A 119,104-nucleotide genomic window follows, 5' to 3' on the forward strand; every position below is an offset into this window, starting at 1 on the left:
TGACTTATACTGTGTTTTTACGCATTGTGTTGCGTATTGCGCTGCGTAAACATAAAAAAATGTCTGCATTTGTGATCTGAAAGGACAAACAAAAAGCGCTACTCTACACTGCTCAAAACTCGCTTTTGAATAGTCAGTAGCAAATTCTTTGAATATGAAAACATACTTACAGGCTATGAGTCAGAAGCACCAGACTGTCCTTGCAAAGTTGGAACTACCCCACTTTATAGAAACAGCCGTTGTGCACAGACGGCATTGTAGGCTACTCTCCCAGTAAACAGTTTCCATAAAATGTGCTGCACACTTGAATATTTGGGTTGAACTGTTCTGGAACAGTGTTGTAAATACAACTTAACCACTGATTTCTAGTTGTGTCCTCATTAGGAAGGCCAAACAAAGTAGTTTCACTTTCATGACGAAACACACAGCATCTCCACAACATGGCGGCGATGGCAGCAACAATACTACAGAGAGAATAAAAGTTATGCCTTCTTTCTTTGCGTAAACATTTGAGCGGTGTTATGCAAATCATCCCACATTGTGATGTAGACATGTGGGGGTGTGTTTAAACAAGGCATTTTAGGAGGGCCTGGACGAGACTTAATCTTTATAAAGAATATCTCTTTGGGTTTGAGACTTTAGTCTTTGCAACTTTAGGTAGCTTATCTATTCACAAACCTCTTGTAACACTACAAAGAGGAAGGAAAACTTGAAATCGCATCATATGACCCCTTTAATAGATCTCACAAAATCTATATTCTTCAAAAGAAGAACTGCCCACTACTATAAGTAGTATGCCTACTACTTACCTTTCAAATTATTAAAACTGTTAATGTGCTCTTGTACTTAATTAAAACACTTGAAATTACTACACTACAAAACAGTAGCAAAAAGTGTATATTTAGTGGTACAAAGGGACACATTTGCACATTCTTTACCCCTAAAGGGTTCATAATAGTATCATAAAATTACATATTACTACAAGTTTTGTAAAATTATTGCATAAAATAAATGGCTAAAATAAAGTATTTGTAAAGGTTTTTATTTATTTATTTATTTATTTTTAGCATTTTGCATTTTGCATATGCAACGTATAACACATTGCTTCAAAGTGTTTTTACAGAAAATCATATCCTAGTGACCTGAATGTCATAAATTCTTATTGTTACAAGAAGAAAACATGACCTTTGTGAAGTATTTATTTTAATACTTAATAGACTTTATAATGCCAAAAAAAAAAAAAAAAAATAATAATAATCTGTTTTAAATTTCCAACAAAAATTAGTCATTATGAAATTAACCATGATGCTAGGATGTTGTGTGTGGTTGCTATGCGGTTGCTAAGGTAATATGAGGCTGTTTCTTCACAGTGTTGTGGTTTCTTATTAGCCCATGACAACAGATCCAAACTCAAGTATGAGATTCCATTCAGTTTAAGTCTGGAGGTTTTTTCACCCATCTTATCTTCTGTCAACGCTTAGAAAAATAATGGCATTCCTCTCCTCAACAAGCCACATGGTTTGAGGTGTCATCCAAGTCTGTATTACAAACAGTGCAGGAAAGATTACACATTTAATATTCAGTATTATATGTTGGTTGAAATCCTTGATTGTTAATAATAGCAGTAGTACGGCTTGCCTTGGTGAGCAATAGGAATTCTTTAGTTTATTGTTTTACAGTCCCTTTTGTTGCTTGCTTTAGTCAGTTTAGTGGATCTCTAAGGGTTCAATTGAATTTAGTCGCATGTTTTTGAAGGAAACCATTGGGTCTGTTTGCATCACATTTGAAATCCATTCCATAAAACTCCACTCCAGATTTTATACTGTAATCCTGCATTGGCTCTACTTTCTGAAACAGTTTTCCCCCCTCTGTCTCTCTCTCTGTATGGTGGGATCATGGGGATAAGTTATAGGTCTCTGGGCTTGGGGGTTGGGTGCCGGGCATGCCTAAATGGGCCGTGCATTACTGTGTTCTTCTCTTTTCGTTTTGCAAACACACAGACCAGTACCTATGTGTATATATGCACAAATATACCAAACTTCAAATATGTGTACTGCATGACGATTTTTATTATTAAACCTGTGACATTTTATGCTGTGCAGAGCCAACACAGGGATTTAAAACAAACGACATCAGCATTACGTAGTGACACCTGACTGGCAGTTGCAGGTGGAGGCTAGATGACATCATAACTGTCAGGCTATGATGTTATTCTTGAATGAGACCAAGGTTTAGTACTTAAAGTCATTTAAATCAGTTATTAGAATTGTCATGATGTCTAATTCTTCAGTTTTTCTCATTGAATACTGTTTAACTCAATCCCATTATGGAAGTAAATTGGTTTGCGAATGGCATTTTTAATGTTGGCTTTAAATGAATATCATTTTAAAATAAATGCATTTAGCAGATGCTTTTATCCGAAGTGACTTACATTGCATTAGTGCGTTCAAAGCAGATTTGATCAGTTCATGCATTCCTTGGGAATCGAACCCATGGCTGTGGTGCTTTGCTGTTTGACCCATGGGAAAGCTTTTCAAATATTGTTCTGTTTGTTTGTTGACATCAATAAAGACCATTCATATGTAGGACGTTTTCATGTTTCCTCATCCAGACAGAGTTGATGTTTGGCTGTCTGGGAATCGTGATGCATATTTAATCTTCTGTCTGCTACAGAGTCATCTTGGGTTTGGGCGTTAACACAATTCATTCTGTGGTTTCTGCATCTGGTGCCTTTGTATAGCTGGGTATTTACTCTAAAGGTACATGGACCAAACAAATCGATCCTAAAGTGCATTATGAATGATTGATTGATGACATCAGTGTTTCAATGTGTGGCATAGGGGTGTGCTAAATTAGCATGTTTGTGTTATATGTGTACTAAATTATTTCCTCTGGAAATCACAAAGGAATATGTTATTGGCTACCTTGGTGCTCAGCTTACAACTGCCTTTGTCCCCTGACAAGTGTCATTTGAACCAGACACATTGAGCTCAGGCTCCAGTGGCGATAAGCTTTGTTTACTTACTCATATAGGCTCATGCAAATAGCTGGCCTTATTACAGCCAATAAATGTTTCAGCAGTGAAGCTATATGTAGCATTTTTTTAAAATATACATGTCTGTCCTCATGATAATGGGATTATTTTGATTGAATATTATATAGAAAGCATATTAAATGCAAGTCACATGTCTACTTCGATGCTTCATATAACTTTTGTGGGGAAAAAAATGTCAAAATATGAGTGAAATAATTTTCTATTGTCATTCAGTGTTTATATATTTATGTAAAAATGAAACAACATACCTGTGACCTGTACTTATTAAAATACATAGTAAACAAATGGATCATACTAAATTGTATTATATTTTAAATGATTTAAATCGTCTTGCCAACAAATAGGTAAAACCCAGTGGATTGAAGGATTGTGGCAAAGATAGATAAATATTTAAAATGACAATTAATCAGTTTTTTAGGGCTGCACTGTCATCCTATATATTATCTATTTTGGGGTGTGTGTGTGTGTGTATATATATATATATATATATATATATATATATATTCATCACTGGATATATGAAAAAAAAAAAAAGACCTTGATCAACTAACTTTAGCTGCTAATTTCAACTAGCTCCTTAAATCCAGACATGTGGTCTGTGGTTCTGAAGATTTTGCTCCATGTGTGTCTTTAACCTCTAGGGTGAAATCCCTCCGCCCCTTTGTCAGCGTTCAGCCTTGTTAACTGTCTGGTATAGGAAGTCATTTGCAGGGAGGAGTCATTTTTGGCATGGGACAGACTGCGATTTCTCTCTCCAGTGGCACTGGTAATTACCCATCCATCCCTCACACTCCCTCCTCACTCCAGCCCCAGAGAGGGGCAGGCTTCCCTTACAACTCTGCTTGCCGTACCTCCTCTGTCTTCAAACTGTGAGACTTTAATTTGAATGCCTGACAATTATCACCCTGATGAAGTGATACATAGATCAGACAAGAAGAGCCCCCCGTGGGATTCTGACAGCCATGGATCTTTACTGCGCATTTGTGGGCCGGATGTGTAGAAACGTGTTTAGAAATGGATGTCTGGCTGTATTGGATGTGTGTGTTTGTTCTCAGTTGGGGGGTCGTGACCAAGAATAGGTCGCAGGACTGTTTTATTAGTGTTGCAGACAACATGACTGTGCAATATGTGTATGTTATAGGATTGGGAATACGTTTGGATTGAGAATAAGATTTGGATTTTTTTATGGAGTGGATTTTCATCCCACTGCGAAGAAAACTGGGCAGCCAGTAGGATTTGTGCTTTTGGTCACATGCCCAGTGCATTCGTGTTGTTGTGAACAGGCCTTTAGAAGCCATGATTTACAGCCTCATGTCATTTGGTTAAGAAAAACATCCATAAGAATCAAATTTTACATCATAAAACCTTTTGATGGGGCTATAGGAAAAAGAAGAAGTATTCTGAGGTCAGATAACAGCATCATACAAAATGTGAAAAACTCCAGAGCTCTGTTAGTTCATGACCACAACGAATTAAGCAACATAACCAAAAGGAAGTGTCAAACTAATTTCACACGTATGTGTTTGAACTAGAGGTTTTTTTTGGTCAGTATAAAGTCTTTAACTTGTAACAGTTATACCTAGTTTATGGTGGACTGGAAAAGCCTAATTTCTGTAATGAAGTATCTTCAATTATCTAAATTGACTATGTATCTGTCGAACATTTATCGCAAAACTTCTAGTTAGGCTTGGGTATTGTTTGAATTTTATCGATACCAAGTCTGATTCCGATTCTTATAGATTTCGATGTGGTTAAAAGAAAGTCAAACATTCAGAATTCAAACATATTTATTTTGTGTCTCTTTTTGCAAAACATTTAATTGCTGCATAATTCCATGAACAGAAATCAGCAGGCTACATAAAAACTGGACTCAGTTAAAAGCTGTTTGTGTGCAAAAGGTTTTAGTTCTCACAATTCTGAAGAAAATATATTAAGCAAACAAAATCTCATGGAATTTATGAATAGAATGATTCAATGATTCATTTAACATGTTTCTTTACTGGATGAATCAGTGTTTTTTGAATGAATCTCTTGAATGAATGATTCAAAGACAAATACATTTTTAACAGCACATTTTCGCCACCTAAAAAAAAAGATGTGCACACAGGAATTGATAGGTGGAATCGAAATTTTAATTTTACAACACATATCCGATTCCTGTCCTTAAGTATCCAATTCTGGTATTGGATTCCCATCCCTACTCCTAGTGATAGCGATAAGAATTCCTTTCTGATCTTTTGGTGTTGTAGGTCTTTTTTCATACAGCGATCACGTTGTTCTGCACACATTGCATGTGTGTTTTAATGATCAGAATAAATAAAATCATCATAATAGGATTTAAATGATTAACCTTATTTATTTGAGTAACTAGATTATAGATGACTTTTCTTCCCTATTAGTCTGCAGTAAATTTTGTGGTAGCATACTTAAAGGGTTAGTTCACCCAAAAATGAAAATTAGACTGTATATGACTTTCTTCTTTCAGACAAATCCAGTTGGAGTTATATTAAAGGCTTACTTCACTGCAAAATGAAAATTTTGTCATTAATCACTTACCCCCATGTCGTTCCAAACACGTAAAAGCTTCATTCGTCTTCGGAACACAATTTAAGATATTTTGGATGAAAACAGGGAGGCTTGAGACTGTCCCATAGACTGCCAAATAAATAACAGTATCAAGGTCCAGGAAAGTATGAAAAGCATCGTCAGAATAGTCCATCTGTTGTGCACAGAATCAGTTCTGTATTAAGTCGAGTCTGTTTCTGTTTATTTGTAGTCACAGTAGACTATATACATCACATTTAGAAAGAATGATAATTTCTATATTTTTATAAAAGCTCCCGAAGAAAAAACATTATAATATTTTAATGACACAGGCTACGTGGAGCTAAACTCTCGAGACGAGACTTATGACAGATAAAATATGTTAATAAATAAATACACGATTGTGATAGAGAATAAGAAGATGATGTCTGATTTCTTCAAGCGGTCGTATTTACCATGTTTACTATGGTGACGTTAATGCCTAGCGTAAAATCTTTTGCATCGCTTATAAATATTTCTGCATTGTATGGTGATTATAATCCACATCGGATCAAGTTATTTCAAACACTCACTGCTGACTGAAAGTGAGTTTTGAGCTCAACATGGTGGTGTTATGCTGGTGTTATGTTAGCTTTCTGAAATGATCCATGGTGCCGACACTCTCCAGACGCGGAGAAACTCCACCTTTGTTCATAACCACTCCTCTAGCCCCAGCTGGCCCGCTTTGGCCCAAGGTTTTAGTCGGGCCAAAAAAACGGGCCATTGGCCCCGAGGAAGCACCGATGAGGCACGATCAAGCCCCGGATGTGACAGTGGAAACGCGACTGGCCCTGGCATGCACTAGTATTTTTGCAGGCATTTTTGATTTAGTCTTAGTCTTTATCTTGAGACGAAAATGCTTAATAGTCTTAGTCACATTTTAGTCATTTGAGTCTTTCATAGTTTTAGTTGATGAAAAGTCATTACGTTTTTGTCAACTTTTTGTCATTACTTTTAGTCATTAGTTTAAGCCAAACTGCAGTTACCAAAATTTATCTTGGTAGCTATTTTATATGTAGTCTTCAAGCTAAAATAATCATTAATTCTTCTCTCTATAGACCAAATCAATTAAGCTAATGAGAAATTTAAATCAAGGATTGAATTTGGAAAAACTTCAATAAATTATGATAAATCATTTTTGGGTGAACTATCCCTTTAACTGCAGTGAAAAAGGAGCAAGTTATAAAAAATATTATTGTTATATATAATTTTTTTAAAAGAAGCACAATAAGACATACGATGGAGATACGAATTAAACTCATTTTTCAGATACAGTAGGTTTACTTAACATGTATACATTTAACATCTTTTGCTGGTTGCATTAATGACAGATAGGTATTTAAGTAGGAATGCTGTCCCTTTAAGAAAGAAGGCATGCATGTAATACTGACAAACTGACAAAATACTGACAAAGTTTTCACCCACCTGTTTATGTTCACTTAATCCATAACTGACTGTATTTACGTGAGATACTCTACACGATAAACATTTGGACTGCTGTGTGTGTATTTGGGCACTGAGAACTGATTGCGTGCTGTATATGAGAACTGAAGAAGTGGAGCATGTGCAAGGCCATTGTTTCAGATCGCTAGTTCACATTTCGGTTTCCTATCCATCCACTGTGGCTGCTATACTGAGACTAGATATGCAAACGGCCCTTATCCGATTGCAGTCCAATGACAGGGACGCACATTTTGAAGGACAATAGCCTATAGGATGTATTTTGAATCTCCGGTAGTCCTCAAATAACATTATAGTCTCGTCTCATCTAGTTAACGAAGATCTGGCATAAATTTCGTTTTAGCTCGTCAACGTCTTGTCTTAGTCACAGAAAAAATGTTCGTTAATGACTATTTTTCGTCGTCGTCTTCGTTAACGAAATTAACACTGCTCATGAGAAAACCTCTTTTACAAAGTGGCCATTTAGTATGAATTAGTATGATGTGATTTGTATGGAAACATTTTTCCACCCCTAAACCTAACCGTTAAGTAGATTGTACGAATGAAATCATGCAAAATCACCCAAAAAAGTTCTGAAACCATTATGCATTGCCATGAGAGTGTGTTGGACCACCCAGATATCTTAGTCACTGTTAATGATGTGGAACCGCTATTTACAGAGGCATGAGATGTTAGTATGTTGTAGTATGTTCATACTGTCCACCAGATACTGTGCTCTGAGTACTGCTTGTTCTGAAAGACTGGAGCGTCACGAGGCACCATGACAACAGCTTCAGAATGCACTCTTTCTGAGGGCAAACTCCTGTGTCTTGCAGCCTATCGTGACAATATTTTATTGGCATCAGTAAAGTTAATGAGATTTGCATTTCTATCTGTTCTTTCTGAAAACAAAGGTGGATATTTCTTGCACGAGTCAGTGACATCATAAAATAGGGAACAATGAGCTCTTCAAATGACACGGAAAACAGTAAAAATAGTGGTAGGACTGGTTGTGCTCAAGTTCTCTTAACATCAACTCTTCCGAAAAGATTCACTGTCAATCAGACATTGAGAAATAATAATAACCTTTGTGTAGGGCTGCACGTGATTCGTGATTCGACAGAAGCTGCAATTGTCGTGCATATCTTTCAGTGAATCACGGTACTGTGATCAGCAGTAAATCTCTATCCAAAGGCTACGCAAACAGCTGTCATTATCGCGAACGATTTCTTCGATTTTATAATTGCGCAATCGCGTTTTTTTTTTTGCGTAACTTGTCAGTGAACTACGGCTCTGTGTAGTAAATGCTGCTCCATCTGAAAGCACATGATGATGATTTACTGCTGATTACAGAATCGGCTTTACTAACAAAATTTGCATGACAATCGCATTTGATTAATCGTGTAGCTTTACCTTTGTGTGTATAAACATGAGTGCTGGTCCTGCATTGGATGTCATTTTCAAAATTTTACTGCAAAGAAAACACCAGCAGGAGTCTTTGAATTGGTCCAGGCTGATTTCTGTAGCTGGTGAAGCAGATTGGCTGAGCAAGTCTTGATGCTGGTTAAAGTCAAGATAAAATGACATTTGTTCCTATTTACTTAATATATGTTCCAGGTCTTACTGTGCATAGTAGTATGGTAGCCTGTTTTCACCTTTTGAGTAAAAAAAAAAAAATAATAATAATAATAATTAAATAAATAAAAGGTACATTACTGTTCAAAAGTTTGGGGTCAATAAGATTTTTTTAAATATTTTTTTTCAGCAAAGATACATTAGAATGATCGAAAGAGACTGTGAAGACTTTGGAAACCTGTTGCCGCCAAGTAATAATAATTGAAAATTATTTAAATTAAAATTTAAAAAAGGTAATTGTGACTTTATATTTCAAAATTCAGATTTTTTCTTGCAATTGTGAGACAAAAGTCAGAATTGTGAGATGTCGCAAATACTACTTTATTTAAAAAAAAAAAAAAACAATTGCAAGAAACTAAGTAAAAAGTTACAACTGTGAGATTTAAACTCAGAATTCAAAAGTGCATGAAACAAAGTTTGAATTATGAGATAATTATGAGAAAATTCACAATTACATTTTTTTATTATGAGGTGATAATGAGCTTCAATAGAAAACATAGTTACAAATAATTATATTTCAGATAAATAAACATTTTCTTTTTAACTTTCTATTCATCAAAGAGCCCTATAAAAATTCCACAATAATATGAAGATATGAAGCAGCACAATAATTTTCAATGTTGGTAATAATGATACATGTTACTCAAGCTGCAAATTAGCATATTAAATGCTAGAAGTTTTTTTTTTTTTTTTTTTTTTTTTTTTTAACTGACGTCAAACCTTTGAACAGTACCGTACTGAGGATTTTATGGATTTTTTAAATGACATATTGTTTATTCTGAGGTGGAAATGGAAATGCTCGCTCAACGTCTCCAATCCCTCTTATTTTTCATTCCCTCCAATCACCTGTCATATATAGACAATTTTCTGCTTTTCTGGTTGGACTGTTATTTTTCTTTCAAGATGCATGTATGCAGCAAAGTTTTAAACCCATAAAAGTTAATTTCATTGTATTTAAATGTTCAGGGTTTTTAATTATTCCAAAAAGGCTAATTATTGTGTGATTACAGCTCACACAAACCACACGATGAAGCACACCATTTAAATGCTCACATATGCCGTGCACGGACCAAACCTGATCCGACTGGACGCTGCTCGTAAGAATGAGTCACCAAGAAAGTGAAACCCAGTTGAGTGTGTAATCTAGGTATGAGAGCAGGGTTGTGTATCTGCCCTCAGGTGTTCTTAGTAATTCAGGGCTTCTGAGTAAATGAGGAAATGACATCTTCATGATGCAGCAGCTTTAATGAGAGGTCTCGCACCGGTTACTTCCCCTTCAGCGCACGTATACAAATGTGCCCACACACAAACACACGGTTTTCAAAGGGCCGCCCCACCCTTGCCCCAGGGCAGCGGAAACTCGGCGACAGCTGGGACTGTATTTAACTAATTCACAATCAACCAGTCTTCCCTGAAGCGAGCGTGCTAATGAATGTCTCTTTCTCAGGAATCGGGGGCGAGGAAAAGCTCTGGTGGAGGATGAAGACAGCACAGATGGAATGGAGACCGCAGAAACAGGAAGCACACAGGAGACAGGTAACTGCAGTCCTCTTTTCCTTGCTTGCCTTCCCTCTCTTTTCTTCTCTCCTCCCCCACATATACCATGTTTAAACGTCTTTTCCCAGCGCTCTGGGTTTCCTGTGTCAGTCTTTTCTTTTCACCCGTCACATCCCCCTTCCTCAAGAGTCAGAGAGCAAGGCTGCCTCTCCTCTGAGGCAGTTCCAATGATAAACAAAATCACAATGTGGAGCCCAGAATTGATTTTCTTTCCCAGCTGCGCAGTCAATCTAACTCAAACCTCAGCCGGCCGGTGAGGAGCTTTCGAGAGGCTCGGCCGTCCACACTCCTTGAGCAGGATTGATGAGATTTTAGCCCGTCTCCACATGGCTCCGCTCTCTAGCTCTAATTGAAAGGATTTGACTCCATCCACAGCCTTTCTGTTCTGGAGTCGGCCCAGTACCTCTCAAAGCATGTGATTGAGTTTCGCGGCAGCCGCTGGAAGCTAAAGGCCGCTGAAAGCCTTTTAAAATCTCATCTTGTGCATTTTCCCCTTATTTTCTCTGTCCTTTTGCCTGCCCGCGGGTTGGGCTGTTTCTGTTGACGGTATGATGTACGTTCAGGTTCACAAGCAGATTAATTACTTGTTTTGGCTGCAGTTGTTTACACCATTTAGCTTTAGATGGGTTTGTAAATTAGTGTTATTTTGTGAAGGCATTAATATGATTGTTTTTCATTCTTACTCCTAACTCTTGTATTGGTCATCATGAACTGCCTTTGTTATTAATTTAAAAAAAAAAGTTTTTTAAAATAAACAGGCAGTGCTGTAGAAGCAGGTGTTGATCATCTTCTGCGGAGGCGGTGTTTCTCCACACTATTACATCATAAAGTGGCACATTTTTTGGCAGACAGGCTTCAATATACATTGTTTTAGATTAAAAATTCTGAAACATACAGAATGTTTTTATAGTACAAAGACCTCTTATGTGTCAAAAGATCAAGGGAATATTGGTTTCTCAGTTCATGACCCCTTTAAATGTTGTCACCTAATTTGAAAGCATTCAAATTAAACAGACATTATTAACTGCAAACATTCAAAAGTTTGGGGTTGGTAAGATTCTCAAGTGTTTTCTTCTCACTAAGGCCCCGATCACACCAAACGCGTTTTTTTAGGTCTGAAAACATGAGGCGGACCGCACTGCCTTTTTTTTTTTTGTTTATTTTGGTGACGGTGAAGGCCCGCCTCTTCATTCATTCGATTGGACAGTGGAAAAAAACGTGAATGACGTCGGGTGCTTTTACGCTCAGAGTTGCTTTTTTTTTCAACTTTTTTTCGCTCAGAGCGCTCCTCCAAAAACACAAGGCGCAGCAGGCGACTAAAACGCGAGGCGCACGGGGCACAAATAATCACTGCCAAAAGAAATCAATTTAAAAATTATTATAAAATAAGTATTAAGTATAAGTAAAGTTTAATCCTTTTTTGGGGAATTATAATTATTATGAACAATTATATCAAGAGAAAAACAACAACCTGTGAATCCTTTTTCCCCCCTGCATTTTTCTATTACTAACTTAGGCATTATGTGTTGATGTTTCCCTAGCTTTTACCAAAACGGAATACCATAGTCAGCCAAGTTTTATTGAAAGCCCATCTTGCCAGTGCTGAATTACACCTGCAAGTATCACTACTTATAGTTACTCCCCAATGCTGCAGGAACCCACAACATTTAGCATCACGAAAGCGAATTTATCATGCTTGTCTAAAACCTGAAGTAGTAATACTGTATGAATACAGTCTGTTTTTCTATTTATTTACAATATAGGCCATTTTTATAGTTGGATTAGTTGAAATAGTCAATGTAGTTTCTTCATTCGTTCTGTGGAGGTTACTCATTGTTGAATTAGTTGAAACTGTCGTATTGGTTCTTGAGTTGAGTTGTGTGTGGCTTTGATTGTGATGTAATTTTCAGTTTGGTGTCTTGAAAATGCACTGCAGTCAATAATACAAGCTGGCATCATTAAAGGTGCTGTCAGTAACCGTTGGCCTCCTGAACCCCTGAAATAACCTCTGTGTCAAGGTCACCACTGAAGTAAATGGCACCATAATTATGAAAGACCCTTCAGTACCAAGAACTACTCAAGATTTTATTTTTTAAAAAAAAAAGAAGTGCTGCTTCTTGGAGGAAGCTGTCAGCCTTTTCATTCTTTTTCTCAAGTGCTGTTCTATCTAGATTTTTACTTTTTCTAAAGAAAATGTGAGTGGTGTTTGCCTGTGCGAAATCCATTGCCTCAATGCTAGAGTGTTGCAAATGGTTGCCAGGGCATTGCTTTTCAGTTGCTAAGGTGTTCTGAGTGTTTTAGCGTGCTTCTGTTCAGTTTCTAGGGTGTCACAGTCTTTATTGTCATTACACAAAAAGTACACTGAAATCATGTGCAATTATATTCAGTGCAAAATCAATCTAACACTCTACAAACAGCTTCCTTAGGGTGTTTGCAGTGTGTTTTATAAATTTCTTGTTTAGATGCTAACAGTGTATTTAGCACATTGCTGTTTAGTTCCTAAGGTGTTCTGAGTGTTTTAGCATGTTGTTATTCAGTTTAAAGGCTTTTCTGAGTTTGTTTAGCATGTTTTTTTTCCATTTCTAGGCTGTTCTGGGTATTTGTAGTGTTGTTATTTAGACATTATAGTGTTCTTAGTGTTTTTAGCACAGTGGTTTTTAGTTGCTAAGGTGTTTTTAGCATGTTGCTGTTCATTTGCTGAACATTTCTAGGGTGTTCTGAGTGTATTCAGATGCTAACAGTGTTTTTAGCACAATGCTATTTAAGGTATTCCGAGGTCTAAGTGTGTTTAGCATATCGCTGTTCAGTTAAGGTCTTCTTCGTAGTATGTTTTTTAGTAGAGCTTCATGATAATGATTAACCTGACAATCACAATTAGTTTGATAAAAATTATATTCAAGATTATAAATAACAATTATTCTATCAAAAGGGTAAATGCAATCACATTTCATGTGTCCTTTAACCAGTCTCCACTGACTACATATACACTGACTTCATTTAAACAACTATGATAATATAAAACTCCTGGTTTTGGTTAGTGTTTTGTAATCTGTGTTCACATTAGATTTTCTAAGTGACAGTTTGTTCGCAAATAAGACAAGCCACTCAGATCGCGCAGTAAATTTGCTCAAAGATCATTAATACACACTGATAATAACATTGCCATGCCGTTTTCAACTGATTAACATTATGAAAACTTGTAAAAACTCCTAATATAACTTTAATCTTCAAACACAAAAGATCCATTATTGAAACTTGGTGAAAGTTTGATCATGGCAGATTTGGTTACACAAGCAGCACAAATGGCTTGTGAAAAGAACACACATTGACTTTAGGACACTTTCATGTAAGCAGAAGTCGCTGTGGAGAAATCGCTAAACTGCAGCACATGTATGTTTTCTTATCCTCAGCGCTCATTCGGCCAAAAGTCAGCATGCGGACAGGGTTGCCAGATTGCACAGATTAAGTAAAACACCAGACAGGAAGTGTATCCTTAAAGAAGAAAAGTATGGGAAGCCAAACTCACCAAAAGTGGGGTGAAACAGTGCGGTATTAAAAAGTTTGTGACTCGAGTCGACAGCGCAGGGAGGATGTTTGCTAGCACCACCGAACTGACAGCGTGGCATGAACTAATCTCACCGGCGCCGCTGATCAGTTACAGCAGCACAGCGCAAACCTTAAAGAAGTTCATGTTTTTCCCTGCACATACATAATGAAGATCAATATTAAGTTATTAGCTACCTGTTTTTTTGCTTATCTTTCTACTACATGTAAACAGTAGTTTTGTACTTTAAATGAATTCACATATATTATTAGGGTTGGGAATCGTTAGAAATTTTCCGGTTCAGGTTCTGCCTAACAGTTCCGGTTCCGATTCCAGTTCCATTAAAATCATTAAACAACTATTAAACTATTAAACAACTAAGGAAAAATGCACAATACTCAACTACTCAATGCTCAATACTGTTTATTACTTACTGTCAACTTAATTTAAAGGTTGGCAATGTCAAAATTCAACATATATATTACAGTATACACATTTTCCGGTTCCGATTCCATTTAAATGAACTATTGTTATGTTTTTTTACTATTTTACCTTAATTGAATGTAGTGTTGCTGGAAGGTAGTAAGTGATGTTGAGTAATGCTAGTCCATCAATCAACATGTGCTTCCAAGTTGATGTTTTTTACACTTTCAATAACATTTAGCTTTTCAAGCAGGAATAAGCTGGTTGGTCAAATAGTCCCTTGAGGGCTAAGACACTAGGGCTGTGCGATTAATTGAAATCGTCATAAAATCACAATTTGATTTCTAAATCACTGTATAGCACGATTTTCCGTGGCCCCGACCTCCTGCAGTATGCTATCCAATCCAATCAGAATGCAGCGTGCCTAAATGGAGCGCGAGAACAGAACAGACTGGGCATATGCCTAACTCCAGGTTCACACACTGTCTGTGATGCGTATTTTTTCAGAACCCATGTTAACGGATCAGAGCGTTCACACTGCACACGGAAAAAGATGCGAAAGATGTGAACAGAAAAAGTTAGAAATAGAAAGGTGCAAAAATAATTAATATCTAGCACATGAGCATAGAGAGAGTTGTGAGTGCACAGGACACAGTTTGAGCGAGAGGAGATACGTTTTAAGTGCGCGCACTCTCTCCGGGCGAGAGCAGCGTGTATCTGAGCATGCGCATCTGGTTTTGTGACAGAGCAAAGGAAATCTGCGTGTGAGCAGAGAGATTCGCGCTTGCGCATTATTTTTATGTGCTTTTGCGTTACAATAATGCGCTCTCGCTGCTGCTTCTGCACTGCATACACATACTGTATACACACTGCAGACGGAGTACGTGTGAACCTGTATATTGTATAACAAATATATTTCAACACCTGAGGTACCGCTACAATGAGCTCTATGACCATTGCATGGCAAAAAAGAAAAAAAAATCCCTGGACATTTTTGTTTGTTTGTTTGTTTTTTTGCCATATTTCTAGACATTTTGTAACACCTTTACTTAGTGAATATTTTGGCTTATGTCTGTTCTAGAGACATGTTACAACTTTCTGATAAAGCTCTACATGGTTTTCTTTTGGAAATAAGTTTCAAATTCATACTGAATGCATTTATGACTGTAAAGCATGTCTGTGTGTGTCAAAATCATGATTAAAATCGAAATCGCAAAATTGATCAAAGAAATCACGATAGGTTTTTTTGTCCATATCGCAAGAAGTTTTCAAGAAGTTGAAGTTATGCGGGGTTGGTTGTTTCAGCAGGACAATGACCTAAAGCATTGCTCCAAATCTACCAAGGAATTCATGCACAGGCACCGATGTTCTAGAATAGCCATCGCAGTCCCCAGCCTTGAATATCATCAAACATATATGTATTGACTTGAAGCAGGCTGTCCACACTTGGCAGCCATCAAACCGGCAGACATTTTGCAAGGAAGAATAGTCAGAATAACTGCAGTCAGAATTCAGGGACTTATCAGTTGCTATAAGAAGCGTCCACAGTCTGTTATTTCAGCAAAAGGTGGCTCTATTAAATACTGATTTGATTATTCCATTGCGGTGACCAAATTTTTGCACCGGTCTGTTTTTGTTGATTCAATAAATGTTATTTCAGAATTTAAATTTTAATGTATCCAAAAGGTATAAATTATATCCAAATGAAGTTGCAGCTTCGAAAGCCTAGCAGGTTATAAATTGAAATTATGATAATTATCAGGGGTGCCCAAACTTTTGCATAAAACTGTAATTCATCTAAGAACCGCTCTGTATGAAAGTTATACAGAATGCACGGACAGGTCAGTTGTTTAAACCAGTCATTAAATTGAATCGGTTCAAAGGAATCATTAGTTCGCGAATCAGACGTGTACGGCACACATTGTGTAATTATCTCGGCAGTTTAGGATATCGCACAAGATTTGACAACACAGAAAACATTTCATCACTGGATAGTTTTTTTTTTGTTTTTATTGACACCATGGTGTCAATTGATTTTGATTCATATGCGCGAGGGAGAGAGAGCAAGACAGCTCTCGTGTTGTTTGAAGACGGTGAAGGTGAGCGCGCGCCGGGGCTCTCTCTCTCTCGCTCTCTCTCTCTCTGCCCGTTTTTATATGCGCCCTGTTAAACTGACAGGACTTAAAAACACATGCAAATGATAAACTTTCACTCTATGATGGTTAAGCTGTGCAATTAATCCGCGAATCACATTCGTCAAGGGCCGGGGAGCAGCTGGCCTGTACGTTTAATGAATAACGGATCAACTACGACAGCCTACATCGCACATCCTGCGATGTGACTATCGTGGATTCGTACATCACGATATCGATGCTTAAACGACACATCATGCAGCCCTAACATATAGTAAGAAACACAATAAGAAAGCTGGATGAACACATTTAGTTTGTAGATACTGCACTTTGGTTTTGCAATAGTGTTTTAGTTGTGTAAGGTCATCCAAAGGCAGATTGCAGTATCTGCATTTTGGTGGTCAAAGGTCACATCAGTGGTCATGATTTTTATCTATAAACAATTTCATCCTAAAAAGGCTTCAAATTAATGCATTCCACTAATCTACACAACAACATGTTTGAATGGCTGATGTAAAAACGTTAAAGGCATTTTTCTCAGTTTCAGTGTTTGCATAGTTACTGCACTTTGCCTTTGTAGGACAGTTTAGTCCTCATGAGGAGCACAGCCAGGTTCTAGTATATTTATTTTTATTTTGTACTGGATTATTATTGTTGTTGTCGTCAAGTTCTACATTCAGCACAATATTGCCTATTTTAAATTTGAACTATTATTAAATAGTGTGTATATATATATATATATATATATATATATATATATATATATATATATATATATATATATATATATATATATACACACATACACATATATGGGATTTGTTTAGTCTCTAGTAAAGACCAGGGAATGTCCAAGGTAATGTTTTTTTAACTTTAACATTGCAATTTTAAATAATGGCTACGTAAGGTTTGTAAGTCTTTTTTCTACACTCCAAATTAAATAAATCAAATTTAATTAATTTAAAAACTCTTTAAAAATGGGGGTCAGTGTATGTAAATTCAGTATAATGTATTTTGAATTTTGCACTGCATTGTGTTTTAGGGTTATCGGAAAACACATGAAAATTAACCATTATTTTATTACACAAACCATTTAACCATAGTAGTTAAACTATGGGTTAAACAAATGACAATCAATCCGTCAAAATCAATCCATGGTTACTGCACTTTTACTAGAGTAAAACCATTGTTAAATTCTGTATTTCCATAAGGGAAAATTAATGGATAGCTTAATGTTTTGGCAGAAAAGTATCAGTACATTTTACCCCTTTTTTTTCTTTTTTTTTTTCCCTCATTATTATCATATGCTGCAGTTACACAAATATCCTTAAATGTAAAATTTACTTAAAATATGCCTTGATGAATGAAACCATAAAATATTTTAATTCTAAGATGACAATGTAAGTTTCTGCTTTGAACATATGTCTACTAAATATATACGTGCTTCAAAGTAGCAAACCCTATTGTTTATATGTAGTAATATGAAAGGATAATAAGCAAAAACATGTAGCTAATAACTTAATACTGATCTTCAGTACGTTACGTTCAGGGAAAAACATGAATTTCTTTAATGTTCGTGCTGCGCACGCTGGTGAAATTAGTTCGTCACTCGGTCTATTGTGCCGCGCCAATGACAGATCAGCTCTTAAATACCACACTGTTTGTCCCACTTTTAGTGTTTTTGGCTTACCATAGAAAAGCTCTGTTTTGGGGACTTAATCTCTTCACATCTGGCAAACACAAGCATGAACGCTGGTGAACACTTGTTAGCAATGCAAGATAATAATGTTATAATCAGCAATAATGAATTAAATAAGGTTGGAGACCCCTGGTTTAAGGTATTCTGAGCTCTAAGTATATTTAGCATAACATATAGCTATTCAGATGCTAAGGTATTTGTGGTTGTATGTTTTTTTTTTTTTTCGTTGCTAAGGTATTTCGATTGTTTTACCATGTAGATTTTCTGAGTGTTTTTCTGCATTTCTTACCACCTCTAAGTTGCTCTGAGTGTTTGTAGAAAATTGCTACTTTTTTAACATATTGCTGTTTAGTTTCTATGGCGCTGTTATTCAGTTTATAGGCTATACTGAGTGTGTTTACCTCATTCTGGGCTGTGCGATATTGAAGAAAATGTGATATGCGATACCTTGTTGCTTTAAGTGTGTGAAATCAGTTTCAATAATATTTAAAACTGTTTAAAAATTTAAAAATTATATAACCAATGTATTTGTTTCATATTCTTTCTTGGAAAAGAAAGCATCACTACAACTTTTGTGACCAGCAGTGTTTTAGCATTACATAAAAATGTCACAAATCTAAAAAACAAACAAAACAAAGACAGATAAAAATAATAAACAGTGCTTTAACTTTCAGACAGGCTTACATTACATATATTTAACAGTAGCTTTCAAGTAAGAAACAATACAGAAACTGAATAATCAAATGTAAAACTAAAACACTGCATAGTCTTCACATGAATTAATATACATTGATTCATAATAAAGCTACAAGGAGCTGTTTTCTGCAACTTATTGCACTTAACTATTTTTAACGTCAAGCTATTCACGCAAGTAACAGTTGCGTGCCAAGTCTATTTTCTGCTGTATGCATCGACCTAAAACATAACTTTTTGCAGCATTTAGAAGTAGCCTATTATTAAAATAATAATTCAGATATCACATACTATTGTGATGTGCATATTTTACAGTCTCTTTCATCTATGGGATTTTTCTCCCGTTTTATCATCCAGCTAGTGGAAATAATTGATTGCTTAGAAAAATAGTGGCACATCTCTCCAACAACCTGCACAATTTGAGAAATCGTCAACTGTCTTTGGTGCAAATGTTATTGGATGACTTGTTGAAAGTGCATACAGTACGTTTTGCTCAAATCTCTAACCATAAGTATAAGCATTGCTAATAATGATGCTTTCCTTACAGTAACTAGTTTTCTTTGATGAGGTGAATACAGGAGGTGGTTGACTGCAGCTGTGGTTTCGATGCGGCCTATTTTAGACCACAACTAGATCTCGCCTCACTAGGAGCTCTTAGTCACAGGTGACTCACACCTCTAATTGTCCACATTGTGTACGTTCCGAGGTGACAGTTTTCCCAATTTCTCTCTTATTAGCACACAGCACATGTGCTCTGCATATTTCCCCATAAATCATAAAGGTCACTTGTTTGCGTTCGAAACAGCGAAATCAACGATCCTGGGTCTTTCTACACTTTTGTTTTGCAGGCTGCTCTTGACATTGTATTTATATTAAACCCACTTTATATTAAATGTACAAACGTTTCAATTATTCTTTTGATACAGTGCACTTATTGTGTACATACATGTTTTTACACTGTACTAATTTTAAAAATACCTGCATATGTAATTAATTTATGTAGTTACAAATTTCACCCTGACCATTAATCAACCCTGAAAGGGATAGTTCACTCAAAAATGAAAATTAAATCATCATTTACTCACCCTTGTGTTCTTCTAATGCCTGTTGCCTTTCTTTCTTTTTCGGACCACCAAACCTGACCCTAACTTTAACCATGTCGGACCTTAATAGCAGCAAAAGTGCTTTGCAATTCAACGTGAACACAATAAGTACACTATACCTATTTCTTTTATTTTCCTTAATGTAGATATAATAGACCACATGTGTTTAAATGACACTAATCACTAATCATCTTTAAATAGGTGAATACAGCAGGTCAAACATTCATGGATTTAAGGTTTAATCTTATCAGTTTTGTTGAAAATGTCTGTATCGGTGCAGCTGTAATGAACATGGATGTATCTCTCCTTCTGTGTCTCTCGTCAGTCACTAAAGGGGAGCAGGAGGAGACGGCGGGCGCCTCTGCCGTGGCAGTTTCTGCAGAGGGGGAGGAAGAGGAGCAGTTGTCATCCCCTCTTCCTGCGAGCCCTGAGACGGGGGCGGCACAAACATCATCAGCCTCTGGAGAAGCTAAAAGCAGGTCAGAGCAGCATCCTCTCGCCAGGCTGAGTCACCGCCGGCGTGGGAAGCATGCGCATGCGGACGTGTGTGTGTGTGTGTGTCAGTGTGAACACTTCGTGTTTTAAGCCTTTTTGGCTGTATTGCGCCTTCCTACCAAAATCTCAAAATGGAAGGTCAAACGATCAATGCCTGTTGGCACAAATATGTGCCGAAGTATGTGCGCATGTATTGCTGTTGGCTGCCGTTCTGTCTTAACATGGGGGATGGGCACTTGTTCAGTTTACTAAAAGAGCATTCTGGGTAAAGATGACTGCAGTGCAGGAACCCACTAAGAAGTGCTAATGTGGCGCAGCCCTCCGGCTCAGAGAGTTCACGGTGTTTCTCAGAGATCAGTAAGGTGCTACGTGAGGCCAGGTGCCGTATGCATCCTGTATGCAGATTCCCCAAATGTGCTGTATAGGTACAGTATTGTATCCCACAATGCAATATGTTTAATTTGACCTTACATTTAAAGTGTGACGCATGCTATAAGTAGTATACACTGCATTCAGTAAGTATACAAACAGTGGTATGTTGACCACAATTTTTTGCATAATAAATGAAACCGAAAGCATTGTGTACAATAAATATTTCAAACAGAAGTATGCTACGTTGTGTTTGCATCAGGGTTATTATAGTTAACTAAAAAAAAAATACCATTTACGCTGCGTGAAATAAAATAAACTTTCTAAGTGAAATAAATTAAAATAAAAAAACTTAAATGTACGTATTTTATTAATTTAAACTTTTTTAAAACTGAAATAAAAATTAGACACATTAAAAAACTAATACAAATATCAAAAACACCTAAAAAAAAACTAAAATAAAATCAAAATTAAATGAAAAAAAAGCATTCAAAATATTAATTAAATCTATAATTGTATCTCAATGATAGATAAAATAACGGTTCACATGACCTCACAATGCATGTGTCAAGCTTTTTATGGTCATAGCACAGGTGCAATTACAAATTTGTAAAATGTAACTACAGTTTGAAACATTTGTAGTGCGCAATTGCACGCCACAAAATGGCATTATGCAGTATGGAGTATATACTGCACTGTATATAGCAGTACATAGCCTTTATTGCTAGTTTGAAATCTTTTTCTTGGGTTTGTCTCTGGGATTGTAGGCATGTTCATGCACCGTGTCTGTTTGTTTATGCTCTCAGCTGAATGGACCTCAATGTTGACGTTACACTACAAATTTAAGGTTCTCCAGCCACACATGCACAAACACACATAAACACACAAACCCCTGTCCAAACAGTCAGCTCACCACGGCCGCGGCTCTCCAAGACTCCAGTCCATGAAAGGCTGTTAACAGACTGAACGTTTACAGGCTCTTTGGGATGGACTGCACTGCCCAATGATGTGGAGACCCGTTTTATATCTGATCAAGATTTACTGTTTTCCTCCTTAAGCTTAACAGCCTCACTGATAACTATTGGAGGATTCGCTGCAGTGGTCAAATCTTATTTTTTGCAACTGCATTAAATGATAGAAGATTTGACGTAGCATCATTTCAACACAAATTAATGTTTGTCTAGTCTGTAGTGAATGATAACTAAAATTGTTTTCAAATTAAGGGAGTTTTCTGTCTCTCATGAAGATCTGACGGTTGCATTAGAGAATTTTTTGTCTCTCATGATGATCTTATTGTTTTATTTAAAGTTTTGATCTGTTGTGTCTAAATGTTTGTAGCTATATTTAAACAAGTTAGCGTGAAGCCGTCTCCTCACTCTTGTTCCAGTGAGGAGTTCTAGTTTAATTGTTGAAAATTTTCCCATTTTCAGGGGGTGTGAAAATAAAAGACACAGCATGTGTGAATTCTAACACTCCCACATATTTATTAGTAGAATAAACTTTCTTGCTTTCATCTCCTTTGAGTGTAGCGTTTGGAGATTTACACTCAGGTAGTTTTTTGTTTTGCTCTCTTGCAGTGGATTTCGTTCAATTCAAATATATGGTACAAATGTAAAGATTCCAGTTAATTGATATCATCAATATCCTTCCTTAAATGTGCTTTTAGAAAGCCGCAGGTTATAAAATGTTTGTGTTTATGCATGTCTTAAAGAAGTAATCGTTATAAAATTGGCTTGCATAGTTTCAAATGATTTAAAGGAACATTTACACACCCTCATGTCATTCCAAGACTTTCATTCTTTGTTGAAATACAGTAAAACCCAAAAATTATTGCATGAATTCCAAATAGCCTTTTTTGCGCCTTGAAGGGCACTTAGGGAAGGAGATGTCATTTGAGGAGCGTTCCAAATTAAAAGAGAACAAGTGAATCCCTTCAGGAAGGCCCTTCCAGAAGTCCATGTACAGAATGTAATTACAAAATGCATATTTATTTGCAACAACTATAATAACAGTAATAGGAGATTTATGTTGTAAGAACAGCTAATGGGGTGATGGATGCTGCGATGCTTTGTCCTGGTAACTTTCCAAGAGAAGGTAATGAGTAAATTATGTTTCACTGCTCTCTTTGCTAAGTGTGTTCTTATGGGTTTGGAATGACATGAAGGTGAGTAATTAATGACAGAATTTGTGTTCCGTATAAATTTGTTTTACCTGAATGGGCTTTGTTTGTGTGAATAACATTAAAAATGGTTGTCTGTGGGAAAAAAACAAGACCCCTAATATATTATTTTATTAATTAAATTAAATAATTAAATGAAATCAAATTTTCATTTTATCCTTGGAGGAAAAAAACTAGATTTTCAAAATTTGGTCTGTAACCGTCAGCAGTAGAGCATTGATCATATTGTGTGAATTTGGCATGCTGGGAGATTCAGATTGGTCAGAAGCCCCACCCTGACCACTCCTACCTTAGTTATAGTTCCCACCCCCATTTTCCATAACAAGCTTGTGGTCTTTTCTAATGAAAGTCTGTGGAGCATCTGTGCATTTGGATATTTTTTTAATCTGAATTTTATGGAAATCAACCATAATGTGGTCGGATATGATCCATAATATGATTTTTTTGTGGTTTTTTTTTATTGTTGTTATATTTTATCTTTAAATGTTTAGAAATGCTTAGTGTGATTAAACAATGTGTCAGGCCTCATTCCAAAATGAACATGCAAAAGAGTAAAAATAGGTATTATTTTATTGCAATTGTTGCAGTTTTGCATCAGTAGATCTCTGAGGGTTAAAGGAACGTTCAGCATTCAACCAAAACATTCCTTTAAACTCGTTAGAGAACTGTAATATATGCCATCTTGTTTCATTGGCTAACTGCGTTCCTCTGGTCTCCTCGCAGCGAACAGCTCTGTGCCTTCTGTTACTGTGCTGGTCGAAGCCTGTTGGGTCAGGGGGATCTGAAGCCATTTAGGGTCACGCCCGGATATGACCCTCCACTCCCACAATCTTCCGCAGAGGAGGGCCACGACCGTGACGACAAGAGTGGGGCTGCCAGCCAATCAGGGAGGCACAGGGGCCCAGAGAGGTAAGCTGATTGGCTGAGGCGAGCGGGACTGTTGTATGATATCAGCTGTGATGTAGCGTAATGTTTAAATGAGCTCAGCTAAAAACTGTTTTTTCTTCTCCGCTGGCCCCTGTGAAATAGATCGGATGCTATTGGCCGTTGTTGGACAGAGGAAAGTGTTACGCGAGTGTCTATGTGCGTTTGCGCTCTCTGTGACGGTGTTTGTAAGGGCTCTTCTGAACGGTAGGCCTGTTCCAGGCAGCGGGGCGCTGATATCTGACGTCACTGGTTGAATCATCCTCATCTGGATGAAATTTCAGGCAGAGACTGTTTGAATACGGATCATTCCAGTTAAAAATTGCACTCAGTGCTCTAGTATTTGTGTGTTTTTGCTTAATGTCCTGGAGACAGGCTCGTGTGAAGCAAACACAGGATTTGTCCCAAAGTGACCCTCTGCGTCGTCTCAGCAAATGGCAAAGCTTATTTGTCCCACATACTTGAATTTAAAGCAGCGGTTCACTGTCTCCTAAAGCTATGATATGGTTATAGTACGCCTCTGTTAGTATTAGTAGTATACAGTTGGTAGGATTTTAAAATGTTTTTAAAGAAGTCTCATGTTAGCTGTGGCTGCATTTATTTGAGCAAAAATACAGTAAAACATTTTTTTTTTACCCTGTTTTTTTTTTTTTTTATAAATAAAAAGGTCAAAATAGCAACATTTATTTTAAATAGAAATTATTTAATTAATTAAATTATTTTAAATAGTTATAATCATTTAAAATAAATCTTTATTGTCACGTTAATTTAATGCATGAAATAATCTAGCCTGTATTTTGTATGTTTGTTTAATCAGTAAACCAATGCCATGTTTGAGCTGCATTTAATGGCGTAGTGCTACAGCGATATCGCTTACGCGTTAAATAATGTGGCATTATGGGGATCCTGAGGCCTGCTCTTCATTCACAAAGGTGTGAACACACACATGGCTGTTGACTGTTTGCTTTTCATATGTGGCTCTCTGCGAGCGTTCTCCCCGAGCTGATCATTACCCTGCAGCTATTGAGAGTCACAGAGCGAGATGTGAGACGCCAGCCTCAGCGTGTGCTCAGCCCAACAAAGGGCCCTCTCCCTGCTCTCTCGCACAGCTGCCTAATTTGTCTTGGCTCTTTGGAGCCAATCAGCCATCTCCCAGGGGCCCGTGTGACGTAATGTGCTGCCAGTCTGATGTTGGCAGTTGGCCAGCCCTGCTGAGCTTTGTCATCTGTGGGCCGCACCATCGAGCAGCAGGTCTGAATGTGGAGTAGTGAGACACGACGGTGGAAAAAGGCAGTTTTAAGGGAATTTCTGGATTGGTCCATTTGCAGCAGCATGATAGAAAATGAACATAGATTTATGATATTGGTTGGAAAATATTGCATTTTATGTAATTGTCAAGAACCAAAATTGAGCCTATTTTTTAAAGGGCTTTTTTTAAAGACATTCCTTTTGACAATTAACTGCATTTTTGTCCCCAGTTGTCCCTGTACTTTCTTTTGGGAAGTAGTCATTATAATTATTAACCTTATGATAAATAGTTTGTCCCAAAATCGAAAAAAATTCCTTAAAAAAAAAAAAATTAAACCTAAATTAAATCTTTTTTATTATTTACATTTTTTATTATTTTTATGACAATTAGCTTTTCCTTTGTCTCCTACTCTTTCTTATGGGAAATAATCAATACAGTCATTAACCTTGTGTTAAATTATATAAATACATATATAATTGTAAGATTTTTTTTTTCATTATGTGTAGTTTACCACCTTTTTTCCCTTAGATGTTTGTATGTTTCTTAATTATTTTGGGGAAATATTTATTATTAACTTTATTAACTAGTATTTTAAGACTTTCACACACAATTGATACCATATCAATGATTGGTCACTGTTTTTTTCTTTATCAGTATCAGCCCATATTAAATATTGAATTGCTAACGCCTTATTTTTACGTAAAGATAGCTTTTTCTGTCATCTAACACTCACTTAAAGTTAATCTTTAAAACAATTTAAAAAGCAAATTGAATATCTCAAAATGAACATCCATTTTTCATACATTATAATAATGTAAAGGTTAAATTCATTTGTAGCTTTTACAAAGACGTGAATTTCAGCGTGCGATTGCGGGGATTGTGCATAATTCTACTGATTCCCGCAGTTTCCGTGCTTGTATCGCGGGAATTTCCCTCAAATATTTCAACATGAAAGACACTTGCAACAGATGACTGAATGTATCTTTTGCACGTGCTTTTGAATCTTACAATTTTAAACATTCAAGTGCTGAGTGAGCCGCCTCACACCCAAAGCATGCGCACATAGAGACGCAAATGACAGCACGCACCTTTGCGTATAAATGGCCAAATACATACAAAAATGTCAGTGCCTGTCTTGATGAGTAAACAGTCACTTTATGCTAAACATTGTCAGTATACAGGCTATTAAGTTAATGTAAACAGAAACAAAACTTATGTGTATCAGTTAGATCCGTGCATGAGGTCTTAAAGAGACAGCAACCTAAATAAACCTGCTGCTGTCTGTCATTAATGTTCATTTATACAGTTATAAAGTTAAATAGATGATTCTGTTTCTGTGGTATTTCTGTACCTGAATATTACTGTTAAACCTACCTGAAAAACTTTGAAAAGCAAAGTTAATTTTAGTTGTATCTTGTTATTGTATTTGTTTGTGCCATTGCTTGTCATTAATCTATTATTTTATTACTGACTCTTTACCTGTCTTTTTTAGTTAAAATAGTAAAGTAAAATAAAGTATCTTCCTCACAATATAAATATGAATCAATGACATTATAAATTGTAAAACACAAATACACTGGGTGATGAAACATTTAGTTTGATGATTGTAGTTTAAAAATATGTCTAAAAAAATACCCTAACTCCCCTCTCAAATTAAAAAATCCCCCAATAAGAGCCACCTAAAGGGGGAATCCCCCCCACCCCCATTTTAGAAAACGAAATTCAGGCCCTGAAGATATTAAAAAAGTTTTTAGCATGTAATTTTTTATTTATTTAGAGAAAATAGAATTGTCAAACAATTCATTTATTAACCATAACATAATTATTGACATATTGGTATTGTTAGTGCACCCTACATTCATTGTGGTACAAAGAAAAAGAAGCAGGCCGCATGAAGCACCTTTACACATTTCCAGTACTGCATGGTAGTTAAATACTGTCATCAGCTGAAACATGTTTGTTTGTGTTGGGTTCCGTGATTGAGTTGTTGGATAGTGTACATCATTTAATTGCTTTCTTAGGTTATGCAAAATAGCATGAAACCCCCTTTTTTTATCAGTATGAGTGCTACTTGGTAAAATAATCTGGCATGTTGTTCTCAGAAATTAAATTTATCATCATCTTCCATCTATTGTCGTGGGATTACTCAGAAGCAGTCAGTCAGAAGCACACGCTGCCTTTGAAATCACCGCTCACCCCTCTTATATGTCATCCGTCCCAGCAGGTGGATAGAGGAGGGGTGTAATGAGATGCGCTGCTGTGATGGATGCATTTTTGTCCCATGATGTATTTACGATGAGTCATTTCTGTGGAAGTGGTTAATCAATCAGCACCATCCCACACAACCCCCCCACCCCCACCTAAATTAAAACGGCTGTGAGTCAAACTCCTCCAGTGCCTGAATGTCAAAAATAAATGAACACTCTCCTGGTGCCGGTGGCTCATGATAGAGGGCCAGCAGTTAGACAGCATGTACACATTCATCTCACTCTTCTCAGTCTGTATGTGCTCTATAGAAATTAGGGCTGGGAAACCTTTTAATTGAATTAAGTACATTATATGAATTTATAAATTAAGATTTAATCAACTGCACTTTCGTATATCATTATAATTAGTGAAAAAGCCTAAATGTAAATGAATTTATAGACATGCACAATTTAAAGATAATTTACAGATGAATAATCATTTAATAGGCATTACAAAAAATAATAATTAACATTTATTTGCATGTTACATAAAATAAAAATGTATACACAGTGTTTTATTTAATTTTTTTTTTAATTTAATTGAATTGGTCAATTTTTAAAGTCACCTAAGAAACATGCCAAGAGGATATTAAGCTCTTGGAGAATTGAAAAGGATCAATTAGGAATACTAATATAATAAATTATTTTATATAAAGTAAATTTGGATCTGTTCTATTTTAGATACTATTATAGGTTATTTACATAGAATTTGTAATATTTGTATATGAATTAATTAAAGCTGATGCAGAGAGCAATGACCAATTTCAGTGTTTTCTGCTCCTTATTCCATTATTAGTGCCAGAAATTTAAAGGAAAAGCAGCCAGAGACCATTTGTTTAGGGATTAATTGGATTTGGATGCAGTTGGGTGATCTAATTTGATATTTGGCAGACTGACGTTGTGGCATATTTTGTGAATAATCTGGTGCCAGACCATTGAAAGGTTCTACATTCAAAGGAAACATATTTTGGAAAATCACATCTCTGATGTTGTGTTACTTGTTTTATGTGGCAGTGTGGTCGCACTATTATTATTATTACAGAAACAGTACATTATTGCTTTTGATATAATAGTTAATCTTTTCATTAAATTAAATATAAATAACATCTTTGGTTTGTTAATTTTGACATCCTCTCCTAATAACATGTCATAAACAGGCATTACATAAAGCACAAACCGAGTTTTTGTCCAAACTACTGTAGTTACGACCGTGAAAGGCACAGAGAAATAAAACACTGATGCCTTATTGGTTTCTATTTTAGACACATCATGCTGAGTAGCTCCGCCCACAGCAAAATTTAAATCGACGTACCTGTATATTAAAAGGGTCATTTGCACAAAAAATATATATATATACACACAATTACATGGGAAACAGTATTAACACCCCCTCATTATTGCATGTGAGCAAGTGTTTTGAAAACATTATTCATATAAAACCCATCATCTAAAGACAAATCATTATGAAATTGTTCTTTGTGATGTAGCTGCTCTCAGATACAGTACAGTTGGCTGCTATATCTTTCAACAAAAGTTTCTTCGCAAACTCTCCATTACACTTTGCCTCATTTACCAAACAATCTGTCATAAAAGACTGTCATAAAATGCAGTACAGATGCTAACATGCTGTTTAAAACGGATGTTGCTTCACTCTTCCATTTGTCCTGTTGTCGGGAGTAGCTCAAGTGCATGAAATACATCAGAAATTGTATATTGTGTCAGTGATAATAATGGTTTCGACGTGAAGCGACGCAGTGCTCGTGTCTGGTGTAAACGGGTTTCAACCTGTTAAAGGGAACATTAGATGATCATTTTCCACAAGTTGGTATGATTCTTTAGGCTCTCCATGAAATATCTGCAAAATACTTAGGTTAAAAAAAAACAGCACACAACTGGCTGAAGGTGGGAATATGTTAACACGGGACAATCCATCAGCGGTCGTGGGCGGGGACTGAGCAGTATGATGTCATACTGTTCAGAAATAAATGAGACTGTTTAGGTTTTTTGGGGATTAATGCAATGCAAGTGGGCGGAGCCTATGCTGTGATGATGTATAACTGTTTGTTGATATTTATGTCTTGCTCTGGAGGCAGTCATATGCAAATGTGTTTGCCGATATGACAGCACAGATCCCACAACATCCAAACAAGGATCATTTTGGGAGCTTATTTACATAAACGCTTTTTTTATACTGCCAAAAGATCAAAAAAATTGATTTCTTATGTTATGACCCCTTTAAAGGTCACTAAATGGTAATGCAAAAACAATGACTGTTTTAATAGGGAGCTGATTAGTCAACTAAATGGAACTGCAGCTGCTAGTTGACATTGGAAATAATAGTCAACTAGTCGAAATGTAGTAATTATAATTTTTTTTTAAAGATTTTTTATTTTTTTGCATTTTTGCCTTTATTATGATAGGACAGATCAGAGCAGACAGGAAGTGAAGTGGGAGAGAGATAGGGGTGGGATCAGGAAAGGTCCTCTAGTCGGGATTTGAACTCGGGACGACTGTAGCGCAGCGGCACTGTATGTCGGTGTGCTGCCCACAAGCCTATCAATGCTGACTGTCATTCTAATGTTTTTATGCGGTAAAACAAAATTATTTAAAGTTCAGACATTGCATTCAAGAGTTTTCTTAGTGTCACTTGCCGAGGGCACAGGGAAATATCCCTTTGTAAGATGAGCAAGGAGTGGGATTGTATTTACCGGTTTAGAGGGGGACCATTATGAATGAACGGGAACTGACTTACCTCAGAAAGGGTTCATTCACACTTTTTTCTCATGTTATCTTCATATAATGCCTAATAAAATAGTGCTGCTTTGTTTAATGGGGTTACCATGGTAACTGCTATATTTCTGCTTGTCCAAAAGCACCACCTACTGTCAGATAGTGTTTTTTCAATTTTCAATTTTTATTCATCCCGTCTGCTGTTTTTGTTACCACCAATGTTGTAATTTTTAACCGTTTGATGGGAAATAAAATCAATTTGGATTATAAACTATATCTAAGGATAATAATATATCTAGGTTTATTTGACCCCTTTCCACCACTGGTCAGTCAAACAGATAATCTTGGTTAGGATATGGTGTAAAACTAATCTGATGATCTCTAATCAGGCTGTCTCTGTCCTGCAGTGTCGGGGCCGAGGAAGGAGGAAGCAGATTCTTGGACGAGCTTCGCCGCGTCGGTCTGCCGGACGGCATTGATGTCCGAACACTCTTTGATGAGTCGGGTAAAAACTTGTTGCAAACTTTACTGAGGCACAGGCAGAGAAAAGCCAACTATAGAAAAGATGTTGCCTAGAATGTAATTTAGACTGTTTCTTGTAAGTAATAACAGAAAAACAGATATTATATAAGAAAGTGCAATTTCTGTAAAGAAACCACTTTTATATCATATCAAGCTGCTGAAATTCATTTTAATATGTTCAAATGACTTTTTCCACTGATTGTACAAGGGATGATTTAAAGAAGTTAAAAGCACAGCCTGAAACTAGACAGTGTAGTCAGACACATCACACTTACTTGAGGTGAGGAACTGAAATTGTTAGTCCAGTAAAATGAACTTGAATGGCTGTTCTGCCAATAACAGTTGAAAAGAATGATGACTTTTCCTGTAAAGATCCCATGCAGTCTTCTGATCCCTTTCCCCTTCCTTGTGTTTGCAGGTCAGTGCTGGGCTCATCAGAGCTGCGCATTGTGGTCAAATTTTGTGTGTCAAGCGGAGGATCAATCACTGCTAAACGTGGACAAAGCCATCCACTCAGGGAGCACAGAGGTATGCTGGGATATCTCTGGTTTAGCTGACGTTTATCTTGGCCTAAACATGCGCGGACTCGTGAATAAGGTGTGTAATGTTTGTGTTTGTGTTTAATGTAATGATTGTTGAATTTATTTAGAGGTTATGCAAATGAGGGTTAAAATGCTCAGCTCTCTTAATGGCTGCATCAAAGTGTGTTTTTTTCCTTCCTTTTGCTGATTGACCATAATGTGTGTGTATTTTAATTTTATCCACGGCAGCTGTCTTTCCTGAAGCTGTTTTAAGATTTTAAGGCTATTTTTCATCTGTAGACCTTTGACAGAATGTTAGAAAGTCGAACTTAAAGTCAACCTAAAAACAAAAGCAGAGCATCTTATACAAATACACACCCACAAGAAGAAGAAAAAAAGAGAAATACTAAAAAATACATAATTCCACATGGAAATGGCACTAAAATACAATGATAGGAAGTTATCTAAACAAAATATTGTGCTACGTATGAAGTAAAGGAGATAGCAACAAGTTTAAAATCTTTAACAAAGGAAATACATTTTACCTAATTTTTGTTTTTTTACAATGTACATACATTTCCTTGTACATACTGTATTTCTGCGCAGGACTAATTTTTTGTTACATCTTGATTAATATCACTCTAATGACACCTGATAAGGCTGTGGGGCTCTTCATATACCTGCTGGCTTGCACGGCCGTGCTGCTGTGTTTCTGTGAAAGGCTAGAGCTGGAGGAGGAATCGAACTGGCTTCTAAAGGTCGCCGCTGATCAGCTGTCAAATAGAAAAGGTCACGGCACTCAAAGGGGCTGCGGCGTCATTGGCTTCATCACTTAACGCGCCCCCGTGCAGCAACCTTCTCCAATCACATTCCTTAATGGCGCTCTGCCATTTGATCTCGTGAATTAACAGCAATGCTGCGTTTAATAGTAAATGCCAGTTCAGGGCTTAAGAAATACGTGTGTGTGAATTGAGCGTTTATGTAGTTGGCTCATCAGATTGAGTGGAATGGCCCTTAGATGGATGTGCGTAAATCACGTAGCGCTCCATTTGACCGCACGCTTAACGCAATCCATTTGCTGTAGGTGCGAAACAAAATGCACAGTTAACAAGATGTGGAGAGTAGCTGTAAACATGAGGGCTGACGGTGTGTCACGTCTGGACTCGTCTATGGGGGTTGACTGGTTTTCTTTTTTGTTTTTTTGTATTGGTGTTGGTTGACTTTTATAGTGCTGGTGTTTTGTGGTAAGTTCTTTAGTGTTTTCGGTGAGCTGTTATAGGTTACAGTCATACTTTATACCAAATGGAACCTAACATTAGGGAAGAGTACAATTAGATCACCTGACCCAGGAAATAACCTGTCATTTCTTTGTTACTCAGTTAATGATATGCCACTGTAGAGCTGAGATGCGTGAAGAATTGCACGCTTTTGCTGTCCCTGGATATTTATTAGGAATCGTCTAACTAGTAGCACAGGTTCGAAAGATGATGTAATTCGCAGCGAGGCCACAGTGACAGTTGTTTTCACAATTCTTGTGTGCCTTGCATGCTCCAGCTGCTGGTTTTTGGCAGTGGTTGTTGAGGGCTGCAGGCTGATGCAGGTACTTGATGAGGGTATATGTGAGTATTCTGAGTCATGTTGTCAAAAAAGTTGCTTTTTTCGAATCTGAATATTAAGAACTTTTTCAATACTCATTGTACTGATACAGCATTCCCAGCTGCGCTTCCTCCCTCTCTTTTCTTTCCGACTTCAAGGTGACTCACACTGCAGTGTGTGTGCATTATAGTTTGTGCTTCAGAGTGAAGCGCGTCACTGTGTTCTCACATGCAACCAGATCAAGATCCAGTGTTTTCAGCGTTTCAGAACAGCTTTGTTAACAGTAAATACAGTGAACTATATTTCTGCATGTGCAGAATTATGCAAATCTGTACAAAGGCCTCCCCAAAGACCCAAATTAGTGTTGCACAGCGCAGTTCCCAGTTTGCAAGCTGATTCTGAGCACATTTCTACGGAGAATGCAGCAGATTACTATAATCTGCTGTACTTTACTGTGACTGAATCATTCTCATTCACACACCTGAATCTGCTCTTTCATACACAGAAAGTGCACTTGACTAACTGCACATCTAGATGATGATGACTTAATTTCAATGCATGGTGCTGAGATACTGCACACAACTGTTTCGTGAATTGGCCCTCTCGTCTGTGGTCTGTGGGAGATTACAGGCATGATGGGATAATTACACATCCGTCAGTCTGTCATCATTGTGGTTTATGTCACAGCTCTCCCTAGCTGTTAGTCTGACCACAGGCATTACACTGTCAGCTTTTATGTCACATTATATAGATCAGTTTGGTTTAATATTAGTTGCCAGTTTGATTGTTGATTGTTTGTTGTGTGGTTAGTAGTTGTTGGGTTTAAGTTAAGGATTTTAGTTTGTGTTTATAGTAATTGTTGGAATTCTTTTAACATGTTTTAACATCAAAACTGGAGTCTGCTTTGTCAGTGTCTCATCAGTTGTGTTGTGGCTCTTTTCTTTTATAGCATTGTGCATATTGTAAGCGCCTTGGAGCATCCATCAAGTGCTGTGAGGAGGGGTGTGATCGCTCGTACCATTACCCCTGCGCGGGGGCCGCCGGCACCTTTCAGGATTTCAGGAGGCGCTCTGTCCTGTGCACAGAGCACATTGAGCTGGCCGTTAGCAAATGTGAGAACTGTCTTTATTTTTTTGGTCTTTTTATGCACTCTTTCAAAGTGAGACCTTGATGTGCAAAAAAAAAACTGTCAGACTCCAGACCCCTGTTTAAAAAGAGCATTGATTAATATTCAGCCACAAAAATTGGTTATCTGGCAATATTACTATAGGTTTTTTTTTTATTTGTCATATCAATAATGGATATTTAATTGGATGTTTAATGTAATTAATTAATTAAATTATAAAAGTAATTGTAAATGGGATTAGGTCATGTAAAGTGGGCGTAATGTGCACTAATAGTTCACAAGTACACTAGGACCTTGGATCTAAATGGTAAATGAGTTTCACATTGATTTTCTGCTCATCTTTCTTTCTCTCAGTTGAAGAAGAGGCGAACTGTATATTGTGCGACAGCCCTGGGGATCTCCTGGACCAGCTTTTTTGCACCAGCTGTGGGCTGCACTACCACGGCATGTGTCTGGACATCAGCGTCACTCCTCTGAAGAGGGCAGGCTGGCAGTGCCCCGAGTGCAAAGTCTGTCAGACATGCAAGTGAGTTGCAGCCAAGCTTTGCCTTTTGTTCTCCCCAGTCTGTACGGCATGTCTGCACTGTTACTCATTCCTAAATAGCTCATCTTTATTTTGCTCATGCATCCTTTGAGGTTGCATTAGTTTGCTTTTCTGTGGAATAAACAGACCCCTGCTCACATCTCATGTGGGTTTAATGTATAGTGACTAATTAGACACATTAAATGTATTTAAAAATATATGGGTTAACATACAAAGTTAAAAAAAACTGCAGCTGTGGTTGCCAGAACTTTACCGTATAAAAACGGTATAGGGTTTTTATACGGTGCTCCCCTGCCCACCCTTCAAGAACTGTATACATCCAGAGTGAGGAAAAGGGCTCAGAAAATCACTCTGGATCCCTCACATTCAAGTTACCCCCTTTTTGAGAAAGAACAGTTTCTTCCCACAGGCAATCTACCTCATGAACAGTTAAATGTTCCCCACTTATGCAATAAAAATGTGCAATATCCTTATATTTATTTGTTACCCCTGCATCCTAGTACATCCCTGCATCTTACTCTGTTCTATTCCATTATCATCTATAGCGCAAGTGTTCATACAATTTATTTATTTGCAATTTTTTTTTTTTTTTTCTTCTCTGTGTGTTGCTTTTGTCTCTGTGTACTGGAAGCTTATGTCACTAAAACAAACTCCTTGTATGCGCAAGCATACTTGGCAATAAAGCTCTTTCTGATTCTGATTCTGAAAAATACAGTAGCAACATTTTAGGTTTTCACTTTTTTTTTTACATTTTATCAACTTATTGAAGTACTAAAATCTCTTTTGTATCTTTATAATACTTATTGACAACCATCAAAAACACACATGGTAATGAGAGCCACATGATGAATCAAAGCTCATCACACATAGCTTTTACAAAACCTGAGGTAACTAGTAATATATAACAGATTAACAAATACTAAATGCCATCATGCTAACACATATAACACAAAAATAATGCAACCATTCATTTAATGACATACAATGTGACATAAACCATAATGTACATAACTGGTAAGAAAAAAACAAAGATGAAACAGTTACTTATGTGAAAAACCATCAAATGTGACTTCTGGGAATATATGTTTTTTTTTTTGTGTAAATTATCAGAATGGAAGTCAGAATACCTTTGTTGTTGCAAAAACTTTACAACAAGATTAAAGTGCAAACCTCAAGATCCTTATGCAAAAAAAATAAATAAATAAATAAATTTTTTTTTAAATATCTTAAAAGATTATTTGTTTTTCACTTACAAAAAAAAACCAAACAAAAAAAAAACTGTAAATTTAAGAAAATTTGACTAAAATTACATTAAGGGCCAGATTTACTAAACAGGGCAAACACGGGGCGTTGGCGTCGACGCTTGATGGAGGGCATTTCTAAAGATTGGTGCTGACGCAACCGTCATAGTGACAATAGCCAATCACATTAGTTTTTTGGTGTTGCGTGATCAGGATTGGCTAGCGTCTGCACCAGAGTATTTGCATAAGGCGATCTGATAGGCTGACACCTGCGTTGGTGCTTGAAAAGTTTTCAACTTCTGCCGCGAGCAATGGACCCAACGCGATGCAGCGGACCCACAATTCAGTTCACCAATGCTTGACGTCACTCCATTCAAAGTACCGAGAGACGTTTACGCTGACGCCCTGTGTGAATTCTGTGGATGTATACTAACAAGGTACACATTAAAGAACACAGACGCAGCCGTATCATTTGCATAATGACCAGCACAATCTACCAAGAGCAACGGAAATTACTGCCTGCTTTAAGACGTGCTTACCAGTAATTTGACGAGCACAAACATTAGTAAATCATGTTGCGTGATTCATTTTAATACTCTCCTCCCATAAATTATGCATCTGAAAGGGAAACTCCTACAAATGCATAATCAATCATTTTAGGTGCAAAAATAACTGTGTCCATGCCTTTTTAGTGCTAATTTTTACTGCAAGTCTTTAGTACATCCTGACAGTAGTATTTTAATGGCAAAAGGTGGTTTGGCCCCAGATGTCCTATTAGATTTATTACACCATATTTTCACCATATATATATAATATATATATATATATATATATATATATTAAGGGAACTTACCATTAACCAATGAACAGATTTTTAAGCACAACATATTTTTCCATTAAAATTACAATCATTTTTTACAGTGTAGGAATGTATTCATTAAAAAAAAAGATGCATTGGTAGAATTCATTAAATTGATTGATTGTGTCCTTGTATCTTTCAGGGAACCTGGAGAAGATACTAAAATGCTAGTGTGCGATATGTGCGACAAAGGCTATCACACTTTCTGCTTGCAGCCGGCTATGGACTCTATCCCCATCAATGGCTGGAGGTGTAAGGTAGGGGCGGCTCTGAGAGACATTGTTATCATTATGTCCCATTTTTTGAATGCAGTATAGTTAATCGTAGCCGTGTGTTTGTAGAACTGCCGGATGTGTGTTCAGTGTGGCATCCGGAGCAGTGATCAATGGCACCACAACAGCCTTCTGTGCCAAAACTGTGGCGATCAACAGGACACCACCGTCCCCTGCTTATGTCCCAGCGACGTAGATCCCGATGTTCACAAAGACCTGCTTTCTTGCCATAAATGCAAAAGGTACATTTCCATCCCAAATCTGTAATCTAGTTCAGTAGCAGTTACACATCCAGAAAGTCCATATCTGGAACCTAATTTTGGATGCAGTGAAAAAGTGACTCATTGGCTGCCTCTTTTTCTTCAGGTGGTTCCACCCAGAATGTGAGCGTCCAGGTGAAGGTCACGCACATCCAAAGTCCAAAGATGATCACATATGTTCCATCTGTAGAAACGCCGGCTCTGAATCAGATCCTGTGCGCATGGATGCAGAAGGAATAAAGGCGGAGATTCAATCACATGTGGATGTTGAAGAAGACGTTGAAGAAAACGCACAGCCAGTTTCATCAGACGATTCAGAGCCTGCCAAAGTTCAAGATGCAGAACCTCACCAGCCTGTCAGCGAGATGCCGAGTGAAGAGAAGCAACTGGATGAAAAACAAATGATGGGTAAGATCCATCATTTTAGTGCCTAAAGTTATGGTTCTTGGATCTGGATCTGGAAGCCATAGAAATAATGTCTTTTTATTTATCTATCTATCTATCTATCTATCTATCTATATATATATATATACAGTACAGGTCAAAAGTTTGGAAATATTACTATTTTTAATGTTTTTGAAAGAAGTTTCTTCTGCTCATCAAGCCTGCATTTATTTGGTCAAAAATACAGAAAACAAATGTAATATTGTGATATATTATTACAATTTAAAATAATTGTTTTTAAATTTATTATACTTTAAATTATCATTTATTTCTGTGATGCAAAGCTGAATTTTTAGGATCATTATCACATGATCCTTTAGAAATCATTCTAATATGATGATTCATTATCAAAGTTGGAAACAGTTCTGCTGCTTAATATTTTTTCAGAACATGTGATACTTTTTTAGGATACTCTGATGAATAAAAAGTAAAAAAATAAAAAAATAAAAAAAAGAAGCTATGTTTTTAAAATATAAATATTTTGTAATAACAATATACACTACTGGTCAGTAATTTGGGATCAGTAATATTTTTTTTTTCTTTCTTTTTTTTTAAATAAAATCAATACTTTTATTCAGCAAGGATGTGTTAAATTGATAAAAAGTGATAGTAAAGAAAATATATTATTAGAATTTTTATTATTAGAGTTTTTTATTTTTTATTTTGAATAAATGCAGTTCTTTTTAACCCTTTTATTCATCAAATATATTAGACAGCAGAACTGTTTCCAACACTCATAATAAATCAGAATATTAGAATGATTTCTAAATGATCATGTGATAGACTGGATGTTACATGTGACACTGAAGGCTGGAGTAATGATGCTGAAAATTCAGCTTTGCATCACAGGAATAAAGTATATTCAAATAGAAAACTATTATTTTAAGTTGTAATAATATTTCACAATATTACTGTTTTTTCTGTATTTTTGATCAAATAAATGCAGGCTTGATGAGCAGAAGAAACTTCTTTCAAAAACATTAAAAATAGTAATCTTTCCAAACTTTTGACCTGTACTGTATATATATATATATATATATATATATATTTATTTATTTATTTTTCATTACAGCAGTTACAAGTCATTAGATTTAAAGTCTGTAACTTAGAAGCAATAGAAAGAACATAATGTCCAATTTATTTTAATGTCCAGTTCTCGTTATTAACAAACCATTAACTATGATTTTTGCCTCAATAAACTCCTAATTTGCTGCTTATTAATAGTTAGTGAGGTAGTTGTTAAATTGGGATTAGGGATGTAGAATATGGTCATGCAGAATATGTGCTTTACTCTTAAAAAAAAATATTTTTAGTATTGGGAAAATAAAAACCCTTAAGAATAACAATCTGCATATTGGTTCCAACAGAAGTACTGTTTAGTGTAAAACATGTTAAAGATTAGTGAACAGGCTGTCGATTCATTAAATGAAAAGCTATTTCCTCACAAAAGCTATTTATTCAGCATACTGAAACATCTCCTTCAATGACATCCATTAAAAAAAAAAAACAGCCTCTTTTCTCTTTCACTGCGTACCCCAAAGCCACAGCAGTAGTGTTAGTGTTACGTTTTTTTTGGCTAAAGGTGGCAGGCTTGCTTTCCAGTGGCTTTGCTAGAGCTAAACTCCGCTGGAAGTTGGCTTGTCCTAAAGGATGCATATTAGCATCTTAAAGGTACATATAATTACCTAAAGTGTACATATTAGTACCTTTTGAAAGCGTACTACCTCAGTGACAGCTTTTTCCTGAGAGTGCATTATATAAATTTACATTATGAATGGTTTTTCTTATATGATTTTTTTTGTGCGATATTTTTCTTGCTATTGTTGTGATTTCTTAATTTTTTTTGAGGGGTTTTATTGAATTTGGTTTTTTTTGGTATTTGTTTTTTTCATATATTTTTTGTTTTCTTTTTTATTGTATTTTAGTGTCTTGTTAGCTTGGTTGTGGGTTTGGTGTCTTTACCGTTCACTTACTTTCACAGTGGTCCAATAACTGTGAGTTCAGCCCGGAGTCTTTGAAACAGGAGGACAGAGGTTGCTCTGTGAAGCACCACAGTCCTTCAGGCCAAAAGTTGCTGAAGTGGAAGACTAGGCCAAAGCATCCCATAGGCCCACATGCCTCAGATCTGTCTGGGTTAGTCTGGACTGTTCTTGAGGAAAGGGGTATTTGAAACTTTTTTGCCTATTTGGCCTGGGGAAGGCAAAAATTATAATTTTTGCAAAAAGTCTAATTGAAATAGTTCCTTATTAGAGGAAAAATGACTATCCTGTCATCAATTACTCACCCTCATACTGTTCCAAACCCGTATGACTTTCTGTCTTCCATGGAGCGCGATTCAATTTTCCACTTGAAGACTGAAGACCATCTCACTTTGCAGATCTGCAGGAAGTTTTACATTCGTGCCAATCTCCTCCATGTGTAATATACCATTACAGCTTTGTGTTCAACCGGCTTTGGGTGTGCTGTGCATTAACACCCCGCTGTCACTGTACAAATGTTCAGCACAGTGTCAGTAACCCAATTCCTCAACCTTTAGGGGAACAGCTGCTCACAGGCTTTTTTAGCGTTATTCGTCCTGGTGCAAATCTCTAGGTGCATAGGTGAGAGATGTGGCCTTATCCCACGCTGGGTTCATGGTTATTTAGGGTGCCACAGGGCGCCCTGAACATGTGTGTTTGTGTTGCATGGTATGCTGTTGCTGTAAGTTGAAAAGGTTCAACAGAGAAGAAACCCAAACCCAAGTCTGATTTCACCCTGTGCCTCCGCAGGTCACTTTTTGTGTATTGCTTGGCTTAGAACCGCAGTATGTTTCCTTTATCAGCTTCAGCACCTGCATGAGGACTTGAGGCAGCTGTAGGTAAAAATCAGGAGGAAAGGTGCCGGTTGTGCCATGCTATTTTAGTATTTCTCTCTCATTATAATATATTAAATATCTCGTAAATTTAATATACACTCTACTTGCATGCAGTTGATATTAAATAAACACCAGACCTCCTTTTCAAATATACTAAGTGCAGTTCCTTCATGTGAACCCAAGTTCAGAAGATGGCCGTCACACTACTCAAACAAACCAAACTTTATAGTAGGACTGGGCATTTAGGGTCTTATAAAATACATTTGATTTTTTCGCCAAAATTTATTTTTTCTTGAATTCTGTGTTTAATGAAAAAAAAAAGGTGTTGAATGAAATGCACTCATTAAATGTTAACATTTTAAGTCTTTAAAACTACTGCACAACAGAACTTACACACTGTATGAATTAAAAATGTATAAAATGTTAGTATAAATACTATTGTAATTCTGTTTTGGATATAATTTCTGAATATGTTATAGTGACAAAATCTCTTTCAGTATCTTTTTCTTTTTTTATTATTATTATCAATATCATGGATTTATTTTTGTCAAGAAATATCAATATCAATTTATTGCCCAGTCCTACTTTGTAATCTAATATGCAGTATGAAAGCTAATTTAGTAAAGAAAGTTATTGAACCATTTTATTTATTTATTTTCATGTTGAAGTTAGTTTCATGGCAACAGGTGGTGATGTGGATGGCAGCTGGATGAAGGTGACGTCTTTGCAGCAACTAGCTTTTCAGAAAGACTTCAAGGCTTCTGTTCATTGGTCTTTGACCCTGACATTGATTTTAGAGAGGCTTGTTTACAGCACCACTCACCAGAGAGTTAACCTTATTCACCTCTGGAGATGATGACCACTTGGTCCAGTGTGGCTGGTCATTCTCTCTAGCTCTGTCGTTCTGTTCCTTCTCAGTCCAAAACAACCATGTAGTTAGGACAACTACCAATTCCATAGTATTGGGGAAAATAGTATTGAAGTCAATGCATACTGGCAACTGTACAGTTACTAACAATCTTCAAAATATCTTCTTTTTTTTTTCTTTTTTTTTTTCTGCAGAATTAAGAAATAAATGATGCCAGAATTTTCATTTTTGGGTGAACTATCCCTTTAACTAAACAAAAATGTTGATAAATATTGCCTAAGTAAGTTTAAGTTGAAGCACTAAAATTGAAATAAATAAAAATCCAAATAAAACTGAAGTGAGAATATATGTAACCTAAATAGTAATATTTAGCTGACATATAGTTTAGGGGGTGCTACGATCGGGATTTTTGAGGCCGATTGCCGATCACAGAAAGCAGTATCTGCCGATACCGATCACCGATACCGATCTTTTTAAAGGCTTCTTTTTATCATTTATAACTATATATGGTGATACTCCAATCAGGATTTTTAGAAATTTATTCAGGGCCTGAATTTTATTTTTGAAAATGGGGGCAATTCCCCTCTTAGGTGACTCTTGTGATAAGGCATTTTGCATTTACTTCTAGATTTATATTAATTTGCTCAAGCAAGTGGCAAAACATTTAAACTACTTTTCTTATGTTATCACAAACTTACCATTGACAGAAATAGTCAGCTCTACTGCTTTTCCTATTTTAAAATATTTATTACAAGCAATCCTGCCGTTCATAAAGAACTTTGTTTTTCTTCCTCCACGACTGGCATCTTATTGCCTTGTTTTTCTAAAAGTATGCATGTATGGTGTAGGCCTAATTACTATATTTTCGTGTCAATCAATGTTCATATTTACTGAAAACAATGCGCTGCTTCTTTAATTCAGCGCTTGCAGCGCAGCAATAGACTCAATGCGGAAATCTCTACACTACTGCAGACGTGCTGCCGGGCCGCAACCATGTGTGCAGTGTGAACGCTTTCTGAAAAAATCTGTTAACGTGAGTACGGATAAAAATAACACCGCATATGCACTGCAAACAGAGTAATGTGAACCTGGCATGCGCGCTGCAAGTTTGCATGAGCACATGGTCTCCAGGAGAGCGCAAGCGCTGAATGGTTAAACAAGGGCAAGAATTAAAAAGTAATGCAATTTATAAACTTTAATGATGATGTGACACTGCCTCGATTGTGCAAGTGACAATTTCTGTGTCGACTGTTCAGCTTGCTTATAGACAGACTCGATGTGTGGTGATTTGAAGCCATTTGCGTATTTTGAGAGAAAAAGAGAGAGAGCGCGCGGTGATTCACTCACGCTGTTTGTGAAGTTCCTTCTCACACAAGGTTTTCAAATTACTTTATAAGTTATTTAATGAAGAAATATAGCATTATAATTATTTCACCCGCCTCAGACAGAGACTGTGACGGTGCCGCTCCATGTCGTGCCAAACCTCTCACGGCAGCGTCATTAGCTTGAGATCGTTTCTTTGAGATCGGCCTTTGTAGAGACCGCCGATCAATCATCAACATGATTATCAGCCGATAGTGATCGGTAGCCGATCAATCGGAGCACCCCTAATATAGTTAATGCATCACCATATTAAGAATTTCAAAAATAAAACACCATAAACTAAATTCAGTTGGTTTGCTGTAAGTGAATTTAGGCATCACAACATTACAATTTACAGTATGAAAAATTGATATTCTGAGGATTATATTTAACAATGTTTAAGTAAGTGTTGATGACAACAAAAGTGAACTAAATGTAAAAATAGAGGAAATTAATATAAGCGATATCTGATAATCCCTGATACCGTTAATTGAAAATAAAATCTAACATTGTTCGATAACTGAAATGGTTCCAATATATTGTGCATCCAAAAAAAAAAAAGTATGGTATCCCCGTTTAAGTTAGTCCACTTACATCTTGACATCAGCTATGTGTTTTTCTCAATATGTCTGATAATGAATAGGGTGTATCGCCATCTTTTTTTTTAATGTCTTCTATTACCCAGAAGTGACTTCGTCTGACACAACAGCCCATAAGTAGCAATTGCTGCTTCTTTCTGTAATTAAAAGTAGTGCTGAATAACCAGAAGTGCGAGTCATTGTAAGTCGTTGTGTTTTTATTTCCATTTTTTCAGTCTCTAGTTTATATCAGTATCATGTTGTGTTTATGATCATTTTTTATTTGTGATATTCTAACCTGCCCTCTAATTACCTCAGAAGTGCTGAGCTGATGTCAGCCGCGCCGGACGATAGTCATTTAGTCTTCTGTGATTACGTGATTTCTCTAATGGATGATTATCTCTTCCTAGAGGAGAAATGAGGTGATTTATCTGATAAGGCCCCCAAAATCAATGGATTTAAGTGCTCGAGGTGGAAATTTGTTGTTCCAGACATGCACTGAACAGAAGAGAATGACATTATAGACAGTAAGAGGACAATAAAGCATGTTAGAGTGTAGTCAGAGATAAATGTATTAAAGTGGATGATACTGTGTGTATAGATTCGTTGGTTATATCGTGGATATTATTAAAGGCATAGTTTAATTTAGGTATTGCTTTAAGTACTTTTTATAGTCTATTGTGTTCAGTGTTTTGTGAAGTGTTTTTTGCGTATGTGCCTGTGTTCACACTTGTACTTTTACACCCCGTTGAGTTGTTTTTCCAGTCCTGTAATTATTTCCACTAGTGCTTGGAGCAGTATGTATTACATAACACAAGTGGGGACTGTCTATTGACTTTTTCCCCCCTCCTCTAGAAATTGGTGCAGATGCTAGTGGTGATTTAGCCAAGCCAGAGTGCAGCGAGACCTCAGACCACAGCGCGGAAAATGAGCAGACCTCAGGTACTTCATCTACTATCTTTGCCTCCAGTGACACATACACGGTTAATGTTATCAAAGATGCTCTTATCTTAACCATAACCACCATTCATAGAAATGTCCGTTTTAGGGGATGTTCAAAACAAGTGGTTTGGAATAGTTGAAAAATAAAGTTTTTCTCTCACAGTTTGATGAACATTTGACAACAACAGCTGAAGACACTCATCTTCCACAAGCAATTAACTAGTCTATAGCCATAAATCTTAAAAAACTAAATCAGCATAAAATAGCATTCACATCTATTTTATTTCTATAACTTGACACATTCAGGGCAGGATATGACAGGACAGGATTTTATATGCTTGGATTGGGTGATTGGATTTGGATTGAGAAGTGGATGTAGATTTTTAAATTTTTTTTTATAGTTATTTCTGGTTAAAATCAATATTAATGTTTAAGATCACAATTTATTTCCTTGTTCCCCACTCCCGTTTGCTCTAATTTTAGAGCCATTAATTCCAAAAAATTAATTAAAGGTCGTATGTAGTAAAAACAAATCTTCCTGCCCTGTCAGCCGTTATACTGTGCTCGTAGTGCGTGATCTTCAAGTGCACGCACAAATGTGCCGGCACACGCTGTATTAGGCTATATTAAAGGGCTGTATCATATACAAACCCAAATGAAACTATGAGTATGTCATCAGTTCAGTCATGAAGTTACAAAAAAGGCGATTAAAGCTGCCTTAAAACTGTGCATGTGAGTATTTATTATTTATGAGTCACATTTAAAGCAGGATCAGATCCGTGCGGTATCAGTCAAGTTCAGCTCATGTGTTAGTTTATCTAGGTCAACCAAATAAAACTTTTAGAAGTTCTGACAGAGACATTGGAATTCTTTGGAAAATTATCAGGTTATATACTAAATGTACAAAAAGCTCAGATATTAAACTTTAATTATCAACCATCTGAGTATTTACATTTAAATGTAAGTTTAAATGGGGAGAGGATTCTTTGAAATATTTGGCGGTTCAAATACCTAAAGATATTGTATAATCAGCCACTAATTTATAAACTTAAATCAGACATATGAAGATGGATCTTTTACCATATTTAAGCCTAGTCTCCAGAATTTAATCAATAAAGATGAATACACTCCCACATTTTTTAATACCTTTTCCAAACACCTCCTGTAGAAATAAGGAGCATTTTACAGATTGGGATAGAATGATATCACGATATATATGGCAAGAAGAGTAAAATTATTTTAGCATTTTAATTATTGCAGTGTATAATTTTTTTTTAAAGGCACAAATAATCAATTAGCTCTCTCAATCAATATGTGCTCATGTTATACATTAATCTTAATTTATGATAGAATTAGAATTCTATTGTAAATAGTTTTGGATGTAATATAATATGTCAGCTTCCCAAAAGTATTTCTGCAATCCTATTCAAACAATAGTAAAATTAGCCCAAGTGGATAGAACAATGTACTTGTGAAATCATAACAATATGGTTAGTATTTTTTTATAATAATAATAATAACATTATGGTCAAATTTTACCCTCTGACCTACAGTGGAAAATCCCTGTGTATTTTTGTGCATCTCATTTTGAATGTTTTTCTGCTTCTTGCAGTTGCGTCTCCTCAGGAGACAAAAGGTCCTGAAGATTCAGAGCCGCATGAGCAGAAACTGGATTCAGCTCCAGAGACGTCCACAGTCCAGCAGTTTGTGTCCTCCCTTGAACCAGGGGAGACTAGTGGGATATAGGGGTCATCTACATTCACTGAAAACATCTCCCAAAATGAGGATGACAGCAAACCCTGCCTGGAGGAACAGAAAACCCACCTATCACCCACCAAAGAGTCAACTCCAGCCTGTACCTCCCATGAGGAAGAACCCATGGAGGTTTCCTTCACGGAGGAACCTTCCACAATGGCTCGTGGAGTTACAGAAGAGCCTGAGGTTAGTACTGCTAAGACTACGTTAGGAGTTCAGAGCCAGGAAGAAATGGATGTTATGGTGCAGCAGTGCAGCATTATTTCCGAGAGCCGCATGCAGGAGGTGGACATCACTATGGATGGTGATGAGCGATGTTTGGCCAAGCTGAGTTCACTGGTGGAGGAGAGGACGTCGTTACAGCAGCCTTCATGCAGGCAGCCTGAGGGTTTGCCCTCAGTTGGGCATGGGGCGTCCCAGCTCCATCTCCAGGCTGTCTCAGGACAAGCCATCAGCAATGTGCCTTCATCCACCTTCATACCTTTCACTCCAAAAATCGGCATGGGCAAGCCGGCCATCTCTAAGAGGAAGTTTTCACCTGGAAGACCCAGAGTCAAGCAGGTCAGTCGTATACTTTATGATCAATTGTGTGTTGGTTTATTTTATCTGTTGCAGATTCCTGTATGGTTCTAGGTTAATTAATAGGTATAAGGCTTTGTTCAAAACAGACAATTAAATTTTTGGCAAATTTGGCGTATCCATCTTTGTTCTATTCCATTATTTACAGCAAATAAAACCAGTCACAATTTTGACATGATTTCTTGTAATTTTCAGTATTTTAATCTCATAAAAGTAGTTAATTTCTCACTGTTTGACTTTTTATCTTACTTTATTGTAATTGCGACTTTGTATCTCACAAATGCAGATTTTGTTCCCTGTAATTGTGCTCATATATCTCACAATTATGACTTTATTTCTTGTAGTTACAACTTTATATCACATAACTGCAATGTTATTTATCATAATTGCGATATTAAATCTCAATTTGACTTTGTGAAATGTTTTTCCCCTGTAATTATGACCATATATACCTCATAACTGCGACTTTATTTAATGTAAATGTTTTATTTCTTGTAATTGCAACTTTATATCTCAAAACGACATTGCACCGCACAAATACAATTTTTTTCCTGTAATTGTAACCATATATCTCACAATTACAGCCTTATTTCTTGTAGAGAAAAAAATCATAATTGCAACGTTAATTCTTGTAGTTGTGACTTTTGCAAATTTATTTCTTGTAATTGTGACTGTTTCTCATAATTGCTACATTATACCTCACAAATGCAAGTAGCTGTTTCATATTTTTTACTCAAGAGGCAGAAAAATGTTTCCTTGTGTTTCAGTCTAAACCCTTGTGTTTCAGTCTCAGACATGCTGTCTACTAGAAATATTTGTGATTTGCGAATGTAAAAGTTTGATTTTGTGCTGAAACAGCTTTCTGTGAGTTAGAAGCGTCATTATAAACTAAACATTTGAGAAACTGGATGTTTTATGAAACGACACAGGCTTTAAATATCAATTCAAAGGGGATTATTTCAGCATTAGACATCTCACATGCATGTCATACATCAGCCGTCAGATCATCGTTCATGCATCACATCCTGTTTCTGATTGTGTTTTCCTGTTAACCAAACACTCTCTAATTCATAAAGGCTGTGTCTGAAACCGAAGGCATCTACCTTGCTGTCCAATCTGCACAGACCGTTTTATTCAGACCAGCATCCAGGGAAAAATAACGTCATGTCTAATGATCTAGAACGCTAGAACTAATGAAGTTTAAAATCCAAGTGTGCTTTAGATTCAACCAAGTGAAGAAAGAAATGAACATCTATGAATTAATATACTTCTTTTATCTCTTCTGTCAGATGTATTTATTTTATTCTTTGTCCACCACCGAATTGCATGAGAAAAAAATTTTAAGCAGCGAAGGGCATCTTAAATGGATCAGATGCCCCCCCCCCCAACAAAGATGATAATTGATTTTTTATGTTTGTTTGAAGTTAAGAACCGTGTTCATTTCACTTCAAGCAGCTTTGCGTTTTAATTGAGCAAGTCTTAATTCACAGCCATCATCGTGATTTCCAGATGATCGCTAAGTATTAATTAACTTTATAGCCACAAACGGATTAATTAGAGGAATTAGGCGGCTGTAAGAGGCCTGCTCTTTTGCACTCTTTGTGTGCTGGAGTCATGTGATGTCGTGCTGACATAATCACACGCATTTGTAAACAAGACAGCGAGTGTCTCTGTTGTCATAGCAACAAAAATAGGACAATGCCAGGCCTCTCATTAACACTTTAGTATAGGGACCAATTCTCACTGTTAACTAGTTGCTTATTAGCATGCATATTACTAGCATATTGGCTGTTTATTAGAACTTATAAAGCACATATTAGTGCCTTATTCTGTTTGACCATATTTTACATCACTTAATCATACCCCATACCTAAACTTAACAGTTGCATTACTAACTATTACTAAGCAGCAAATTAGGAGTTTATTGAGGCAGAAGTTCATAGTGAGAATTCATCCCCAAACTAAAGTGTGATGGTCCTCTACTGCAGCGAAGGCCTGTTTACACTGAGACTATCACAGACCCAATAATCAAGTGCAAAAGTCTTTCCTGTGCTTAATGTGAAATGCAACTCACTAGAGTTCTCACGAAACTAAAAAAAAAAATTATATATATTTTGTTTGTTTTTTATTCATAAAGACATAAAGATATGCTAAGGGACACACTGCTTTATTTAAAGAAAATTAGAAAAATATTAAATAATATTTGTGTTATATTATTAAATATTACTAAATCTAATTAATTTAATGACTATTTAAGGGTAAATTAAGAATAATAATTAATACAAGTAAAATTAGTAATAAAGAAAATAAAATAATTTCAACTAAAGTAACATTAATTTAAATTTTTTCAACATTAATAATAAGAAATGTGTCATGAGCAGCAAATCAGCACATTAGAATTATTTCAGAAGGATAAATTACATTTAAAAATATTTTAAAATTAGAAATTATAATAATATACCGCAACATTGATGTTTTGACCGTATTTTTCTGTATTTGTCTTCTTTCAAAAACATTAAAAAGACCCCAAACCTTTAGGCCTTTAAACCTGTTTGGACACAGTCATTATTTATTTATTTAATTCTGTTTGTTTCATAAATGACACACTTGACCTTTAAAAATCGTCTCTTGAGGCCCTGATGACATTTTTAAAACACGTCTCATCTTCTTAGAGCAGATGACGCAGTTTCGCCGGTTCTTTCCATCGTCAGTGCATGCTTACAGAAAACATCTCTTTTTGCCCTAGAAACAGTTATATACATGCAGATTACAGTAGAAGGAACATTTGTGTTTGCATGTTTGAGAGCAGTATAACTGAATGTATTTTTTGAGTTCATTCACAGCTCTGAATCTGTCATGTTCTCTGTTAACCATGTCTGTGTTGTACATGCATGTATCTGTATGTTTCTTTGCTGGCTGTACTGTTTAAGTTGTTGCATGTTCTCGCCCACATCTCCTCTCTCTCTCTCTAACCCACCCATCTTCAGGGAGCATGGAGCGCGTCCCGCAGACCGAGCTCCCCCTCATGGTCCCTTGACCCGACTGAGGGCTGGGACGGGCCAAAGAGCAGGCAGCCCCACAGCACGGCCGCCTGGATAATCCGTGTGGTAAATACAAAATATTACACAGCAGCCCTGCTAACACCGTGTCTACAGCGAACATGACAAAACTAAGCTGTTCTCATTATAGTCAGTCGAGCTGTCTACACTGGAAATAGCTCATTTGGCCCACCTTCAGTTGATGAACTCCTGTTTTGTTTTTTGTTTGAATTGATTGAATTAAATGTGTTATATTTATACATTTTATTTAAACATTAATGTAATTATTCGAATTATAAATAGCTATAAGTTATCAATATTATTTGTACAAATAATAATGTAAATAATATATTAAATATAAATGTATTTTGAATGTATAAATAATGTGCATATATGTATAATGCACTTTTTTCTTATATAAATTTGATATTTGTCTAATTTAATTCATTTAGATTATTAGTTCAATTATTTAAATTATAAATATTTGTATAAATTATCAGTGTTATACAAGTAATTATATAAGTAATATATATTCAAATAAAGATATATAGATATATTTTAAATTTATATAAATAATTAATTTGTATTTGTGTCTGTGTGTGTATATATAATAATACATTAAATAGTAAAATAAATATGATCATATTTTAAAAAATATGTTTCAATTACAAATGAATAATTGTATAAATTAGTAATATCAGTCATTATATAAATTAATATAGTGTATATTATAATGTGTATACATAAAATTATATTATTCTTTTATATATTTAAAAAATTCAAAGTTGTCTATTATGTATACATAATTTATATTAAATATCAAAATAAATAGATAAATATTTAATTGTAAATGTATTAAGAAAAGTATGTATGTATGTATGTATGTATATATATATATACACCGTTCAAAAGTTTGAAGTCAGTACATTTTTTTCTTTCTTTTTTTGAAAGTAATGAATAGTTTTATTCGGCAAGGCTGTATTGAATGGATAAAAATTGATAGCAAAGACTCATATTGTTAGAAAATTTATTCACAAAAGAATTCAGAAAAAAGTATCGGCATATCAGCATATTAGAATGATTTCTGAAGGATCATGTGACACTGAAGACTGGAGTAATGATGCTGAAAATTCATCTTTGATCACAGCCATAAATTATATTTTTAAGTATATTAAAACAGAAAACCAATATTAGAAATTGAAATAATATCTCACAATATTAGTTTTTTTTCTGTAGTTTTGATCAAATAAATACAGCCTTGATGAGCACAAGAAACTCCACTAAAAACATTAAAAATCTTACCTATCCCAAACTTTTGAACATCAGTTTATATATAACATACATATCTTATATATAACAATGTATAACATATATTCTGATCACGTCCAGTGTAGACATGGTGTAAAAATGTTAAAAAGCTCTCTTTAACGAACCTTCCCCAGATATCCTCAGTCTCAACGGCAGGTGTTTGGCTTCCAAATAATTACACACAGCAAAATGTGTTGTTAAAGAAATGCTACAATTGTGTTTTTATATGTTACTGGTAATGGTGATTTTCAAGCATTAGGAAGTAATGGGAATAAATAGCAGGAAGAGCTAGAAAATGCCAGCTGTATGAAATATAAAGCACAGCAGACCCTTGACTTTTCACGCAGAGAATGGAGAGTCGCCGCGGGGCAGACACATTGAAAATGTAGCCATGTTGGACAGCTTTGATTTGGATTTGGACTGAACAAATTCAGTGCTGCATTTTTCATGTCAGAAACGACCGCTAAGAACACTAACATGTTCTGTGGCTTCATAATACATCCTAACATTTTTTTTCCCAGCATGCACAGTGCTTTTCTTTCCACGACCCGGCTCGACTCGGGCTAATGAATGAGAATGAGTTGTGAATGTGTTGACGTTGTGTGCTGGAGCAGATGTGCTGCGTGTTGAGGGTCATGGGCTGAGGGTTGGGTTGAGGTGCATTTGTTATTGTGTCGCTGGAGAGGGCCCTCGGGATAATCATATGGGCACATTATCATGTCTTGACAACGAGCATGTTGGATAGTATTTGCCCCACATGTCAAGGGTCACTGGAAAGACAACATCTACATTAATCCTGGACTATGTAAATAAGAGTGTACATTTATATCCTGGTAATTTCTTTGTCTTTATAGGAGTGAGTGTTATATCGAACATTCACAATATATTTGGCGTGATTTAGCTGGAGATGAAATTTAGTTGAGATAAAACTATTTTAGGGAGAGAATATTTTTACACAAATCATGATTACTCTTTAAGTTTGTACTTATAATTGAATTGAGATGAATTTAGTACGTATTACTAACTGATTCCTGGAATATTTTCTATAACGAATTATTAAATTATTAGCTGAAATTATTAAAATAACCCCATTCAAACGTTTGCGAACCCTTGGTTCTTAATACTGTGTGTGGTTACCTGGATGATGTGGATACCTGTTTTTTGTTTTGTGATGGTTGTTCATGAGTCCCTTGTTTGTTCTGAACAGTTAAACTGAGCACTGTTCAGTTTTAGGACAATTGAGGGACTCAAACACAACTACTAAAAAAGGTTCAAACATTCACTGATGCTCCAGAAGGAAACACTGTGCATTAAGAGCCAGGGGGATGAAAACTTTTGCAATTTGAAGATCAAGGTAAATTGTACCTAATTTGGCAGTACAAAATGGAAAAAATATATTTCTACAAAATAAAAAAAAACTGGACATCTTCATCTTGTTCAAAAGTTTTCACCCCCACCCCAACTCTTAATGCATCGTGTTTCCTTCAGGAGCATCAGTGAATGTTTGAATCTTTTTTAGTAGTTGTGTTTGAGTCCCTCAATTGTCCTCAGTGTGAAAAGATGGATCTCAAAATCATACAGTCACTGCTGGAAGGGGTTCAAATATGCAAAAGATGCTGGAAAACTGAAGATTACGAAGGACCTGGAGGATTTTTTTGAAGAACAGTGCTCAGTTTAACTGTTCAGAACAAACAAGGGACTCATGAACAACCATCACAAAACAGAAAGACTTTTTTATCCAGGTAACCACACACAGTACCAAGGGTTCCCAAACTTTTGAATGGGGTTATTTTAATAATTTCGGCTATTGTCTTGTGGCTTAAATGTAAACATCTTTTATGTAAAATATCTTACTCAGGACAGTACTAAATAAAAAATAACATGCATTTTGTATGATCTCATATTTTGTTAAAATTACATTTTCACAGATTCTGCAAGGGGTTCACAAACTTTCAAGTGGCACTGTATATACAGTGTATATCTATTGGTCATAAAATAATTTCTTGAAAATCTATATAAAATTCGGAAGGATAGATAGATAGATAGATAGATAGATAGATAGAATCACTTTTTTAAATTGTTTTGGAACAAACAATGAAAAACATTCAATTAAAAATGTAAAAACAAAAATATTTTAACATTAAGCCCAGTCACACAGCATAAAACAAATGATGAAAGGAGCAATTTAAAAAGCTATCAAGTGTGAGTGGCAGGGGCAGAAGTTGAAAGAAGGGCTGATGGTCCAGCGAGAGGAACAGTAGATGTGAAGCGAAGGGAGAGTAATTCCTGGAAAGGGTTTTGATCGTGACAGTCAGAATGGCAGCCCCTGAGGAAAGGAAACGCGCTGACAGCGTAATAGAAGTGAAATCGCTGGAATAACATGGCCGAGGCCTCTCAACAGCTCCCTCAGATGCCATCTCACACCGAGTGTCACAGTCTCTGCAAAATTGGTGTCATTATGGGAAACGTTGCTCCGCTGTGACAGCTAGTTAAATTGAGGGAGAGCCGTGTTGGTTATTTGATCACAGTGCATTAAAGTTGAGCTGGTAGGCCGTTCATTAAATATAAATACAAGGAGAAAGCAAACTTTGGACACTGGTTTCTTGCTCCAGTTGAAATTGCTTGGGTCCTGTCAGTGCAGAGGACTGAGTCGTCAGGAGTGTTTGAACAAGATGGGGTGAATCTGCTTTACTGTCATTTCTGATCAATCGACTGCTTTCTTGCTTAATAAAAGTGTATTCATTTCTTTCCTAATAATCTTACTGACCCCAGACTTTTGACTTTTGGTAGTGTTTAAAAAAAAATCCAGTGATAGCAAACTATTGGAAAAAGCCATGGGAATTCACAGAAATGTGTAGGATTTCAATGCTGTATGTGATCAGAAATGTGCAATTGTAAATGCAGAGTTGGTGAATAACGTTGTTATTGTAATGTAATTTCATGCTGTTGAACATTTGTGTCATTTATCACAATTATAAAGCTGGTTACAGGAAGCTCCCACAGGGCAAAGTAGAAGCGAATGCATAAATGGGCATCGCTGTGTGGCAGCGAGGATGACCCTGATGGTGTCTCTGTGGTGTCAGCAGGGCCGGGGATCTGGCTTCCCCAGCAGGAGACGGCCCAGGGGTTCGGGTGTCACGGGCCGGGGAGGACGTGGCCGGGCCAGAATGAAGAACGGACTCCCTCCAATCCCAACACCAGGAGTACGTCACATGATCTGACAGCTACTACACAGTTTGTTCTGATACACAGATGAATTGCTTTACTGCTCTTCTGTTTATTTGCTGGTTTGTTTGCGTCTCTGCAGGTGAACATCATGGAACCCATTTGCACATTCAAGGAAGAGGAAGAAAACGCCATGCACAGTACAGTGGTGATTTTCTCTAGTACAGACACGTTCACTATGAAGCAGGTAAATGATTCTGAGCGCTCGTGCTGCTGCAGCTGTATATGTGGAGTCTGCTGCTCTCTTACACTGGTGTGTGTGTGTGTGTGTGTGTTTTCTTTAGGATATGTGTGTGGTTTGTGGGAGTTTTGGACAGGGTGTGGAGGGTCGACTCCTGGCCTGTGCTCAGTGTGGACAGTGTTACCACCCCTTCTGTGTTAACATAAAGGTGAGCACACTGAGCAGGATGAGGCCAGAACATCCTTCCTTTTTTCTAAAAACTGTTGGAGGTGTTGATGTTAGTGTTAATTATGACCAGCCAAGAAAAGTTTGACAGACCTGGGAAGAAAATTTTATAAAAAATTTCACAAAAAAACCCCCAGACCAAAATAGCATTGAAATTAAAATATTTTTTTTAAATACATGCAAGGCAAAACTGTGTTGATGTTATTTAAACATTGTGATTGTTTTTAAAACTTAAATAATAAATTTCTGCAAGAAGTAAGTTTTTAAAATTAATACTTTTAAGAATGTATTAAATTTAACAGAAGTATAGAGTAAATACATTTATAATATTACGAAAGATTTGTTATTCTTTAAAATGAATAAATGTTATTCTTTAAGCTTTTTATTCATCAGATTTCAAACTTTTATTTATCAGATTAATGAAAAAAAGCATGGTTTCCACAAAAAATATTAAGCAGAAAAAAATTTATTCAGTTTTTTAAAATACATTTTTATATTTTCATTTTTTTTAATGTTAGTTTAATTCTTACAATTTTAATTTGTTATATGCTTTGTCATTTTCTTTAGTTTTTTTGTTTTTATATTACTGGTTAAGTTAAGTTAAGTTTTAGTTTTTATTGATTTCTAGTTCAATTGAATTTCAGTATTGTAACTTTAATGCTTCAACTTGAAGCTGTTAAAGAAGTTGAAGTTTTTAGATGTTAATGATGTTTTTCATCTAATTTTTATTATATTTTATTTCGGCTTTAATTTCAGTTAACGAAGATGTTTTAATAGATTTGTTTGTTTTAGTTAACAGTAATAAACCTGGTCTGTGTGATTTTACAGACAAGATACAATTAAAGGGATAGTTCACCCAGAAATGAACACCCTGTCATCATTTTCTCAATCTCATGTCGTCTCAATCCAAACCATCTTTTTTTCTGTTGAAGACAAAAGTTGGTCAATGTTTTATTTCTTTTTTATTTTTTATTTTTATGTCTCACTGTTGTTATTTTATTTTATTATTTTATTTTATTTTACCTACAAAACTAAGTAGGGTGCATCGTTGTTTTGGACCCCTTTGACTTTAATTTTATGGAAAAAAAAACATTTGAAACATCTTAAAAATATCTAAAATAATCACCGTTTTGAAAAAATCCGCTGCTATGTTACTAAAAACTACTGTTTCCTTCAGTTTTTCTTTTGTCTTCATATGCACTCTGCCTCATGTTAACTGAAATGCATTGCTCGTCAGATCACTAAGGTGGTGCTGAGTAAAGGCTGGCGGTGTTTGGAGTGCACCGTGTGCGAGGCGTGCGGTCAGGCCAGCGATCCCGGCCGTCTGCTGCTCTGTGACAATTGTGACATCAGCTACCACACCTACTGCTTAGACCCGCCCCTGCAGAACGTGCCCAATGGGAGCTGGAAATGCAAATGGTATTCCACATCGCATCAAATCAAATAATGAACATTTCTAGTGTTATTACATCTGTCTGTTTTTAATTTACACTTTTTTTTTAATATTATGTTAAAATAATCATACTTTTGCAAAATCATTTTACTTCAGCTGCTTTTTGTTCTTGTGGTTAATTTAAGAATAATTGCTAGTTACAATGGAGGATTTTTTGTTAACAAAAGGCATTTTTTCAAAAGGATTTTATTTATGAGAATTATTTTACTTGTCATGTATTGATGTGAGCTGTTATTAGGGTGGCTGGAATGGCTGGAGTCGTGTGGTGTGTGATTAATCTCATTGTGCTGCTTTGGCGTCCCGCAGGTGTGTGTCCTGTACGCAGTGCGGCGCAACGTCTGCGGGTCTGAGGTGTGAGTGGCAGAATAATTACACTCAGTGTGCCCCTTGCGCCAGCCTGGCTTCATGCCCGCTGTGCCAGCAGGACTACAACGAGGAGGAGATCATCCTGCAGTGCCGCCAGTGTGACAGGTGAGCGGTGGCCCAGCACTCGGGTCTGGGCTGTGCATGTACCTGCTGAGGCACTTGGATCCCTTTCAGCTCCACAAATTACTGCCATCAAACAAACTGGATACCTACTAGATACGGGAGATGCTGTCTATATGAAATATATTTGATAAAGTGTTCAAATAGTGGTTTGTAAGGAGTTACTATATTGAATAGGTTTTATTCCGCAGGTAGTCAATTGATTTAAAGTGACTGTAAAACATTTATAATGTTACACAAAATTTTTAACTTTCTGTTAAAGAATCGTGGTGAAGATTTTGGAGGTATCACAGTTTCCACAACAATATTAAGCAGCACAATTGTTTTCAACATTGACAGTAATCAGAAATGTTTCTTGTAGGGCTGTCAGAATGGCTGAAAAACTAAATTAGAATTTTGTACTTAAATATTATTAAAATTCAAATTATATTCGAATTTAAAATGCATAATTTCAGTTAGGGTGAACATTTACATTGTACATTTCTCAATAAAAAAACATGAGATGCATGTTTTTGATCTCATAAAGCACACCATAAAGTCTCGAGATTTTTCATAGTTGAACTTGCATTAATTTTACATGGCTTTCTAAACATGCGGCTCTTTTGTGCAAGACGCGAGTGCATTGGATATAGATGTCCTTCTAGAAAATGTGCTAAATATTCGTTCTGTGTGAAAGGCTTGGTTTCAGGTTTCAGACATAAGCAAGATCTTCTCCGCATTGGTGTTCTCTTTTTCTGCAATATTTTAAATGAACAACGCAGCAGCGCCACATCTAGTGGCTTCAACTGGATAGACTAACAGAAACATTAAAATGCAACGACACTTACATCGTCATCGCATCTTGTGTGCCACTGATAAGGTTGCCTCCTTAATGCACACCTAAAATTCAAATGCAACATTTTTGCATTCGAATGTGGATTTTTATTTTAAATTTGACGAAAATTCGAAATTCAATTTTTTTTTTTTTTTTTTTGTTTCTTGAGCAGCAAATCAGCATATTAGACTGATTTCTGAAGGCTCATGTGACACTGAAGACTGGAGTAATGATGCTGAAAATACAGCTTCGGGTGACAGGAATTTTAAAATATTTAAAAGTCTAAAATTGTATAAATTGTAATAATATTTTACGATATTACTGTTTTCACTGTATTTTTATCAAATAAATGCAGCATTGGTGAGCATAAGAGACTTATTTTAAAAAACATCAAAATGTTCCCAAACTTTTAAATAGTATTAGTTTTTCAATATGAGATCTTCTGATAAATGCTACTAATCATTCATAACCCCAATATTTTATAAATATAGTGGCAAAAATTCAACTACTACTGCTAATAATAACTTAGTTTTATAAGTTGTATTTTTATCTGTTTATATTTTATAAACTTGTTTGTGTATTCATATTGAATATTTTATAATTTTTTACATTTTATTTTTTAAATGATTATTTATTTATTATTGAGCATTAAAACGTTTTTAAAAATCTTGCATGTTTTTATTCTGAGTTTTAAAAATGATCTGAATAAGAATAATTGTGAGTATGATTCCTTATAAAAAAATATTAGTTGATCTCTAGTTTTTTATATGTTCATATGCAGTTGCTAATATGTGGTTGGTGTTTACTGGAGTGTTCTGGATGGTTGCTAACTAGCCCTAGTGAAAAGTATCCACCTCCAATTATATTTTGATCCCTTTATGTAACTCGTTATCCCTCTTTAAACATAAGTCATTTACATTTTTTGCCCATTCATTGTCAAATTCTAAAAGTATATGACGATGAAATGTAGAAAAGTAACAGGACACCTCTCCTAAATACATTTTGCAGTTTGTGTTATTATGTATTAACATTCATTCATTTAGCAGATGCTTTTATCCAAAGTGACTTACAACTGATGACAACAGAAGCAATCAAAACCAACAAAAAAATGCAATAGTATGCCAGTGCTATGACAAGTCACATATATGTGTGTGTGTGTGTGTGTGTGTGTGTGTGTGTGTGTGTGTGTGTGTGTGTGTGTGTGTGTGTGTGTGTGTGTGTGTGTGTGTGTGTGATTTTTTTATTTTTTGTATGCATGTATGTATCAATCATGTCTGTAGTACAAACCTGCCGTTTCCGTGTGTGCAGGTGGATGCATGCCTCGTGTCAGGGAATCCACTCGGAGGAGGAGGTGGAGAAGATTGCTGAGACCAGCTTTGACTGCAATCTGTGCCAAGGCCACACCCCCCTTTCTCCCCGTAAACACTGCTTCAGAACAATCCAGTCTGTTTTTTTACATTTATAAATAGTTTTTTGGTTGAAGTTGTGTATTTGTGTGTTCATTACATAGCGCATGGAACGCCAGCCAAGTCTTGTTTGGATTTAGTCGAGTCTGTTCTCATGCCGCAGAGAGTCACGAAAGCAAGAGATCCTGGTAATGATGTCATTTTACGAAAACATTACGGTTTGTTTGTGTATTTATTTATTTCTTTTTAAACATATTTACAAAAGTGTCAAATTATGGTCAATTGAAAGATGTTTTGGTAAATGCTATACAATAAGGATCAGTTTTGTTAAAAGGGGCATATGATGCTGCTAAAAAGAACATTATTTTGTGTATTTGGTGTAATGCAATGTGTTTATGCGGTTTAAGGTTCAAAAAACACATTATTTTCCATATAATGTACATTATTGTTTCTCCTCTATGCCCCGCCTTTCTGAAACACGTCGACTTTTACAAAGCTCATCGTTCTGAAAAGTGAGGTGTGCTCTGATTGGCCAGCTATCCAGTGCGTTGTGATTGGCCGAATGCCTCAAGCGTGTGACAGAAATGTTACGCCCCTAAACATACTGTGATGCCGTGATTGTTTTGAAAAGCGAGGTGTTCTGTGAAGCTGCTCTGCTCGTGCACATCCCATCATCGGTTCTCTTTTAGCAGTTCAGTCAATGTACTGTTAGGAGTAACTGAATAACTCAAGATATTGGTTTATTTAGTGTCAGAGGGAGTGTAAGGCACATTTATAAACCGAGTAATTTAAGTAATTTGTGGATTAGTGTGTACTGGAGATGCGAACCGTTTCAAACGATTCAGTTCGATTTGGTGAACTGGTTCGACCGGTTAAATAGAAAGTTTGCGATCCGGACATCACTAGACAAGACAAAAACAATAAAACCCATTACAAATGAGGCATTTTGTTGTATCCAGTGGGGACATAATTACTGATTATAATGACTTATATTTGTTATCTGAGAAACAACAAGCCTACTCTACTGCTCAAAACTCACCTTTGAATCATCATTGGCAAATTATTTAAATATAAAAAACGTACTTACAGGCCGTGAGTCAGAAGCGCCAGACTTAACCACTGATTTCTAGTCGTGTCCTCTTTTGGAAGGCCAAACAAAGTTTCACTTCAACAAAACACATACCAACTCCACAACATGGCAGCTGCGGCAACAGAGAGAATCAAAGTTACGCCTTCTTTCTATGTGTGAACATTTGGGTGGTGTTATGCAAATCTTCCCACATAGTGACGTAGAGATGTGGGGGCGTGTTTAAACGAACCATTTTAGGGGTGTTTGGTTGACTCTTAACTTTTATAAAGAATCTCTTTGGATTTGAGACTCTAGTCTTTGCAACTTTACAGATCTTCTTTATGCACCAAGAGCTTGTAACACTCCAAAGAGAAAGGAAAACTTGAAATCGCATCATATGACCCCTTTAACATTTTAACTACATAACATGAACTAACAATAAAAAATAATAAATTAATTTTAGTTCATGTTAATTTTCAACATTTACATATGTTGTTAAAATCAAAGGTATTTGTTAATATTACTTAATGGACCTGAACAAACAATGAACAGTTGAATCAACACTGTAACAAATATATGGCTTATTGTTAGTTAATGTATTAACTCATTTTAACTAATGGAACCTTAAAGTGTTGTTGCAATCTCCATATTTAATTCTGGTTATTCTTCGCTATTAAACACATATATTGTTCTTCGTAGAGTAGAACATTCTCACATGCCACAGTAATGTGCGATTTGAGAGTGAATCGTTCTTTTTCCAATGAGGTTCCTCTGTGTTTCTGCTCCACAGAGCTGACGAGGACGTACACCCAGGACGGTGTTTGTCTCACAGAGTCTGGTCTGTCGCAGCTCCAGAGTCTCGCCAATGCAGCCTCGCGGCGGAGACGCTCCAAACCCAAACTCAAGCTGAAGATCATAAACCAGAGCAGTGTGGCCGTGCTGCAGACGCCTCCAGACCCACAGACTGAACTGTCCAGAGAACTCTCCAGAGACCTCGACGACACCAAAAGTACTGCTTCTTACTTCTCAACCATGCTTCTTTTAGCGGTAGTTTCATATCCGTGTACAAAGCGAAGTAAAAAAGATGCCATTTTGAAGGTTAACAACATTACCAAACTCAAAGCAAACTTAATATAGCTTAGCACGATTTTGAAAATCAAATGCTGCGTTTGAATTAATTAGATAAGGTAACACTTTAGATTAGGGAACACATATTTACTAGTATTTAATAAACCTTAATAAACTCCTGATTACTGCTTATTGATAGTAAATGGGAATACAGTGGTCACTTTATTTACACATTTGCACAGTTTTGCAGTTTGTAGCATTTCATCAATATTCTGCCAAAAGTTTGATGACTTAAATTTTTGAAAGTGAAGAATTTAAGACTTAAATATTAGAAATGTAACTTGTAGTGTCAATAATTATTAGGCCGATAATTATCATGTAGTCCATTACTGATCATAGATTTCATTAAGAAAACTGTAATTAGTAATGTAATCTAGGACACTCATTTTAGGTAATGTACTCTGACTACTTTTAGATGGCTTTTTATCTGACTTGTTCTAAACCAACCATTTAACACATTCAAAGCTATGTGGTATGACACAAATTAAAGAGAAAAAAGAAGAAATAGTAAGACTCAATAAATTATGAATTATATATTGTCATTGTGTGAATATGTAATTGTCATTCGAACAAAAGTATAATGTATATAATGTAATACACTGTAATTTTGAGTACTTTATATATATATATATGTGTGTGTGTGTGTGTGTATATATATATATATATATATATATATATATATATATATATATATATAAAACAGTCGTAGTAAGTCTTCAATTTAATTAGTGTTAAAACAATAGTACAATAATAGTAATAAGCAGCAGCCATATAATATACATAAATATACAAAGAAAACAAAATAAAACACTTACCAAAAAATGTATATGTTTTATCTGTTCACTTGCATCGTGTGACCAACATGAGGGAACCAAAAACCTGCGAATGTGTTGTTAGAGTATTGAAATATTATCTTAAAATCTCATGGGATACTTTAATGAAATATTTTACATCTAAGTGGTTCGGCTGACAAGAACGCTTGGAAACATTCATGACATTGATGGGCAAAAAAAAGTCCATGGACACATTATATGATTATAGTCAGGATTTCTTTTATCGCTGTCAACCATCTTGGATGGGAAATCTTTAGTGAACTCATGACAAGGCATTATAGAAATCCATGTGATTATTTTGAAAATGATGTATCGTAGAAGGCAGCATAATCTCTACCTACAATTTAAAACAGCCTTCACATTGGGAGTGCACCTATAGTGCCATAAAACTAGGTAGGTGGCTCATTATAGTGATTTGAAATGTTCTTTTTAGCACAAATGGACTGCATCTATTGTGTAAGACATACAGTATTAAAGTGTCTCATTTTACAGTTCTCTTCCTGTAGTCTGGGTTTGCTTACAGGTGTGTGATCCCTGACTGCTGTGTGTGTGTTCGTTTGTCTGTGTGTGTTTTGCAGCAGAAGGGGAGATGGTGGACGGTGAGGGGAAGTCAGACTCCAGCCCCGAGAGAGAGGCCACAGCAGAAGACGACTCTAAAGACACAGATCCCTGCAAGAAGAGGAAGAGGAAGCCCTACCGCCCAGGTGAGAGACAAGATGCTTCAGCAGAGTATAACCAAACTCAATTTCCTTTTCCTTTGTATGAGAGCATTCCTCGTTTCAATATTTGTCTATTCCAGGTGGATGCTGGAAATTGAATGTTCATGCATGATTGTACTTTATACAGGGCTGTTATGCATAATTAGAAAAAGGAATAGAGTAGAAGGCTCAGCTTCTCTTGTTTTGTTTATTAATCTTATTTAAAAAAAAAATGTGATATGTAATACTTTTTTACTTGCATGCATCAAAAACTTTTATATTTTGAATTTTTAAAAAATTACTGCTTCATCGGAACGGATAGAAACTAGGTGACTTTATGTAGTGGTGGGCCGTTATCGGCGTTAACGTGAGACTCTTATCGGGCGATAAAAAAAATATCGCCGTTAATCTATTCTCAAAGTTGGGCTGGGAGCTGGGTCTATACTACGCAAGCTATGATGACTTTCACCGTGATAGTTTAGCGCGGATGTATACCTGGACGAATTGCACTGTAGGGCGTGAGAACGAGAACGAGTCTTCGAACCTGTGTGTATGCCTACTGTGAAATTACCAAGCTTCCCAAAAAAAAACACGACAAGACTCACACCTGTTTCACACATACTCCGTCTGCAGTGCGTATGCAGTCCCGTGTGTTACGTACAGTCCGTGTGTGCAGCACGGCCTCATTGTGCTTTCACTCAGGACGCGTTTGAAGTCCGCTACTGATCCGCGGCTGTTTAGTCCACAAACACAACATTTGTTCATCATTCTATATTTCAAAACCACATGTAAAAATAAAAATCTTGTGACTCTTATCACAGAACAGTAACAATCTTTCATATTCATAGACATTAGTTTAAACTTCATAAATATAAACAACATATTATTCATGCATTTGACTTGCAGGTTTGTACAATAAGCTGCTCAAGCAAGCGGCAAAACATTTAAACACAACAATTAGCCTAGTTTTCTTGTTGGGATATCGCACATATTTAAAATGAAAGCACCGCTGACAGAAACAGTCAACTCTCGTGCCTTTTGCATTTAAATCTTTATTACAAGCAATCGCACGGTTCTTAATGAACTTTGTTTTTCTGCTTCCATAAAAGTGCATAGGCCTATATCATGTTGCCTGGTTTATCTAAAGGTGCTCTTTTTCTTGTTTTAAACCTAGCCAAAAACCCATGTGTTGCGTGTATAACACAGAAGCCTTTAATTAGTATTCATTTATTGTGAAATTACTGCATTTCCGTGTCAATCCATGTTAATTTTTACCGCGAACAATGCGCTGTCATTTTAATTCAGCGCCTGCAGCACAGCAAAAATAGACTAAATAGGTACGTAAACGATTGCTGCACTGCTGCAGACGCACCACTCCTGAAACGCACTGACTGACCACAATCGCGTGAACGCTGGAATCCGTTAACATGGGTGCGTAAAAAATAAATAAAAATGCAACGCATACGCACTGCAGACGGAGTATGTGTGAAACAGGCGTAAGGTTGTTTGCAACTTGTGCAATGCGGAATTAGTTTACTGTAGGAGTTCTTCCAGTCTCAAGTAGCACCTAAATGCAAAGCATCCCTTCGCTAATGCAGAAGATGCCGGGCCAAGCAATGTAGCGCAGGGGAAGAGTCGTCATCAAACTACTATGTTTGAGTGCAGCACAGCTCTATCAGTACTAACAAGTACATCTTATTGAACATAATTTGAATGCCTTCGGCAGAATTTAAATGAGCCATTTTAATCTAGATTAATCTAGATTAATTCCAAGATTACAGTGAGATTAATCTAGATTAAAAAAATTATCTATGCCCACCACTACTTTTATGCAATTTCTTATGTGAACACACAAAAAATGAGGGCATGATTTGAAAAGTTAGTCACACTTGTGGTACTGGGCGTCAAAAATTACCGCCATTGGAAATGAATGGGAAATGGGGGGGGGGGGGGGGGGGGGGGGTGCAAAAATAAAAAATATAAAAAATGTGTGTACAATCTACAAATCAGCCATGATGCAGAAAAAAGTGAACAGCTAGTCTCTTTTTTAACCTGAAATACTGCATTAATTGAAAAATAGATATTTTTAGAAAGAATGTTGTATTATTTTCAATGTGGAAAAGTGGATCATAATTATTACATAAATATTAATTGGTACTATAAAATACAAAATGTAAAAGAAAAAATATTATTGAACAAAAATCTCTTACAAAATCTGTTTGATCCAGGTATTGGAGGTTTCATGGTCAGACAGAGGAACCGGACAGCTCCGGGCAGAACCAAACAGACCTTGGGCAGGAAGGACTCCACTGGTTCTGAGACCCTGCAAGGCAAAGATGAGAGTAAGTATCGTTCAACACTTTCAGCTCGATGACTTCCTGGTAGTTAATCTTGGATCTTAAATCAATATCTTCAGTCTTCATTATTTTTTAATATCTTTTTGAAAGTAACAACTGCTGGCAAATGTACACAAGCACTGCAAAAGTGCATAAGGCTGGATGAGACCCCTGATGTAGACAGATCTATCATTAACATCCACATGAATACATTTTAGGTCAAACAAAAAAGTTTATTAATATGTGTATTATATATGTTGTAATTTTTGGATTACAAAGAATTTGAATGTAAAGAATGAGTATGTTTGCTCTTTTCTGTCCTGATAGGCTGGGGTGACCAAGCGCCTGACACTCCAATTGATGAAAAACATCCTTTGTCTGATTTTCCCGACAATCCTGAGGTTAAAATACGGAAACGCTACAGGAAAAAGAAGACCAAACTGGAGGAGGCTTTCCCTACTTACCTACAGGTCTGGCTCACGATCAACTTTTGAGTCAAATTATCGACTTTCCATCTTTTAAAATATAATTAAGCTAAGGAGCTAAGGTATACTGGGTGTTTGTCAGGCCACTGTTCTGTGGTTGCTGGCTCAAGTCAAAAAAGTAATATTTGATGTTTAATATGGCTCAGGTCTGTCTATGTAAGGGTTTTTTAATCTACCAGGCAGAAATCACAACTCACATTCTCTTGGAAAAGCTATAGCAATTCTCTGCCAAACAAGCCACACAATATGAGATCATATCTAAGCTGTACTTCTCTGGAATCATTGGTAACTTTTCAGCAGATGCTCCCTTTATCTCAAGGAAATTCCCGGGATGTAACTCGGCGACTGTTGCAGATGCACTGGAAGATGCCACGTCTCTTAGTAGGGTTTAGATCACTGCTGGGTGAACTGGGAGCTCGTCTAGTCAAACCTGACATGTAGGCTCTCCGGGAGATGAAGTCATTTCAGCTCAACCTCCCGTTGTTGGTCTTTTTGTTTTTCAAATCGAGTTTCGGAGTGATTTTGAACTTACTTGCATACTTTTGTTAGTAACTTTTTTTTTTTTCAAGAAATTAGTACTTTTATTCAGCATGGACACATTAAATCGAATAAAGTGACAAGTTATAATGTTTTAAACTTTCTATTCATAAAATGTATCAATGTGACCACAAAATATGAAACACTGATGATAAGAAATGTTTCTTGAGCATCAAATCAGCGTCTTGGAATGATTTCTGAACGATCGTGTGACACTGAAGACTGGAGTAATGATGCTGAAAATTCAGCTTTACATTACAGAAATTACATTTAAATATTAGATATATATATATTTAATATATATTCAAATAGAAAAAAAAACTATTTAATTGTAAAAATATTTCACATTATTAAGTTGGCTTGAAAAACCAACCTAAGCTGAATGGCTGCTTTGGCTAGTCCTCCAAGCTGGTTTTAAAGTGGTTTTGCCCACTTTTTTTTAGCAGGTCAGGCTGGTCTTAGCTGGATTAGCATAGAAACATCTTAACACCATGCTAGTAACATGTCAATCATGTTGGAAGCATGCTAGTAACTTCCTAATCATGTAAACATGCTAATAACTTTCTAATCATATTAGAAACATGCTAACAACATGCTAGTGACTTGTTTATCATGCTACCAGCATGCTAGTAACATGCCAATCATGCTAGGGACATACTAGTAACTTGTTAATCATGCTAAAAAACATTCTAGTAACACCCTAGCAACTACCCTCAGTCATGTAACAACCACATAGCAACACCCTAGCAACCACTCTGTGTACCCTAGCAACCGCATAGCAACACCTTAGCAACCAACCCAGGTACCCTAGCAACTGCGTAGCATTACCCTAGCAACCACCCCAGGTAGCCTAGCAACACCTTTGCAACCACCCTGGGTACCATAGCAACACCCTAGCAACCACCATTATTGAAATTTAGTTGCAAAAAAGTGTTGTCATTATACAGTATAAAAGGTTTAATAATTTTTTACTTATAATATAAAGTAAAATAACTGAACATTTGAATACAATAAAGCAATACACAGAACAATTATAAAGTCAAAATTTTTACACAGATTAAAGTGCAAAAGAAGTAAAAAGTCCAATAGGTATTACTTTACAATAAGATCTCATTAGTTAACCTTAGTTACTGCACTAACGTTCTGAATGAGCAACAGCTACATTTGCTACAGAAAAATAGGCTACAACTCTTAGCTCATGTTAGCTCATTAAATAACACAGTTGCATCTTTTGATTTTAACAACGTGTTATTAAATATTGGAATTACCTGAGATTAACAGATTTTCAGAATAATTTTTCATTGGCAGTTTATGTTAACTAATGAATTAAGTAAGAGATAATGTACATCCAGCCGGTTGTTCTCGCAGAATAACCCCCGACAGGGTGATCAGGATCCAGGGTGGTTGCTAGGGTGTTGCAATGCGGTTGCTAAGGTACCCAGGGTGCTTGCTAAGGTGTTGCTATGTGGTTGCTGAGGTGTTGCTATGCGGTTGCTAGGGTACTTGGAAAAAAAAAAGTATAACATGAACAATTAAGTTTATCATTGCTATATACTAAAATAAAGCCGCGTCAAATCAATATACTACTATTATAAAACTAGATAGTAAAGTTTGTAGACAAATTTAAGTTGGCTTGAAAAAGCCTAGCTAGAAAGATTGAAGTAGTTTTAAAAGCGTTAAGTTTGAAGGTTTTTAGTTTTAACTAGTATGAAGTTTAAAGTAGTTTTAAAGTTTTGAAAACAATGCAGTTTATCAGATAGATTGATAGATATGAAATATTAAATGAGAAATTTTAGATGTAGATAGATGTAATAGATTCTATGGTGTTTCTATTTTGTGTTTTTTGTGTTTGTGTTATGTTTGTTGTTTATATTATGTTTGTTTGGTAGTTTGTTTTTATGCTGTTGTTTTGTTATGTGGTTGCTAGGGTACCTGGGGCAGTGCAGTTGCTGAGGTACCCCGGGGCTAAGGTTTTGGTGTTGTTGTTGGTTTGGTGTTGCTATTGGGTTGATAAGGTTGTTTGAAATGAACAATTAAGTTTATCATTGTTATATACTAAAGTAAATAAAACAGTTTCAAATCAATATACTACTATTATAAAACAAGTTATTCAGACTCTAATTGTAATTGAATGAGCCACATTTAAAGTTACATAGCCAACATACAAACGTCATTTGAATTCTCTATTAATGTGGCACATTGAAAAAAACAACTAGTCTTGTGCTGTTCTTAATCTTGACTTATTTGGGACACATCCCACTTCCCGCTGCATGTTTCTGTATCACCCTCTCATGTAAATAGCATAAAGCATTCCTGCACACAGTGTATTTACCACTGTATAAAAGATCCAGAAAAATCTATACCACCACACGTTGTATTATACCATCATATCAGCGCGCCCTAGAAAGCGAGAACGGACGGGATGGGAATGACGTAGTTTGGTTGTGCTAATGCTAGCTGTTCATGCTACCACCCTAAAGGTGCTTCTCAGAAGAGCCACTTCAAATCAATTATTAAAAATGGAGGCTTTTAGTGTCAGCCAGGCAGGTTCCCAGAGCTGGAAGATGTCAGGTGAGCTGAACTGAAGTGACAGAGCAGGCGGTGTGCTACGGCGGCTACAGCACGCATGTTGTTGTCGTGCTTGTTCCTGTGATTGCCGTGCGTCCTGCGAGGCCATGCCGGGATGAAACATGAGCTCATTCGAAGGGCTCCCACAACGTGACAGTCAGTGCAGAGTAACGCCATCTGAGAGCCAGACTGTCTGCTCAGACAAACACAGCCATCTGGAAGATCTCCACTGTAGCTGAAAAAGATACTCTATCAACAATACTTTCATTACGAATGATAACAGCTCAGTGTGATTTGAGTACGCCTCAACACAGTTTTGCTTTGAGTGGCATGATCATCCAGAGTGCACTACTGTTGTCTTTGGTAAGAGTGCTATGTGTGTGTTTTGCATCAACGATATTATGTTTTTCCGCCCTGGAATTTGAAAAAAATAAAAAATAAATAAATCATGCAAATATTTATAATATTAAATTGATTCAATATGTGATTAAAATTAATAATATTCATATTAATAATTTAAGATATAATATATAATGTAGTGTTATAATAATTATATATTTTAATAATATATATACGCACAAATTTGGTTATTTAGTTTAATATGATTTTTTATTTATTTTTTTAATGTCTATTCTGCTCATGAAGAATTTATTTGATAAAAAAACTATTATTAAACTATTATTATTAAGAAACTATTAACTATTATTACAGTTCAAAATAATTGTTTACTGTTGCTATATATTTTAAAATAACATTTATTTCTGTGATGGAAAGCTGAATTTTCAGCATCATTATTCCAGACTTTAGTGTAACAATATCCTTCAGAAATCATTCTAATATGCTGATTTGATACTGAAAACCATTGTACTGCTTGATGTTTTTGTAGAAACCTTGATACATTTTAAGTATTCGTTAATGAATATAAAGTTTAAACAAATAGCATTAATCTGAAATGTACATCTTGTAACATTTGGTCGATTAACAGAAGTTATAAAGTTTAAACAAATAGCATTAATCTGAAATGTACATCTTGTAACATTTGGTTGATTTGAAGTGTACATCTTGTTATATTTGTTAGATTTGCAGAATTTAATGTTCTTCTTTTTATTATCATTATATTGTATTATATTTATTATTATTATTTTTTATGCTTCTTTCTTAATATTCTTAATTTTTTATAAACATATATGAGTTTTTTATATGGTGGAATAATTAGTCTTTTTGTACATTTTATACAGAATTCTGAAGGACTCAGACTCCACAATCTTCTCTTGCAGGAGGCCTTTTTTGGGAAAGACCTGCTGGATAAGAGCAAACAGAGCAGACAGGAAACCACACGGCTGCTGGAGGATGAGCGAGACAGGAAACAACTCCCGGCCAATCAGATGAAGCCATTGTCAAACACATCACTCAGTGCGTCAGTGCCACCGCTGGCCAGTAAAGCAGTAGCAGCACGTACGTTTCTCTCTCTCTCTCACACACACACACACACACACAGCCTGTCTCAGCTTTTTTGTCTTTCTTTTTTGTCTTTTTTTCATATGACATTCATACTCAGTCTGATTTTTACATTCATTTCTCTTAAAGTCAACATGAAATTTAAATAGACTGTATTTTCTTGCTTTACACACATTCCTGGTCTTGCAGAGTCACTCAGAAATGTCCCCTTGTGGAAAGTGAAATGGGTTGCAAATGCAATTTCATGTTGTCTTTAATTTGTCTGCACAATTTAGAACACTCTCTTAGAGGACAATCATTAGGCCCTTATAATCACTTTCCTGCTTTATCCGCATCCACAGAGAATTCTGTGGAGCCTCTAGTGGACCTGTCCGAAGAGCTGAAATCAGACACAGAGCTGCTGGGAATGTTTTCTAATACCAGGCAAACTGAGGAGTCCGGTAGGCCTTTATGAGTGTCTCTAAACATGAGAAATGACAGCACATGTTTGCTGTTCAGATGAGCCCTTTCCGTGGGCTCCAGCTCTCTAGTTCTACTATTATCATTGTTGGGCAACATAAAATTCACGAGGTACAAACATAGTTAAACTACAGTAAGGCCTCCCATTTCAAAAAGTAGTGTAGCTTTTAACTACCCTGAAAATTGTATTAAAAAGTGTGGATTCACTTGACTAGATTTGTTTTTCATAATAATAATAAAAAAAAGACATTGCCATGAAGCTTGTGCTTAGATGATAGATATAAGGTTTTGATTTTTGTTATTATTTTTTGCATGTGAGTTGTTGTTCTTAGTGTGGTTTTTTTTTTTTATGGAGTGGGGATTGTGTTTTATTTATTCATAAATCAAACCCAGATGGAGCGTTTAACAAATATCATTTGCATTCTTTCTATGACGAAAAGTAATTATCAAAAACAAGTGAAACATCACCCATCAATGAAATAATGTCATTCATAGAAATGTCAGTGCAAACATATTGGCAGCAGAAATACTTTTCATATGTAGAAGTTTGCCCATAAAGTGTGTGAAACTTGTTTTATTCCATTATTGCATAGTTTGCATTTTTTGATTTGCTGTGAGCTTATATCAGTTTGAGACATAGGGGATATGTTATTTGTATGCAAGGATACTTTTTTTGCCATTATAAGTGACTTACTGTACATTATCCCACTTAATATTTGGCTACTTACTAGATAAATAAATAAACTGACATGAAATATTGACACATGAGAGACATGAAAGTAGAGTGAAGTCGATTTTTTGCCTGGATGCTTTTGAGTTCAAGTCATTCAAGTCACTTTTATTTATATAGTGCTTTACACAATACAGGTTGTTTCAAAGTAGTGCTGTCAAACGATTAATCACATCCAAAATAAAGGTTTTTCTTTACATATAATATGTGTGTGTACTGTGTATATTTATTATGTATATATAAATATTCACACATGCAGTATATATTTTGAAAATATTTACATGTATATATACATATTTCTATCATTTATATGACATATAAAAAGATTTAATATATAAACATAATATTTTCTTAAATATATATATACATGCATGTATGTGTATTTATATCAGAATGAGCTTTTATATATATATATATATAAATTACAAATATGCACAGTACACACAAACTTTTATTTTGGATATGATTAATGGCTTGACAGTGCTATTTCAAAGCAGCTTTAAATTCAACAAGAAAATAGTGATTCAGTGATAAAAAAAATTCAATTCTGTTGTAAAGCAGCTCTAAAAAGACAATAGTAAACAGTCATTATTCAGTTGAAATCAGTTAATTGTTGATGCACACAAATTTCCACACCTAATAATTACACACATTAATTAGCTTTTTTTGAAAATAAATGAATAAATAGTTTAATTTCTAAATATTTCATTATCTATAAGAGATGGTCTTGATTGTCTTTTCATTATATTACTTTCCTAGGCATTTCCATTTTTCATTCTCAGCTCGTTTTATTTTACATTGTGTATGAATCATATCTGGAATCTTTCTTTCTCTCTTCATGGTGCTGATCCCTCATTGTGTTTGGTTTGGATCTCTGTAGGTCTTGATTTTTGCCCTTTCCAAGTTGAGTACTCTCCTTCATCATTTGGTAAGAGCTCATGATCATGTTTAAGTTGTTTGCTTTTTCTTTTGTTCTCTTGCACCCTTTTGCTTGGGTTTTATGGGAATGTTTGTTTTACTTTTCGATTGTTGACACATCACCCACAATGCACACTGCACCTGAAGCCAAACATTATGCATCATGCAGTCCATTTAGTTTACATTACCTAGCATATTGAGAATGATGCAGCAATGCAGCGCTGGGATAACAGATGTAGTCAAGGACGTTTCTCAGAACTGAGGTGTTTTAGAGAAAAACCGAAGTCGTAGATGAATGACTGTCCTCCTGTGAGCGGCAGTCAGGGCCTCTACTTGAATGGATGAGTGAAGAACGGGGCACTGCACCGCCGAGATCCACTGCGTCCTTGGTTTGATGAAAAGGAACCAACCCTAGTAATTTGTGAAAGATGTTGAGTTCTCATCCCTGCTGTAAAAGCAGCCTTGGAAGCCGAGGGAGTCTGACCTCCCTCAGAACACATAGTAGTATTTCTATTTGAATTATTTGCAGCACAGGTTATTTATTCAGTTTTGTCCGTGTCAGATATGCCTCGTATAACGAGATCCACAACCTGCTCTAGTCTGGTTTTTGCGTTTTAGTTTTAGTTCAGTGTTAAAGGGATAGTTTGGCCAAACCCTCATGTTGTTCCAAATCTGTTTGACTTGCTTATACAGAACACGATATTCTGAAGAATATTTAAACTGCTTTGTCTGTAAAATTGGGGACCCCGTTGACTTTCATTTGTGGTCCACAAATAAAAGAGAGCTATACAGATCTGAAACACAGTGAGAGTGAATAAAAGAATAAAAAATTAAATTTTTAGGTGAGCTGTTCTGTCAGTTTTTAACCCTTTTCCTGCCAGTGTATTGGGGAAAAAAAGAAAGAAAAAAGCCAGCCACTGCCAGCATTTTTTTTTTTTTTTTTTCATTTTTAGAAAAAAGTCCCCCAGAATATTTTGTTATTTGAGCATGCAGTATGTCAAATGAAAAAAGAGAATCTGCTTTTTTAATGTTTTAATTCTAGCTATACAGTATACATTCTTTTTATCAACACTTGAATGTTGGTAAGTTTCCTTTTTTTAAAAAAAGAAAAAGAAAGAAACATTTTGAACAAAAAGCTGGGAAAATCACATTTTTGTAAAAGACAAAATATGGATCAGATTCAGAATGATGAACAAAACATAAATCATAGATCATAAACAAAGCTTGCATGGTCCAAAACCACTTCCTGGATCGGCATTTCATTCGGTAACGTTTTGATTTACATGCTGTTTAATGATTTATGATCAAGTTATTTAACATATACGTCTGCTTACATACTGTATGCAATCGCTTGTTTCTGCTTTTTCACCGTATTTTGGTGCAAGCATTCAATACTCAGATGATGTGTAACAAAGCCTTGTACCGTATAATAGTGAAAACACAGAAAGACACAAATTCTGTCAATGGCAGGGAAAGTGTTAAAGATCAACCAAATTTCAGGACACATGGTCCACGGTTTGCAGTTTTAGTTTGTTGAGATGGATGTGACATTATTTGTGTTTTTCTGTATTTGTTTGTATAGGTCTGGATGTTGCTACTTTAACAGAAGACGCATCTGTTTCATCTCAAGCTCATCTGGGCCGAACTCACCTACGTCAGGTGCCCGAGGGGCCACTGGATGGCATCCTCAGCCCCGAACTGGACAAGATGGTCACTGATGGTCTGTATATCACAAATGTATGCACTGTTGAATAGTAATACTTGTTCCTGAAACATCTAAATGTGAACGCCCAATCTTTCTGCCTTACAGAATCAATACTCAGCAGACTCTACAAAATACCCGGTAGGTTATAAACTCACCGACTGCCAGTGAACGCATTCATTCGATATGTTGTAAGCATTGACCGATTCCTTGCAGAGCTTGGTGGGAAGGATGTGGAGGATCTCTTCACAGCTGTCCTGAGCCCCAGCAACAGCCAGCCTCCTCACATGACTCAACAGATCCAGGGAGCTCAAACCCTGCAAGGTCCCGCAGTCCCTGGTTTACATCCCTCCCAACCCAACTCAGGTTTGTTTAGGAAAATAAGCAATGTTTAATGATATGGTTAAGACTCTAATTTAGCAGTTGTCTTTTGATAGTAACATTTGTATGATGTCTGTCATATATTCCATGTTAAAATACTCCCATGCTGGTTTGAATGTGTAGCATTCATAGGTTTAATTCCAAAAGAGTGTGGCACTATCGAACCAGTTCTGGTTGGATTTCCCAAAAGCATAGTTAGCCAACTGTGGTAGCAAGCTCTATTGTTACCAGCATAGTTCAGTGATTCCTGAATCCATATTTCCAACAAATATTCACAAACCGCATTGGAAAGTTGTGGTTGGAAGTAAAGTTCTTGTTTGTATTACATGTGGACATAGATCATGCTATTGAGCAAAATAAACAAGCAAACATGCAGTACAATCAGAATATATCTTTCAATACGATTCTTTTAGATTGTCAAAAGATTAAAAGCATTGTGAAGAGTGATCTACGACTGAATCAAACATCTGAAAATAGAGCAAAACAGGGAAGAACAAAAATAGTGAAATAGTCTGACATTAATTCAGTCTTGAATTGATTGATTATGAAAAATTTGTACTTCACTACATGCATGATGTCATTAAAGAAGTATATATTGTTGAACCAGCATGATTTTGGGAGTTTTGGTTGAGACTTTCTGTTTGGCCAATGACAGACAGGGGCGATGCTCAAGAAACCTGTGTTGACATTATTATTGTAATTCAGTGTTGATGGTATTTGTGCATTTGCACATTCTTCAAAAATCACACATTTCTCCTTTCTGGAATGTTCTGGGTTTTGTAAAAGCTCAGTCGATGGCGTCTGTGGCATTTTGACTCATCCCTTAAGTGCATTACTGTAACCACATTTTTGTTTGTTTTTACAAACTGAGGTTTTTCGTTCTCAGGTGAATCAAACTGAATAACATTCACTGTGAAAGCTGTATGCACCGTTGCTCAGTTGTATTAGTATGTTTTTGTACAGGAATGTCTTCACGAAGTCCAGTGACGAACGGTTTGATGGAACCCAAACAGCAGTTTTCACAGTCCCAAATTGCTCCTGGAGCAGGGCCTGATATGGCTCGAAATATCCCATCAATGCAGCGCATGCCTTTCTCAGACAATTTTAGGTCAGCCTTGATTTCTTCAGACATATGCACACTCACAGCTAAACTGCAATATTGATAAAAAAAAAAATTAATGAACAGAATACATTTGTTTTAGTCTCTTCTTGTTCAGTAGGTGAAAAGGTTTGATTAAATCAGTATTTTTTAGATGACATTTATTATATCTGCTTCACAGGGACAGGAAGTTCAATCTGATAGCGCAGGAGACTGCTGGTCCATGGTCCGCTATAGGCTCAGCTTCGGCCTCTGCTCCAGCCGCTGCCTCTGAGGTGGAGGGAGACTCGATGTCCACTGCACAGAAAAGCACGCTGAAGTGGGAGAAAGAAGAAACGCTCGGAGAACTTGCCACTGTCGCACCAGTCCTGTACACTAATGTCAACTTCCCGAACCTCAAGGAGGAATATCCAGGTCAGCTAAGGGATTTTAAAATGATCTGTTATATACAGTTTTGAAAATCATTAAAGTACTATATGTTACAATCAACACGACTTGCTTTTAGGAATCCATTTTACTATATTTAGTATGAAATAGGGATGTCCCGATCAGGTTTTTTGCCCCCGATCCGATCCGAGTCATTGAATATCTGCCAATACTGAGTCCTGATCCGATACTTGTATATTCCTACTGTTTGATGCACAATTCAAGTACATCAAAGTTATTAAAATCAATCCCATGTATACAGAGTTATGCAGAGAGTAAAAGTAATATATATCTATCTATATATATATGATACTCTCTATGTATATATTTGCACATATTGTATAAAGACATTGATAGAACATGGGATTTCTGATGTAAACTTCTTGTATTTTATACATACAATAAGCATAATAATTGCAACATAAAGATAAAAAAAGTGGAGATAAGGTTAGAAAGCATGAAACTCACTGTGTCAGAATGCCAGTCTGTCAGTCAAATCGGAAGCAAGTCGCAACCCATAGCAACACGTTATGGCAAAGACGTTTTAGATAGTCTGACCACAGATAAAAGTAAATGATAAATGAATATGTGATCACTGCAAAAGTGTGCATCAAATGCATTGCACACGGAAGCTCAAACATGTGTGACATGCTAGAACAGACCTCACTGGTTTCTTTTTCTTTTGGTTTTAATGATGGCTGAACACACGCATACGAGTGTCAACATAATACACATACTGCATGTCACCGGCATGACAGCTGATGTAAAATAATGTAAAATAAGGATCGGACTGAGGAGAGCCGATACCAATAAGTAAAAAAAAAAATAATCGATCCTTGAGATCTGCACAGGACATCCCTAGTGTGAAATCTAACATTTTATATATTGATGCAATTAAGAAAGTTAATATGGTATATTTAGACTTACATGTTGACCTTAATGGACACGGTCTCTTCTTAATATCCCTCAATGTTATACTTATAATAGATACTTTTATTTTTATGTTAAAACCTTACAGACTGGTCAACACGAGTAAAACAAATTGCAAAACTCTGGAGAAAAGCAAGTTCTCAGGACCGGGCTCCATATGTGGTAAGTTACACAGCATCTGCTGCAGTACATTGAGTTTATGCTATACTAGCCATGGTTAAGCATGGTTTTGCTATACTAGCCATGGCATTTGTAGTAAAACTGTGGTTATACTATGGTAATCAATCAGAATGTCTATACGAAATGCACGCATACAGAGCATGTGATCTCTGCGATGCCCAGATGTACAAAACAGACCTTCCCACCTCTGTAATAAACAGAGATGCTAGTCCCGTCCGAATTGGTACATGAAAATCACAGACGTCAGGTGATAAGAATCAAAAATCAAAGGTAGTTTAGAAAACTAGTCCCATCCGAATAGGGCTTTAGAATTTATTTTAGCAGGATATAGGGACCCTTGAGTGTTGGTCAAATAAAAGGAATAAATTGGACCCAAGGAGCTCATTACGGTCTAAGAGATAAATACATTTCAAAAGATATGATTAAAGGCAACATTACCTTGACGTGAAAGTGTGCCACTTAAAATAAAAATGCTTTTAGACAATTAGTCTAAAAACCATGTAATTTTAGCAAATTTATGCAACCTTTGAATTTCAATGGTCTTTCTTTGATATCAACACTGCACAACCACTTTTCCATTCACAGCAAAAGGCCAGAGATAACAGGGCAGCCCTGCGCATTAACAAAGTTCAGATGTCCAACGAGAGCAGTAAGCGGCAGCCGCCTCAGCCAGAGCAGCCCTTAGAAGTGTTTGATCCTGCTATTCCACCACTGGACCCGGAATTACTGTTCAAAGATCCACTGAAGCACAAGGAGTCAGAGCATGAACAAGAATGGAAGTATAGACAGGTAAGTCTCTATAGACATTTGTTAGGAAAAGAGCTAAATTACTTATTGACAGCCAGAAATGTTTTGGTTTTGTCAAATAAATGATATAAATGACATTTCTATGTCTTTGACTTGATTTGTAAAACTGAGTTGCAAGTTTTATTTTTCAGTGAGAATTATTTTAATGCATGTTTGGTCTGATGGTGGACATCAAACAATTTGCAGAATAATAGAAGAGTTACATTAAAAGCAATAAACGTGTAACAAATGTGTCACAACTAGGGCTGTGACGGTATGGGATTTTTTCTTACCGCGGTGAAGAAGCAACAAATCACGCGGTTTAGCGTTTTATAACACCCACCCCCCGCCGGGGAAATCTTCAATGACTTTTGATCAAGAATGCATGCAGCTTGTAAATGAACATAGAAATTAATAATAATAAAGTAGTAGTCTTCTTTATTATTAAAACAGCAAATTATATTTACAATATTAACATAAAATAATATTTATTTCTATAACTTTGTTGTTTTTTTTATATCTTTTGAGTTTAATAGGAATTATGCAGCAGTGTTTGTCATTGTTTGTAACCCATTCTTTGTACAATAAATTATTAAGAATAACAACCTGAGAAAGCTGCAGAAAGAACAAGCCGAGCTCAACATGCCCCAACATTGCTTAGTTCTGGTGAGTTGTGCTGAACTTCGATTCCTATTTCTTTAGACATTGTTTTTTGGGTAACAGTCCGTGAATATAAACGCATATATATGCAGATATGCTGTTCTGAAAGGACGCTGGGAAGGGATATTGTTAGACCGCCCGCTCCTGTTCAAATTACACCAGAGTTTCCGATTGCTACCTTGTTTTATTCGGGAATTTAATCCCACGTCGCAAGAAATCTGGTCATGTTACCGCGGTAATGAGATGCCGACCGCGGTGTTGAGGTCATAACCATCATCACCGCACTTTTTTTGCAAGGTATTTGCAGGAGGAAGCTAGAGGTCTGCATTGCCTTGCATTCAGGAATGCAGACCTCTAGCTTCCTCCTGCAAATACCTTGCAAAAAAAGTGCGGTGATGACGGTTATGACTTTAACACCACAGTTGGCATCTCATTACCGCGGTAATGTGATTATCGTCACAGCCCTAGTCACAACTGCATTTTGTGCTACAGTTTTTAATGTTGAAATGTTTACATGAGCAGCCTTTAGAATAAATTCTACTAAAGCATATTTCTTCACTTGAGAGCGCGGAAAGGAATATGAAAAATGTTTGAAATGTGACATTTTCTTCATGCATTAACTCAGACATCTTAGGAAATTCTCAGAACTTTAAATGAAATACACCTGTGTCCCCTTGTGCCAAGAAGTAATTAAAGGGATACTTAATCACTTACCCCCATGTCGTTTTTTTAAACCCGTAAAAGATTTGTTCGTCTTTGGAACACAATTTAAGATATTTTGGATGAAAACCGGGAGGCTTGTGACTGTCCAATTGACTGCCAAGTAAAATACACTGTCAAGGTCCAGAAAAGTATGAAAGACGTCGTCAGAATAGTCCATCTGCCATCAGTGGATCAATCTTAATATTATGAAGCAATGAGAATACTTTTTGTACGCAAAGAAAACAAAAATAACAACTTTATTCGACAATTCGTCTCCTCTCTGTCTCTCCGTATCACCATAGCGGCATTTTGGGGAATATCCGCTGAACACAAGCAGTGTACGCTCTTCTGTGTTAGCCGCGCTGCACGGATGCACTGTTTTAATTCAAATCAAAAAAGTAATTACACGTAGAAAACCTTGTGTATCCTTGTGTCACGGCTGACACAGAAAAGTGTACAAAGATTGCGTTCAGCATTTGTTTCCCAAAATGCCGCTACGGTGATGCGGAGAGAAACAAATTGTTGAATAAAGTTTTTTTTTTTTTTTTTTTTTTTTTTCGTGTACAAAAAGTATTCTTGTCACTTCATAATATTAAGATTGATCCACTGATGGCAGATGGACTATTCCGATGATGTCTTTCATACTTTTCTTGACCTTTTTGGGTGGAGTAACCCTTTAAGCTTGCCAAAAGACAGAAAAATGGTTTTAAACTCTAAAATAAAGAATTTATATTTATGTTAGCTTGATGTATTACTATTCAATGAATTTAATTCAATGAATTTAATTATTATATATTTTTTCACTTACTGTTGGCAAATGAGACAGAAAAGTAAGCAGCAAGCTAAGATCGAAGCTACACAGAAACTTGAGCAGGTGAAGAATGAACAACTTCAGCAGCAGCAGCAACAACTTCCATCAATCAGCCAATCTGAGCATGACTCTTCTGATCAACAGAAGAGTCCAGTATCTGGACACTCCAACAGTGGGAACATGTCTCCCAAGCAGCCCAGTTCAAAAAATGGGGTTCCAAAGTCACAGTTGCCCGGCACGCCCACATCGTGTTCCCCAGATGACGTCTTTTTGCGCCCTCATCCACCACCCCCATCTTCAGGATCTCAGCCACAGAGCCCTCAGATCTTCTCCCCAAGCTCCTCTGGCTCCAGACCATCCTCACCCTGGGATCCCTATACCAAAATGGTAGGCACACCCAGACCACCACCTACTGGGCAGGGAACTTCACGCCGTAACTCAGAATCAGGGAAATCTCCCAGAGGTCTTTCAGAGCCAATTGGCTCTCCAACAGCCATATGTAATGACCCCTATGCCAAGCCCCCAGACACCCCAAGGCCAGCAGGAGCTACAGACCCTTTTCTCAAACCTATGTGCCCTCCCAGAGCAAGTCAAACAGTGGAAGGGAGGCATCTTATTGGCTCCCCAGGCCATGATCCATTCTCTAGGGTGTCTGTGAGAAAGGAAGCCTACCAGAGGATGCCCCAGGGCAGGATGATACTCTCAGACCCATATGCTCGTCCTTTACTCACTCCTATCCCAGGCAGCAATGAATCAGGGTCCGTCCAGGTCTTTAAAACCCCTATGCCACCCCCTCAGGCTCAGGAACAATATGGAGGTATGCATGCACGGAGAGCAAGTGGGGATCCCTTCGAAAGACCAATGATGCCCCCTCGTTCTTCTGAATCATTTTCCCAGAATCAACAGAACGATCCTTATGCACAGCCTCCGCTCACTCCTCGTCCTGCAGTAGGTGATGGCTATGCAAATCAGAGGCTTTCACGACAGCCCCAAACATTCCCTTTTTCTCAGCCTGGGCCAATGGCACGCCAGCCTTCCTGTAACCCATATGCTCGAGCCCCTTCCACCCCTCGGCCAGACTATTCCCAATGTGATCCCTATGGACAACAGTCTGCTGCACCAAGACCTTCGAGTGACCCTTTTGGCCAATCACCATTTTCTAACCCATACGCTAGAATGCCAGGCACACCTAGACCACATGACCCTGAACCCTACTCTCAGCAGCCTGCATCTCGTCATCCGGTCATGATAAATCAACCCTCTCAGCAGGCTCAACAGCAGACCCAAAACCGCATAATGTCCCCTATGTCAATGGACCCTTACGCTCAACCCCCTGGGACCCCACGCTCAGGAATGGCAGACCGGTTCCCCAAGTCTCCAAGTCACCAAAGGACTCCTGATTCTTTTAGTCAACCCCCTGGACTGCCACGCCCTGTAGTGCCTGATCCTCACGCACAGTCATTGGGAAGATCCCAGTCATTACCTAATGATTCATGTGCACATCCCTCACGAACACCTCATCCTGGAGGAGTCGGACAGGGATTGGTACCTGGGCCCATGGCCAGTCAAGATCCATTCTCTCCTCCTCAAGTCTTGATGCAAGACTCTTTTGCCAGTCCAACAAAACATGGACCTCAGACTCTTAAACATCTGAGCATGACTGATGAAACCGTATCTCAGCTGATATCCAGTCGACCCAATCAGACTCCCATCCATGGCCCTTTTGAGCAGGCCCCCATGCTTCAACATCCTCAATGTGGAGAAAATAAAGAACAACAAGGTTTGGTACAAAGTATGAGTTCCCACCTCATGGGCCAGCCCAGCACTGAAGCTCAAACGGTACCACTTGCTGAAGCTGAGGAAAGACTCAGACAGGTGTGGTTTTATTTTGTTGCTACTCTATTTAAAATGGTTTCTTTGCTTATGATGAGCACTGTATTGGTTACAATATATAACTTGTACAACACTAATTAACACAATGTTAATTTGTTTACAGCGTCTGCGTATTCGAGAGCTGATCCTCAAACAGCAACAGCAGAAGAGTGCCATACGTCAAGATAAGGGTATACAGGACCTTCCTCTGACCATGCCTCCAGGAACCCCTCAACACTGGAGTCAGGAGTTTACAGGCCAACAGAGTGAAATTTTCAATCGCCCACCACCACCATATCCTGGTCCAGGAACTGTGAGAGCCCCTCAGAGATTTCATGGGCCATTCCCAGGAGATCAACAGGGGCATTTCCCTGAAGGCCAGTTTCCTAGACCACAGTTTCCTGCAGATGCTGACTCAAATATAAGGCAGCTTGGGCCAAGGTGGGTGAATTTATATACTTATGTATAAAATGTAGGGACTAATGTTATTCAAAAACACTGCAAATATAATGTTATTTTGTTGATTTTAGGATGCCTCTCACTCCTAATGTCCAAGGTCCTATAAGAGCTCCAAGACTGCATCAGATGCACGACCCAATAATTGAAGCTCATCCACAGATGAGAAGATCCATGTCTATGGACTTGGGGAAGTCTATAGGAGGCAACCCCTTAGTAGCCCCACATTTACCTCCTCGTGGCATGCATGTGCAACAGCACAACATCATGGGGCAGCCTTTCATAGAACTGAGACACAGAGCGCCAGATAGCAGACTCCGGTTTCCCTTTGGAGCTCCTACTATGCAGGGAAATCGAATGGAATCGCCCTCACAGCAACGACCCCCAGGTTTCATGGGTGGCCAAGAAATGGGATTCCCCTTCAATCAAGTTCCAAGGACAATAGACACTACAATTAATCAGTCTCAGGTAGCCAGTACGCTAATGCAGGCATCTCTCAGCTTGGGGAATTTACAACAAGCCAATATTCCGTTGAGAGCTGGACATCCACAAATCCCCCTGACGAGGTCTATAAGCCAACCTGCTTCCAGTGAGACTCTCAGTGCTCCCTTACTCACAAGTATTGGTGCTACATCTGCTGTTCAAAACATTGAGGTCCCTTTATCCACAAATGAAGTACCTGAGGAGAAAATCGATACTGATGAATCTGCTGTGAAGGACCTTGAAGATGTTGAGGTGAAGGACCTTGTGGATGCCGATTTAGAGAACTTAAATCTTGATCCAGATGATGGAAAGGACTTGGATCTTGAAACGAATGACCTGCATCTAGATGACTTCTTAACATCTGGGAAATTTGATATAATTGCCTATGCTGATGCTGATTTAGATCTTAATGAGGACCTGGATCTCAGTGATCAAATAGAAGACCACACTGAGACGTCTGATTTCCAAAAGACAAAAGCTGAGAAAAAGACTGATATTTTTGATGGCTCATCATCATCATCATCATCAAGCTCGATATCAACAGCGAAAGAAGTAATAGAAAAAACTGCTCAGTCTCAAGGTCACATCAGTCCAGACATTCCTCAAGATCAGATGTTGGTTTCCTTGAAAACAGAAGAGGATAGCAAAATTGGAATTAAAGATTGCTTGTCCCAAGACACATCTTGTAAGAATCAGGTAAATGATAGTGCTGCCATTAATCAAGCTGGCTTTGAAAGTGATATTGATGCCAGTTTACAGGCTCCAAAGTCTGGAATTCACCCAGGTGCTAATCCATTGCTTTCAAGCATGCTGGTCAATGTACCACCAGAAGGTGATTCACAGAAGCAGGAACATTCATCAGCACAAGGCGACCCACCAAGTCAGGAAGCTACAGTGTCACTCAGTAGCACTATGCTGGGTCAAGGAAACTTCTCAGTGCAGGGGATGGATACAGGCCTCAGTATTGACCAATCAATGGTGTCTTCTCATGGTGAAAGTGCATTAGAAGTTGCAGGCTCCATTCAGGAACAACAACAAAGCCATATTTTTGGTATGGATCAAAAGGATGCTGTACTCTCAGGGGAACAACACAGTATTCTTGCTCAACAGGCAATGCTGTCACAACAAGGCAATCAGATCAGACCACTGCTTCTGGAGGAGCAACCACTCCTTCTCCAAGACCTCCTGGATCAGGAGAGACAGGAGCAGCAGCAGCAGAAGCAAATGCAAGCTATGATAAGACAGCGTCCCAGTGATTCATTCTTCCCCAACATAGGTAAGGGATAGCTAATATAACAAGATGTAATTCTGTTCTTCCTTGATTCGATATAAGGCCTTTCTCTGTTGCATGTGGCAAAAATGTGTACTTGACAATAAATTACTTAAATTTGCATACTTTTCCATTGATTTATTCAGATTTTGATGCTATCACAGACCCCATAATGAAGGCAAAGATGGTTGCATTGAAAGGAATCAATAAAATGGTGGTCCAGAACAACATGGGAATGTCTCCTATGGTCATGAACAAGTGAGTGAATGGTCTTGTTTATTAGACTGAAATATTATTAGATTTATTTCAGTGTATGAGCTTTTTCATTAATGGCTTTTCTTCACAAAATCTCAATTAGTGTCCAGACAGGGCAGGCGCTACCAGGCCCTGATGGAGGTATAGCTCCAGTGCAGTTGGCTGGACAGGTGAGACTCTTCAGATTTCTTCTTATCAGCAGGCACACATGGAATCTGAGTGTGTAGAACTCTGCACAAAATTCAGCAGATTTCAGCTGAATTTAAATGCCTACACCTCTTGTGTGTTTTTATTAAATATTTTGGCTAATTTGATGTTCGTTTACTTACCAGTAAGAGTGTAGTAATTTCAGATTGTCTCAATGTTCTGTTAATTTCTCAATTAGGATGGCAAACCTGCTCCTCACATGACACGACCCAATCCCCCAAATTGTGGACCAGGATTTTCCCGTAAGTCTTTAATAATTATGGATATCAGTAATACAGTCCACATTAGTGTTACACATCCAGTTATGAAACAAACATTCTGAATATGAAGATGTGTATAATGGGTAATGTAATTCCAAAATAAGTATTTACTTATTTACTAAAATATTTAAATCGTCATTTTACACTTGACCATAAAAGTGTATTCTGTATGCCAGTAATTAAATAATTCCAACCTTTTCCCCATCAAGATGATGCACAGAAGGTTCAGTATGAAGACTGGCTCAGGGAAACCCAGCAGCTGCTTCAGATGCAGCAGAAGTTTTTGGAGGAGCAGATTGGGGCCCATAGAAAGTCTAAAAAGGCCCTGTCAGCCAAGCAGAGAACTGCCAAGAAAGCAGGACGGGAGTTTCCTGAGGAGGACGCAGAGCAGCTGAAACATGTGACAGAGCAACAGGGGGTGGTGCAGAAACAGCTGGAACAGGTAAAGCACACACATAATATCAGTCATTCATGGTTTTATCTTTGCTTACAGATGAAGTCCCTGACCTCTTTCTGAAAAATAAACCTAATAAACAATTTTCAGTTTATAAGATAACCTAAAAAAGTATTATAATTGCATTGATTAACACATATTTCATAATTGAAAACAAAGCTCCTTATCATTTGATTTAAAGCCCATGCACATACTAGTGTCCACACCAATGGAAGATAGCCATCTGTTTAATATAAGTGTGTGCTGCAGTTGTCTTCTGCTGCTTTAAATGCTCAAGTTCTTCAAAGTCAGGTGGATTCTGATTGGCTGTCAGTGTTTTTATCATTCATCAGATTACAAAAAAACACTTTGAAAGTGATTAAAATGATATTGTTTCTCTGTGTTGTTTTCACTAAAGTTGTGGCATGGACATCATTATTCTCAGAAAATTAGAACAGTTATTAATACTTTAGCTATCATCCTTAGTGTTAACATCTTACTATTTAATAGTTTTTCAGAATGTTTTAATATGAATTAGGAATGTCAGTCGATTAAAATTTTTAATCTAGTTAATTACAGGGTGCTGCGATTAATTAATATAATTAATCGCAAACTAAATTTGGCTGTGAAAATACCCCCAAAAGATAATTCTAAATAGATAATAAATCTATTATTGTGTTAAATGTTTAGGCTACAATGGCCTAACATAAAGTATGGAACATAAAAGAAGATAATTTGAGAAACATCTCAGTATTTTTTGTTCATGCAATGAAAGTCACTAGTGACCAAAACAGCTTAGTTATAAACCGTATTTAAAATACCTTCTTTTATGTTGTGCAAAAGAAAGTCATTCAGGTTTAAAACAACATGAGGGTGAGTAAATGATGACAGAATTTATTAATTCATTTTTTTTTATTTTTGTTGAACTGTCCCTTTAATCCCTTTAATTATACCTTTTTTTAATAAATGAAATGATACTTTAAAGAAGAAACTAAAACTACCAGCAGGGGGCGGTAAACGTCTTTATGAGTTGATTCGTTCAAACGGCTGATTCACTCAGGAATGAAGTAAACAGCTCTATGTCTGCGTCCCAATGTGCACACTATCCATCCTAAATTCTGTGTGATTTTAGTCATTTTCAATGCTATTTAGGGCAGATAGGGTGGATAGTATGCACGTTAGGACACAGGGTACGAATGGGCTACTGAATCATTGGTTCACACGATTTGTTCAAAACGCAGATTCATTCAGAAACCAAACACCGCTGTGTTGCTCACAGACGCAGTTTTGCTGTGTTCTGCTGTGGCTTTACAGTTATGTTTTTGTTGGCAATTTTGATGTGGATTTTAGAAAATTGTGTTTAAAATATAGCACAATATTAACTTCTTATTTTCTGAAATAAAATCACATTTGCACTTGTTCTTCATAACAAAAATAGCTCTCGTGTGATATTGCTTTCGCTGCTTGTGTGATAGTCTGTCGCTTATCCTATGGTGTAAATATGAGACAGAAACCAGTATCTTGAATTTTAGGGCATAACTGCATTTATGGAGTTGTTGCCCTGCATCATATTTGTCAACACTCCACTGTACGAAATGTAAGATGACGTACAGGTCTGGGGGCGGGGCCAGTGCATTAAAATATTTAAATCGCGTTATTTTTTCATAACTAATTAATTAAGCTCACACGTTAAACTGACAGCCCTAATATAAATACAAATTCCTTAAGTCCTTAAATATTTGGATGACCCTTTGTAACAGTCAAAGATAGAAAAATTCATTTAAACTAACAAGTCTTGATTTGTTAAATCTATGGTTCAGCTATGGTTTGTACAATTTGAAAAGGTAATGATGTAAGATGTAAGAAATACTGATACATTTACAGTGAATTAATGTCTAAAGAAGAGTATTATTATTATTTCTAACATACAGTTGTTGACTTAAAGGCAGGGTAGGTGATTTGGTTCAAAAACATGTTGTTGTTTTTTGGGTTGAAAGTCTCTTCACATTCCAATCGCAACCACTAAGTTAAGTGGTCTAAATGTATTTATATAATCTTTGGAAGGCATAGGACCATAAAATGTTTGTCCAGTCCTATCCCTCGGTCTGAGGGCTATGATAGGCTGTCCTACCTGCCTGTCAACATATGAATTTGCATCCTTCTGCGCACCCTGTTCACATAGACATGATACGTCATCAGCGTGAGAATGGAAGGCGTTTTTATTGTGATATTATGACATGAGGTCATCTGACAGCATTGCATTCAACCCTTCACCAACGCTCTCTCATTGTTTCGCTGTTAGCCTCTGGTTTCCCTGTGCGTGATCATGTGTTTTGGAGGAGGCGTGGATTTGGAGACTGATTTTGCAGGGAGGGTGGGATCTTATGCTTTCAAAGCTAGCTTGCTATTGCTATCCTCTCCAAAATTGCCTACCCTACCGATACATACATTGTTTCAAAGATTCACCACTATATAGTAGAAAGACAAGGACATATTTCCTCAAACTTTTCTTGTAATTGTCAAGGACATGTTTAAATAAATGGAAAAAAACATGTAGTTGCAAATGTTTCAGTCCAATTTTTTCTGTACCTTTTCCAGATTCGCAAACAGCAGAAGGAGCATGCAGAGCTGATAGAGGAGTATAGGGTTAAACAGCAGCAACAAGGTAACATGCAGCCTGCAATGATGCATGGAATGCCACCAATGCAGCCTCATGCTGGCATGATGCCAGTTGGGCCCCCAATGAACCAACCTATGATGGGTCCCATGATGCCCATTCATCTCCACCCTGGCCAACCAGATGCAACTAGTGTGACCAACACAGCAGGTTGGCACCCTGGTGCACCTGTTCCCAGTGGAGCACCTCAAATGCCAGGAGTAATGCCCGCTCAAGTAGTGCAGGCACAACCTACGCAGCCGGCAGTGGCAAGGCCCAGTCAGGGGCAGGCAGGTGGCGAGTCTCCTCATGTAAATTTCGATGATACCAACCCATTTAGTGAAAGCTTCCAGGAGCGTGAGCGCAAGGAGCGGCTACGGGAGCAGCAGGAGAGGCAAAGAGTGCAGCTTATGAAGGAGGTGGAAAGACAGCATGTGAAACACTGCATGGAGCAACAGCAAGTTCCTAACTGCCAAGATGGAACAATGAGGGCCTTGTCACAAATGCCTTTTTACAACCAGGAGCTACCGCAGGACTTCATGCAGCCACCCAGAATGCAGCAGCAGATGCCAGGCCAACCATTTCCACAGCAGCAAGGCATGCAACCAGGGTTCGTTGGAGGACCATCCAGACCAATGATGGGTAACGGTCCGTTCCCTCAGGAAATGGGACCGGGGTTTGTTTCTGAGAACCTAGCACCCCATGGGCCTAACTTTGTCCAGGCACAAGCTAGACCTCAGAGATATCCTGGGCCAAACATGTTGCCTCAGAATCCAACTCAAAGGCATCAGTTCCCAATGGAGGGTCCCATGCCCTTGCCTCCGAACTTTCCAGGTCCCGGTCCGTCACTGATCCAACTGTACTCCAACATCATTCCGGAGGAGAAGGGCAAGAAAAAAAGGAGCCGCAAGAAGAAGAAAGATGATGATTGTGAGTCACTGAGAGCTCCTTCCACACCTCGCTCGGACCTGACAGCCCCGTTAACACCCTGCGTCTCAGATACATCATCCACACCAACAAGGAACCAAATGGTCTTCGGCGACCATGAGTTCTGTGAGACGTCCCAGCCTGGATCGTCTACACCAGGCTCCATGAGCAGCCAGCCCCACTCTGAGCTGGAGCGCCAGCTCTCTGAAGGCAGCTGTGGTGGAGGGCCAGAGATGGCCATGGGCCAACAGGAAATGCATGACAGGATCCTGTCCAACATCAAATTGGAAAAGGTGGAGGCGAGTGACTGCCATGGGCATAAAGGAATGGAGATGGAAATGGGACTAGGCATGGTCAAGGTAGAGGTAGAGAGGGAGGGAATGTTGCTTCATCCTGCGAGCCAAAGTCCAGCCAGCAGCTCGAAAGGAGAAGCTGGGAATGAACTCCTCAAACACCTCCTGAAGAATAAGAGGACTCCACCTCCTGCACTGCCTCACCAGAGGTCTGAAGACAGTTTGAGGTCAGAGGAAGAGGGATTCATGGACTGCAAAGCTTTTCTGCGACAGAGCTCCATGGACAGCACTGGGGTGAGTGGTTCAGGAGATATTGTCATCTCAAAACATGGGTATTTTTGAGCTCTTGTCTTAATGGTGTCATTTTTCCTTCCCCACAGACATTCTCGGATTCAAACCACCCTGATTTCCCTGGACCATTACTTCCAGAGGGCAAGAAGAAACAGAGGAACAAGAGGGCACCCAAGGGTGGCGACAGACCCGCTCCCCGCTGTAAAAAGAGGAAGAAAGAGGAGGACGAGAATCAAGCAGTGTATTCCTCTACTGAGCCAGTAATGACCCAGTTAAAACAGGTCCAATGAAAAATCCTTTTTATTTTTGGTCTAGGTCAGTCATATGTACTTCCACGCCCTTCATTTGGGCTTAAATATCTCTTCATAAACACCAAACCAGAAATGTGGTCTTTTGAGTAATATTTTACTGCTTATCATTTAACATTACTATATTATTACAGGTCAAAATAACAGTTTTCTGTTTTAACATGTTCTAGTTTTATTTATTCTGTGGCAAAGTTGAATTTCACTCCAGTCTTCAGTGTTACACGATCCTTAAGAAATCATTGTGGTGCTCAAGAAACATTTCTTCTTCTTCTTCTTCTTCTTTTGATTGTTATTAATGTTGAAAACAGTTGTACTGCTTAATATTTTCATGAAAATCGTTTTTTGCCAATTAGAAATTTCAAAGAACACCATTTATTTGAAATGGAAATCTTTTGTTACATTGTTTTTACTGTCACTTTTTATCAGTTGAATGCATCCTTGCTAAATAAGAATATTAATTTATTTCTTTAAAAAAATTGTTTTGCAATTAAACTTTCTTTTGAGGACGTTTAGATATTTTTATTGAGATATAAGACTAAATGCTCATTAAGAAAGTGACAGTAATTTAAGACCTATCAGCAAATCCACTCAATATTAGAAAGCATACACTTTTTGCATTGCTAAAACAATTTCTTGTTACGCACATCCACAGTAATCTGGTACATATGTTTGTCATGCAATATGAGTCAAGCATGTTCTGCTTTTAATCACAGACATGATTACAGACACTGTGCCAAAGCAACTCATGTCTTATGTATCATCACAATAGAAATCACTGGCCAATGGAGGATAGTGCTCATCACTTAAAAGAAAGTCACTGGTGTAGATAATGACCCCTAAGATTGAGGAATCTGGGGTCGACACAGCAGTTTTAAAATGCTCCTGACTGAAGATTTTTAGTTTTTAGTTTTATTTTTAAGTTTTTAGGAATTTAACTTTTGTTGTTGTTATTTTTTTATTTTATTTTTTTTGGAAAGAATGAATACTTTTACTCAGCAAGGACACATTAAATTGTTTTAAATTGACAATAAAATATTTCTGTTTTCAACTTTGATAATAAGAAGAAATGTTTTGGGGCAGCAAATCAGCATATTAGAATTATTTCTGAAGGATCATGTGACACTGAAGACTGGAGTAATGATGCTGAAAATTCAGCTTTAGCAAAACAGGAAAATATATTCAGATAGAAAACATTTTAAACTGTAATGATATTTCATAGTACAGCTTTACTCTAATTATTACTCAAAATACTCTAATTTTACTATAAAAAATAAATGCCGCCTTGGTGTTCATAAGAAACTTTTCAAAAAACATTTAAAAATTGTTTTTCTGTACTTGTAAGATTGCACCTATATTTGGTTCAATTTAACTAAATTCTAAATTGAAAAAATCAGTTTAATACTATTTTAATATCATATTTAAATGTGTTTTTATTAAAGTATATTTTGTCTTTTATTATAATAGTAAATGACATCACTGTGAAATTAAATTAATTGTTTTAAAGCAATAAATTTTAAATAGTCTTAGCATAAGGTGTATCTCATACCTTATGCTCATCACATTAGAAGTTGTCAGTTTTCTGACAGGTTTCTTAATTACACTCAAATAGGAACTCTGTCTCTTCTAACACTCTTCTAAGCATGACCTTTATCTCACATTTCCCATATGTCGCTCTTTGTGTCTCATTGTTCCACTGCACCAGCAGCTTTCTCTCTTGCCCCTAATGGAGCCTCTGGTGGGGGTGAACTTTGCCCATTTCTTGCCCTATGGGGGCGGACAGCTGGACGGAGAGAGCCGTCTCTCGGGCACATTTGGGAGCGCCTCATTGGATGGTGTCTCTGACTATTACTCCCAGCTGATTTACAAGGTAATTAAGAGCAGCTAATAAAACACTCTGTGACTGTACATTTGCCGCTGAAGCTTTTTTATGACTTACATCAAGTCTCTTGACATCAGCAGTAAACTCCACTTATTAGATTTCACGTATGAGACATACAGATGGTCACTCGTATTTTTATCTTTCTACAGCAGAATAATTTGAGCAACCCCCCCACGCCTCCCGCCTCTCTTCCCCCGACTCCCCCTCCAGTGGCACGCCAGAAGTTGCTCAATGGCTTTGCCACCACAGAGGAGCTGGCCAGCAAAGGGGGCGTCATTGTTAGCCATGATGGTGAACAATTTATATCAATAGCCCAAAACCAAGATAAAAATACATTTAGATCACAAAATGTATAATATATTGGACAGTGGACACTAATGATAATAATTGTTGTGTTTCAACAGTCACCAAAGGGCTGCTTTCTCGACCGCTGCAGTTTAAGGCTGAGGAGGAGCTGCTGGCTCGAGCTCTGGCTCAGGGGCCCAAAACTGTGAATGTGCCGGCTTCTCTTCCCACCCCGCCTCATAACAACCAGGAAGAGCTCAGGTCAGAAGACAGATAACAAGAACTGGGATTGCACTGATGTTTCTGTGATATCAATGTCTGACCTTCAGATGTGTATTTTCTTTAACAGAGCAGAGTTACATTTGCAATTTTGCTAAGTTCTAGAGGTACTAGGGGGACTGAATTAATGGCTAATGAAAATTAAGCTTTGCCATCTCATGAAGAAATACTATTTTAAAATATATTAGAATAAAAAGCAGTTGTTTACAATATTTCACTCTTTTTTTTCATTGAATAAAACATACAGAAAACAGAACACTTTTGAACAGTGGTGTACATACCCCCCCCCATACCTTTTTCAAGAATTAAAGCAACTTTTATGATGCTAGTAAATATTATCATCACTGTAAATTAATTTTTAAATATTATAAAAGAGTCTTAGCATTAGGTATGAGACGTGCAGTAGCTTCACGTGAGAAGTCAGGTTTCTGAGAGGTTTCTTAATTACACTCAGAAAGGACCTCAGAATTATTTCCTTAAAATAAAGGGTTGATTCCTCAGTTAGGGGAAGCTTTCTGTACTCTAGGATGATTTTATAGGTAATAATTCTAGTTTTAAAGGATATAGGCCTAATATAATTACTTTTTTCCTCAGATTTGGGAATGTTTAAGTTAAGATTTCTGTACTTTTAGCTTATCTCCTACCCAGACTTTTTAACTTCCCTCTATAATACTGTAAATTTATTTAGATTTTGTTTTACATGATAATTTTAAAAGTAGGTTTGTTAGGTGCTGTTATCAAACATTATTGTCTGACTGATTTATTTAAAAATGTATCACCTGAATTAATTTTAGAATTTTTAAATAGTGAATAAATAACAATAATGGACATTAATAATAATCAAACATTATTTGTTTAGTTTTTATAAATTCAAACTGAATTGACTGCTCAATAACTTGCGTTCAAGGCCAAACTCAAACCTAGCTCTTTTTTCAAAAACTGAAAAATGTCATTACCATCACACACAATATTTTGAAAAAAAATTCAAATTTCATTACTCTAAAATCCACTTGAAGATTGATCAAGGCCTTGTTCAGACCTTTATTCCAGAGCAAGTGCTTTAACACAGATGAAACCCTTTTGAACCCGTTGAATCCCCGTAGTATGTGCATAAATGTAATGGAAGCAAAATATCAGGTGGACAGTGCTTTACTGAAAAGTGATCGTATTTTCTAACCATTCATCTATTTTTCAACTTCTCAGCTAAAATGTAAAGATGTATTTCTCTTGTACACACAGGGGACAGGAGCAATGTGAAGACAGAGACACCCCAGACAGCTTCGTCCCGTCTTCTTCTCCAGAGAGTGTCGTTGGCATGGAGATCAGCCGCTATCCTGATCTCTCATTGGTCAAGGAGGAACCTCCTTCTCCAGCCCTGTCTCCAGTAATTCCAATGTTTCCTGTCTTTAGGGGCAAAGGTAACTAACTCCTTCAATTTTGTGCCTACAATTACATTATGGGTGACTGCAGTGGATTCGTTTTTGTAATCCGTTTTGTTTATTCCACTTGTGTTGTAGGCTCAGAGGTCAGATTACGAGAGGTCAAGACAGAGCCTTCATCAGTGTTCTTCGGTTCTCCATTTGGATCAGTGCAAAATGGTTCCAACACTGGGCTGGTGTCCATCGCCATCACACTGAAGCCGGCAGCTGCTGGGGTGAGAAACAGTGAGGGTTGACAAGAGAAATCGAGTCACATTTCCCTGCTACAGAATGAGCGTACACAAAACTTAGCAGTAAATAACTAGATCGGTACATTGTCTGAAGAAAAAAGTATGAGCAATAGAAATAGTGATGCTTGCTTCAACAAACATAGCTAATGTGTGATATAATATCTAAAACCCTCTCGTTCTTCACTGTGGTCTTTCAGAACATCACTGACGTTGTTGCAGCCATTGCTGACCTGATCCGTGTGAAGATCCCAAGCAGCTATGAGGTCAGCAGTGGCCCGGGAGGAGCTATGGGGGCCATCAAGACCTCAGTGGCTCCACAGCATCTGTCCTCTGCCCTTCATGAGCAGAACGGACTGCGAGCCACACAGCAAGCACCTCAGCAGCTACAGCACAACCATAACAAAAGTGAGGAACGCTTGCTTATCCATATTTTGTCACAAATCTTTCTAACAGTGGTTTCGGGCCAAATATATGTTTTTGTTCAAACAGTAATATTGTGAATTACTATATGAATGGTTTATTTTCTATTTAAATACATATTTTAAAATGTAATTTATTCCTGTGATCAAAGCTGAAATCTCAACATCATTACTCCAGTCTTCAGTGTCACATGATCCTTCAGAAATCATTTTTCATGAGTTGCTGCTCAAGAAACATTCCTTATTATCAATGTTGAAGACAGTTGTGGAAACCATGATTTTTAAGCAGGATTTTAGCAGAGCTCTTTGATGAATAGAAGGTTCAAAAGAATAGTATTTATTTGAATTAGAAATCTTTGTAACATTATGAGTGTGTTTACTGTTGCGTTTGATCAAATGAATGCATTCTTGCTGAATAAAATTTTAATTTCTTCTAAATACCTTACTGACCCCATAATTTTAAACGGCAGTGTATATACATAAAAAAAAATCAAAACCAAATAAATATTTTGTATTTATATATAATATATAAAGTACTTTTGTTACATTATATCTGACAATGATGGGACGAAAATGAGAAGGTGAATGAATGAATGACTAAATAAATAAGTACATTTTATTGTGCATTATACATATATGTGAAAGCAGCAATACAATTAGCCTGATTGGTAGACAGTTGCATTCAGCCTGTTTACACAAATACAATTATAGAATAGCAATCAGGAATTGTTTATCCATCACTTGTTAACCGTGCAATAATGTGTCTGTGTCTGGCTGAGTTGCTGATGGAAAATCACTATTGATTTTGTGAAGCTGCTTAAACACAGTAGTGATCTTGGCCTGAACTCTATCCTGTTGAAGTCTGCTCATCTGTGTCAGATACATACTTAATGAATGTACTGAATCACATTAAAAGCCTCAATACAAGATTACATCGCAGGGAAATGACACAGCTCTCTAGTATCGTTGTGTAATTGCCGTTTTTACTCTAATCATAGCTGGTAGGAGGAGCCTTTTCTGTTTATTGACAACTGTGGATATCTTTCAGGTCTTGTTGGTGGTAGAGAGCGGGATAAGAAGGGACAGGAAGGCCCAGGACGAAAGCAACAATGGTGTCAACACTGTAAAGTGGTTGTCCTTGGCAGTGGCGTGAGGAAAATGACCAAAGATGAGCAGGGCAAAGCACAGGTATGAATATGTTATTTTGGTTTTATCTTAGTGTTTTTAAAAGTCATTCGAAACCCATTTTATTTCTAAACATCTGACATATTTGCAAGTGAAATTTAGGTTGAGACTTTATTTTATTAATTATATTGATTAGATCATTGTGGACATTGCATCGTGAACTGAACGCGGACACACAAAATATAATTTGGTTTTATAATTGCGCCAAAATTGATAAATGTTTACAAAAATATGTCAAAATGCCCACCTTGGCCAGTATTCACGTTACAGCTAAGGTGAATGTAAACAGTTAGGAGAAAATAGAATTTGTGTAAGTGTATATATATATATATATATATATATATATATATATATATATACACACACACACATATATGAGTACGTTAGGTCTTAAAGTGACAGCAGCTTAATAAACTTGCTGCTGCCTGTCATTAATGTTAAACAGACTACCCCAGAAAAAGAGAAATTACCATTTTTTGTAATGTTAATAAAAATCGATGTATGTTTCATTCATACAGTGTTGTATTTTACATTTGATTACTTTCAGATTACATTCCAGAGCTCAACGTTAAGGATTTTTTCTACTGACCCGGTTGGGTCAGCGGTTCAAATTTTTACTTGCCCTGCCAACAGTTTCACTGGCCCTGCCACAAAAAATAAAATAGTTGGTGTTATCATTGTTTTTGATCTATGTTATCTTGTATTCCAATAAATAAGCTTATATGACACCAATATTTTACATACCAATTAAATTGTATAATTCTCGATTTCAATTTTGATACCACAGCAAAAACCACTAGCTGTAAATAAATATAAAGTTCAAACATTATTAAAGACAAGTGAACAGCCAGTAAATAAGAACACATGAACAAATTACAAGTATAGCACAATTAAATAAAGGCCTATAGCATAAAGATAGAAATGAAATGACGATTTATGTTTTTAGATGTTCAGGTACAGAAATTGAAAAATCACATAAAATAACATTTGCATATTCTTCACTCTGCACCTTTATTTTTCATAGCCATTTGAGATTAGAGGCAAACACTGCATTTTAAATATGAATCGATCAAAACAAAAATGTGCAATCTTTGATTTATATTATACTGTATAATTTCAGAATCTGAAGCAAAAACAGAATGGTCTGACTTTAGCTGTGTAAAATTATGCTGTATAAATCATTGCACGAAACGGAAACAGCAGACGGGCTGAGTGAGATGCAGTTCCACTCCCTGCCAGCAGGTGACTTAACAGCAATAATACAGCGTTTCCTTGGTTACCACTGTAAACACAGCAGCTTGCACGTATTAACACTAATTTAAATGCATTATACGGAGGCAAGATGAAAAGAAAACACCATGAAAACTTTACTGAAAACAACCAGTTCCCCTCAGAAACACATTCATATAAAATTCAATATTTGGATTTTCTTCCTTTATTTCGCGCATCGTGAACAGTGATCTTGTTCTGCAGTGATCTTGTTCTTATTACCTTCCAAAATAGTCTTAAAAACCAACATTAAAAATAATCGTCATGAGATCATGGAACGTGATCCTACCTGAAAATATTACGATATGATACTTTTGACATATCGCCCACCCCTAGACTGCATAGATGACAGCAGGAAAGTCATTTCAGAAGCGAAGCAGGTTACATTATTACATTTGCGATTAAAGAAAGAAAAGACAAGCATTTTTAAACCTGATGTCCTCCTCTGATTTCTCCCAGAAGTCTCAGTTATGTTCAGATGCTGGTTTGGTGTTCTGCAGTCATAGCTGTCTCATTCTGCACTCATCATCCTCTCAGTCCAATGGGAACGCTGACACCAAGGTTTGTTTTCTCTGTCATAATCCATATGCAGACAGCGTAGTTGTTTTTATTTGTCTGATGGATAATTATGGATGATGAATTTTGCGCATGTTTCTTTGTTGCATTTCCAGGCATCTGTTGCTCTACTTCCTGAAAGTGCTTTGCAACAGTGTCCCTCTAAAGTCCAGCACCAGTACAGCAACAACATGTCCTCGCTCGACGTCCACTGCCTGGCCCAACTCCAGCCTAAACCGTCCCCTCCCTCTCCGAACCTTCACACAGCGATCAAGATGGAATCCAAACCTGAAAGCATATCAGAAAGTCATCTTAAAGTGACGGTACAGCTTAAACCGTGTTCCCAGAGCCACATGGAAGACAAACCATGGCATCACGGCAAACGGTGGAAAGGCCTGCGCTGGCGAAAATGGACGGTACACATTACGATGCCAAAAGTTGCCACCCAAACATCGGAGTCGGAAGTTGAGGAACTTTTGCAGCAGCTCAACTCATCTCTGCGACCGTGCTCAACCACTCGAGACCGGCGCCGCTGCTGTTTCTGCCAACAGATAGGTGATGGGATGACTGATGGTCCTGCCAGGCTGCTCAACTTGGACTTGGACACCTGGGTGCACCTCAACTGTGCCCTCTGGTCCTCTGAGGTCTATGAGACGCAAGCCGGTGCCCTAATCAACGTGGAATTGGCACGCCAGCGAGGGCAAACGGTGGTTTGTGCGTTCTGTCAGCGCTTAGGTGCCACCAGTGGCTGCCATCGGCTGCGCTGCCTTAACATCTACCATTTCACCTGCGCCTTGCAGGCCGGCTGTACGTTTTTCAAGGATAAGACAATGCTGTGCCACCAGCATCGGCCGCGAGGATCTGGCGCCGCCACTGGGTTGTACTTAGAACAGCAGCTGCGCTGCTTCTCCGTGTTCCGCCGTGTGTTTGTGCAGCGTGATGAACTGCGACAGTTAGCGGCAGCTGTGCAGCAGCCTGAACGCGGCCATACTTTCAGAGTGGGCAGTTTGCTTTTCCATGCAATGGGTCAGCTGCCACCTGCCCTGCTGCCTACGTTTCATTCATCCACGGCCATCTTTCCACCTGGCTACGAGGCAAGCCGGCTCTACTGGAGCATGCGGCACGGCCAGAAGCGTTGCCGTTACGTCTGCTCTGTGGAAGAGCATGAGGGGCGTCCCGAATTCAGCATCCGTGTCATTGAGCAGGGTTACGAGGATCTGGTGCTGACTGACACCACTGCTAAAGGTACAGCTGCCACAGTCTCCACTGGATTAATTAAATCACATATGCTGATATAAAAGCTGACAGGGTTCCCATAGGTACTTAAAAAAGTCACTTTGATCAAATCTACAGTCATAAAAAGTCTTAAATATTTGAAGTGGTCTTAATTATCATTTTAAAAGGCCTTAAATTTGGGGACAAAAACAGAAATTGCAATACACCTAATGAGATGATTAAACCTCAAATGGCTATGATTTAAGGTAATTAAAGACATCGCACATTCTACAAGCTTGAAGTTTCAGAGTAGCTCACAATCAGTGAATCATGTGCATTGCCAATGCCAATAGATTGCTGATTATGAATTACGACAATGATTACTTTATGGTGTTTATAGGTTGTAAGAGCGCCTTTTTTATCTTCATCACCTTTTTCATGAGCAGCTGAAAATAGTTAAACATAGAAATGTCAAAAAAGTCAGGGTGTATTTCAGGCATGTGTATAATTAAATGTCCTGCATTATGCATGAGGTCTTTTTTTATGGTTAAAAGGGCTATTTTGGTTACTCAGACTGTATCTGGCATATAATTCAGCATAAACTATTTTCTTTTTGGTTCGTCCTGTCAAAGGAAGAAAAGACAAAAAACATTTACACATTCAGTATAGAGGTTTTATAATAATTTGCTTTTCTCTAAACACATTATTGTATCAGCCAAATTCAGTATTGGTCTCTAATTCGTATGTATATATTAAACATCTAAAACAGTATTGTAAATTTGCAGTTACCCTGTTCTGTTAATAAGAAGCATCAAGTCTTCAGTGAATGTCTGCCTCAATTTAATAATCTGCAATGCATGATTTATTTCAAGATTGTCTGGGTTTATTCTTAAAAACATTTTTTAAATTCTTATATTTGATTTGAGCTCTGCAGATACCCTGAGCAGATATATTTGTATTTTAGTATTATTTTGAAATGTATGAGTGATCTGAACTATGATGAGTTGCATATGCACTCTGAATGTGTAGTAGAGGACAAAACAATGTGCCGCCACAATATATCCACATGCATCCCATATATTTATATAAACAAATTAAACTGGAGCTTTTTGAGGTTCAGTAATCACATGCCATATAATTGAAATTTCAGTGTGATTTTGTAGCTCTCATTTAAACCAGTTAAAGATAATCTTACAAGTCCTATCTGACAGCAACATGATGTTTTTTTGTGTGTGTGCTCTAGGAGTCTGGGACAAGGTTCTTGGGCCCGTGGCTGAGAGGAGGGCTGAGACGGGCATGCTGAGACTCTTCCCCATCTATCTGAAGGGAGAGGACCTGTTTGGGCTCACCGTCTCAGCAGTCACCCGCATTGCTGAATCAGTAAGAACAATCAACCTTCGTATCACTCAATGCATATTGTAGAGTGAGATGTCCAGCTATGTGCAGTTCGTTGATTTGTCACTGTATTGTAGCTGCCGGGTGTGGAGGCGTGCTCGAGGTATCGATTCCGTTATGGACATAATCCCATGTTGGTGCTTCCACTGTCCATCAATCCATCTGGCTGCGCTCGTTCTGAGTTGCAGACATACCCCCATCATGAGAGGTCAGTAGCTGAATATTGTAAAAACAGTATTTCAGTATTGTGATAAATGAAGGTGTGGTCACATCAACAAAATTTCAGTGCAATTGCATGTGCAAAATCAATTTCTGCTGGTCTTAATTTGACCCTCTTCAAATGAATGCTTTAAAAAGAAAGTGCTGTTTAAAGTTGTGGCATTAAATGGTGCATGCACTGCAAACAATTAATATCTTCATCAGTATTTTTGTCTTGTTTTCTAGTTCAAATACCTAAACATCTTTAAGATATATTTACTTTAGATGCAAAATGAAGATTGTTAAAGCCTTGCTTTATGAAAAATTCAATAAAATTGAGTTTCCCCTTGAATTGAGCTGATTCTTCTGACCCCATTGGCAGATTTGTTCTTATTTAAATTCTAAACACACTTCACTTTTAATTAATTTCTCAGACTTTGTTATTTTTTCATTTAGATATTTGCACGACAAGACAAAAATACAGAGGAAGAACATCATGTTTTTGCACTGTGACCAGAAGATACAGTCAAAGTTATTTCCCTATTCCAGTTAAGCTATTTTTGCTTGTAAAATTGATTAAAATATGAATCGAGGAATGGTTTGAAGTTTGAAGTGTTTTCATACTGTTGCTAATACATCTCTAGATGATGATAGTTAATGTAGATGAACTCTAGACATTTACATTTAGAGAACATATTGATGTATCGTTCCCTTCGATTTATTATGTAAATTGGTCTTTCTTTATTACTATTATTTATTACTTTAATTGGTCTTAAAATTGTATTACCCAGTCTTAAATTAACCTTCATAAAACCTGCAGAAACCCTCGAAACCGGTCCATTGTCATTGTAAATAGCATTGGCAAATTTGAGTGAATATGAGCACCATCTGTGTGAGAAAAAAAATCCCTCATGCAGATATCAGTCATATTTCAGGGGTGGACATGCAAATTTGCTGCTTATAGAATTAATGTTTTCTTTCTCTGTTTTTGTCATCGTCTCCTAACAGGCAGAAGATCCTCTCTGTGTGGTCCAGAACATCTAGCTGCATCCAGAACTCGATGGAAGCGGAGAGGGGATCATCTCACAGCAAGCACTTTGTGCACTCCAAGTCATCTCAGTACCGCCGGCTGACCAGCGACTGGAAGACAAACGTGTATCTGGCACACTCTCGCATCCAGGTGAGTCCATGCACACGAGCCGCTTCTGAAATGGCCATGTTCAATCAGACTGACTGAAAAGGAAATGTTTTAAGGGATTCAGATAGACCTTGAAATACTCAGTGTGCCTCGAGTGACTACAGTTTCTGTCATTCCTCTAAGAGCATCTTAATGAATAAGCCTGTGTTATTGGCATTCCTCCCTCTGGCACGGTTGTGTGGTCATCTAAAAGAGCCACAGCTGATCCAGTGTCCCTTCCAGTACCCTGCCGAGCTTTTTAAAACCACACAGGCATAAAAACAGCTAAACCACTAAGACATATCTGATGTCTCATTCTGTCAGCTGTACAAACCTGTGTCTGTTAATTGAAGTCGTGTAGAAAGCAATCTGGCCCAGGTCGCATTTGCCCCCACCAAATTTTTTTTTTTTGTATATATAAACAATGCAAATCTATGGATTGTCCCCATAGCTAGATAAGTGTGTGTGTGTGTGTGTGTGTGTGTGTGTGTGTGTGTGTGTGTGTGTGTGAGACCGAGCGAGCGAGCTCTAGCCTTGGGTGTGGTGCATGTCTAATGTGTCTTGTGTGTGCAGGGTCTTGGGCTGTTTGCAGCGCGTGACATTGAGAAGCAGACCATGGTGATTGAATACATGGGGGATGTTCTGCGCGCTGAGGTGGCCATGAGGAAAGAGCTGCTGTACAATGCTAAGGTAAAGCTCGCTCAGCCACTGAGGGAACAACGCTGGGAATAATGTTACCTTGACTTGCTGTCGAAATGCATTTGTTTAAATCTGTGTGGATTCCTCCAACAGAACCGCCCAGCGTACATGTTCCGCATCGATGGCATGCGAGTTATCGATGCAACCCGGTCTGGAAGCCCTGCAAGGTAAGAAATTAACTTAGCTTCTCATATCAGTTTTCAAATGTTTACATTACTTAATAAAGCATTATGGGCGATGTCAAATCTGACATATTGTTATCTTTTCTATATTTTACACAATTCTGAGCACAATGCTGAACATCTGTGAACTTCTTTAGGATTACTATTTGAGATTCTCTACTGTCCAGAAGTTTGGGGTGTTTGAAAGAAGTCTCTTATGTTCACTAAGGCTACATTTATTTGATCAAAAATACAGTAAAAACAGTGATATTGTGAAATATTATTTCAATTTAATATAATTTATGTCTATATTAATATATATTTAAAATGTAATTTATTCCTGTGGCGCAAAGCTGAATTTCCTGCAGCCATTACTTCAGTCTTCAGTGTCACATGATCCTTCAGAAATGCTTAGTTTTTTCTTATTATCAATGGTGAAAACATTTGTGCTGTGTGATGTTTTTGTGGAAAGTGTGAATCAGTTTTTTTTTTGCTGAATAGAAACAAAAAAAAATACTGCCCCCAAAATTTTGAACAGTAGTGTCTCAAGACAAACCCCCTAAAAATGTAAACTTAAACTTTATCCCACACTGGTTGTGCTATGGAAATTAATGATACCTCATTAATGATACCCCTGCTTTTGCTTTTCTATAAAAATTTGAATCACAATTTTATATAGTTAATGACACTGTGTTTGAAAAAAATTGCTGCTGAAAAGTTCAAAGTGAGCTCTAGAAAATACTTTAAGTAGTACTGAAATTTAATAATTTTAATTAAAATTATCCCATAGGTACATCAATCATTCATGCTCACCAAACTGTGTGGCAGAGGTTGTGACGTTTGAGCGGGGCCACAAGATCATCATCAGTGCCGCCCGCAGGATTGAGAGGGGAGAAGAGGTAAGGAAAGAGGGAATTCATTAAGAATGAACTGCACAACTGAAAGTGGCATTAATTTTTATGTACCCTAAACAAAATATGCACACAGTGCAAACATTCCTGAAAAATTAGCACTGGAATGCACAACGCAATGTCTTCCAGGCGGTTCTGTGAGATTGTGAAGGATGCAGCAGATCTTTGCAATCTGGCATACTTTTAGGGGTATAAAATCAGTTCTATCATGGCAGCTCTCGGAGGGATTGGCATGGTAACGGACAAGACAGTGTTTAACCTCTGGAGTCGACTAACACGAATACGCGTTTTGTGGCATATTCTCCTGATAAGACCGAAAAGAACTTAAATTACACTTTCAGTTTTGATCGTACAGATAAGAGCAATACATCAATCGAATCTGTAAAGGGTCTACTTTAATTTTTATACACACATAATAACAACAAAACTTTGTGCATTTCTAAAATAAAGAAAACAAACAGAGTGCGCTGTCTGCCGCCTTGGTTCTGCATCATCTTCATTTAGAAACACATCATTAAAATGAACTGTAACTCAGCAAATACTCAACACAGAGACATGAGAGATATATCTATAGAAAGCTTGATATGTCTACTTTTAACCCTCTGGAGTCTAAGGGTATTTTTGGGGCCTGGAGAAGTTTTGTCATGCCCTGACATTTGTGCTTTTTTCAGTTACTTATAAACATCTAATGGCTAAAGTCTAATATCATTGTAATCAGCACAAACTGGGCTATAATAATATGTGAGCAGCATGTATGTACATGATTGTGTTTTTGAGAAAAAAAAAAGTTATGCGTGGTTAGTGAAAAACTAAAAATGTTAAATCACTTGAATAAGGCCATAAAAGACATACAGAAAATTGGCTCCCGGGACTTTTGAGAACTGGAGCCTTGTAGCCTAGAATTTTTTTTTTTTTCTAAATGATGTGAAAATCATCTTGTTTACTCACTTACAGAAAACAATATATTGATTTAAATTTTCTAAGACACTTTTTGTTGGTAAAAGTCATATGCGAGTAGGCGTCAACTATCATGAATTCACACCTGAGAAGACAAAGACCTGCATAATGAGCTGCATAATGAGCCATTCAGTCAGCTGTGTCACTGAGAGGGATGAGTTACAAGAAAGAATGTGAGGACAAAATAAATGTATATAATTTTATGTTTGTAGTTTATTTAGAATATATTTAATTATCCCACAGCATAATTTAATATTCACTTGCGAGTGCAGATAAACAGTTTATTAGGAACAATCAAAGCTGACTTTCAAACTGAATTTTTTGCATCATTACTCCAGTCACACAATCCTTCAGAAATCCTTTTAACAATCTTATTTTCTACAAAAAAAAAACATTTATTGTTATTATTATTATCATTATTATTATTATTATTATTATTATTATTGTTATTATTATTATTATTATTATTATTATTATAAATGTTGAAAAGAGCTGAGAATATTTTTTCAGTTTTTTTTAGGGGGTTAAATTGAAAGAACAGCATTGTTTGTTACATTTATTTGTTACATTTATATTATTTACATCAAGCTTTTGAATGGTATAGTAGTGTATATTGTTATTGAAACTTCATAATATTTCACTTGATTATACATTTAGTCAGGAATTATAGTTTGGAAAAAGTCTTTGGAAAAAGTCTAACTAGTAAAATGTTTACACGTTATGTGAAAACTAGTACAAGTATATAAATAAATAAAAAGAGACTTACTCATGTTTATGATCTCTGCTAAATAAAGTGCTTCATTCTTTTTTTCTGAGGAAATCCAAATCTCAAATCCTGAGGTAATCCACATCACATCTTTTTGGGGTGAATTATGTCTTATTCCTCTCATCGCGAAGCAAACAGTAAATAAAAAAACTTTAAGAACAGTCTCGCTGCGTTGTCTTCTGTTGTGTGGGCGTATTCAAGCCGCGCGCTTCAGTGAAACATTATCATCTCAAAAGCGCGTTCAGCGCGGGGGCGTGGTCGCATTAGAAGATAATGAAGGGAGACGTGAAAAACGGACATTGCGTTGTTTTCATATTGATTACTTTATCACAGAATACTTGTTTTCGGCAGCACTTGTTTAGATTAAAAGTAGACGTGTCAAGCTTTCTATAGATATCTCTCTCATGTCTCTGTGTTGAGTATTCACTGAGTTACAGTTCATTTTAATGATGCGTTTGTAAATGAAGATAAGCGCAGACAAAGGCTGCAGACAGCACTCCTTGTTTGTTATCTTTATTTTATAAATGCACAAAGTTTTGTTGTTATTAGGTCTGTATGCAAAATAAGTAGACTCTTTACAGATTCAATTGATGTATTGCTCTTATCTGTACGATCAAAACTGAAAGTGTAATTTAAGTTCTTTTCGGGGTTATCACATCTCCCTTCATTATATCTAATGTGACCACGCCCACGTGCATAGCGCACTATTGATATTACAATCGTCTACGTGAAGTTTGCGGCGGGTAACCACCCACTTCACAGCAAAAAAAAAGCAGCGATACTGTTCTTCAGTACAGAGGGTGTCTAGGCGTACAACTCTCGTGTTCAAGAGGGTTCCTCGAGCTGAAGGGATCCCCCGAATTTGGTGCGGATTCGTCACACCGTTACGGAGATATGGCTGTTCAAAGTTTCAATGGTTTTCCATAAACTTAAGCTTTAAAGCGTTTCATCCAGGTCGCCAATAGCAAACAATGGAGCACGCTTTGCTGGAAAAACTAAGTAATTACACAATTTCAAGCATCTTATCTGCGTTATGTTCTGTAAAAAAAATAAAATCATATCGGCTGCATATTCGCCGATACCGATATATCGACAACAGGCTCATATCGGCCGATAATATCGACAAAACGATATATCGGTCGGGCTCAAATATATATATCTGGCACTCATTTAAATGGATATACCACCCAAAAATTAACAATAGAACAATAAAGATTTTTACTCGAAACCGTGGTTCTTGGTGAAAAAAAAAAACTGTATATAAGTTGATTTTTAAAACAATTATTTAATAATACTGTTAAATGACAGTATGGCCTACATACTATACTCTGAGTGTTCAACATCATTCTGATCCAGACAGCTGAAACAGCCCTTTAAAAAGCACTCTCGACTACATCGCATAATGCTCTTCTTGATCATATGACGAAATATTGAATAAGGGCAGATTTTTGCAGTGTCTGCTGTCATAAGAACTAGTGCAGTGCTTCTGGTTTGAAATTTAAACTAACCAGCTCTGAATGATTTTGTTGCAGCTCTGCTACGATTACAAGCTCACCCCGGTTGCAGATCAGAGCAAGATCCCATGTCACTGTGGAGCCGCCAACTGCCGCAAGTGGATAAACTAAACAGGAGTGACACCAACAACAACTCTGAGGTGCCAATTTACCAGAGGAGACGTGCAAACAGGAAACAGCCATTCCTGGAAGTTGCCACAATGGGCGATAATTTTTTTTAATGTGCAAATCTAAGAGGAAAACACAATGCGAGAATACAGCATTGTGTGAGAGCCATTCGTATCATTTCTTGACTTGAAAGGAAAAGGTTCTGTTATGTGTTATGTGCATGTGCCATGAGTCTGTGTGTGTGTGTGTGAGTGTGTGCGTCACACGGGGCAGATTTCACCAGCGAATGAGGACGGAGAATGAGCGCGAGCACTGTGCCGGGTATTGCCTTATAGGTTGATGGAGGGGCAGGCCCATCTGTATGACGAGATCTGTAGAGACTGAACCGTAGAAATCAATGTAGAACATCACTGAATGGAGAATGTACGGAATTGACTTCCGCAAAGGGAAAAAAACATGTTGCACTAAAAAAAAGAAAAAGAAAAAAAAAGAAACAGAAAACAAAACACACACAAAAAAAAAAAATTCAAAATACTTGATTCCATGAGTCAGTTTTATCCTAGATATCTCATTGTTTAGTGTAAGAAAATAAAGGTGTTTTGTATTTATTACTGTGTGAGTGAATGAATGGGCCTATTTTTAAAAGCGGTTTTAATGCCGCTCCCCCGAAAGCCCGACTGCGATTCTTGCACGCAGTTTGAGATTCTGTTACATCTGTAAATACCGTGTAAATATAGAGAAATATCGGAATGATTGACCAAATACTACCTTATTCACTACCTTATTCATATTGATGTTCAGATATTTTAGATGTGCCGTTTTGTTTTGCTTTTTCTCCTTTCTTTTCCTCTTCGGAATTATTTAACAAAGACACATCATGATACCACGTGTACACGTGTAATTACGAAACTGTACAAAATTACAAAGTTGATTTCACATGAAAAGTATTTTCTCTGTGCTTAGGATGTGGTATTTGTAGTGACTTTGTGGTTTATACATTTATTGCTGACCATTTTGTTGGTTTTCATTTCATTTTAGTCCATTTTATGTTACGGATAGCAGCGACACGGAATTCAAAATCTAGTAAATCAGGTGGGATGGTAGATGTAGGGATAACTGTGAAATGAACTTTAAACCTCACAAACCGATTACGAGATCACAAGCGTAACCTGAAAACAGGCACAAGTAGATCACGCTCATTTTTTATAAAGGCTGTCATATGGATTTTATAAACCTGCAATGTCGTTGTGCAAGAACGAGAAGTCGATTGATTGAGAAGTTTGCTTGTTGGAGATGGTATGAGCGGGAATCGGTGGGAAAGAAGGGTCAGCGTAACTCTCTGAAAATGATGTACATATGAAAAACATATGCTTGTATTAGTTTTCTTGATTGAAGTGAAGCATCTGTTAAGAGAGTGCTATTCATTTTGTAGCCAAAAACTGTTTTTCACATTTCACATGCCTTGTTGTTTCAATTTGGGAGTTTCTGTGTGCACAATTTCACGTTAAAAATGGACAGTTTAGACTTTGTATTGTACTGGGCATGAATTTTTTCAAAAGAGTCAGTTGTATATATTTTTTTCTCAATGAACAGCTGTAACAAAATTGTTTCATGGATATTTTCCTTGTCTTGTAAAATACATCAATTTCCTAGTGTTTTTCTTTTCTTTTCTTTTGCTCTGTATAGTAGTCTAAATTGTTTTGGAAACTGAAGCTTTTTTGAAGTACACAGAGCGATATAGGGTTTGGTATTTGAGGAATTGAATTTACATTTACAAAAAAATAATAAAATATTTTACATCATTAATTGATGCAAAACTTCTTTTTCTTCTGGTAATGTGTTGCTAGTTTTGAAGTTATACTTGAAGAAACGATTTAAAAACATTACGAATATTTCAGTGTTGTTTCAGAATGTTAAATATGAAAAATGCTTGAAATGTTTTTAGGTTTTTAGATTTTAGGTGATGCGTTGTTTTACTCTGTTCTCTAAAGACATTTTCACACCAGATGTCACATGAAAAACATTTGGAAACAATACTCTTTTACATTTGAAATGGTTAACCCTAGATTATTCTAAACCTGTGTAGAGGGAATCCTGGTCACGTTTTCACACTTCTCATAATTTACCTGGGGTTAACCTTGAATTTTCATAAAACGACGTTAAACGCTGAATTCCTAAACCTTGGGTTAACCATAGATAATCTATGGGGTTAACGTTCTTATTTGCATATTTGCTGTGTCAGTGTCATTGATTGGACGAGTGGGGCACTTGACCTGTTTACATAACGGTCCTGGCATTGCGCATCCTCTATTGCAGACTGTACTATCAATGTTTTCCTGAAGGAACTTTTCGGACTACAAAGGTAAGACTGAATCGTCTCTTTTCATTCCAACTGATGCGTTTTCAGTTACCACTTGCTATTTTGTCCCTCAAACGATCATTTATACGACACGCAGTGCTTTTCTGTGACTGTCAAAAAAAACAAAAGTGAATGCAATTTACCTGTCGCAGGAAGCATGATTTACATTTATGTTTGCATTTAATCATTTAGCAGACGCTTTTATCCAAAGCGACTTACAAATGAGAACAATAGAAGTAATCAGAACAACGATAGAACAACAACAATATACAAGTGCCATGACAAGTCTCAGTTAGTCTAGCACAGAGCTCATAGCAAGGTGTTTTTCCCCTTGCCAAGAATAGGACAGACAAGAAAAGAAAAGAAAAAAGGTAAGTGCTAGTATTAGTTGGTCAAGTGCTGGCAAAAAAGATGAGTCTTTAATGTTTTTTGAAAATGAGTAAAGACTCGGATGTTCGAATTGAGATTGGGAGGTCATTCCACCAGCGGGGCACAGTCCAGGAAAAGGTCCGTGAGATTGATTTTGAACCTCTTTGGGATGGCACCACAAGGCGCCGTTCACTTGCAGAATGCAAACTTCTGGAGGGCGCATAAGTTTGAACTAGTGAGTTTAGGTATATTGGCGCCGTGCCAGTGGTCGTCTTGTAGGCAAGCATCAGTTCCTTGAATTTGATGAGAGCGGCTACTGGTAGCCAGTGTAACCTGATGGGGAGAGGAGTAACGTGAGCTTTTTTTGGCTCATTGAAGACAACCCTCGCTGCTGCATTCTGGATTAGTTGTAGAGGCTTGATAGTACATGCAGGAAGGCCCGCTAGGAGAGCATTACAATAGTCCAGTCTAGAGAGAACAAGAGCTTGGACAAGAAGTTGGGTGGCTTGCTCTCCTAGGTTTTTGGCTGTCCTGGAAGGAGTTATGGTTGACGAACCCAGCTGTATAGAGTAGCTGTGATTTAACGACGCGTTAGCTGGAACCACCAGCAGTTCTGTCTTAGTAAGGTTAAGCTGAAGGTGATGGTCATTCATCCAGCTTGAAATGTCACTCAGACAGGCTGCAATGCGTGCAGCTACCGTCAGATCATCTGGTTGGAATGAGAAGTAGAGTTGAGTGTCATCAGCATAGCAGTGATAGGAAAAGCCATGGTTCTGAATGACAGATCCTAATGACGTCATGTAGATGGAGAAGAGAAGTGGTCCAAGCACTGAGCCTTGAGGAACCCCAGTAGCAAGAAGTTGTGACTTCACCCCTCCAAGACAGCCTGAAGGATCTATCTGAGAGGTAGGACTTGAACCACAGGAGTGCAGTTCCAGAGATGCCCATCTTTCTGAGGTTGGACAGTAGAATCTGGTGATTAACTGTGTCAAAGGCAGCAGACAGATCCAGCAAGATGAGTACCGAGGATTTGGAAGCTGCTCTTGCCAGTCGCAGGGCTTCAGTAACCGAGAGCAGGGTAGTCTCAGTTGAGTGGCCGCTTTTGAAGCCAGATTGGTTGCTGTCCAGGAGGTTGTTCTGTACAAGAAACATAGAGAGTTGATTGAACACGACTCGCTCAAGTGTCTTTGCAATGAATGGAAGAAGGGATACCGGTCTGTAGTTTTCTAGAAGTGCTGGATTTAAAGATGGTTTCTTAAGCAGTGGGCCTACCCGAGCCTGCTTAAAGGCTGAGGGAACTGTACCAGAGTGAAGAGAGGTGTTGATAATGTGAGTAATTGAAGGTATTACTGAAGAAGAAATCGCTTGAAGGAAGTGAGTGGGAATAGGATCAAGTGGACAAGTAGTAGGATGACTGGACAGGATAAGTTTGGAAACGTCCGTCTCTGAGAGTGGAGAGAAGGAGGAGAGAGTGTGTATCCGTCGTTATGAAGTTATCATCCGTCTGCGGTGTGGAAAATTGGTCACTGATGGTTCTTGAAGAAAACTGCAAAGTCTTCGGCTGTAAGAGTCGATGAAGGAGGAGGTGGAGGCGGACTAAGAAGAGAAGAGAAAGTTTTGAAAAGTGTGCGAGAGTCAGAACAGTTGTTAATTTTGTTGTGGTAGTACAATGTTTTAGCAGTGAAGACATCTGCAGAGAAGGAAGAGAGGAGAGACTGATACACACTGAGGTCGGTAGAGTTTCTTGATTTATGCCATTTCCTCTCTGCAGCCCTGAGTTTAGAGCGATGTTCCCGGAGAACATCGGAAAGCCAGGGGGCAGATGGGGTGGTGCGTGCTGGTCTGGATGACAGTGGGCAAAAGTTGTCCAAGCAAGAGGTCAGAGTGGAGCAAAGAGTGTCAGTAGCACTGTTCGTGTCCAGAGCTGAAAACTGAGCGAGTGAAGGAAGTGAGGATGAAACCAAAGAGGACAGGCGAGATGGAGAGAGTGAGCGTAGGTTCCGTCGTAAGGTGACCTGCGGAGGAGCATGTGCTGCTTCAGGAGTAAGTGCGAGGTTAGCAGTTATGAGGAAGTGGTCTGAGGTCTGCATTGGAGCAACTAAAGTGTTGTCCATGGAGCAACAGCGCGTGTAGATGAGGTCCAGTTGGTTGGCTGATTTGTGAGTCGCTGTAGTAGATCCTCTCTTGAGATCAAATGAGGCGAGCAGAGTGTTGAAGTCAGCAGCCTGGGGTTTATCTAGGTGGATGTTGAAGTCACCAAGCAGTACCAGAGGAGTACCATCCTCAGGAAAGCTTGATAGTAACACATCCAACTCCTCCAAGAAGTTTCCCAGTTGACCTGGGGGACGATAAACGACCACAAAGTGGACGTTATAGTAATTATAGTATTTATAATTAATTATAGGTTATAGTAATTGCATGTGATTCAAATGAACCGTTACCTGTAAGAGATGGTTGAAGATAAAATTTCCATTCTTTTGAGATGAGGAAACCAGTACCTCCACCCCTCCCTATGGGATAGGCCTGCCTCCGACATACAGTGCGTGTTCTCAGAGTGTTAGTAGTAATAGTGGAGATCAGAAAGCACATAGTGAGTACAAGTGACCTTAATAAGTAGTTGAGAACAAGCTATACAAAAAGAAAAGAAAGGGGAGAAAAGCAATACTCAAGTGCCCTGTCGGTGTCACACAGGTAGAGTCGATGGTCTTTACACTCCTCGGTATTCACACGGGGAGGCTTCACACGAGGGCTGCCGCGGTGAACTACCCACTTTTATATTTGCCTGATTACCTGTTATTGAAGTCAGCTGGTCACTCCTTACTATTTAGCAGACCGAAACTGGGGAGTCTCGCGAAAGTCAAACGTGAGAACAAACGCCACTTCAGCACGTATTTACCACGGTTAAAAAAAAACACACTAAATGAAACAATGTTTCCTAGCAACGAAGATCCGTGCTGTAGTCTAATGAGAAAACAAGGCAAAACACTTACCAACTGCTGTCCTTTTCTGTTGCTCAACTGTCAGCATAGCTGATTTTGACAGTTGACCGGAAATGACTGACCAGGCTTAACTAAAACCAGAAAGTAACCGTGCATATAGTCAATTTAACCTTTGCAAAAACTTGCCCCCCTTATTTATAGTTGCTACATCATACACTCTCACACCACACATGATGTTTTCATGGAGTGAATAATACATTGCAGAGAAACTAACAACGCACTGACAGATAAGACAGCAGGTTACTTTCAGATGTGGGTAGAGTATCCAAGTGAAAGTACTTACAGAAATAATTACTCTAGAAAGAGTAAAATTAATAATCCTAATAGTTACTTGAATATAGAGTACAAAACTATCCAATCAAATATATATATATATGTGTGTATATATGTGTGTGTATATATGTGTATGTATATATATGTGTGTGAGTGTGCGAGCTGTTGAAGCTCTACACCACCAGATCCTCCTGTCAACCCTATTGGCAAAGGCCGTCTCAGGAACCGCACTCCAGTGGTTTGAGTCTTACCTCTCAGATAGGTCCTCCAAGGTATCTTGGAGGGGTGAGGTTTCCAAGTCACAACATCTAGCTACTGTGGTGCCTCAGGGCTCACTTCTTGGACCACTTCTCTTCTCTGTCTACATGGCATCACTAGGTTCTGTCATTCAGAAAAATGGCTTTTCATATCACTACTATGACACTCAACTCTACCTGTCATTGCATCCTGATAATCTGATGATAGCAGCTCACATATCAGCATGCCTAACAGACATTTCTTGCTGTATGAAGGACCATCACCTTCAACTCAATACAACTTTAGGAAGATCAGCCCCTTTTTTTCAAACCATGCTGCACAACTCCTTGTTTAAGCTCTTGTTCTGTCCAGCCTGGACTATTGCATTGCTCTCTTGGCAGGTCTTCCAGCCAGTTCTATCAAACCTCTACAACTAATCCAGAATGCAGCTGCAAGATTAATCTTTAACAAGCCGAAAAAAAATGCATGTCACACCTCTGTTCATCAATTTGCACTGGATACCAATAGCTGCTCGCATTAAATTGATATTTGCGTAAAAAACAACCACTGGCTCTGCTCCCCTTTACCTAAATTCATTATTTCAGACGTATGTGATCTCTAGAAGCTTGTGTTCTGCAAGTGAACGGCGTATTATTGTGTCATCCTAAAGAGGCACAAAATCACTTTCACTGACTTTTACATTAACTGTTCCCTCCTGGTGGAATGACCTGCCTAACTCAATCCCAGCAGCTGAGTCCTTAGCCATCTTCAAAAAACTGAAAAAAAAAACACATTTCTTCCATCTACACTTGACCCTCTAACACTTGCACTCTCTATTCTATTCTATCTAGCTACTTGTTTTCTTTATATTTACTATAAAAATGACCATCTAACCACTAGCATTCTCTATTCTTTTTACTTTATTATATAAAAAAACTTTGCTACAAGTTCTGCATAAGAACAACCAACACTTGTCACAGCACTTACATATTATTGCTCTTTAGTTGGTTTTGATTGCTTTAATTGTCCTCATTTTAAGTCACTGGATAGAAGCATCTGCTAAATGACTAAATGTAATTAATAAAGATCTTCATCACAGGCAAAGAGTAGAATTTGCAGATTTGGTTTGGTAGGTTAATGGCCAATTCATCCGAAGCTCTTTTTTATCTCTGTGTTTATAAATTTATCGGTATGAAAGAGAAACGGCTTCAAATGATTCAACAGAGTGATTCATTCGTGAATGGGGCATCATCGCTCATGCCCCAGGCAGCACACTTGGAATAAAGTACACCTTTCTTGACATGTAGCCTATTGCGTTAAAATTAATTAAATGTAATGGAGTAAATGTACTTCATTACTACCCACCTCTGGTTACTTTTGGTATGAAACAATGTCTCAGCTTTCAAATTGTCATTTTTTAAGAAATTCAAACAATAAATACTGTTTTGTGTCTCTTTAATGTGTCATGACAGATTGCTGTAGCGCCTCAGTTCAAGAGACACGAAAATAAACATGAATGAACATCAGAAGATATCTTGTTTCAACCACAGAAAGATGTCAAAACACAGCATTTTTGGGGGTTTAGAATGAGGACTACCAGGGTTAGGAGCAGTGTGAAAAACCCTGAACTATTCACAAGGAGCTTTTCACAGCAGTGACGATCATTCATGTAACAACAGTTTATTTGTAATTGTTTTTCTTAAGTGAGGAGGCCGTATGTATACCGTGGTCTAAGATTCTTCTCATCTTCCTTTGACCAAGCAAAACACTACAACACACCCTGAGGCCCCTGGTAACATGAAATTGTGTTACACTGACTTTCATACAATGTCCTTCTCTCATTATACCGACGCACCCTGATCTGAGTGGTGAACTATCCTATCACTACTGATGCAGTGAGACCCAGCCAGACGAACAATGATCACATCAGATCAAATTCCAATAAGGAAAAGTTTATTAAAGTTTATTATAAATATAGCTGCAAGCAGCAATTACTGGGCCAAGCACAACAGAGGCAGTATGCATAGCAGCAACAATTAATAATTCAAGACATTTTAAGATGATTTTAGTCAAAACAGCTGAAAAATCATAAACACAATCATTAATAATATGATTTAATGCTTTACCAATTTTGATAGGTGGCACTATTATCAAATTAATGTGGTGGGGTCAGTATAAGGCACTAATAACACATGAAGTTTGGTGTCAATATGTCAAAGCTTTGCAGAGATACAGCCTCAGATGCAGTTTGACACCATACCAAATTTGTTAATGTGGAAAACAAAAATCATTTTGCCAGTCGACAAGAAATTTTTGCCTATCAACATAAATTATATTTCTAGCCCCTACAGTTAAAAAATTATTAGTATAAACATAAGTTCAACTTTGAGCTGTTGGTGGCGCTAAAATGTTTGAGTTATAGACTCCAAATTTGCTACTGTGAGAGTTCAGACTGTCCTGTGCCAAATTTAAAAAGCATTTCTTTGGGCTGCCACTGACTCCCAGAGTGGGAGAAGAAGAAGAAGGAGAATAGGAATGCCAACGATTATGAGAGGTGTCTACGCACCTTCGGTACTTGGCCCCTAATTATAGATAACAAATCAATCAAGTAAATATTAAAACTGCAATAGCAAATAAGTTTTAAGATCGGTTTCAGAGAGAAAAATAAGTCTAAGTATTTATATCTAAAGTATTGTATCTAATAGATTAAGTTTTTGAAGGTCAGAATATAGAGGAAAAAAAGTAGAATATTTGCAGAGTGCAAGGAGAGGAAGAAGAGAAGAAGAAGAAGAAGCCCCCAGTCTTCTGAAACTAAACATTTTATATGCTGTGCCTACATGACAGGAAAGGACTAGGGAAAGTACCTACGGAAGTTATATGTACATATCTTGCAACCAATTAATGATGTAATCAAGACAAAATGCTCCTTGTAAGGCACACAGAATAACTTAATAATCAATTGTGGTTTTAACACCTTCAGGGAGAATATAGCAAAATAAGCATAACTTAGCTTTGCAGACACTATGTTGCAAGTCTTGCAGCAGAGGTTCTAAAGTACATTTAGTACCTTGTACAGAAAATATAGCAAATGTAGCAATTTCTAGAAAAATATGACAATTTCAATCAATTTTTCAATATTATATTTCTGCTACTGTGATGTTATGCCAAGGGTTACAGTTAAACATTTAGACAGGGCGGCAGTTTAAAATTACATGTAATGACCACTCAGAAATGTTTAGGCCTAAATGTAAGATTTATGTTTTTGAATTATTACATATTCATCCATAATTGTGTTTTTAATATACAATAATCAGGTTAATATATCATCAATTAAATAATGCTTGCTTCAAATCTATCCATATTTTAACAATGTTCATATTTTTTGACTGAATACATTTTATTGTTTGCACAATTAACAGATGTTTGCTGATTCTAAGCAATAAATGCATTTAAACGCATTTTGAAAATATGATTTAATAATTACACACACAAAATGAGTCATATTATATATAAATAAGATAAAATAGATGAAAATAGTTATTAATTACCTATGCCATTATTCTTTGAGTGCAGAAATCTTATTTGTTTCTTATTTCCTTTATGTATGACTGACAAATATACATCATAATAAGCTGTGGTAAAATGGGCTTGTTATTTGAAAGCTGCACTAATAACATACATAACCTTGCAGTTGTACTAATTTATACGATATTTAATCAACAAAAATATGCAGTTGAAACACCTGCTGTACTGTTAAAACTGTATATGGTGCCTTTATAAGCGCACAGATTTGAACTACTGCAAACATCCCACCAATATCCAGAAACCCAGCTCTCTGACACTTTCAAAAGAAGGATTTGATGGCTCTGAAACTGCAGTCCAGGATGCGTTTTACAGCCAAGCAATTTATAGTCAGTTGTTCCACTGTCCAAAAAATAATCTTCCAATTTATCTTCATTTCAAACCCCAGGCAATTCGTTCACATCATGTTGTCCCACCAATTTCATCTTGAGAGCTGACTGAACTGGAACAATGTGCTCCAGACAGACCAGAGCAGAAGAGAGGAAAGCTGTTTGGCCACAGTGCCAGACATCATGTTAGATGAAAACCAAAACCTCTGACCAAACATGCCTCGTGCAGACCGTCAGCCCTGATGAGAGCGTTTGCTTTCAGGCTGCTTTTCTCTGACCATCAGTCAAACACAAATTACACGTTACATCAGAATGTACAGTACTGAGGTCTTACACCAATATGCTTGAGTTCATTTAAAGTTCAGCATATAATATAAAATGATACTTTTGAGTCCTTTAATCAAGACAAGCATCACTGGGTTCCAATGTAGAATCATTAACAAAAGGCGCCACCTGCTGGTAATAATACATTAACCGTGATCAGTGAGTTAGAGACATGAATCAAATAATGAATGTGCATACAATTATATCTTCATTATGGATCCAATATGTTGCAAACTGAATTTAATGTACTCTGACAGTGTATCTTATGTTTCATATCCTACAGATCCTTTTTTCAGGATTCTTTGATAATCAATCATTCAATCAGCTTGGTCAAGTGCAGTGAACGTCTATAGATATCCCCTGATGAGTGGGTGAGGAGCAGTGATCATTATGCAGGGACCCTGAGAATCAGAATGCAGCTTGTGTTTCTGTGACTGAGAGAGAAGGAAAGACTGTAAACTTGAACATCTGGACAGATTTACAGTCAATTTTACATGACTGGGCTACAGAAAATCAAATAAACTACACATTAACACAGCCACGATGCACTGAAGGGCAATATTACATACTAATGAACTAGAAGAAATCATCACTGTAGGATATGCAACATAAGAGACACTATCTGAGTGCACTAAATTCAGTTAGCTCTATATTTGGATCCATAGTGATGATCTAATTGTGTATCATCAGTGTATCATCAGTCACATGAAAACAATGCAGAATTGTCAAACTATTTGTGTACATTATTTGCTAAATTTGTCACATATTGACATACTGTAAGACGACACTTTTTTTATGTAACATATAACTCACAATACAGTATCTGCTTCCAGGTATTAAGCACGGCAGAGAATCCATAATGACACAGCAGTCATTAGGTCTGATGATCGCTCTACAGGGTCGTATTACAGCCAAGCAATATGAGGCTATTTTACAGGACCAGCTGCTCCCAATTATTCAAACACTGTTCCATTATGATGATCCCGTGTTCCAGGATGATAATGTCTTCACACACACTGCTAAACAAATACAAAAGCGGCCAAATAGGCCTCAAATAGCTTTTACATATTGCAATATCTCTTACATGTTCTCTAAGAAAGCAAGGAAGTGGTATGTGGGTAAGTAGTTTGCACACATGCCATACTAGTATAAAGGTGATTTAGGGTGCAGTACAGTAGCGCCCCCTAGAGACTGTAGTATGCACTCCACTTATGACGTTTGCTAGAATAAAACATCTTTATATTGAACAACAGATACTTTTTATATTTGAGGACCAGATTTGGTATCTATTAAAGCATGTCAACTTCGCCAACAACTTACACAGTATATAAATTAGATAAGCTACATTTATGAATTAGTGTCTTTGCCTTTATATGATGAGTGAGAGTGGTTTTTGGATGTGGGTCTTGCTTGAGGTTCATTAGTTGTAGTAGGCTAGTTCTAAACAACCACAACTGCTGTTAGAGTACGATTACATTTGTAGATGTGAGATGAGGACACTAGGGTAGAAAGGTATCGAAGCAAATTTGAATCCAATATTTGTGAACATGCAGACTACACAGCAATTACATAAAAATCATCATGATTTAAAGAGATAACAGCTAATTATGCTGAAAATAATGTTCAGTTTCCTGCACAGACATGGCTATTACTTAATCATGCCTGATGTGCTTTTTTGACTCTCAAACTGTCGGTAGCCATTAACTTGCATTTCATAAATAACCAAGAACCATGGTTTCAGATAAAAATCTTAGTGTTCTACTGAAAAAAAATCTCTCAAATCTAAAGCCACCTACAGGTCCTTCTCAAAAAATTAGCATATTGTGATAAAAGTTCATTATTTTCCATAATGTAATGATAAAAATTAAACTTTCATATATTTTAGATTCATTGCACACCAACTGACATATTTCAGGTCTTTTATTTTTTTAATACTGATGATTTTGGCATACAGCTCATGAAAAACCCAAATTCCTATCTCAAAAAATTAGCATATCATGAAAAGGTTCTCTAAACGAGCTATTAACCTAATCATCTGAATCAACTAATTAACTCTAAACACCTGCAAAAGATTCCTGAGGCTTTTAAAAACTCCCAGCCTGGTTCATTACTCAAATCCGCAATCATGGGTAAGACTGCCGACCTGACTGCTGCCAGAAGGCCATCATTGACACCCTCAAGCGAGAGGGTAAGACACAGAAAGAAATTTCTGAACGAATAGGCTGTTCCCAGAGTGCTGTATCAAGGCACCTCAGTGGGAAGTCTGTGGGAAGGAAAAAGTGTGGCAAAAAAAAACACTGCACAACGAGAAGAGGCTGACCGGACCCTGAGGAAGATTGTGGAGAAGGGACCGATTCCAGACCTTGGGGGACCTGCGGAAGCAGTGGACTGAGTCTGGAGTAGAAACATCCAGAGCCACCGTGCACAGGCGTGTGCAGGAAATGGGCTACAGGTGCCGCATTCCCCAGGTCAAGCCACTTTTGAACCAGAAACAGCGGCAGAAGCTGTGGTCCAAAGTACTTTTTTCGGATGAAAGCAAATTTTGCATGTCATTCGGAAATCAAGGTGCCAGAGTCTGGAGGAAGACTGGGGAGAAGGAAATACCAAAATGCCTGAAGTCCAGTGTCAAGTACCCACAGTCAGTGATGGTCTGGGGTGCCATGTCAGCTGCTGGTGTTGGTCCACTGTGTTTTATCAAGGGCAGGGTCAATCCAGCAAGCTATCAGGAGATTTTGGAGCACTTCATGCTTTCATCTGCTGAAAAGCTTTATGAAAGATTTCGTTTTTCAGCACGACCTGGCACCTGCTCACAGTGCCAAAACCACTGGTAAATGGTTTACTGACCATGGTATTACTGTGCTCAATTGGC

At 37.2% G+C, this 119,104-nt stretch overlaps 1 protein-coding gene across 1 annotated transcript; it reads left to right on the forward strand.

Annotated features, from left to right (window-relative positions):
- Positions 1-45,799: 45,799 nt before the first annotated feature.
- On the forward strand, positions 45,800-106,426 carry LOC109110691 (histone-lysine N-methyltransferase 2C-like). Its single transcript, XM_042717960.1, has 48 exons — positions 45,800-46,361; positions 53,812-53,928; positions 54,033-54,137; positions 54,235-54,339; positions 55,594-55,775; positions 56,116-56,280; positions 58,418-58,527; positions 58,620-58,733; positions 60,375-60,593; positions 62,124-62,249; positions 64,472-64,585; positions 64,907-65,049; positions 69,447-69,624; positions 69,969-70,067; positions 71,697-71,744; positions 73,317-73,454; positions 73,545-73,577; positions 73,653-73,802; positions 74,781-74,925; positions 75,098-75,330; positions 76,361-76,434; positions 77,038-77,241; positions 77,836-77,904; positions 79,415-81,286; positions 81,408-81,724; positions 81,814-83,498; positions 83,639-83,750; positions 83,851-83,917; positions 84,133-84,196; positions 84,424-84,656; positions 87,246-88,817; positions 88,904-89,095; positions 90,825-90,989; positions 91,151-91,292; positions 91,406-91,547; positions 92,805-92,983; positions 93,083-93,219; positions 93,432-93,639; positions 94,702-94,841; positions 96,567-96,668; positions 96,779-97,907; positions 99,121-99,257; positions 99,350-99,480; positions 100,479-100,650; positions 101,221-101,337; positions 101,440-101,513; positions 102,298-102,406; positions 105,674-106,426. The coding sequence occupies exons 1-48, from the start codon at positions 45,924-45,926 to the stop codon at positions 105,764-105,766; spliced, it is 12,600 nt and encodes a 4,199-aa protein (XP_042573894.1). The 5' UTR covers positions 45,800-45,923; the 3' UTR covers positions 105,767-106,426.
- The last annotated feature ends 12,678 nt before the right edge of the window (positions 106,427-119,104 follow it).

Source organism: Cyprinus carpio, chromosome B2 (assembly GCF_018340385.1).
Source record: "Cyprinus carpio isolate SPL01 chromosome B2, ASM1834038v1, whole genome shotgun sequence".
Lineage (NCBI taxonomy): Eukaryota > Metazoa > Chordata > Actinopteri > Cypriniformes > Cyprinidae > Cyprinus > Cyprinus carpio.

Bases quoted from the DNA above. Each gene is read 5' to 3' on its own strand.
- LOC109110691 (XM_042717960.1), top strand. From the start codon at position 45,924: ATGGAGGTTTCCTTCACGGAGGAACCTTCCACAATGGCTCGTGGAGTT. The intron at 73,455-73,544 runs GTCTGTATATCA...TCTGCCTTACAG, and splicing joins GGACAAGATGGTCACTGATG to AATCAATACTCAGCAGACTC. The intron at 84,197-84,423 runs GTAAGTCTTTAA...TTCCCCATCAAG, and splicing joins TTGTGGACCAGGATTTTCCC to ATGATGCACAGAAGGTTCAG.